The sequence below is a fragment of the Zingiber officinale genome, chromosome 6A, assembly GCF_018446385.1.
Source record: "Zingiber officinale cultivar Zhangliang chromosome 6A, Zo_v1.1, whole genome shotgun sequence".
Lineage (NCBI taxonomy): Eukaryota > Viridiplantae > Streptophyta > Magnoliopsida > Zingiberales > Zingiberaceae > Zingiber > Zingiber officinale.
The window spans coordinates 14,350,530-14,494,708 of NC_055997.1; the positions used below are offsets into that span (position 1 = coordinate 14,350,530).

At 38.7% G+C, this 144,179-nt stretch overlaps 9 protein-coding genes, 2 non-coding genes and 4 pseudogenes across 17 annotated transcripts in view; 6 read left to right on the forward strand and 9 right to left on the reverse strand.

The window, feature by feature from the left end:
* Positions 1–16,543: 16,543 nt before the first annotated feature.
* LOC121994626 (arginine--tRNA ligase, cytoplasmic-like) lies at positions 16,544–18,217 on the reverse strand. The gene is made up of 4 exons (XM_042548597.1): positions 18,212–18,217; positions 18,057–18,158; positions 17,762–17,977; positions 16,544–16,618 (listed from the first exon to the last, which is right to left on the reverse strand). Exons 1-4 carry the CDS (start codon positions 18,215–18,217, stop codon positions 16,544–16,546), a joined length of 399 nt encoding a protein of 132 aa, XP_042404531.1.
* Positions 18,218–23,898: 5,681 nt separating this feature from the next.
* LOC121995900 (autophagy-related protein 8C-like) lies at positions 23,899–27,018 on the reverse strand. 2 transcript variants are annotated; one of them, XM_042549674.1, is made up of 6 exons: positions 26,861–27,018; positions 26,666–26,715; positions 25,590–25,645; positions 25,466–25,518; positions 24,264–24,382; positions 23,899–24,180 (listed from the first exon to the last, which is right to left on the reverse strand). In XM_042549674.1, the coding sequence occupies exons 2-6, from the start codon at positions 26,700–26,702 to the stop codon at positions 24,086–24,088; spliced, it is 360 nt and encodes a 119-aa protein (XP_042405608.1). In that variant the 5' UTR covers positions 26,703–26,715; positions 26,861–27,018; the 3' UTR covers positions 23,899–24,085. The 2 variants fall into 2 exon arrangements, with proteins under 2 accessions (XP_042405608.1, XP_042405609.1); XM_042549675.1 differs by having other exon boundaries at positions 26,666–26,725; positions 26,861–27,011.
* A 352-nt stretch (positions 27,019–27,370) lies between these two features.
* On the forward strand, positions 27,371–32,307 carry LOC121995897 (glutamate dehydrogenase 1, mitochondrial). Of its 4 annotated transcripts, XM_042549670.1 has the most exons (12): positions 27,371–27,583; positions 27,755–28,043; positions 28,529–28,613; positions 28,708–28,834; positions 29,056–29,169; positions 29,670–29,891; positions 30,003–30,077; positions 30,353–30,469; positions 30,941–31,191; positions 31,385–31,460; positions 31,552–31,638; positions 31,904–32,307. In XM_042549670.1, the coding sequence occupies exons 4-12, from the start codon at positions 28,727–28,729 to the stop codon at positions 32,087–32,089; spliced, it is 1,236 nt and encodes a 411-aa protein (XP_042405604.1). In that variant the 5' UTR covers positions 27,371–27,583; positions 27,755–28,043; positions 28,529–28,613; positions 28,708–28,726; the 3' UTR covers positions 32,090–32,307. The 4 variants fall into 4 exon arrangements, with proteins under 4 accessions (XP_042405604.1, XP_042405603.1, XP_042405606.1 ...); XM_042549669.1 differs by lacking the exon at positions 27,755–28,043; XM_042549672.1 differs by lacking the exon at positions 27,755–28,043 and having other exon boundaries at positions 28,714–28,834.
* Positions 32,308–32,460: 153 nt separating this feature from the next.
* Positions 32,461–34,937, reverse strand: LOC121995898 (protein MET1, chloroplastic-like). Its single transcript, XM_042549673.1, has 7 exons — positions 34,433–34,937; positions 34,238–34,344; positions 33,810–33,904; positions 33,364–33,440; positions 33,077–33,197; positions 32,942–33,001; positions 32,461–32,787 (listed from the first exon to the last, which is right to left on the reverse strand). The coding sequence occupies exons 1-7, from the start codon at positions 34,804–34,806 to the stop codon at positions 32,647–32,649; spliced, it is 975 nt and encodes a 324-aa protein (XP_042405607.1). The 5' UTR covers positions 34,807–34,937; the 3' UTR covers positions 32,461–32,646.
* Positions 34,938–40,989: 6,052 nt separating this feature from the next.
* LOC121998814 lies at positions 40,990–41,073 on the reverse strand. Its single transcript, XR_006116607.1, has one exon. It is a non-coding gene; the product is annotated as a small nucleolar RNA SNORD24 (small nucleolar RNA).
* A 66-nt stretch (positions 41,074–41,139) lies between these two features.
* On the reverse strand, positions 41,140–41,218 carry LOC121998986. The gene has a single exon (XR_006116759.1). It is a non-coding gene; the product is annotated as a small nucleolar RNA R12 (small nucleolar RNA).
* A 9,529-nt stretch (positions 41,219–50,747) lies between these two features.
* LOC121995902 lies at positions 50,748–54,100 on the reverse strand. Of its 2 annotated transcripts, none has more exons than XM_042549678.1 (7): positions 53,732–54,100; positions 53,562–53,638; positions 53,292–53,426; positions 51,831–51,885; positions 51,567–51,659; positions 51,258–51,356; positions 50,748–51,182 (listed from the first exon to the last, which is right to left on the reverse strand). In XM_042549678.1, exons 1-6 carry the CDS (start codon positions 54,037–54,039, stop codon positions 51,296–51,298), a joined length of 729 nt encoding a protein of 242 aa, XP_042405612.1. In that variant the 5' UTR covers positions 54,040–54,100; the 3' UTR covers positions 50,748–51,182; positions 51,258–51,295. The 2 variants fall into 2 exon arrangements, with proteins under 2 accessions (XP_042405612.1, XP_042405611.1); XM_042549677.1 differs by having other exon boundaries at positions 51,572–51,659; positions 53,732–54,098.
* A 116-nt stretch (positions 54,101–54,216) lies between these two features.
* LOC121995901 (glucan endo-1,3-beta-glucosidase 8-like) lies at positions 54,217–57,027 on the reverse strand. The gene is made up of 2 exons (XM_042549676.1): positions 55,978–57,027; positions 54,217–55,441 (listed from the first exon to the last, which is right to left on the reverse strand). The coding sequence occupies exons 1-2, from the start codon at positions 56,304–56,306 to the stop codon at positions 54,313–54,315; spliced, it is 1,458 nt and encodes a 485-aa protein (XP_042405610.1). The 5' UTR covers positions 56,307–57,027; the 3' UTR covers positions 54,217–54,312.
* Positions 57,028–70,192: 13,165 nt separating this feature from the next.
* On the reverse strand, positions 70,193–89,381 carry LOC121994628 (cationic amino acid transporter 3, mitochondrial-like). The gene is made up of 16 exons (XM_042548598.1): positions 89,186–89,381; positions 83,095–83,230; positions 82,799–83,037; positions 74,908–75,109; positions 74,598–74,682; positions 74,019–74,159; positions 73,811–73,929; positions 73,642–73,738; positions 72,188–72,360; positions 72,020–72,086; positions 71,499–71,657; positions 71,106–71,376; positions 70,885–70,993; positions 70,661–70,773; positions 70,504–70,579; positions 70,193–70,376 (listed from the first exon to the last, which is right to left on the reverse strand). The coding sequence occupies exons 1-16, from the start codon at positions 89,379–89,381 to the stop codon at positions 70,220–70,222; spliced, it is 2,340 nt and encodes a 779-aa protein (XP_042404532.1). The 3' UTR covers positions 70,193–70,219.
* A 6,629-nt stretch (positions 89,382–96,010) lies between these two features.
* Positions 96,011–98,979, forward strand: LOC121995903 (coenzyme Q-binding protein COQ10 homolog, mitochondrial-like). The gene is made up of 4 exons (XM_042549679.1): positions 96,011–96,579; positions 96,798–96,993; positions 97,835–97,966; positions 98,559–98,979. Exons 1-4 carry the CDS (start codon positions 96,251–96,253, stop codon positions 98,679–98,681), a joined length of 780 nt encoding a protein of 259 aa, XP_042405613.1. The 5' UTR covers positions 96,011–96,250; the 3' UTR covers positions 98,682–98,979.
* A 6,054-nt stretch (positions 98,980–105,033) lies between these two features.
* Positions 105,034–106,379, forward strand: LOC121994629 (annotated as a pseudogene).
* A 9,140-nt stretch (positions 106,380–115,519) lies between these two features.
* On the forward strand, positions 115,520–116,865 carry LOC121994630 (annotated as a pseudogene).
* Positions 116,866–125,969: 9,104 nt separating this feature from the next.
* LOC121994631 lies at positions 125,970–127,315 on the forward strand (annotated as a pseudogene).
* Positions 127,316–136,442: 9,127 nt separating this feature from the next.
* Positions 136,443–138,714, forward strand: LOC121994632 (annotated as a pseudogene).
* A 2,967-nt stretch (positions 138,715–141,681) lies between these two features.
* The window catches only part of LOC121995904 (probable inactive leucine-rich repeat receptor-like protein kinase At3g03770), a 4,400-nt gene continuing 1,902 nt past the window's right edge, over positions 141,682–144,179 (reverse strand). For both annotated transcript variants that reach the window (XM_042549680.1, XM_042549681.1), the window contains 7 exons: positions 144,123–144,179; positions 143,727–143,860; positions 142,873–143,113; positions 142,588–142,790; positions 142,457–142,503; positions 142,200–142,311; positions 141,682–142,099 (listed from right to left, as the gene is read on the reverse strand). The exon at positions 144,123–144,179 is cut by the window's right edge and continues 1,344 nt beyond it. In XM_042549680.1, coding sequence (XP_042405614.1) covers positions 141,824–142,099; positions 142,200–142,311; positions 142,457–142,503; positions 142,588–142,790; positions 142,873–143,113; positions 143,727–143,860; positions 144,123–144,179 — 1,070 coding nt within the window. In that variant the 3' untranslated portion in view covers positions 141,682–141,823. The remainder of the gene's footprint in view (positions 142,100–142,199; positions 142,312–142,456; positions 142,504–142,587; positions 142,791–142,872; positions 143,114–143,726; positions 143,861–144,122) is intronic.

Sequence of the window (144,179 nt, forward strand, 5' to 3'; positions counted from 1 at the left end):
TCATTCATCAAAACTTGGTTAGACCGTTAGTGCTACCGCACCAACAATCTCCCCTTTTGATGGAATGACAACTTTGTTAAGTTGCATATGTACGAAACAACATGCATTTGTGTGGTTTTAAAGTTAGTTTGTGTTTTCAAATTGGTTTAGCTAACTTAACCACCTAACGTTTCTCCCCCTTTGGCATTCATAAAAAAGTAAGCAGGGGTAAATAAGCATAGTGTAGAGTAATAAAAAGTTTGGTTAAAAAAATTCAAAGATATTGATAAAATTAACAGTAAAAAGATAGTCAAGTTGACTTGGGGGAGTTTAAGCTTTTGAAAATTCGTTTAAAACATTTAGCTTTTAGCTTTTAGAAAGCTAGTTAAGTTTTGACAGTGATTTAAGTTTGAAAAAATCTAACTTTCATAATTTTTAACACTTGAGTTTTTGCAAATCAAATTTCAGTTTGTAAACATTGATTTTGAACTTTACTTTTAGTTTTCAAAGGAGTTTGGTAGAACTAATTTTGATAAAGTAAAAATAATTAAATCTAATTTTCAAAAATCAAAATTTTAAAGTTCAAAAGTACTATTTTCTAAACCATGGTTTAAAATACTTGAAAAGTTGAGTTTTCAAAGACTAAGTAAAAAGGATAAAAAGTTTGTGATTTAAAACAAAGAATTTTCACAATTTTAAGCAAGTTGATATTGAAAATTGATTTTCAAAAGTAAGGAAAGTGATTTTGAGAAGCTTAGTTTGTAAACTTAAGTTTTGAAAAATCTAATTTCCACAATTTTCAAAACTAAGTTAAATCTAATTTTCAGAATCAATTTTCAATAAAAAGTAAAACCCAATTCTTAAAAACAACTTAGTTTTATAAGAGTTAGTTTTCAAAAGTAGGTTTAAGAAATTTTTGGGAGAACATTTTTCAAACAAGATTTAAAATATTTTATATAAAGGAAATTTTTTTTAATTAATTCCTCCCCCTGAACCTGACATCACTTTAACCAGCTGTCTAACCAATTAGGTACTAACTAACTATCAGAAGATAGTAGCTTTCACTTGGTTAGTCAGATTAAGTTAATTACAACCAGTCAGTGTTTGACTTGACTGATGAACTTTAATCTGATTAATATCTGAATTGTATTTAACGTCCAGACTTATGTTAAAAATTGAAATTTTTAAGAATAATTTTTAAGTTAAAATTTTGAAAGTAATTTTTAAGTTTAAAAGCAAATTTTTAAGTTAAAATTTTGAAAATAATTTTTAAGTTTAAAAAGAAATTTTGAAAATAATTTTTAAGTTTAAAAACAAATTTTTAAGTTAAAATTTTGAAAATAATTTTTAAGTTTAAAAACAAATTTTTAAGTGAAAATTTTGAAAATAATTTTTAAGTTTAAAAACAAATTTTTAAGTTAAAATTTTGAAAGTAATTTTTAAGTGTAAAAACAAATTTTTAAGTTAAAATTTTGAAAATAATTTTTAAGTTTAAAAACAAATTTTTAAGTTAAAATTTTGAAAGTAATTTTTAAGTTTAAAAACAAATTTTTAAGTTAAAATTTTGAAAATAATTTTTAAGTAAAAAAAACAAATTTTTAAGTTAAAATTTTGAAAGTAATTTTTAAGTTTAAAAACAAATTTTTAAGTTAAAATTTTGAAAATAATTTTTAAGTTTAAAAACAAATTTTTAAGTTAAAATTTTGAAAGTAATTTTTAAGTTTAAAAACAAGTTTTTAAGTTAAAATTTTGAAATTAATTTAAGTTTTATTCATCTCACCCGATTTATATTATCAATCAAGGAATCCTATGATTTTGTGAGATGAAATTAGTTAGATTACAGAGTTTTGTTTTAACTTGTGTTAGATTCAGACTTAGCTTTGGTTTCCACAAATAGGCATTCTTCGGATAAACTTCTAAGCTTGGTGAGTCACAAGGACATCATTAGAAGTAACCAACCTTTCGAGGTTTTCCGAATAGTCCTATCCACGAAACTTAGTACTAAATCTTGGTCTAACTGGTTAGGATTCATTTAAGGGTAGCTTCGGTCAGTTCCACTTGGCCAAATGCACCAGATCGAAACCATATCTTTCTAGACATGCGATGCCCAAGCTTCCCTAACGTACTATTATCCAAAAACTTCACCAGTACCATGAGTCAAGTTAAACTTGGTCTCTCTTTAACTAATCCTAATTACCCTGCCGGGTTAGTTTGTTTTGGGTTACCCTGTCGGGTAGGTTAGTTTTGGAGGTGCCAGCTATTCTGGAGCCTCCCCCTGAATTATTGGCCATTAATTTAGATTTTGGGTTTGTGTCGATTCTTTTTATAGTTATAATTAACTTGGTGATAATCTAAATTTTGTTGAGTTTTGAATTTTGATTTTAATTTATATTTTAGTTTTTGATCTGATTTATTCAAGTTTATATAATGTATTTTATCTTTAGGTATATAGAATTGATTAAGTCCTACTTGCGTGGTTAAGCGCGCTTTCGGGACCCAAGCTTGTTTGGTTGCTTTGTGTTGGGTTAATAATGATTTAAAGGTTTTGTTTGAGTTTGACTTATATCCAAGTCCGGTTTTATTATAGCATGCCTTTTGGTTATTTAGAATTAAATCTAAATTTTTAGATCTTGTTGTGAATTTTTCCAACAATTCTTTTAACTTATTAATTTCATTTTTTAATGATAAATTCTCCTCCTCAAGTGTTCGATCTTGAGTTGGATTCGAATTTTTTAATTGTTCCTTGAGGTTTTGATTTTCCTCAAGAAGAGATTTACTTTCATTTTCCAATTTAACTAATTTTTTATTTAAACACGAGATAATTCTAAAGAATTTATGATTTAAGTTTAGGTATACCTCTTCGGAACCTTCGGAAACGAGTGCGGACTCGTGGCTTGATTCGGGTTCGGACCCGTCTTCCGATTCCTCTGATTCGTCTTCCGCTTCGCGAGCCATCAGCGCGAGGTGACTTTGGTGCTTTTGCCTTTCTCCCTCCGATTCGTCTGAGGAGGAATCGTCCCATGTTGCTTTGAGGGCTTTCTTCTTTGTTGACTTTGGTTTGTCAAGTTTCAATCTTGGGCATTCGTTCTTGTAGTGCCCCTTTTTGTTACATCCGAAACATGTGACATTTCTTGAGTCGGCTGGCGAACTGATCTTCTGAAGATCCTGTTTGCTGAAGCTTCTCTTTTTCCTGGTGAACATTTTCCTTACCAGGTTCACCAGGTGTTCTTCGTCTTCAGAGTCTTGATCGGAATCTTCTTCAGATTCGGGTTTGTTCTTCTTTTCTTTAGATGAACCTGCAAATAAAGCTACACCTTTCTCGACCCCGGCGTTAGTTTGCTCATGAAGTTCTAATTCACAGAAGAGTTCATCCAATTTTAATTTAGATAAATTTTTTGAAATTTTGTAGGCATCTACAATTGATGCCCACAAATTATTTCGTGGAAAAGCATTTAACGCGTACCTTATTAAGTCTCGGTTCTCCATTTGGTGGCCTATCGCGTGGAGACCGTTGAGGATATCTTTGATCCTCGCGTGGAGTTGACTTGCCGTTTCTCCTTCCTGCATTTTTATATTAAAAGTTTTACTTAACAGCAAATCTCTTTTTGTTACCTTCGCATCGCTTGTTCCTTCGTGCAGCTCGATCAGTTTATCCCAAAGCTCCATAGCGTTTTGATGCGGTCCGACTCGGTTCAGTTCTTCTCGTGTTAGTCCGAAGTGTAGAGTATTGATGGCTTTGTTTTCAATTGATGCCTTTTTCTTTTTATCATTTGTCCAGTCTTCAGGGTCTAGTATGTTCCCGGAGTTGTCTACTGGAATTTTGTAAGCCCTTGTGACGCTCATCCATTGGTCGTAGTCTGTCTTCATGTAGACCTCCATTCTCCTCTTCCAGTACGAAAAATCATCCCCATTGAATAGAGGAGGACGTACTGTGCTGAAGCCTTCTTGTTGAGACATCTTATCCTGCACACACTAAATTAACTGGAAAAAAGAAAATCCCAAGACTTCGTCTTGGATTAGCAGTGCGGGAAAAAATAGAAGCACTAAGTTGGTGTTGTACCAATTTAGATTTTAAATGCAACGAGAAAAAAATCTTCCAAAAAGATAATAATATCAGTTTGGAATTGTTAAAAAAAATTATTTCACCCCCTGTCTGATTGGTGGTTGCACCAAATCAGAGCGGTACCTGCTCTGATACCACTTGTAAGACCGTTGGATTCGATAGAGGGGGGTGAATATCGATACGAAAATCTCGAGTTAAAACGCAGCGGAAAAGTAAAATAGACACAGTTGATTTTTACTTCGTTCGGAGCCTGTGACGACTCCTACTCGAAGGCCCGTACTCCTTGAGTACTTTCGTTGGGCAATTCACTAGCAATTCGGATAATTACAGTTTACGTACAAATATTGCTAATGAAAAGAAAGAAAGCAAAGCTAACCGACAAACAATAAATTAAAAGAAGAGCCGGAGTAAGTCGTCGGAGCTTTGTGAACGTCGTTGGAGCGCAGAGCAGCAGAGTGATTGGACTCAGAGTTCTCAGAAGACTGATATATTGAAGCTCCTGCCTGGGGCTTCTTTTATATGCTGCTCCGGGCGCCTGGATCCCTTCCGGGCGCCTGGAATGTGACGTAACACTCCCAACCAGCATGCTCCAAGTGTCAACGTCGTCCTGGGGATAAAACTTGCCTCCGGGCGCCCGGACCCCTCTTCTCCAGAAAGTCCTTCTCCTGCAAGAAAAGGTTAGTCCGAGGCAAATGTACCCTGCAGCAAAGAATGTTAGCACAGTTTTATAGATGAGCAAAGTATGACTTAGATTCCGTCTTTCCGAGACCGGAATCTAGTCACGATCTCGACTTAGATATCCGAAATGGATCTAAGCCGGATCGACGCCTAATGTCCCCTTTCCGGGAACGCGTCCTCACAGTCACTCCCCTCCAGTGACTTACCTCACTTACCTGCCAGACGTCCGGTCAGCCCGTCGACCCGTCTGGACTTCTCGCCAAGCGTCCGGTCAGCCCGTCGACCCGCTTGGACTTCTCGCCAGCTATCCGGTCAGCCCGTCGACCTAGCTGGACTTCTCACCAAGCGTCCGGTTAGCCCGTCGACCCGCTTGGACTTCTCGCCAGCTATCCGGTCAGCCCGTCGACCTAGCTGGACTTTTCCTGCACACTTGATCAAAGTGTCAGACAACAACACAACTAACTTAACCTATTTGTCATTCATCAAAACCTGGGTTAGACCGTTAGTGCTACCCGTACCAACAGATATTTCATCTTTTTATTAGCTTACTTTGTCAATACTTGTGTTCTCCGATCGGACTGCGAACTACTATCGCTCGCGTCTCCCCCCCCCCTTTTTTTTTTTTTATCGTTTCTCGTCTTGCTCCGCTTGCCTAAGGAATTTTTCATGAAGTATTCTACATAACCAGGCCGCTCGCCTGAACACCCCCTTCTTTAAATGGTATCCCCGATAGATGTTCACAAAGTATCTTTGGTAACATGGCCGATCGGTAAATCGAGTCACAGGTCGACCTCTTTATTGTCTTTTTCCGACCGGGGGGTTTATAGTCGCCGGTTCGACTCTAAGGTTGAACGTCGCCGCTCGACGGTCTTCAAGCCGAGGGGTTTATAGTCGCCGGTCCGACTCTAGAGTTTAACATCGCCGCTCGACGGTCTTCAAGCCGGGGGATTTATAGTCGTCGGTTCGACTCTAGAGTTTAACGTCGCCGCTCGACGGTCTTCAAGCCGGGGGGTTTATAGTCGCCGGTTTGACTCTAGAGTTTAACGTCGCCGCTCGACGGTCTTCAATGATGAGCTTATAGCTTGGATAATATACTCCCCGGTCGAACGACACGGGCTCTTCGCCATCGAGCATTTGGTTCGGATAATATACTCCGGGCCGAACGGCACGGGGTCTTCGCCATCGAGCATTTGGCTCAGATAATATACTCTCGGCCGAAAGGCACGGGGTCTTCGCCATCGAGCATTTGGCTCAGATAATATACTCCCGGCCGAAAGGCACGGGGTCTTCGCCATCGAGCATTTGGCTCAGATAATATACTCCCGGCCGAACGGCACGGGGTCTTCGCCACGACATCACGCTGCTACCCGATCGGTGCTCCAGAGTCATGCCTTTGCTTTGTTCTTATAGCTTTCATTCCTGCAACCAAATGATACATCCGAACGGAATATTCAAAGTATATTACATCAGCGCACCTTTCATCCAGCCCGATAGGGTTGGAGGTGGTTTGCGCTCCATGGTCTCTCTAGCCATCGTCCCTCCTCATCTTCCAAGTAATAGGCTCCTGATCGGAGCTTCTCGACAACTTTGAAGGGTCCTGCCCAGGGAGCCTCCAGCTTGCCTACGTCCCCGACCGCCTTTACTTTCTTTCAGACTAAGTCGCCCACCTGGAATGCTCGAGGAATCATGCGGCGATTGTAGTTCTGCTTCATTCTTTGTCTATAGGCCATCAGCCGAACGGACGCTTTGGCTCGCTCCTCGTTGATCAGGTCCAATTCTAGCTCCCTCCAATCGGAATTCACCTCGTCGTAGTTCTAGATCCAGAAGGACTCTACGCCGACTTCAACTGGGGCGACCGCCTCGCCTCCATACACCAGGTGAAATGGGGTTACTCCCGTTCCCTCCTTAGGGGTCGTGCGGATGACCCATAAGACTCCCGGCAGCTCGTCCACCCAGCTTCCTCCCATGTGGTCGAGCCGAGCCCGAAGAATTCGGAGTGTCTCCTGGTTGGCTACTTCGGCTTGACCATTGCTTTAGGGATACGCCACGGACGTGAAGTGCTGCTCAATGTCATATCCCTTGCACCATTCCTCGAGTTGATTTCCGACGAACTGTCGCCCATTGTCCAACACGAGCCGACGCGGAATGCTGAACTGACAGATGATGTTTTGCCATATGAATTTCTTGGCCATGTGCTCGGTTATCTTGGCCAACGGCTCAGCCTCCACCCACTTGGAGAAGTAATCTACTGCCACCAATAGAAACTTCCGTTGTCCGATCGTCATAGGGAAGGGTCCTACGATGTCCATGCCCCACTGGTCGAACGAGCAAGACATAGTGGACGTTTTCATTTCTTCCGTCGGCTTATGTGAGAAATTATGATACTTCTGACAGGAGAGACACGTTGCGACGGTCCGAGCGGCGTCCTCATATAGCGTTGGCCAGAAGTATCCGGCCAGCAGGATCTTCCTTGCCAAAGATTGGCCGCCCGGATGACCCCCGCAGGTTCCTTGATGCACTTCCTGGAGAATGTACTCGGCATCTTCCGAACTGACGCACTTCAGCAGAGGTCGGGAGAATGCCCTTTTGTAAAGTTGATCTCTGATAAGCGTGAACCGGCCAGCTCTCCTCCTCAGCAGCTAGGCTTCCTCCCGATCGGAAGGCGTGGCACCTGAGCGCAGAAACTCCATGATGGCTGTTCTCCAATCGCTCGGGAATGTGAGGCCTTCCATCCGGTCTATATGCGCTACCAAGGATACTTGCTCGATTGGTTGCTGGATTATGACCGGCGATATCGAGCTTGCGAGCTTGGCTAATTCATCTGCCGCCTGGTTCTCCACTCGAGGTATCTTCTGGACCACTACCTTGGTGAAGCCGGTCTTGAGTTTCTCAAAGGCCCCTGCGTACAATTGGAGTCTTGCATTGTTTATCTCAAAAGCGCCCATGAGTTGCTGAGCTGCAAGCTGGGAATCCGAGTGGATCACGACCCGACTGACTCCAACATGTCGGGCGGCTTGCAATCCGGCTATGAGGGCTTCGTATTCTGCCTCATTATTGGTTGTCCGATAATCTAGCCGGACGGATAAATGCATCCGCTCTCCCTGAGGCGATAGTAGTATGATCCCAATTCCGCTTCCGAGCCGAGTGGATGATTCGTCCACATATATTTTCCATGTAGCTTCGGGCTCGGGCTTTTGTACTTCGGTCACGAAATCTGCCAAGGACTGCGCTTTGATCGCCGAGCGGGGTTCGTATTGGATGTCGAATTCGCTAAGCTCCGTTGTCCACTTGATGAGTCATCCGGATGCTTTAGGATTCAGGAGTACCCTTGCGAGCGGGCTATTTGTCATCACAATAATGGTGTGCGCCAAAAAGTAAGGGCGCAACCTCCGAGCGGCGAGTACCAAGGCGAAAGCCAACTTCTCAAGACCGGTGTAGCGAGACTCAGCATCTTTTAAGATATGGCTTAAAAAGTGCACTGGTTGTTCCTCACCGCTCGGCCTTACTAATGCTGAGCCCACAACATGCTCAGTTGAAGATAAATAAATGCGGAGCGGCTCACCTTCGGCTGGTTTGGCCAACACGGGTAAGGAATTCAGATAAGTCTTCAATTCCTCGAATGCCCGATCACACTCCTCGTCCCATTGGAACTTGGTGGCTTTACGGAGGATCTTGAAAAATGGCAAGCTCCGGTTGGCCGTCTTAGAAATGAACTTTGACAGCGCCGTTATCCGACCGGTGAGACATTGTACCTCTCGGAGATTTCGGGGAGGCGGCATGTCCTGCAATGCCTTTATCTTGCTGGGATTTGCCTCTATACCCCGCTCGGTCACAATGTAGCCCAGGAAGCGCCCGCCTTTTACTCCGAATAGGCACTTCTGAGGGTTAAGTTTGACGCCATACCTTCTCAACGTTTGGAAGGTCTCCTCCATGTCCGCGTAAAGATCAGCCGTCCGGAAGGACTTGATAAGTATGTCGTCCACGTAGACTTCCAAGTTGCGTCCGATCTGCTCCCTGAAGATCTTGTTCATCAGACGCTGGTAGGTGGCTCCCGCATTCTTCATCCCGAACGACATTACATTGTAGCAATAGGTGTCGTCCGCCGTGATGAAGCTGACCTTCTCTTGGTCTTCTCGGGCGAGCGACACTTGATGGTAGCCTTGGTATGCATCCAGCATGCATATCAGCTCGCACCCGGCCGTGGAGTCTACCAGCTGATCGATCCGGGGAAGGGGGTAGAAGTCCTTCGGGCACGCCTTGTTCAAGTCCCGGAAGTTGATGCAGACTCTCCACTTGTTGCCCGGCTTGGAAACCAGGACCATATTTGCAAGCCAACTTGGGAATTATACTTCCCTTATGTGGCCGGCCTCTAGAAGCTGTTGGATCGTGAAACGTCGATAGAGGGGGGGGGGGTGAATATCGATTCGAAAAACCAGCGTTAATAAGAGTTAAGCGCAGCGGAATAATAAAGACTGAGACAAACTGAACACGGTATTTTTTACTTCTTTCGGAGCCTGTGACGACTCCTACTCGAAGGTTCGTACTCCGTGAGTACTTTCGTTGGGCAATCACTAGCAGTTCGAAAATGATTACAATTTAATAGTACAGAAATGCTAGAAAAATAAAGAAAAGTACCGACAAGAATTAAAGAAAAGGAAAGGAGCATATTGTCGGATCTTTGTTAGCGTCGCTGGAGCGCAGAGCAGTAGAGCAAGCAGTAGAAGACTTTCTTTCTGATGATGTTCTGAAGCTCCCCTCTGACCCTTCTTTTATATGAAGCTCGGGGCACCCTGGTGGGACGTGGCAGGTCCAATCATCAAGCTCCACGTGGCGACGCGCGAGTTTGGATAAAACTTACCTCCGGGCGCCCGGACCTCCTATTTCCAAGAACTCCTTCTCCTGCAAAATAGAGTTAGTCCGAGGCAAATATATATCCTGTAAAACAGATTGTTAACACAGTTAAAGTTCAACAAATTAATAAAACAGAGTATGACTTAGATTCTGTCTTTCCGAGACCGGAATCTAGTCACGATCTCGACTTAGATATCCGAAATGGATCTAAGCCGAATCGACGCCTAATGTTCCCTTCCCGGGAACGCGTCCTCGCAATCACTCCCATCCAGTGACTTACCTCACTTACCTGCCAGACGTCCGGTCAGCCCGTTGACCCGTCTGGACTTCGTGCCAGCTATCCGGTCAGCCCGTCGACCTAGCTGGACTTCGTGCCTAAGCGTCCGGTCAGCCCGTCGACCCGCTTGGACTTCGTGCCAGACATCCGGTCAGCCTGTCGACCTGTCTGGACTTCTCCTGCACACTTAATCAAAGTGTCAGACAACAACAAGCTAACTTAACTTGATTTGTCATTCATCAAAACCTGGGTTAAATCGTTAGTGCTAACCGCACCAATAGAAGCTTCTCTACCTCCGCCCGGATGATCACATTTTGCTCCGCGCTGAAGTCCCTCTTCCTTTGCTTCACCGGACGAGCGTCCGGCCGGACATGAAATTCATGTTGCGCTACGCTCGGCGAGACCCCCGGCAGCTCATGGGTCGACTAGGCGAAGACGTCGCAGTTTCGCCGCAAGCATTTGATCAACTTCTCCTTCTGCTTCTCCTCCAGATCGGATGCTATGAAGGTGGTGGCCTCCGGTCGGGATGGGTCAATCTGCACCTCCTCCTTTTCTTCATAAACTAAAGAAGGTGGCTTTTTAGTAATAGCATGTACCTCGACCCGCAACACTTTCCGAGCAGACTTGGATTCGGCTCGGACCATCTCCACGTAGCATCTCCGAGCGGCCAGCTGGTCTCCCCGTACCTCCCCTACTTGATCCTCCACCGGGAATTTGATCTTCTGGCAGAAAGTGGAGACGACCGTCCGAAACTCGTTGAGAGCCGGTCGCTCCAAGATGACGTTGTATGCAGAAGGAGCATCAACCACGATGAAGGTGGTGGTCCTTGTCCTTTGAGTGGCTCCTCGCCCAACGAGATAGCTAACCAGACTTGGCCGACCTGCAAGACTTCATTCCCCGTGAATCCATAGAGGGGGGTCGTCATTGGCAGTAGTTCGGCTTGATCAATTTGCAGTTGGTCGAAGGCCTTCTTGAATATTATGTTGACCGAGCTGCCTGTGTCAATGAAAATGCGATGAATAGTATAATCGGCTATTACCGCTCGAATGATCAGGGCGTCATCGTGAGAGACTTCAACTCCTTGGAGGTCCCTGGGCCCGGATCTGATCTCGGGTCCGCTCGCCCTTTCCTGGCTGCAGCCGACCGCGTGGATCCTCAGTTGCCTTGCGTGTGCCTTTCTGGCTCTATTGGAATCTCCGCCGGTCGGGCCCCCGGCGATGATGTTGATCTCTCCCCGAGATGCGTTGCCCCTATTTTCGTCCTCCCGAGCGGAAGGTCGAGGTCGTTCATTTGATGCTCGGTGGTGGGCTCAGTGCTGCTGACGATGATGCCGCTCGGGGGATCGTCTTTCTATCCTTTGCACGGGGCTCCGTTGCCGATGTTGCCGGTCTGGTGAAGGCGATCGGCAGCGGTAACTCCTCGGTGCGGGATGAGCGATGGGGGTAGGCTCCGACAGTCGCGGGTATTGTGAGTGGTCGACTGACGTAGTGAACAAAACATCGGGGTCCATACCTTCCCCTTGTGCTTGGGCCGATCAGCCGCGACTTGCTGGACGGCGTGCGGCCGAGTGTACTGATGAGGACGAGTAGCTTCGGCTCGCGGTCCTCTGGGTGGCTGGTGACTGATGGGCTGCTTCCGCTCAGCGGGAGCTGGTTGGTCGCTCTGGGCTTCTTTTCTTCTCGCCGCCTGGGCTTCCTCCACATTGATGTATTCGTTGACTTTATGCAGCATGTGGTCGTAGTCCTGAGGCAGCTTCCGGATGAGCGATCGGAAGAAGTCACCGTCCACGAGCCCTTGCGTGAACGCGTTCACCATTGTTTCCGAGGTGACCGTTGGAATGTCCATGGCCATCTGGTTGAAGCGCTGAATGTACGCTCGGAGCGGTTCCCTCGTGCCTTGCTTGATGGCAAACAAGCTGACACTTGTCTTCTGGTGGCGCCTACTGCTGGCAAAATGATGGAGGAACACCGTTCGAAATTCCTTGAAACTTGTGATGGAGCCGTCCGGCAGTCTTCGAAACCACCGATGCGTCGATCCCGAAAGCGTTGTGAGGAACACTCGGCATTTCACACCGTCTGTGTACTGATGCAGAGTGGTGGTACTGTCAAATTTACCCAGGTGGTCATCTGGGTCGGTTGTCCAGTTGTACTCCCCGATAGTAGGAGGCACATAATGCCTCGGCAGTGGATCGCGAAGAATGGCATCTGAGAACTGCTGGTTGGTCCGCTCGGGCGATGCGTCCGATCGGGGCACCTTTCCTTTTCTGACGTCCCGGATGGGTGCCTCGTCCAATGAGGATCCCTTGTCTTGATTGGCTTGCGCCACCTCCGAGGGCGTCTGGAACAGAGCCCGATGAGAAGGTATTGGGGCAGGCGGCGCCCCCATCTGAGTGCCGGTCGGCCGCCCCTTGTTTTGCCCCCATATTGAGAGCTGCTCCTGCCGGTCTTCGGGTGGCGCTCGGCCCCCCGAAGCTGATGTTGTTTGCTGCACTGCCCAGTCGGCCTGAGCTTTCTGCTGCTGCTCCACAATTTTCGTTGCTCGCGCTTGGACGAGTGCTTCGAGCTCTTCAGGAGAGAGCGTTACCAAAAGTTGACGTCCAGCTTCTTCCATCTTCTTGGCTCAGATTCAGGTGCGTTCCCACAGACTGCGCCAATTTGATCCTGTTCGAGCGCTGAGTCGACGGACGCTGGGGACTTGGCACGCTCCGCTGTCTCCGACTGGTGGTGTAGCTTGCCGCCGAACCTGCAAAGAAGCCGAGCCGGGAGGGGTTTCCCGGCGACGGCCCTCCGACGCTCAAGTCAGGCAACGAGAGAAGCAGCGTAATGTGGCTACAGTAGAGATGTGCGCATACCTTCGTCGACATCTGAGGGTCCTTATATAGTGCCCCAGGGAAATGCGAGCACGCTTCCCGATGCGTGCACGCTTCTCGATGCGCGCACGCTTCCCCAAACATACCCTAACGAGCCCGTGTCAAAAAAGTACCTCTGACGCAATTCCGCAATCATCCGAGCATATCCCGGATGTGACGGTGGAAGCTTCCAACGTATGATTCTGTGTACGGCTCGGCCGCCAACTTTGCTGTTTGTCGGCGGCAGATGTCTCGAGGATGATGTTATCCTCTGTCTCCTTTGTCCTCTTGCGTTCCCTGTATGTTCCAGGGCTGAGCGGATAGGCCGCTCGACAGGTATATCACTTCTGCATCGGTCATATGCTCGGATGAGACTGCTCCTGCCTGTGTTGCCTTATACACCGGCCGAACGGACAACCCGCACAACCCTTGAAACCTTTTTAGCTTGAGCATCGGAAACCCGACCTCTAGTCGGGTTGTCTTTCCTTCGGTTCGGGGGATTCACGGTCGGTTGGCACTGCGGTGGCCGGTCGGTAGACCTGCTTCGTCCGGTCGGCCGGTCTCTCGGTTGAATCTTGACCTTTGACCTCCACGTGACGTTGACCCTCCGCCAACGAGGATCTCCCGCCCTTATCACCGGATCATATATATATATATATATATATATATATATATATATATATATATATATATATATATATATATATATATATATATAAATTTTGATATGCTGCGCGATGATACAGTGCACAACTGTGCGCGTCGTGCAATATATCCATTTTTTTTAATTAATCATTTTTTTAATTATTCTTTTTAACATTTCCTTATTTTGAATTTTTAATTGTTTTTTATTTTTATTTTGATTTTTTTAATTCAAAATCTAAAAAAAATCCTATATATATATATATATATATATATATATATATATATATATATATATATATATATATATATATATATATATATATATATATATCAAACTATTGATTATTTATAAGTAAATGATATTTATAGATAACTAATTTGATTCTAATCCTATATATATCAAACTATTGATTATTTATAACTAAATGATATTTCTAGTCGTACTCGTATCTAATTACGGCATAAATTCTATAATCATCCAGAGAAATTACGATTAAAAAAAAATTAAGATATATAATCCTATACCATTCTGCTGATTTGCTCTTTTATTTTTTTTTAATATATTTATGCGAGAGGTCTTTTGGACTGCCGATGAATCGGACGTCTTCCACCTCATCCTCCAACAAGCTATTAACGTCGCTGCCTCCCATCATCGGACGAGTCAGGATATGGAAGGATACGATTGTACAGATGCTCTTCACCACGATTCCCTGTGTCGAGAAGACTTTTAAATTATTTTATAATTTAATAATTTATCAATAACTTTAAAATTATGGTTAAGTTGGATAAAATTTGTTATATTTTTTTTTTTGTTTATCGATGGGTTATCAAATCCATAAATTATATGATTCATGTAATATGTTTTTAGTTTGTTATACGGTCGAAATTATCTCAATATCTTAGTTATTGGATTTGTATATTTCGGAGGATTGATAACTCTGCCAAAAAATTAAATGGATATTATAATCTATTTTGATTCTCAATGTTATCTTAATTTTTTTTTGTTGGTATTACCATAGTGCAATTGAAATATACTTCTAATAAAGAAATCATTGGCTCACGATATCATAATCCAAAGTTAAATCCTGCTATTTTCCATAATTATTTTATCTAATATTATGATAGATTCCTTAAGTTAACGGTATTAGCTTATGTGTGCTTAGAGCTGGTTTGATACAATATATCGATATAAAAACTTAGATATATTAAAAACCTCAAAATGTATATTGTACCAAAAACTTAGGGGGCGTTTGGTTTTTTCCTAGGAATAGGAATCAGAATGGGAATCATTATATTGTGGAATGAGAATGAGTATGAGCATGGATATCACTGTTAAAAGTAATGTTTGGTTAGTTGCATATTTTCTATCGGAATAAATTAAAATTTTCTTTTTTACCCTTGAAGGAAAATAAGAGAAAAAATTAGATGTGAGAGAAAGATGAATGTGAGAGAAAAATATGATGAAAGAGAATGATGAGAGAGAAAATTTGATGAGAGAGCAAGTTTGATGAGAAAAAATAAAGAGAGATAAAGTGTTATGAGAGAAAATGAGAAAAGAGAGTGTGATAGGAGAGAGCATGATGAGAGAAGATGAGAGAGAAAATACGATTGGAGAGGATGAAGAGAGAGAAAATGTAATGAGAAAAAATGAGGAGAGAGAGTGTGATGAGAGAGATTGAGGAGAGAGAAAGTATGGTGAGAGAGAAAGTATGATGAAAGAGAAAGTGTGATGAGAAAAAAAGAGAACAATGAGTGTGATGGCCTGATGGGAGAGATTAAGGGGAGAGAAAGTATGATGAGGGAGAAAGTATGATGAGAGAGAATGTGTGTTGAGAAAAAAAAGGAGGGAGTGTGACAAGAGAGATTGAGGAAAGAGAAAGTGTGATGAGAGCGAAAATGTGATGAGAAAAAAAAAGTATGATGGGAGAGATTGAGGAGAGAGAAAGTATGATGAAAAAAAAAGAAAGAAGAGAGTGCGATGAAAGAGATTGAGGAAAGAGAAAGTATGATGAGAGAGAAAGTGTAATGAGAAAAAAAAAGGAAAGAAAGTGCGATAAGAGAGATTAAGGAGAGGGAAAGTGTCACTACTAGAAATAAGATCTATAGGGACACACAAAAATGTCCTTATAATATACTTTTAGTGACATCAAAGCTATGGTGACATCACCAAAAAATGTATTGAAATGCGATGTTAGCATAGACCCTCTAATATTCCTGACATTTATATAATGTCATTATAAAGTATCTATGCTAACTACAAAAGTGTTTTAAATATAGAAATATACTGACTATCGAAAATGTCACGAAAAATATACTACATAGACATTTATGTATGCCTTATTATTATCTTAATAAGGACAAATATAAATGTCACCTAAATTAATTTATATTAACAATTATAAATGTTTTAAAAATTTTGTATATTATTACTGATATTTATTTATAATACAAAATATTCACCACATAATACAAAAAAATATACATCATCACAATTTACTCATCATCACAATTCACCACTATATAAAATAGAAAAGTTTTACATCCAAAATATCCAATTGATTCAGCACGTCATCACAATTCATCTCATCATCACAAAAATACAAATGCAATACTAATGTAAAAGTATTAAATCCAACACTAAGTAAATACTAACAAAACATTGAGTTTTAGAACTAACAAAGTCTTGTAAAATAAAAAGCTCTACTAATTTACTATCAACTATCTTCAACCATCATATGCAAAATCTAAGTACCTGTCACCTACAAATACAATCCAAAAATTTGTATAAGTAAATTAAACAATGAAAATATAAACATAATAAACATAATTTAAAAGATGGAATATCATACCAAGTGAGAAACAAATAAAATATCATTCCATAGGCACTTATCAATGGATAGCATCACACTTTGAAATGAAACCCAGGAAGTGAACCAGTCAACCTCCTGGGGCACAGTTAAAACCTAACTCAACATTCTTCACAAGATCCATTAAAATTATGAGACATGCTTACATATAGATAAATTTTTTGCATTAATTTAAAAAAAAATAAAATAAAGATCTCAGACTATTGGATGAGTATATTATGAATTGTATGTTTATAGAGCATGGTTCCACGACAAACCTTACCACTAAGGCATGATCACATTCTAAAACATGATAAATCCACAAAAACTTAGCAATATCATATCACACCTGAAGGTCACCAATAGCTTGATCCCCCAACATCCTCCCAATTTGGAAATTGTTCAAACAAATACTCGATTAACATGCCAAACTGCAGAAGAATAAAATAAATTTATTCAACAACAATTTACAAGAGGCGACAATAAGTATATAAAATATAAAGTTTAATTAATGAGTAATTAAAATATAAAATTAACAAAACTACATGGCATCCCTGATAGAACAACAATAGTCAATAATTAAAAGGTAGCGTCATACACAGAATCCACCTTATTCAAAGTTTATATAGACATACAATGCATTAAGTCAAGGTACCACCGTAACAGTTCTGGTTAAGTTGTTGTAATGGGAATCACGTTCCCAAGCGCCATGAAACTATGGCTCTCACTAAAATAATGACACTAAACTTACACCCTTTTCTGTATTATACTAATATAATACAACTTAATATGGAATATATCCTATATTAATATAATACACTATAGTAGATATCCATAGGTAATACTAAGTGTGCCACTTCAGAGGTGATATACCGATTGCATTTAGTTACTTGGTGGAAAGCATAATAAAACAAAATGCAAAGGAAATTTTCCAAGGATGCTTTGTATAAGGGCTGCAGAAGAGGTAGTAGGGGTGGCAATCCCTACTACAAGCAAAGGGAGGGGAGGAGAACAAGAGCTTATATGGTGGATTAGTGGACAAATAAATACTGTTTACCATTTATATTACCTTTTTTAACTTATCAAGCATAATCACATTACAAACTAGGATATCAAACAGGGGAATATATCGGATTTACATGTTAAAAAATTCCATGTCAACATGTATGTCAGTGATTGTAATTCATAACTTTATTTTGTCTGTAAAAGAACTGTTTCTCTTAAAAGTTTAAAAGCAATTTACCACGAGTTGTTTTACAAAACATAGTTGATCAGGCCCCTTTTTGTATGATGAGATACTTGCAAGAACTGCAGCAGTGTATAAATTGATCACGAGATACCAAAGGCAAAGCCAGGAGATAGAGAACTAGGTATCAAACTTAGAACATAAGACAGATAATGTATAAATGTTATGCGGGAAGTAACCAATCTCAGTACATTAGACTAATAGTCAAAAAAAAAAAAGATCTGACTTTTAAAGGAAACACAAAATAAAATAACAACAAGATTGATTCTTCAGTAACTTAATTTAGGAAGACCCTTACAGAAAAGACAAAAAGAACCACAAATGTTACCTGTGTACCCCAATCACCAACATGATTCCTTCGAAGGACTTCCACGTTTGAAAACTCCAACATGCGAGCTAAAGTGTCACCCATAATGGTGGATCTTAAGTGACCAACATGCATTTCCTTTGCAATATTAGGTGATGAGAAATCTACCACTGCCTTTCTAACTGAAAGTATTGGTGCCCATTGCTCAATCCCATTTACCAACATGTTTTGGATATGCTGTGTCATATTTAAATTTCTGCATAACAGATAGAAGAAAGAAAGATATGACTGAGGAAACAGATTAATGTTTCTTTACCTTAGATATCCACTTGTTTGAAAATTTTATATTCACAAATCCAGGTCTAGCAACAGAGGTAGATTCAATCATCTCAGATTCAGGAAGATTTTTGGCAATTGCCTGTATAAAATGTCATATCAAACTCGTTTTAGAGAAAAAAAAATGATACAAACCGCCATGAGTATCAGAACAATGTAATATGGCGGCACCTAATTGGCTGTGAATTTTTGACTTTGCAAACATTATGTAGGAATTGATGCTAATGGGAATTATGAGGTATCTGGCCAATAGAACTGGGTTTCTTGAACTGGGTTGTTTTCCCCTTCAATTGTGACCAAATTACCATTGCATTGTTGCTACATCAAGGTTTTTCTAGTCATTTTCATTCACCAAACAAAGAGCAAATAGTAAAGATGATAACTATAATTATGAAACAATAGAGAAATTAATCTTATAAATATCTAAATTAGAGGAGAATTGCAGTGGCAATAACAATTATACATTCTAACTAATAAGAACTCAAAATGCAATAGACTTGCATAGTCAGTTTATCAAGCACACAACAGAGAAACAAAGAGGCTTTGCTGAAATTTGGCCGAAGTGCTTTGCTGAAGAAGAATATAGTAAGAATTTCACCATTGATAATCACCGAACTTTGCTTGGCAAGCCGCAACAATGGGCTGGACTTCATTTGGGAATAACGATTCAAGGGATTCTTGTATGGTTGGGGAATCAATCAGTGTTACTTTCATGGAGGTAGGGTTCAAATTGAAATACCTTGAAAGCTTCAAATTTATTAGACCAAAACCTCCACTCACTACTTCCTTCCGTAAACCTAAGGAATCACAGAGGAGGCAGTGCTGTGGAGGAATTGTGGTGGAGACAAGCGATGGAGGCCGGCGGCGGCGGCGGCGACAAGGATGCGTGAACATGGGTGAGAGGAGCGGTGACGGCGAGAATGGGTTAGGGAGGAAAAAGGGTGAGGACAGAGATGATGAGCGTGGGGGAGAGGAGTGGCGACGGCAAGAGCAGGTTAGAGAGGAAAAAGGGAGAGGAGGTAGCGGCGCTTGAGCGTGGTGATTTGAGCGGCGACGGTGAAAGTTAGGGATTCTACACGAGAAGAAAGAATCGGCGCTTGAGGGAACAGTACGCTCGGGCAAAATCTATAACGCGGCTGTGGGAAAAAAATACACGTTATACATTAAATATGTGATATGATGACATTATTAAAATTTGTCACCATACATAACCTAAAATGATATTTTAATACTTAAAATAACCTCTTTTGATATATGTCATTATAAATTATTTATAATAACATTAAAAATTAAATGTCATAAAGAAAGTGTCATAATAGATCATATTTCTAATAGTAATAGTGTGTGTGATAAAATGATGAGAGAGAAAATATGATGAGAGAAAACAAGGAGAGAGAAGTGATATAAAAGAAAAAATAAATAAATATATTTTGATATTTGATATTAAGGAAGAAAATTTTAGTTTTAGGTCAAAGGTATTTTTGGAATAAGGAAATATTTTAATTGATGAAAATAGAGTAATGACTCATTGAAGGGAAGGTATATGGGAATGAGTTATTACCCAATTTCAAGGATTTATTCCCTTATTTGTATTCATATTCTTATAATCCAAACATTAACAATGACAATCAATAATTCTCATTCTCATTTCCCACTCCTATTCCCCTAAACCAAATGCTCCTTAGATATATGTGAAATCTAATAATATATACCGTACAAAAAACTTAAATATACAGATTTTATATCGATACCGTATAAAAATTTTAGTATACCGAAACTTTAGTATATCAATTTTTTAGGTATAAATTCAATACGATTTATACTCAAATTCTGATATCAGTACGATATATTGAATATCAAATTATTAAATTACATATTAATATCATATCGAAACTTTTTGGTTATAGTATATATCATGCCAAAATTTTTAATATACTGGATCTTCCATGAATTTTTAGTATTTCTTTCAAATTTATTTGTAAATTGTTTGAGCCTTCATCATACATACGATAATTATAAATAAATATTAACTAATTATTGTTGCATTAAATGAAATTGTTTAGAACAAACAAATTAAAAACATATAAGTATATATACATCTTCTAAAAGAAACAAGTATATATAAATTAAGTTAGAAATAGGTTGAGCAACAACAATCACAGGCTGAGGTTTATGTTTTGTGGATGTTCTCTGTCTTTGAGTATGCATTAATCAAAGGAGGTTTGAAGGTTGATGCTCAGTGAATGTTGGAAAGATTAAGCCTTCCTATTCCTGTAACTTGGTTGAGGTGCAATCACAGGAAGCTCTGTAGGTTGATGATGCTCTGTGAATGTTGAAGGGACCTTCTTGTTCATGATTGCTAGGTTTAGGTGCAATCACTGGAGGCTCTAGAGGTTGATGCTATATGGATGTTCTTTGTGGCTCCCATGGTTTCGTTTGGTCATAGAGTAGTCTTCTAAGAAGAATCTTGCCTTTTTTTTTAAAACTGACACATTCCGGATTTCTTGCCTCATTCGTATTAACAGCAACAATAACAGTACGCTCTGATTTTTGTTCTACAGAGGGAGTCATGACTTTTAAAATAAATATTGTCTATTCATATCTATTAGACATTAAAAACTAAAGATTATGATATATTTAAATAGCAGAAATGGACGGCCGGCTTAGATTTGGAAAATTTTTAACTCCATTTCCTCCCGTCAATATATTTCAATATATCCGAGCCATATTTTTAGAAAATTTAATTCAAGAATAATTTCTATCTCATCATATTTCTAATCCTCTCTCCGCTTTGTGACATTGACCTCTGTACTTATTATATCTCTTCCTGTTATTATAAAAGCAACCTCAGTATGAATAAGACTTGAAATAAGCAATAGATGATATTATTGGATTCCATGAAGCATCAAAAACTTACGAGATCTAAAATAGGTCAAATCGGACTTGTTGAGATCCATCAACGAGTTTCGATTAAAATTTATTGATCAACTTAGATAAGTATGATTGAAGCTATTTTAGATTTTATGGATTTTTAAGGTGATAAGGAGTCCAACCGTCAACGATGTCATCCATTATTTATTTTAGTTTCTCTAGAGATGTTACAATATTATGCTAACTTTCAATTAGAATGTAATCTTAGACTCCGAGAAATCAGACCCACATTGAGCCTGATCCTCCGAACATTCAGATCAAACACAACGTGGGTTTGATCCTTCGGGCTTGGTCTAATTCAGATCAAGCTCAACGTGAACCTAATTTTTCGGAGACAATATCACATTCTACCATTGGACTCCTTATAGTCTCAGAAATCCATATGATATGAAATGAGTTCAATCAAACCTATCTAAGTCTATTAATAGGTTTTGACCTATTTAGGTTCATTAGTGGATTTTGATCAAAATCTATTGATCGATTAAGACATGTATGATTGAATCCATTTTAGATCTCGTGGGTTTTTAAGAGTGCAAGGAATCCAACAATATCCTTCATTGTGTATTTCAGACCCCGTTCATGATGACATTGTGTAACAGTTGAAAGAGGTATGAGACCATCTCCAATCGGTGCCTTTTTACACCATTTTTGTGTAAAAGGGACACCGAATCTCCTCCAATGGAGATCCCAAAACTTGCACCAAAATGGTGCAAGTACGGATTTTTTAAATATAATATATTATAATATTAAATTTATATTTAAAATATTCTTAAATATTATAAATTAATATTATTTAATTTAATTGAATTTGTTATGTAAATTTTATATATTATAAATTTATATTAGTTATTAACTTAAATAATTAGTATTTAAAATATTTGTTATATTACTAAGATTATAAATATATTAAAATTTATAATATTGGTAATTTCATAACAAACACATAATTAAACATTTAAAATTTCAAAATACATAACATATAGTTTATCATATAATTTAAAGATGCCACAAACACTAAAGTAAACATACATTTAAATAACTACAATAACATTGTAATACTAAACAAATCAATGTTTAATATTCTGGAAAATCACCTCCTAATAAACCACCGAAATAATCAAAAAATTTCCTGGAATCATTCAAAGGATCTTGAGATCCTTGTCCTTCTTCTTGAGACGAATTGATCCTAGATCCTTCTCCTTGATGTGGAATTGATTAAGATTTTGGTTTTCAGTCCTCTTTTGTATAATTTTGACTTGTTCACCACGAATAAATTCACGCATTATCGGATCAACAATGATATTCAAATCTTTCAATAAAATTTTATTCTCTTCTTGTAACTAAAAACATAATATCATAAAAATTAGTTATCATATACAATAAAATTTTTAATTTTAATAGTAATTATTATCATAATAAAAATATCTAATAAATTAATATGTATGTTGAATAATAAATTATAAGATGGAAAATAGAATATTCTAAAGAATATTCCTTTTAGTATAGAAAATGGTGTGCATTAGTTGGAGTTGGAAAAAATTTTGGTGCTCAAATGACACCAATTGGTGTTGAAAGTGCACCAAAATAGATCTTGTGGTTGGAGATGATGATAAATACAGAACTTAATGTCACTCAGTGGAGAGAGAGGATGAGAGAGAATTAAATTTTTCAAAAAATATAACTCGGATGCATTAAAAATCAATATGTGAAAAGTTAATATCATCGTAAGAAATAGAAATGACAAGTCACCCAAACCAAATCAAGAGGTCATGTCTTTTGATATGCGCGATTTAAAAACTTTTCAATGGAAAAATACCTTTAACCCTCCTCTATTTTTTATCAAATAGTATTCCCCCTTGTATTTTAAAAATAACATTTAACCCCCATTCACCAAAGTTAAATGTGAAAAAAAAAATATATAGATGGCAATTATGTCTTTATCTTTTTTGATATTTTTTTGATAATTTTAAGAGAAAAAAATCATATTGAATGTATTGATAATTTATATCTACTTCTATGTCATTTGTTGATTTATTAATTAATTCTAGATGATTCAAGGCCATAATTGATATTTTCAACATTTACATGATTACTAATTTACTAATTAAAATAAATAAATTGTATGTAACATCTAACAATATATAAAGATTAATATTTAATTATACAAATAAAATAAAATTAAGTATTTTAAAATGTATATTTTTATCGTTCTAACTGCGTAGATTATATAAAACCTCACATCTCAATTAATCACTAACTTGACTATAAAAAAAAAAAAAAAAAAAAAAAAAAAAAAAAAAAAAACATCGATAATATCAACTGTTAACTCACAAACTTTTCTTTTCTTACGCAGGCAAATTATTCAATTAATTAATAATTAAAAAACTGGCCCGAAAACACATGTAATTTTTTTCATTTCAATTCAAAAAAAAAAATATATATATATATATATATAAAGGGATTAAAGGTTTTTTTTCCCCAATTTTCAAATGTTACGATGGACTCAAAAATATTCATTTATCGACACCACCCCAACTTCATCAGTTGTGCCCTAAATAAATTAAACCAAATTATTTGAAAAATACACCCTATATTTTACCACCATGGTATCTAATTCGCACATAGCAGCTACGTGTTTTGGCAGTAATGTTAAAATGATTATACTTCACAAAAAACAACACTTTTTCATAGAAAATTCAAGCACCACTTTAACTTTGTATTAGGCATATCTCAAACTACTCTTATGGATAACTATATCGATGTAGATAAAGAGTATTAATGAGAGGCATTTAGTTCATTCCTTCCCTTTGAAAATTTTGATTCTCTTCATTAGAAAGTTTAGATTTTTTTTCTTTTTTTTTACAAGATAAATTTCCAACAAATAAGCAACATAGAATAGAATGAATAGGACGACTTTGAATATGTCCAATATGCAAGAGGATATTAAACAGTCTTCAGAAACGTGAGATTATACTGAACAAATCCATGCAAATGGAAAACAAAAGGTCATATTTGAGCTCAGGGATGCAGAGAATGTACATCGAATCAGGTTTTATTCACAGAAGATATTTGGGATGGTTAGTCGGAACCGAAAGTGTTCTCCCCGCTGTAGGTCATATACAGGAAGCCATCCTCGTCCTTGTGTTCCTCATAAATCGCAGACATCATGGCAGCTAAAATGAAAAAATATCACCACTTTCTGATGAGAAAATGTTTTCGAGCTTATAAATGTGTAACTTCATTGATAGAATCTCACCGGTGGGTGGTAGTGCATTCTTAACGAAGATGAAGATTGCCTTCTCGGCGCTCAGCTTAATTCTCTTGCGAACCACATAAACAAATTGTCCCACGGTGAGATCAGCAGGAACCAAGTACCTGCATCAAATTATACACCAGATTGAAAATCTAGGAAAAACATTCATCGGTTGAAATGGAAATGGACTGGATCAACAAATCTGGACAAATTGATGTAAGTATCAAACTAACTCAACTTCAACATCAACAACTTGAAGGGAAAAAAAACTTGCTAGGGATGTCTGCATTGTGAATAAAGGGTGAGAAGTTACTGCCCCTAGTGCTTACTGGATACCATCAGCAGCAGCAAATCAAACCAAGTTAGTCCAAACTTCCCGGCATAGCCTAAGTGAAAACTTTGCACATGCTATATCCCTAGAAATGTGCATATCAAGTAAAATTTTTTTGCTAAATTATTTATAAAGTCTCACTTTCATTTCCCTCTATTCCTTGTATATTCAACTCTAATCAATTCAACTCATATGTATGATCTCAGTCAATTTTCTCTCATTTGCTCATCGAATGCAACTATTGTAACTATTTACCAAATAATAACATTTGTTTGGTTTACTCTTTCTAATAATCTCAAATATTCAATTTAAACTTCTCAGATTTGCTATACTATTATTTGTACCATTGTTTCCTGACTGCCAAAACCATTGGGAAAAACCCAGTATATATTACACTCATAAAATTCCTCGTCGCCTATTCTCCGGGTCTAGCAAAACAACTCCATTACTCCAACTGTCCAATCAAACATGTACCAAGCTTAATAACTAGGAATATATCTTAATTGGCATTGCTGGGATTGAAACTAATATTCCAATACCATGTTGAATTTGTTTTGTTGAAGAATCATCCAACAGTTTATTCAGTTTTAGCATGGGTTGTTCTTTGTAACCCAATGATTAAAATAATAAAAGAAATACAGCATATAAGAATAGCCTGATTTTTGTTGGATTTTATCATTGAGGTACTAATGATGACCAAATTTGGGATTGATATAATAATTTCTTTGATCAGATATACAAAGAACAAATATACAAAATTCTATAAGTTGTTTAAAATTAGCAATCAACAATTTATGAGTACCTACAATTCAACAGAACCAAAATATGCTTCAACAAATGATTAAAAAAAAATGCATTTAGGTAAGAGACCAACTTCTTCTTGTCAATGTCTGGAATGTCACTTCTTTCAGCCTTCTCCACGATCACCTACATATAAAACAAAATGAAACAATGTATATAGAGTAATATTTTGTGAATAACCTCATGACATCACTTACTGGAATTCTATCAGGATATTTCTCACTGATACGAACAGCCTCAGCTTGCCTCCTTTCTGCAATGCAGAGGTTTTTTAGTGGAATAAAGATTAAGCAAATTAGAAAGTGGTAGCATCAACTTTAAATCATTACATGAAAATTATACTAGATGTTTGATAAGGGATGTTTGATAGGATGAGATGAATCTAATCCCTCCATTGAACTAGATGCAAGGTTATAGCATTAGTGATATCCAAATAAATAAAATAATTCTAATTAAATGGACTAATGTTCCATCTGATCTCCCTATACCACTTCCATCTTTTATTTTAATAGACTAACTCTTTTAATTATAGAATCTATTTATCGCTTTTGACCATATTTATATCATCTCAATGTATTTTGCTTATTTTTATCATCTGTTGAAGCTACAACTTGATATTCTCAAACACTGGTAATTTTTATTTCTAAATATCTTCACATATTCAACATAGATTCTCATCTCCACTACTTCGTTTTATTTCCAAATAGCCCAACACTTTGATCAATAAATAATTCTTTTTATTTTAGCCTAGAGGGCACAGGATGATGTAATCATGTTATATATACCACTTAAAATGTGAAAATGAGATTGCTTACTGAGAATACTACTGAACACATTATAAGTAGTCATCTTAACGTAGGTCGTTCATAAAACCTGTCTCTAGAGTTTAGAAAGAATAGTTTATACATTCTTATTAAGAGGAATGTTACAAATCAGCAACGAAACCCTCAACTTCAACGAAATCACAAAAGTCTATTAAGCATCGGTAATGATTATCGATTAACTAGTGATACAATTTGCTTTCCTGTGATTATTTTGAACAAACAAGGACAAATAATATAGACAAATGGATCCGATTTCCACAGCTCATCTGAGTTCGCATTCATGGAACTCCTCTTCCCCAACATATTTTTTTTTAAAAAAAAACATTTTAATATAACCAACTCGAGCCCTCAAAAACAATTATAACCAGTCAAAAATAATCAAATTCATTCCACAACCCTCATCAAATCAGCGTCTATGTTCCATAAAAAATCAGGGGAAAAACACAAACCGAAAGGATGTTCCATCCTGAATGAACTCTTCTCCATCAATCCCTGTCTCCTGCAATCGCCTCAAAAAAAAAACAAGGGGCCATGTCAATCTCCAAATGAAAAAAAAAAATAAAAAAAATACGATCGTCCTATCATCATTTGTTCTTCAATTGAAATAAAACCAGACGAGTTGAAAAAACAAAGATCTCACGTACAAAGCACAACGTGAAGGAGGCGGAGGTCTTCGAATCGCTCGATCAGAAGGCTGGGCGAGGGATTTGGGGGAATTGAAGACTCGAGGGTTTCGCGAACCGTTCGCCTTTATTGCTCACGGGCGGCGCAAGAAGCGATAAAGGGGAGGATTGCGTGAAGCAATTTACCAGCGTAACTTACCTTACCCGTTGTTTATTACCGGGCCCGCGGCAATGGATCACTCACGAGTATGGTAAACCAGCGAGTAAAATCGTGAGAGAGAATTCAGTCGTCAACTCCAAAACATACCTGCCTTCCAACTGGGCGATCCAGCAGGACCCGCATTGGCTTGGGACGGTTAATTTATCCAGCAAAGACATGAAAGAGAAGGTAGGTAAATTCTGGGGTACAAACGTTTTGAGTAACCAGTCCTTGTTTCCTGATTCTGGCCAATTAATAATTTTTTCTTAAAATAATTATTAAAAAAAAGGGAAATTAAAGTGTGGATTTGTGAGTCATTCTCCAGTACTAGAAGGGCTGTTGATGTCAAAGGAGATGAGATCAGAAAATTTGCAGCCATCGAGTGGAAGATGATGATGATAATGATGACGATGAAGGCGATGATGCTTTATTTTCAGAGAGCATAAAGCGGAAGAGAACAATGTGAGGAGTGATGGAATCCATTGATCGCCCGTCCCCCTCTTGCTGTTGGAGACCACCATTGCCATTTGGATTTGAGCTGCACGGTACAATTCCTGCTCCTCTCCTTTCTGCCCATTTCTTTTTCTTTTTTCATTTGAGAATTGTTTTTGGTAGAAAAAAAATCTTCAATTTTGTGTTCCTCTCCGTCTTTCTCCCTCCTTTATTTGATCTACCCATCGCCATTGCTCAATTCTTACGAGAAAAACCCTAAACAGTGATGTTTTTTTTTCCTCTGAACAAAACTGCCGAGGTGGGAAGAGGAGGTGGAATCCACGAATTCGCAAGCCGCTACGAAGGCTCGATGGGATTCCCTCTACTCCATCAAATGGCCGTTAATGGAAGCTGATTCCGCCTATAGTGCACTGCAGTAGGCCCAGCAGCCATGGCGGATTCCCCCACCCAGGCTCTGGATGCGGATTCCTCGCCCTTCCCCGACTCCTTTTATACTCCTTCCGCCTCCCTCCCGGAAGCTTGTGCATCATTTCCCTGCCACCAGCCGGATTGGTACTTGCCCTTGCTTCTATTCCCTTTTCTGTTTCAGATTGTGCCTCGCGCATAGTATTATATGATTTCTGCCCTAAAACCAGATCTTTGGTCGTGTTTTATGTGCAAAACATGATATCGTACAATAATAAATGGTCATAGACTACTGGAGTAATTGTCATTTAGGTGAACTTTGATCATTGAATGTATGAAACCATGGTCATATAATGCCGTGGCTCCTGCTCACACTCAATGGTATTTTTTCCTAATCCTCATGTGAAGCATGAAATTTTTCATTGCGTTTCACCTGATAACACAATTCTGGTTAGTCTCCTCCAAGCTTTTGACATTTAGCTAGGCTTTTGTGTCAGGAACAGGTGTCATTTCTTTCTTTCTGTTATGCATTCCTGTCAAAAATCAACACATGTGTAACCACTGGCTTGTATTTTACTCTATCTGTGTTTCGTGCTTGGAGTGACTAAGCATCTTTCGTATTCCCTATTCAGACTTGGTTGCACGCCAGTGTTTTGTTCCGGGAAGGTAGACACTGGGAGTGGAAATTTCCAACAGGTGTGCTTTGTAAAGGTTCTGGTGAGGACCCAACCATTGACATTAGAGGAAGGAGATGGCTGTATAAATGTTGGGTTGTTGGTTTCATTCATTCATATTCTTTTTGTTATTGAAGTGACAGGTTTTGGGGGAAAATGAACGCATTAGTTGCAACAAGCAGAAATTTCAAACAGGCTGCTAAGCTGCTGGGGTTGGACTCTAAGCTCGAAAAGAGTTTACTAATTCCATTTAGAGAGATCAAGGTAAACTAGCTAAGCACACTTCAAAAGCTCTGCAAAATATGATGCCATGTGTTAAAAGAAAAAAAATCTTAGTTGGCTTATCCATCTTAGTCAACCTGAAAAGAAATAAGTTTGCAATGTGAGTTGTTGATTGATAATCACGCACCTCACAATTTATTTGACAACTATTTGTTTAACAGTGGGCTGCCATATTATTTTGACATTGTATGTTTTTTCTGCAGGTTGAATGTACAATTCCAAAAGATGATGGTACTCTGGCATCTTTTGTGGGTTTTAGGGTGCAACATGATAATGCCAGAGGTCCTATGAAGGGAGGAATCAGATTTCATCATGAGGTGGGTATGCATATTAATTAGGTTACCTTCTAGTTGGCAGGTCTTCTTGACAAATCATTTTACTTCGCATGGTGTCTGCCTTAGCTAAATGTCTCTGGAAACAAACATGATCATAGTTTGTTCATGTCTGCCAACAGTTATGCTACTACTATGCACAACATCTTACAACAAAAATTTATGATAAGAAACTTCCTTTATGTCGATTTCCTCAACTTCTTTTTGGTTATAAAAAAGTCAGGCCACCTATTTCTTTTTATCTCATAAGAACTTTGATTGGCCAAAAACAGTGCAGAATTTATTTTTTTTTCTAATAGAATTCCTGTCAAATGAGTTAAATCCAAGGTGGTTGATAATTGTATATGAGTTCGAGATCTTTTAAAAGTCTCTAGATTGCATTTTCATTCATACAGTGCTGATCAGATATCAAAGTAATGTGTTAAAAACCATAGTAAAAGACATTAAATGAGTGAATTCTAAATGTTGGATATGATATGTTTTAGGTTGACCCAGATGAAGTGAATGCCTTGGCACAATTAATGACTTGGAAAACAGCTGTAGCAAATATACCATATGGAGGTGCAAAAGGTGGAATTGGTTGCAGTCCTGGAGAACTTAGTGTCTCTGAGCTCGAGCGACTTACTAGAGTTTTCACACAGAAAATACATGATCTAATTGGCATTCACACTGATGTCCCAGCACCTGATATGGGAACTAACCCACAGGTTAATTGTCTCTACTTTTCCTTATAACTTTTCTGATGTTTGCTGAGCAAATATTGCTTTCGATGTGCTTCTCGATCGATTGATCCAACTACTTTCCTGCAAATACCACAGACAATGGCTTGGATACTGGATGAGTACTCAAAGTTTCATGGCTACTCACCGGCTGTTGTTACTGGAAAACCCATTGTAAGTGCACTCTGATGAATCCATCAAAGATCGCTGAATTTTTTATTTTTATTGTTGAAAATGTCTGTCTAGGTTTTCTTTTGTCTGAACCAAACTGATATATGGATTCTGTTATATCAAATTTGAACCAACCTTGATCAAATTTAATAAATTATGTAATTGACTCAGATTAATGATCTGATCTGATCTGATTTTGATCACAAATTTCATTCTCTATGGATAGCAGCAATTTATTTCATACATTTCAGCTGCTAAATGATAAATTGTTTTTGAAGGATCTTGGTGGATCGCTTGGTAGAGATGCTGCTACTGGAAGGGGAGTCCTGTTTGCAACAGAAAGCCTCCTTGCTGACTATGGAAAATCCATCAAAGATCAGCGTTTTATAATACAGGTGAAGCTACCAAACTTTGTCGTTGCTCATGAGATATAAAATCTGAGCTATTGATCAACTGAAAAATCATTTACAAAACTAAAACAATGCTATTTTTACAGATTGAGAATCTCATAGGATTATAATATATATGGGAGTTAAAGACATTTGCTCCTATACTGCCATTGTAGCAGCTGAGATGGAAGAACATCCATTGAATGAAAAATGGTTACATACAATGAGTAGAGGAATATTTACCATTTTATACTATAACCCCTTTTCATCCCTTGTGTTGATTTGAGTTCCCTTGAGATGCTCTATTTTTGCATGCTGTTAAGTATCCCCTAAAAGAACTACATTACGGATTCTATTTCAAATTTTGTATACCCAAACTGTGTGATAATCAAAACTCAGTCTTACCAATTTTCACAATGGGGGCTTTTCGACGGAAACTTACATTAATGATAATAACATGTTTCTTTTAATGTTCAGGGCTTTGGTAATGTTGGTTCTTGGGCTGCTCAACTGATTAGTGAAGCTGGTGGTAAGGTGATTGCTGTTAGCGATGTCACAGGAGCCATAAAGAATCCTAAAGGTATTGACATCGAAAAACTACTCCAACACTCGGCAGAGAATCATGGAATCAAAGGTTTTAATGGTGGAGAATCAATTAATCCAAGTTCCTTGCTTACGGAAGACTGCGACGTTCTTATCCCAGCAGCACTTGGAGGTGTTATAAACAGGTTATTTCATTCATGATTTTTGTATTTGTGTCTTTTTGGGAAATAAAAAATAGAATTTCTATAGCCTACTTGTAGTCATTTTTCCAAACATGACACAACTAAATCAAAGAAACAAAGTATATAGTTGCTTGCTAGTTGAGCTTATTATTATACTGAATTATCTGAGACCATTTTTTCTTCTTCCACTCTAAAGGGAAAATGCTAATGACATAAAGGCCAAATTCATTATTGAAGCAGCAAATCATCCAAGTGATCCTGAGGCTGATGAGGTGATACATAAGTTTTAGGCATGATTGATTCAAGCACTTGATCATCACTAAGCGGACTCTTATAGATTATAATTCCTCCCTACATTTTCAGATCTTATCTAAGAAAGGTGTTGTCATTCTTCCTGACATATATGCAAACTCTGGTGGTGTTACTGTGAGCTATTTTGAGTGGGTTCAGGTTAGTTGTTACTGCTTGCCCCTTATTACTTTTCTAGTTTGTGGATAGACTAACTCTAGTTCACCAAGTGCGAGTTGTTTAATTTTTCTAGAGAATGTGAAGTAGATCTTTCTTGAACTCAGTATCAACTTTGTTAAAAGATTATATATGAATAGAGTTATAACTTGGCACATGCAACATATAACAAAATGAACAGCATTAAACTTTGAATCTTGACTTTTTCATTCAACAAATTGAAGATTAATATTTCCTTCATTGGACTCAGAACATCCAAGGATTCATGTGGGATGAAGACAAGGTCAATGCTGAGCTGAAAACATACATGAATAGAAGCTTCAAAGGCATGAAGGAGATGTGCAAGACACACAACTGTGACCTCCGCATGGGGGCTTTTACTCTTGGAGTCAACCGAGTCGCACGGGCAACTGTTCTCCGAGGATGGGAGGCTTAATTCTAATACCTTTTCCTGATTACATTGTCACAGCAAGACAATAACTACAGGGAGTTTGAACCTTGTTATCATCAAATCTTATTATGGTTTGATGCTTGTCTGTGTCTGGATTTGGATGACCATCAAGTGATTTTGATGGCCCTTATTACACTAAATGAATGTGTGTACTAAACTGGTTTTAACAGGTTTGTTTTAATGGAAGACTACTTATGAAGAAATAACTTGATCAAGTGAATCAGTGCACTTGCTACTAATCTTTGAAACATGGTAACACTGTGACTATATCTAAAGCTTAGCAATTTGAGGTCAAGGAAGAATCAATTTGAACAAGAAGAATTATTAGACAATTTGAGGTCAAGGAAGAATCAAACTCCTTTTAAACCAGAGATCTTTGAATTGGCTGAAGAAGGTATACATTATATAGTATTAAAAAAAGGATCCAGTTATTACAAGGTATTCTTTCTATGCTCAGAATCATGAGAGCCAGAAATAGGCTTTTCCTCAAAAAAAATTTAAGAACAGAATTATACAATTGAAGGACCAGAGACTAAAGATTTCTATTTTTTGTTGAATCCAAAGATAGACTTGATAGCATTTATGGCACTCTCATTGATGAAGGACTCATCAAATTTCTTCAATAGAGGCTCAAATTCTTCTGAAGCTCGTGCCTGAGCAAGGTCAGGATCATTGCGAATAGTCTGTAGTATTTCCAAGATCATGTCAATATTCACACATTGTTATGGAATCTATTATTTATCATGTAACTAGCATTTAATCCTTTTCATATTTTTGTTGGGCATACCAATGATACATCAAAATGAACAAGATATGCAAGTACATGAGTCTAATTACCTTGAAATCCTCATATCCTGCTTTCATTGCATCTTCTAAAGCAGAGAGCGCAGCTTGTACCTGCATCCAGACATTTAGTCAGCCTTCTCTGATTTTTGTGTGAATTTTGAAGCAAATGAAATTAGTTTCACCTACCTGATTAAGCTTGGAATAACAACATGCTACATTGTAACTTGCCACTGAAATCTCATCTGGTTCAGGTCTTGAGCCTAGTATAGATTCAAACTTTTCCAAAGCATCTTCGTATTTCCCGCTCCTTGTATGAATCAAGAAATTTGCCATTATTTCAATGAGAAACAAAATGACAAATGTTTCTTTCTTGAGCATAGTTGGTTTAGCATTGGTATTCAGTAACTTTCGAGCTGTCATTTGAATAAAGCTTTAATCACGCATTCATCAACAAAACAATCATCCAATTTTACCTATAAAGCTTTAATCCTTCGCGAAGATCATTTTGCCTTTGTTCTTTCTGTTGCTGCTTGCGCAAGTAGTTTTGCATCTGGGTGAAAAAAAATGAAAATTATATATGCAACAGAACCTAATTGCCTATATGATGCAAACAGTTCAAGAATGGCAGTATTTGAGGCACTTATGACCTACTCATACACCATTTTTGCCAGTGTTTTCATATTTAATAGCTACTTGTAATCTAGTACAATCACCCTATAGTTCAAACTTTCAGTAATTTGGGGTGTCAATTGCCAAAATCTAGCAGTTCAACTTGTTTGAGTTTCTTCATCTAAATAGTCAAGATTCAGTTAATGGTGTAACAGTGTCAATGTGCGTATTTGAAAGATAAGTTACAGCAAAGGAAGAGTAGAACAATATGGAGTTACTTAAAGTTTAGGAGTTTAACCATGATACTCACTTGGATTTCCCTCACTCGGTCACTGACGACACCAGAGTTCCTCTCGGCTCGTATAATTTCTTTCTCAGTTAAGTCAGCAGCACCAGGTAACTCTCCTGAGGCATTAAGAGAACAATGCTTGATAGATTCAACAAATAAACACTAGCTACTTACCATGTGTAACATCTATCTTATCTAGTCCTCTTCTGAACATTTTTTTGAATGATATATGTTTATCCTAAAATTACTTCATTTTATGATCTACATCTCTATTCTCAAAGGCCACCAATGCAAATGATGCAGCAATTAAACAACGCCAACCTCTACTATTGCATCAATTCATTGTCAGTTGTCAGAAACCGATTTATCACAAATAGCAATTGGCAAGTGACTCAAAGAATTAACAAAATCCAAGCTTTCCATGGATAAGAAATGGAAGGGGAACTCACCATATCTCTTTTCCATTTTCATGAGCAAAGGACCAATTCTTTGACGAATTGTATACATTGTTCTACCATACTCAGCAGCTGGCCAAATTTCTGTTCCAAAAACAGCACTGCACCAATTTTTAAGCATCTACTCCTGAGTTTTCCCCAAATCGAATAGGTGCTTAGAAGATTAGCGAGGCAAAAATAAGGCAAAACCTTGTAGCGATCACTTTATCTCCGACGGTGAACTTGCCCGACCTGTCGGCGTTGCTACCGGGCGCGATCGCGTCGATGTAGGTCCCCCTGTCGCTGCCTTTCATGAACTTGAGCCCGTACGGCTTCTCCAGCTCCACCTCGTACCGGTCGCCCTCCTCCGCGGCCTTCGATTTCGGCGGCTGCGACTCCTCCGTTGCGGAAGAAGAGGAGGAAGGTGAAGCCCTAGGGGCACGGATCGAGCGCTTCGAGAGTAAGGGCTTGTGAGAGGTGCGACTGGGGAGACACTGGAGGGCGAATCGCCGGCTGGGATGCGGAGTGGAGAGGGAGGGGGAGGAGCAGAGAAAGGGATTTGCAGCAGGAGCAACGATGGCCATGGTGGGATTCTGCTACGCGCTCCGTGCTGCTCTGCTCTGCTCTGCTCGATCGGTAGAGGAAGAGATGAGGAGGGTTCTGTGGCTCATGTTTGCTGTTCTAGCGTTCAGTTTCTTCTATCAATCCCATTCCTGAAAACGTCGATATGATTTTTTTTTGTTATAAAACAGATAATTCATATTCATGCGGTGTTTAATTAATCTGCATATTTATTTTATTACTTGTATAGAATTATAAAACAACTGAAATTTTAATAGCTATAAAATTATGATTTTCTATATTATTATTTCTCTATTTGTCAAGATTATTATTCTTCAATTTTACTACATTTTTTATTTTAAATTATAATATTTTTTATTACGACATATGTATTTTTATCATTATTATAACTAAGTAAATTCCTCATTATTTATCTTCGCTAGATTTTGTAACTCTTTTTAATATTTTAATTATGCATTTGGACATAGCACACTTATTTATCTTCACCCAAAATTACAATTTAAAATTAATCTTGATTATGATTTTACGTACAGAAATTTTGGGTTTGTGATACCAAAATTTTTAGGTATCAGGAATTTTGGTTTTTGGTTTGTAAACAGTGATTTGTAGACCATACTTACAAACAGTGAAATGAATAATAATTAAATGGAGTGAACAGAAATTAAAAGTGAACATACAATGAAGCTTAGAAACAGTGCTACTCCATCCAGGATTCTATAGATATGCTAGAACTTTAAAGGTCTCAAACTCAGATACTCTTACTACTTTGACATACTTAGAGGCACTTGGTTCGGATAAGGGAATGAGAATAAGAATAAGAATTATTGTAAATATTAATGAATTGAGAATAATTTTCATACCCCCGTATTATTTAGTAATGGTTCATTTCTATATTTAGAGAAATGAATCCGTAAATCTCACTATCATTTTCTCAAATCAAACATCAAATTTCATTTCATTCTCATTCCAAATCACCCAAGTAAACAGCACCTTACTTTACTTAAAAGTTTCATTCTCTCTTATCCTCCAGATGTCTCCACTTCAAAAATGACCACCTTCCAACCCCAAAAATAATCCCTTTCCACATTCTTTTTACTTTTATCTTCATTCTATCCTCCAGATGTCTTATTATGCACTCCACTGTAAAAATGGCTCATTTCCTTCCCTCTCAGGTAGCTCTCTTCCCTCTCTTCCTCTATAAAAACCCTTCTAGTCTCAACCCGAAGAGTAAGAAAGAGAGCTCCAAAAACGAAGTATTCTCAGTTTCTATAAGTCTGTTGTTTTGTTCCTAACTTCATGTAAAGTCTATATGTCTCCATCTATTTATACTACCTCTCTATAAAAATATCTATATAATTAACTGTTGATTTTAAGGTCTTATAAAATTATTTCTAAATATAACTAAACAAGGTAAGGACTTTACCTTATCTTTCTAAACTAGTATTTAGTTTCCTAAAACTTCCTCAATCCTTATGTCAGTAACTAGTATTTAGTTTCCTAAAACTTCCTCAATCCTTGTGTCAATACGTGAACAAATACTATATCAAGAATAATAGAAATTTTGGTTGGATAAGTTCTACACATGTGGTAAAAGGCGATTTACTCGCCCCCAGCGCTCCCGTCAATCCGTCCCTAGGCCAACACGGAGGAGGTAAATCACGGATGGCTACTAGCCATTAGTGCAAATGGCCAAGACATGAGAGAGGTTATGCTCGGTCACGTCGAGTTTCGACCCCAAGATCTCATGTGGCAACACCCCATGTCTTAACCATCGCACCGTCCCGAGGGGACGGATAAGTCCTACACATGTTAGTAAAGAAGGAGGCATACTGCCTATATTCCCAAAATAACCAAGACTACAGTTCACTATGAGATCCTAAATAAATGAGACTAGTAAATTTTGAGTCATGGATGCAAGATCCTTTACATGTAAGACCCATTGCTCATGCAATTTGGGATCCTCATTTTGGTCAACCGGTTGTGGAAGTTTTTACTCGAGGAGGTGTTACTGGTCCAGTGAATATCGCTTATTCCGGTGTTTATCAGTGGTGGGATACAATCGAATTACACAACCTACAATCGAAATGAAAACTTTTCAATAATTTTTTTATATGTTTATAATCTTTTATTTATTTTTAGTTTATATTAAAATTAAAAAAAAATACTACCAATTAATAATGAACATATTCATAACTTAGGAACAAACATATTTTTTCCAAATGAAAAGTACATGTAATAATACAAAAAAAAACATAAAAACATATAAAAATATAAATCTTAATCAATATTGCCTCCAAATTTTGCTCCTGATGCATTTGGTGGTGGTGCACCTACTATTTCGTACCACAAATGAGTATGTGTCATGTAACGAGTGACTCATCCTTTAGCTTCATACGATGAATGTTGTCACCACCAAGTTGGAATGGGTGGTACAGGATAATGAGAATATAATAAAACTTGTACGAAGTGATTGCCAATATGAGCAATAACTATTTCTCGACGCTCTTGGTTTGGAACTGAAGGAGTTCTTAATGGCAAGTGAGTAAAACAACTCCCAATATTCTCACCAAATGTATGAAGTACAAGATTGTACCTTGATGCGATGACAATTCCCAAAGGCATAGCGTCCATCCAATATATTTCTGGTGCCCAATGCTCGAAATAATTCAATGAGAATAATAGATTGGTTATCAAATTTGGATCTGGATAAAGTTGATCATATAGATCCTTATTTTGTTGAATCTCTTCTATAGGCTCAAATAGTACTTGAACTCAACTTTCTTCACCATACCCAATTAGTGCAGCTATTACCCTGAATCTACAATAACCATAAGGTTGAACATCAACAGTGTGAAAAATATAACACTGCAGAGGCACAGGTAATTTCTCAATATAAGTATCACGGATGGGTGGAACTGGAGAGTAATCATGGGTCGTTTGAGTATTGCGAACCTTCGACCCTCTTCCACGTCTTCCTCTCCCTTGAGATGTTGCAATCGGTTGAAAGACCCTAGATCCTGAAGTGGATGCTTCTCCGAAAGAAGATATGCGGTGTCCACTTTGCTCATCTCTACCCGTACGTCGACCTCTATGTTCTGTGTTGTATGAAGGAGGTCCTGTAATCTCGCATATGCAGATTATGCCCTGTAATAAAAAAAATGCATTGTGTTTAAATACTATAATAATGAACAAAATTTAAATAATAAAACTATAAAATGACTATACCTTTGATTTGAATTGCTCCCGAGGTGCATACATGTATCAACCCATGCTGAAACAAACCGCTCTTTGTAAAAGCGTAACCATGTATCCCAAAAATAATTTAGAGCACCCTCGAATCGTTGATACTCTTTGCGCATGACATCTCACTTATGCTGATAAGACCATTGTGTTGATGAATTAATGAGTGAGTGTCATGATGCATAAAAATATTGTCACTCCAGACCAAACATAGGGGCGTATTTCTTCATTACGCACTGGTTTATGTGCCAAATACAAAGGATGTGACGTGCATTGGGAAAACATGTTTCAATTACATTAATAAGCGACAAATCCCGATCTGAAACAAATACCAATGGCAACGATGTCTTCTTTTCAACCATCCACTTCTTTAAGGTATCTAATGCTCATGTCAGTTGCTCTATCTTCTCATTACAAAGATATGTAAACATAAGTGAGTAAGTTCGCATTGTGAATGTGATACCCACAACCTTCAATAGTGGTATCCGATACTCATTGGTCTTGTATGTGACATCAATGATCAACACAAATGAAAAAGTTGACAGACAGCTCTAGACTTTTTGAATGAACCCAAATAATATCTGTGATTTCGTTGGTGTCTGGATTTGTACGGTATTTATGGAAGTATTCTTTCTTGATTAATTGATTCAAGAAATACTGAATAGAATTTAGGTCACCCCGTTTAACGGATTTATTTGTGAAAATAGTATTATAAATGCTTTTGATCATCGTAGTGTTTAATGGATCTCTTTCCTTCAAAATACTAAGAATTTCACGAAGTGTGGTGCTGTTGGCCATGTCAAACACAAATTCTTTTTCTTTTGGTTTTAACCTACTCGGGTACTCATATCCATAAATATATTCTGCTAATTGATAATTATAAAAACCACAAACAACCCTTAAACCCCACATCACATCATCTAAAGGTATTGGTATACCTTGCAGCTCAAATGGGCATTCACATTTTTTAGTCCCAGTATTTCTTTTTAAGGATTGTCCATCAAATAGATATCGTGACGGTTTATACTTTCCACCTCTTTCACACATAAGATGACACTTTGGTAACTTATCATCTTTTAAATTATCAGAATTTTTAATAACCACTACAATATCATTCTTCAAACTAAATGTCTTTACCCAATTTATCATATCTTCTCTATTTTTAAATATCTATATAAAAAATATAACAAAGATGTATAAGTATGACATTACCAATCTTAATATAATTAAAATAAATAATGAATATACATAAAAAATGATAATAACTAACTTGATATATGGTAAATTCAATTGTATAATCGCGACTGTTGTTGGAGATATTTTGACTAAGAACATCATTCTCAATTGACCAATTATATAAAAATAAACCCAAATAATCATCCATATTTTCAAGAAGAAAGAAAGAGAGACTGAGAGAGAGATAATAGTGAAGGAAGAAGAGTAATTAAAAATGAAGAGTGAGAGAAGGATTTAAAGAGAGAGGTTTTGACACATGTCAAAAGTTTAAAATTGGTAATTTAAGGGAGAGATGATTTAAAGGGAGAAAAAATTATGACATATGTTAATAGTTAGATGTAGATAATTTAAATGTCAAATTAAGAATATAATTTAAAGGAAGAAAGTAATTTAAAAATTATATAAAATAAAAAAAATTAAAATTTTGATAAAAAAATAATAAACAAAATTAATTAAAGAAATAAAACTAAATAAATATTAAAAAATTAAAAAATAATAAATAAAATTAATTAAAAATAAAACTAAATAAAAATTAAATAAAATTAAAAATTAAATAAAATAAATAAAATTAAAATTTTTGATAAAAAACTAATAAACAAAATTGATTAAAGAAATAAAACTAAATAAATATTAAAAAATTAAAAAAATAATAAATAAAACTAAATAAAATTAAATAAAATTAAAAAAATATAAATATTAATGAAAAAATAATAAACAAAATTAATTAAAAAATAAAACTAAATAAAATTAAAAATATATATAAGCATTAATGAAAAATAATAAACAAAATTGATTAAAAATTTAAACTAAATAAAAATTTTAAAATATATAAGTATGAATGAAAAAAGTTAAAAATAAAATTAATTTTAAAAATAAAACTAAATAAAATTAAACTAAATAAAAATTTAAAAATATATAAGTATGAATAAAAAAAATAAAAAAATTAATTAAAAATAAAAAATAAAAAATTACAAATATATAAGTATGAATATATAAGTATGAATTAAAAAAATTTAAAAAAAAATTTAAAAAAAAAAAAAAGATAGAAGATAAAATGGTCATTTGCTGAGAAGAGAGAGAGAAGGGGGGCGCGTGTCAGGAGAAAAGCAATTTGCATATAATATATATAAAATTTTATTCCATATCATTTTAAACTTTTAAAATTTATCAATAAATTTCGATACTAATGAATTCAAAAAATTCAAAATGATATAAAATAAAATCCTATGTATTTATCTAATTTTCATTATATCCGTACATGAAATATTATTAAGAACAGATAGTTTAGACACAAATATATGTAAAAAAAATTAATTAATTAATTATTTATTTATTTTTGTATAATTCTTTAGAATATAATTCTCAAATATCAACTTAGATACGCTGAATAAATTTTTAATACTTTATTATTTTTATTTTTGCATTATTTTAAAAATAAGCAATTATTACATAATATAAATCTTAAACTACGAGAAGGTAATTTACATTTAAACATTTAATAAAGAAATTATTTTCAAAACATTTATCTATAATTAAAAAATCTTTATAAATTTTGGCAATTTAAAAAATTATATATTTAGTCATGCTCAACAAAACCAGAATTAGTTAGAGCCAATTCATCATAATAATTATCTAAAAGACACCGACAGAATTAAAGGCAAATGTCATTAGAAAACCTTTTATCTAAAATGAAATAAAATAGAGAAAAGTGCCTCAGAGATCTTGGTGGTTGAGATCATCAAATAGGTTTTACCCCATCAAGAGTAGCAAATATTGTAATCACATCACAGGCTAAGAAAGATTCATTCTCATTCAAAAAATAAAGAATAAAACAAAAAAAAAATCTTTGGCAAGGCATGATGCGTCAGAAGTAGCTGGTTAAGATATCATCTTTACGAATCAATGGGAATCCGTCTGATTCTTTTCATCACTCAACACCATGCGAGAAACAGATCAAAGCTGGATTTTTTCAAGTTTCATGAAATCACAAATTGCAGATCAAATCAGATCTTCAACGATCGATCAAATCATACGCAGATATAGTATCGATTTCTGGCAAACAAAATCAAAATCAAGTTTTTGAAACAAAGATCAAACGTAATATGCTCCCATCGAAGCACGAAAAGGATGGGGGGAAAAGGAATAGGAAATGTATCAACCTTGCCACCGAACCCTAACAACAGATTCCAAGCTGTAGCAGCAAATCATCGCAATATTAGGATTTCCAAGCAGCAATAGAGAAAGAAAAAAAACTAGAATCGTCAGAAGGACTTCGAGAAATCCAACGCATCAGATCAAAACATAGAACTAGACATCGAAGGGAGAGGGACCGGCGGCGAGCGTCAGAAGAACTCCATGAACCCTAATTTACATTGGGTTCCCGATTGTGTTTTTATAGAAGGGATGGCGTTTCTGGTATCCCGCGGTATAAGATAAGGCTCCAAAAGCTAAATATTAGATAAATTTTAATATTATTAAAAATACAATACAATTTTAAAATTATTAAAAAGTTGAAAAGTTTTATCATCCTACCGCTTGACTTACAAACATAGTTAAATGATTAATTGGGATATTAAGTCAATGTTTGGAGATGTAAGACCCGATTCAGAGACAATGGAGTTGGGATCTTAAGATATTAACTAGTCATTTGTGATCCTCAAATGTATAATTTTAAGAATGTGTTTTGTTCAAATTATCATTATTAATTTTGATTATGTGATTACTAGATACTTATATAACTAAAATTATAAAAATAAAACATAATCAAATATTTTTTGATTCAATCTAAGTAATACAACAAAATTTATTTATTTAAAAATTTTAATGAATAACCAAATTTAATATTTTACTATATTACCCTCAGTTACAAAATTAACTATACTTAACTCTACGTTGTTTTTCACTTTTTCATTATTTATATGTATATATTATTTTTTTATTTTGTTTGTTTTTTTATTTTTTTATTTTTTATTATTTTTTAAAGATCTTTTTTACTTTTTAAGTTTTTATTTTTTTTTACTTTTTTTTGCTTTTAAAATTTTTTATGTTTTTTATTTTTTTTAAAAAATTTTTATGTTTTTTTACATTTTTTCTATTTTTTTATTTTTATGTTTTTAAAATTTTTTATTAATTTTTACTTTTTATTTTTTTAAAAAAAAAATTACGTTTTTTTATTTTTTTATGTTTTTTATTTTTTATGTTTTTTTATTTTTTCTATTTTTTTTATGTTTTTTCTATTTTTTAATGTTTTCCTTTTTTTAAGTTTTTTTATATTTTTAATAATTTTTTTATATTTTTAATAATTTTTTTATATTTTTTATGGTTTTTTTTATTTTTTTATGTTTTTAAAATTTTTAAATTTTATTTTATATATTTTTTTGTTTTTTCTTTATGCTTTTCTTTTTTGTCATATTTTTTTCTTATCCAAGGATATTTTGGGTAAATAAAATTCGTTAACCCCATAATTAAGAAAAATCTCAGTTTTTCGAGGTTTTCCGATTCCTAGTTGCATGTCTCTTTTGCTGACGTGTCGGACATGGAACATTACTCGGGAATCATCAATTATCTAAACCAAACAAAGTTTTTGTTGATAACCTTGGATGAATAACCAAAGTTATCTAAAATAAACCCCCAACCAAACACACCCTAAGAGAAAAGATAAGTTCCGCCGGACTGACTTAGTTGAAAAGTGTATAGGATAATGATTATAATGATTGGAGTCAATTTTATCATCTCTATGAATCTCATTTATACACTTACTAATTTAGATTTCTACTAAACTCTTGTTGAATAAAAGTGAATGGAGAAGAGGTGGAACAGGAAAGAGATTCCATTGTGAATGAGACTTTAGTCTTACATCGGGAGTTTCATGGCATGATAGTTGGTTTATATTGATTCACATACATTGAGGATGTGAATAAATGTATAGAGAGATGCTCTCTCTCACGAGTGGGTCCGCAAGGGGGTGTAAATCCAGGGTCCGGATTGCACTGAACCATGTTGACTCGTTTGCAGGCACGACTCGCGTGTGCCAAATGCCGGACTGGTCGGGGCAAAATTCGTCCAAGTGGAACAACCAACGTTTTGCCACGTAAATCTTTTGTTGTTGTGTAACAGATGCATTAAATTTGAGCTTAATACAGAACCTAAGTATTTGAGTAATAATGAGTAATCACAGGCAGAGAACACAGACACAGTGAAGCATGTAGAAACTCTCCACCTCATTCCCCTCCTCTATCATATAACTCCTGCTCAGCAGAGTGCCCGGATAGCAATCAGGTGTCGCTCAGTTCACCGTGACCATCAGTGTTGGGAGGGGATCACGGTCAAACCATTGTATCCTAAGAAACAAACGACCCGAGTAAGTCTCGAAGCACAGCCAGAGGTGGGGGTGAATCTGTTTCAAGGAAACTGCGTTAGTCGCAGGCCTCGGTTAGTTTTCCCGATTGGTCTCTTCATTCGCCCGGTCGCCCTCTCCACTCGCCTGGTCTGCATCTCGCTCGGCCAACCTGCCTATCTGTTCACCTGACCCGTCTGCTTCGCTCGGTCGGCTTGACTGCTTCGCTTGACCTGCATTATCCCGACCTGTCTGCCTGCTTTGCCCGATCGCCCAGTCTGCGCTAGGCCTGTCTGCTTCACCTGATCGGCTAGTCTGCTCTCGACCTGCCGCTACGCTCGGCTGCTTCGCCTGATCGACCTGATTGCTTCGATCGACTTGACTGGCGCCCAACCTGTCTGCTTAGACTGGTTTATCCGTGCTTGGCCTGACTGCTTCGCCCGACCGGCTTGTTTGCATGTCAGCTTGCCCGACCTATCTCTCACCAGGCCTTTCTGACCACTCGATTATACTGTTCGGTCACTCTGGTTGGACTGCTGATCTGTCCGATCGGCCTACCTGTATCTTGACTGCTCAAATCGGAAATACAGACCTGCTGCTCAGCAAATCTATCCGCTCGTCGACTGAGTCTGTAACGTCCCACCTAGACAGAACCGGGAACACCACCAGAATTGCCCATCGAGTTGACGACTAGCTTCACAGACCACCGGAGGTCCTTTCAACGTACTTTGTCCTCACTCGCACGCAATCTGGAAAACTTCCCAGGAGGTCACCCATCCTCAGATTTCTCCAAGCCAAGCACGCTTAACTTTGGAGTTCTTAAGTTTGTGCTTCCGAAAAGAAAGATGCACCTTGGTGATATAGATAGTACCATCTAACCTTTTAATCCATACTTAACCAGAATCTCAAAATCGGAGTATTACAGAGTCTGATCAGCTGCTCTTCGGCACGTAGCAGAAACCAACTCCTGCTGATAGCCTGAAATTATGCACTCAGGTCATCTTGATTGTAAGTTGAATTTAGATTTTGTAATTTTAAATTCAGCTAAGTCTCTACAAATTTGTGATAACGTATGATTTTATCCAATAACTCTTTCTACTAGTCACGAAAGGCTTGCTAACATTACGGTACCGTATGTTTTTTTAAAGATCAAAATAAGGACAAAGTCAGAAGGCACGTTAATTACCCCTCTATTCTTCTCTCCACAGTTACAATTTATTACAGTTATTATCTTTTCCTTAGTTTTTTTTCCTTGGCTTAAATAGATGTATTAGAGCAGGGACATACAGCATATACAAAGCCGTTACGATCTTATAATAGTTACAATATTAAAAAGAATTAAGTCTAAAATTATTAAAGTCTAAAAAAAAAGATTTTGACGATGTTTTTTAAGTGTAAAACTTAGTCGTTATGAGTTCTACCTCATAATTAATTATAGATTTCATTTTAATTTAATATATTATATGTTCGTTGATTCATCTGAATGAAAAATTACGATCTCTTAAAATTAAAAGTTTAACATTTACATTATAGTAGTAATAAAATTATAATTGTTATAATTATGTGACAACTTAATTGTAACAGCTATGAAAACATAACTCTTATAATATGAATGTTAAATTTTCATAAATCATAACTTTTGATTCAAATTGAACTACGAGATACACAATATATCAAATCGTAACTCATTCAGATATCTATAATTGGTTATGAGATGAAACTCATAACATCCTGATTTCAAGCTAAAAATAATCGTTTAAATTATTTTTATATGCTCTGAATAATTTTAGTCATTTAAAAAAATTCATGTTATAGCAGTTATAGTTTTGTAGCTGTTATAATGATCCCAATTTAGACGGAAGATAGGTTAATAATGAGAACAATACTGACACACATTTTTGTTGGTGCAATCGACTTCCAGGGTTTTAATGTCCGACGAATATGTTTAAGTATATTTAATAGAGTTTGATCATGGAAAGTCCTAGTTGTAAACTAGGTAAGGGAAATCTCGATAGATCGTGGAATCCAGGCGGATAGATCTGGAGGACATGATCCTTGGGTAGCCGAATATTGAGTCTTGGAAAGTCCTAGTTGACCGCTAGGCAAGGGAAATCTCAATAGATCGTGGAAACCAAGTTGATAGGTCTGGAGGACCTGGTCCATGGATAGTCGAATACTGAGTCTTGGTGAGTGAAATCAGGTGGAGAAAACCCTAGGGGGTGGTAACCTTAGGTTCTGGTGAGTGAAGTCAGATGAAGAAAATCCTAGGGGGAGATAATCCTAGGTAACAAGAAGTCTTGGAAGAGTGAACTCCAAGCAAGGTTGATCGGATTGTTTCCGGTCGATCGCGCGGTGATTCTAAGTTTAGTTTTACCATAGCATTCTGTATTACTATTATTGCTGCTGGCTAATGTAGTATTACAGGAAAGACCTTAGTGGATCAGGTGATCAGATACTGAACAAAGAAAGTCCAAATAAGTCTGGAGGACCAATGTTTGGCGGGTAAGTTGAGGTAAGTAACTGAAGGAGCGATAGTGAGGTCGTGTTCCTGAAAGAAATAACCTGAGGTCGCTGATCCAACTGAAGAAACCGGAAAGGTTTCCAAGTTGAGATCAAGACAATTGAGTTGTTTATTATTATTACTCATGCATTTATTATTACTGTGTTAATATATGTTTTGCAGTATTATTATTTAACACTGTTTTGCAGGATTGGCCTGATCGATCAATCGAACAAGGCCAACTCAGAGCAGATATTTGTTCAGACCAAAAAAGAGCAAGGTTCGATCAAACAAGATGATCGATTGACTAAACCCTAATGACTCAACACAGTTCAGATCGAGCAGAAGCAAAGAAGGAAAGCTTGCTGATTGGTCGACCGAACACATGGATTGGTCGACCGAACAATCATCACATTAATGGCGCGTTAATTCAAGATCTCGACGAACAGGGAAGGTCAGTGTTCGATCGACCGAACATGGGGATCGGTCGACCGAACCATTAAAGATCAGTTAATGCTCGAAGGTCGAATCAACATCAAATCTCAGCGAAAATGAAAGGGAGCTGGTTTGGTTGACCGAACCTGGGGATCGGTCGACCGAACTTGAGGATCGGTCGACCAAACATCGACGATTCTTATAAAAGAGAGCTCGAGGTCCAAGGTTGAGAATGCAATCAGTCGGGTTCGAAGTTCATCTCTGTACAAGCTGCGATTCGTGCTACGACTACTCATCTACTGTAAAAATACCGAAAATGATAAGGGAATTTTCCGGAATTTTTGGAAATTTTTCGGGAATTTTTCCGAGCTCGTATGGACAAGTTAACAGGGACAAAAACAGGGTCCGGAAAAGCCTGTTTAGGCTACCCTGTTTTAATGAGGAAAAGTTTTAATTTCTTTTTCCTTTTTCTTTTTATTGTTTTTCGCCGTCCCGTTTTCTTTCTCCCTCGCGCACCCGAGTTCTTCCCCAACTCCCCCGACGCCGATTCCTCTCAGCCCTCTACTGTGCCCTAACCGCCCGCACCCTTCCTCTCTTTCCCTTGTGTACAAAAAACCGCCGCCTAAGAGGAAATTGCGCCGATCTCTTCTTCCTCACTGTCCAAGCGACGGCGACGCGCGAGCACCAGCCGAACCAAGCCTCTCTGCCCTAGCGCCGGCCCACCGCCGAGCCTAGCATCCTCTCCCGCCACCACAGCGACGCCACTGCTGCCGCTCGATCTCTTCTTCCCTCTGTCGGTCGGTCTCTTCTTCTCCTCCTTCCCGAGCCGCACCAGGCGCCTCCACCACCTGAGGCTGAACGGAGTAGCGCCTGACCTAGGGTTTCCAGCAGTGGGCTGATACATGATTTTTCCCGCCATTGCTGGTTGCTACCATCGCCGGAGAAGAAGGTCAGGTAATGGTATTGTTAATTTCAACAGTGATGTAGATTTTTGGTATGCTATTGTAGGGATTTCCAATTAGTTAGATATGGAATTTGTTTTCCAATTGGCAGTGACAGTGGTGTGAAGTTGTTGGATTCCGGCCACCACAACACTGAATGCCTTGGTTGTTTCCTTGATATCCAACTTTGATCCGATCAGTGAAAGGTAAGGTTCTTGTTTAACGTTGTGGATTTAGGTCTTGCTGTGGAGAAATTAATCGATGACCAGTTAAGGTTGATCAATAATTAGGGTTTTCCTAATTGAATTAGGTATGTCGGTGATTATTATTTAGGGTTTTTGTGCCCTAAATAGTTTTAAGGATTCTATTTAGCAATTCATTGGAATTTTAGCTAAATAAAATATATCTCTGTTGGTATCACAGGACCTTGACGCGAGACGGGTTTCTCGACGTTCGGATTTGGACGGATTGGACCATTTCTTTTGGAGGCGGGTACTTTTGACTTATGTCATTTGATATACATAGTAGTGAATTTAACAAGTTGCATTAATTATGTCCTTTATTTGTTTCGGTTAGTCACTACCCAATATCTGATACATGATTGATTGATTGCTTGATTTGCATCCCATGTATACTTTATTTGTTTATACATGCTTATAGGGGGTAGTGATATACCATGCTTCACCATGTTCAGGACCTAGGTTTTTATACCTTCTGTGTACCTTTGATTCGATATGATTCATTGACTTAGGGTGCACTTTTCTATATATATGGATTAGGTCAGGATGTTTTTATAGTTATTGCCATGCACCATTTGCATGATTGCATGCTGTGCGATAGTCCGCTCTATTATTGTTGAGCACATCGCCAGTTACATGGATCTGTACACACCACCACTCATGGGTTAGTGGTTGATTCAGGCAGAGTGTGTTGCAGCAGGGACTCTGTTAGGCACCGTTGGTCCGCTCATGGGTAGTGTGACACAACGTGTTATCCGGCAGGGATTCCTCCCCGTTATCGTGTACCGGGAGATGAGAGCATTGCGCTCCCCCATTTATGATTTGGGGTAGGAGGATAGGTGTACTCCGACAGCATCCCGTCCACTCGGTCACTCATCAAGAGTAGTGACGACAGAGTGCACGGTTGTCACAGCCCTACCCACTCGGCCTCACTATTGTGTGAGATGATCGACTGGCGTCAGGGGTGACCAGGACGCATCATTGGCATCATATGCATGATGCATTTATTGCTTGTGTTTGTGTTTGCTGCATTTATATGCTGCATATTGTTTGGATACCTATGTTTGACATGCATACAGGATTCCTATACCATTCGGACTGTTTGACCTTATACTTGGGACCTGGTTAGTACAGATTCTCTCCTGTTTACTTCGGAATGTTTTATCTTTCTTATCAGGAGACTGTACGCATGATTAGTGCTAGGTGTTATTTCCCTACTTTGTATATCAATTGTACCTGCTGAGTGTTGGACTCACCCCGCCTCCATTGTTGTTATTTTCAGGTTGATGCTGTCCGGAGGGAGTTCCAGTCGCTAGTCCTCACTGCACGTAGTGCTAGATCCCTGCAGACCTCGAGGATTTATTTACCATTTGGTTTGGTTTTTATTTGCTTATGTGTGTACTTGGTTATTTGGATACTTGGACATCGTATGTTTTTCTTTTGATATTGATGGATGTTCTATTCGATATGTTTTTACTACATGCCTGCCTGGACGGCAGAAGAGGTGAGTTTCGTCGGATTTGAGCTTTACGAGTGTAGTTGAGTAGGGTGGATTTCGAGTCAGAGTACTATAGTTGTGATTACTATTATTAACTGCGTGGTTGTGACAGCCAGAGGCTGAATATCTATATAAACTGCGTGGTGATTGTTTTTATTTATTGTTATTATTCCAGCCGCCTGTGACTGAGGTATATGAGGATGTAGAAAAGTTTCAGATTGTCCACCGTACAGGGGAGATACTGTCGAAATTTTCTCGGACAGGGACTCCTCTGGGGCGTGACATCTACTACTCCAAGAAGTGCCGACCGAACCTCAACTTTTATATACTATTGGTATAACTTTCTTTTGCTTGCATTGTACTTAATTCAAGTAAGATAGTAGGTTGTTACTATCTTACTCATCTTCTTGTACGCACTACTTCTTTCTAAGGTTTTTGGAAAAAAGAGTTTTAGTGAATTGCCCAACGGTGCGATCAAGGATCGGGGATCTTGGAGTAAGAGTCGATCTAGGCTCCGAACCAAGTAACCAAACAAATCATTTACTTTCCGTTACATATTCTGATTGTCTTTAAAACGAGTAAAAGAAAAGTTTTTAAGAGTACGATATTTACCCCCCTCCTCTATCGTACTAATTCGATCCTATAATTTTGTCGTCCTTTTAATAAAAAAAATCAACTCTTTGACTATTCGAATAAAAAGGACACTCTTTTCATTATCATTTGAGATTTGAGGCTAAACTTTTGATTCAGATTGAATCATGAAATACACAATATATCACATCAAGCTCGTTCAGATATTTATAATTAGTTATGAGATGAAACTTGTAACATCCTGATTTTAAGCTAAAAAATATTGTTTAAATTATTTTAAGAGACTCCAAATAATTTATCTTTTAAAAAAATCTATATTATAACACGATTTTATACTATTACAATGCTCTCAATTCAGACGGAGATAAGATAATAATGATCTCAATTCAGACGGACAATGCTCTCAATTCAGACGGAGATAAGATAATAATGAGAATAGTATTGACAGATATTTGTATCATGTTACATGATGGTAAGATGTCCTAATTAAAAATCAACTATGACGATTCAATTAAAGAGGACACCCTTTTCATTTGTTTTTTCCCCCCAAAAAGATAATGACTCTCCGTGATTATCGACATTAAGATTTGAGGCTACATTCACTTGCGATGAGAATGGAGGCAATTCTCAACGGGTCACGATCAACAGCCTCCAAGTGGATCAGGTCGAGTGAGAATGTTCTCATTGATGCCCCACTAATATGCCGTGGTTGAATCAACATCCTAAGCAACCATTTGGTGTTGTATGTGGCGTTTACATGCCCTTCATCTCCACTTGACCCGCAAGGTCAATACAACTCGATCGACACTTATCTTCCTAACGGGTCGAATAGGAGACCCATACATGGTTAACCTATTCCAGGTATTGACTAACAAGGTGCACAAGGAGTCAAAACGTTCTCCCCATTCACCAGCATGTTACGATAACTACAACCGAAGAGCAAGGAAGATACTTCCACAAGAATGTCTAAGATATGTATACAGTTCAGAGTAAGTATGCGATTAGCGACATGATTTCTATCAAACACAGCATCAGCATACACTGGTGAGTCTAATGATACGCATCTCAGATGCTACTTTGGCAGGTTAAGACGACAAATTCTTCAACCTTCCTCATCTCATCCACTTAACTCGTCGAAATCATGTTCAGTTTCCATGACAATGGACCAGCTGCTCATCAGAGTTTGATCATCTCGCTTCGCGTTCATTTGCTCTAGCAACAAATAAGTGTTTCTCAAGCTTTTGGCATCTCTAAAGGCCGGGCAGAATTGACTGGGTTATAATCTTTAACGAAAGTGCGGAGGCATCCATTGATCACTCGAGGGGCACAGCCGTCGCAAAAACGCTTGGCAAGATCAACAGCCTTCACGACAACAAGTAAGCAACATTTAGCGAGAACAAAGCATTGATAAAGGTCTACTCGTTCGAAGAAAACTACCTCGTTAATGACAATTTGGTGCCTAGTTCCTGTTGCTGTTATCTCAGCCATGGCAAGGTGCAGAATGCAGAGTTCCAAAATTCTTGCTGCAGGTTCATCCTGCAAGTTTGAATTATCAAGAAACAGACAGGAACGAAATGCTATTAATGCTATTCAAATCTATTACAATCTAAATAAGAATTGAAACAAGATATGGTTGTAAAGGACAGAACGATAGAATGTATCATTGATTCAAAAATTGACATATATTGCCATCTCAAATTAAGTCATAATTAAACAAAAGCGCATCTAAGCCTAAGAGATGCATACCAGACCTTCCAGTTTTGGGGGATTATTTTGTCAATGAACCGAACATGATCATTCCACCGATCAACCACAGCTACCAACATATCCCTTGTGAAGCTGAGAAAAAAACATAAGCTGTTTCAAACAAAAGAAAAACGCAAGCAATTCCAATAATTTACGTTACAAAGTAGAAACAGCATCACTACGATACTGGAAGTCTATAATGCATGGTTTTAGAGTTCAATAAAATAGAATGGAGTGTGAGAGGATCAAGGAACAGGAAAGCACCGCAAAACAAATCTGTTGTAGACCAACTTTGGAGGGGCTGATAAAACTTCTTCTTCTGAAAAAAATAAATGGAACAAAATATAAAAAAGAAATTAGAACAAAAAAAAATAAAGAATCAAGAGGAAGTTCACATAGAAAACTTTACTAATATTGTGTCAAAACTGAGTAATAAAAAAGCAGTTGCTAACAGTGGCAAGTACTGAAAGTAGCTCCCGTGGTTGGAACATTTGATGAATTTTTGGAACAGTTTTAATGGGCATTAGTTAAAGGATTGCTTTAGCGTGCAAAAAGATCATTCACGTACTTTTCGTGTCACGGAAAACATTCATTACTTTGTCATGAAACCCTTCTTTTATGGTTATCTTATGAAAATTTACCTAGAATTGGTCAATTTCCATGTTCTTGGACATATTAGAGCAGATGAAACTCTAGAAAGCCGTTGTTCATTTGTCGCACATGGGCATCCAAACTACTACTTAGCAAAATATTTTTACAGAATTACCAGAAAACATGCGGTAAGCCGAAAGCCTATACTTTTTTGTCAAACAAAATGGTTTGATGTGCATTAAAATTCGCAAACTGCATTTGGCATCACAATCAAGAGTTCACGTGGATTCCGATCCATAAAAGTAAATGAAATTGCTGGAAAAGATAGCATGAACTTTGACAACTTTCAACTAAGACCTTAACAGGCATTAACTTACATAACTGCACAATAAACAGTCAAAAAGATGGACAATAAATGATGTGGAACAACATAATCATTATTTCTCCCAACTCTGTGTGTAGTGATTACACATGCTTGCACCCTTACAGAAGTTTCAGTTTGCTTCTATCTCAACCCATGTTATAATAGACGCAGAAACACACTTTTCCATGTCAGTTCTACTCTTAAAAGTAAAAAAATAGTGCATTTCAGGAAAGAGAAGAAATGGTTATTTTTTCTAGCAATATTGATTAAAAGAGATTAACCTTGGTACCATATATAAGGTAGAACCAAAAGCTTCACAAGGCAGATCAGTAGTCCCGAAGTTTGAGTATATAAATTGCATTCAAGTTTTGGCTAGGGAACATGAACAATTTCCTGGCAGCATGATGTCAACAAATGAAAATAACTGATAATTTTCTTACAGTAACCCACTATTGAGAAGAATTTCTATCATCCACATATCAGCACCATGTGAATGTCATAGTCATCAGGTGGAGTTGGAGACACAAAAAACCTCTCATCTCTGGTCACAAACTCACATTTACATTTTATCTTCAACTTACCGAAGGGGTAGATCACAAGCCATAGTTTTCACAATGATCAACCTACTGAAATAACTATGAAAATGATGACCACGGACTACAATTCAAGCATCAATGCAAGTATGCAACAGTCAAATGGTTTTATTAGCTTAAACAGATGCCAACCAAAAATGTTTATATATATATTCAAAAACCTATTGAGCTGATTACCGTTTGCAGAATCCTTATCATTTTGTAGCATCAACTCTTCTGCCTCTTCTTCTGTCTCTACCTCAACAGGAGCCCCGCCAAAGCTCATGTGATTGTATTGCAGCAGGACGGTCTTGTCGAAAACATAACCAGGCTCTGAGTGTGCAAAACCAAAAAAATACATATACATAATCAATCTATAAAGCAATTAATAGCCAGCGATAAGCAACCCCAACAAATAAATCAATCTTTGTCCAATTTCCACAATGTAAACTACTGTGCAAGTTATACCTCTTTTCGCGTTCACTCTCTTGTCAAAGAGCCGAACTGGATCAGACCCTTCTAAACAAGCAGCATAAGCAATCATCCTGAACACCGCCAAACCGAACAAGGGCAGCACCGAACCTTAAAGAGTGTTTTAAAAGGCAACTTTTTTAGGTCAAAAATAAGTTGCAACTCACAGAGCGAGCTCGCGAGCAGCTCTCGGGCTACAGAACCTCCCGCTCTTGTCGACCTTCGAGGGCGAAGAGGCTCCTGGCGCACTCGACGTCTCCGCCGCTTGTTCCAAGGCTTCGGCAACCGCACAGGGAGGCGAAAGGGGGAGCGAATTCCGAGCAGATGACGAGAGGACGACGCCTTTATGCGGTACCGGATGGAAGCCCGGTAAGAGAGGAATCCGAAGACGAGAAGAACGAGAAGAATTGGGGAAGAAGTTGGGAGAAAGATTGAGCTTTGGAGAAGAGAAGCGGAGGAGAGAATTCACCTCCATCCTCTTCCACTTCCCCGAACAAGATAAGGCTTTTAGCCCGTACGAAAACAATCGGTAAAATAGAAGGGTTTAAGAGGCCAAAAAATATCTAGAAATATAAAAAAATAAAGCAAAATATTCAGAATTAATTTCTGAATTAGAAAAAAAAAATAAACGTTGAATTTATTCAAAAAAAAAGAAGAAAAAGGAAACACTTATTCACATAAATTAATTGTACATATAAATTAAATTGCAGTTTACCATCTATTTAAATTTGAAAAAATATCCATAGAACTACATCAACACAAGGGCAAGCAATGCTTGGATGAATACTGCAAGCAATGGCACAATTGGAGTGGAAGAAGCAGTAGAATAGTAATAAGGCTCGATCTGGATGGTGAAGTTACAAGCCGGCGACGATGTCGACGGATCCTGCGTCGTCTCAGTCGCGATACCTTGAAAGTCACAGCTCATGTCCTGGTGGTTCTGCACTTGGTAGTACATGTTGAAGGCATAGGAGGCATTGCCATTAGTGTCCAAGCCATTGCAGGAAGAGCCATAGCCAAGAGAGGTGCAGTCGGAATAAGTGCACGCGAATGTAATCTGATCGCCGAGGGTGCTTATGTTTCCACCGCCATTTGGGTCGAACACACACCACTTCCTCGGCAAGTAAGACACCCCGCTCGCGGGCACAAGCGTGATGCTTCGCCCTTGCCCTGTGAGATCAATGTTGAATTTTGGTTGCCCGTCGTACTTGAGGATCCCCCAGTGCCGCTCAAAGTTCCCTGGCTGAATGCTCTTGTAATCCTCATCGATCAGGCTGAACAAGTAGACCTCAATGTATTGGCTTGGGCGAAGAGGTGTGCCTCGGTTCGCCGCAAGGCGTGGAAGAAGCCCATTGTAGAACCTCTCAGCATAGGCCGCGTTCGCATTTCTATCTCCGTCCGTTGGCCAACCTACCTCACCGATGATGATCGGCAAATTACCCAAGCCGACCCGCCCAAGAGCTGAGACCAAAGTATCGAAATTGGCATCAAACACATTGGTGTAGAGAATTCCATTGTCATTGACAGGATCGCTTCCGCCATCGAAGAAAGCATAGTTCACCGGAAAATCTGCATTCAAATACAGGCTCAAGAAAGGATAGATGTTGACGGTGAAGGGTGCCCCAGTCTGGTTCATGAACGTGACGATTTCTATCATGAGATCATTTATGTCGGTTCTAAACCTTCCGGCTGATGGAACTGGGTTGCTCGCGGGCGAATTGTAGACATCAGCGTTGAGAGGAATTGTGGCCTTTATGGTATCACCGACACCGGCATCATTGAGGGCATTTTGGATGTTCTTGAAGGCTGGGAAAGTGACATTCAAGAATGAGCCATTGTAAGATTCAAGGAATGGCTCATTTCCAACTGCCACATACCTGAATCAAAAACAAATCTTTAACCTTTGCAGATCTCACATTAGTCTTAGAACTGAAGCAAGAAACTGAACAAGAACAGAAATTACTGTATAGAAGTGAATATTCTTAAGAGAAAAGTATTCATTGAAATAGTTGAATTCTGTCTTTATTGTCGATCCTAAAATCTTTCAAGCAACACATTCATGACCATTGGTAAGGGATCATGGATCTCTTACCAAAGATGAAAGATTCACAATTGGAAAATTTTCAGATAATTACTAATTGCTTGAAACAAGCTTTTGAACCTTTTGGATGTGGAGAAGATACAGACTAACATATTCATATTTTAGCAACAAGAGCTAAAGTATAATAAGAAGAAGATTGCCTCAAGAACATTCTAACCTCGAAGACCATACTGTGCAAAAAAAAAAAAAAATGATCTAAAGATAACAATAAGAAATTGAGTAATGAGCTTCTTACCTCAGAATCTCATATTGGATATGATCGAAAAGAAATGAATAAAAAGGCATAATGTGGAAGATGAAATCCAAACTCACTTGATGTTTACTCCTCCTTCGAAATTGTATCGAGTGACGCTCCTCTTCACCCAGTCCCGTGCCGCGCCGTAATCGTTCATGGTCTTCAGCATGTTGTTGGGGATGGCTACCATGACCTCGATGTTGGTGCCGGCGAGGGCGCTCATGGAGTCGGAGTTGGCATCGAAGAGCTTGACTCTGGTGATGTTGTTGTCTTTGAGAAGCTGAACCACAGTCTTGGGAGGCAGCGGGTGAGTCGCCATGGTCCCCCAGTTCACCCCCAGGCCTTGAACCACGCAAGCACAGAGCCCAAGGAGGAGGAAAAGCTGCAAGAATCTGCTCGCCCCCATGCCGAAATCGATCAAAACCCAGACTTTTCCAATGGAAGGAGTTGGAGAAAGGAGGAGGAGGAGATTGGAGGCAATGGTTGGTAGAATTTTGAAACTAATCTGAAATATTTTAATGGTATTCAATCGATTAGCTGGACGGAGACGGAGTCCACAGACACATAAACTAATACCAAAACCAAGAGAAGAATAAAATATGCAAGATCGGGAGAAAGCCAAGAATCATAAGATTGACGCCGACTTCTCCGATTTGATTAAGCAAAGTTTGAAACTTTTCGTAAGCTAGTTATCAGCTAAAAAAATGAGCAAAACAGAAGAAACCGAGCTCCTTTTGTTGACCACTAAAAGTCTAGATCGCTTTCGCCATCGCCTTTCCTCAGATTAATTCAAATGCAATATTCTTGACCAGAAGAGAAGCGAAAACGGAGACGTCGAAAACGAAAAGGACGTCGAAATCGAAGGCGATTCAACCTCCAAGACACGCTTTTTTTTGCAGAAGTCAGAGAAAGAAAGTGCACGAAAGGCGGAAAAGCGCCACGATAGGATTTTTATGGATGACGCAGAACAAGAAAACCTAGATTAAGCACAGTAGAAATCAGCGACGAAGAACAAGAAAGAGGAACACGCTTGGGCGCTTCAGATCGAGCGAAAGGCGATGGCCTTCATCCGCGCTGTTCTCGCCGACTCCCCCCTTCGATTTGAAGACGGCGAAGGAGTGATCGGTGATAAGACCATTATCGGATTATGGGAGTAAATTATATTTTGACCCTGGTAGATACTAAAATTTTCATTTCATCATCCGAGTATGAAAATATCATTTTACCCCTATAATTTCAAAATTTTCTTTATCTATCCCTCCTGTCGCATAATATAACAATTTTGAATTAACAATGCATATAATAATTTTAATTAAAACTATTACATAAATAAAAGCTGATAGAATATTTGTCAAATATTACATTGTTGTTCTATGGATATACATAATAATTTTAATCAAAATTGTTATATACACCTACATTAATATTAGCATGTAATAATTTTTGCATTATGTTCTTTAATTCCCCACCTAATTAGATTTGCATCATGTAATAAAATTACTATATTATACAGTCACTTTCGATGGATTTATGAATTATTGGATCAGCCAAATAAAGAATGGCAATTATTGCATCAGATAATTTTATTTAATATGAGCAATTTTAATTTTTAATTGAATTATTACATGTGATAGTAATTATAATAAAATATATTTCAAATAGTCGACCCAAAGTGTTTAAAACTATTTTAATCAATTAGAATAATTTTGATCGGGAATAAATTTTACCAAGTTAAAAATGAATATTTAATATAATAGTATTAATTTTGCCTAAATTAAAATAATTTTATTTTATATTATAATTCTAATATGAGTTTTTAATATGAAAAATAGGTAAGAGGCCCTTTGAATATATATTTCCTTTTAATGATAAACACGGCATTCTTTTAATTATTTTTTTTCTGCCAACCAGACAACATTCAATAAGTAGTTAACTACAATTATTAGGGGTAAAATTATGAGTTTAAAATGTTCATAAGTATTTTAGTAATTATAAAGTCTAAAAATACTTTTTTTAAAAAAAATTCAGGGTCAAATTAAAAAGAAATCTTTGAATTTAGGAGACTCGTACTAAAATTATATATATATATATATATATACTAGTGTGATTGTGCAGACGCGTTGCGTGTGTAATATAATAATGCTATAATATAATAATATATAAATTATTTGGGTCATTGAAAATCAGAATTGTTTGGATTTTCTAGTATCACCCTTATAAACCAAGAATTAATTATTTGGGTAAGATTCGTCAAACTCATACAATAATGACGCTAGAGAATCCCAGCAACGGGCTTTCCTATGTAAAAAATTATTTTAATTTAATATTATACTTGTCTTAGTAAAAAAAAAATAAAAAAGTATATTTTTTAACATCGTCACCCTAAAATATTTATAGAAACTTCTTTGATCATAGTGTTGTCAATTTTCAGATATGAGACTAAAGAGAACTATATTTTTTTTATATAAAACAACCAGAGAAAATTAATGATGAGAAAAATTTATAATAATACGCTGTAGCTGAGTCTCGAACTCTAGATCACTGATTGTTTCGCTTGTGGAATTACTAATAAACCTTGGAATTATTTTTAGTGTAAATAGAAAAAAGGACATTAACGTAAATATATTTTAGGCTTCACCAAAATTAGTTAGTAAAGGGAAGATATTTTAATAAAATAGTAAGATATATATATATATATATATATATATATATATATATATATATATATATATATATATATATATATATATATTATGCACAATCGTGGATGACAATAAACATGAACGATCTGCTACGACCAAAACTCATTCTCTCTCTTACATGCAAGTCTCTCTCCTACATTACAAGTTGCAAAAGGTGGAACTGCCACCTTAGCGGGCCCCTGGGTACGACCCCACAGATATCCAGAGGGGATAAATCATGGTTAAGCTGGGCAGGAGGGGTGACTGGGGGTCGATTGGAATTTAAAGAGCAGCAGACCGAGGTTTTATGCCCGTGTGCAACCGGCGACCCTCGACCCCTGAACCTCCGTTAAGTCTCTCTCCTACATACAACTATACAAGATGATGTTAGTCTTGAAAGATTAGCACCAACGCTAATTGAAACCCGCACCAACCGGTGCTGGTTTCAAACTAACATTGATGCTGGTCTTTAAAGACCAACACTAATGTAGTGCTGGCTAATGCTAGTTTCAAATCAGTGTTGGTACTGTTCTTTATAGACAGAAGAGGAGATTGCGCACAAAGACTGAGACAACTTATACTTTACTTTCGGGAGGATGCCTTGCCTTGGAGGTTTGGAAGGCTTTTTATAGGCAGAAGAGGACATTACATCTTGAGAAAGGCATGCTTGCTGAGAGATCATAAAAGGGGTCTAGAAAGAGGAGAGCTTTATGTGACAGGTGGGTGCTTAGAAGAGAGCGTCCTGGCAAAAGGAGAGCTTTATGTAATAGGTAGATGCTTAGAAGAGAGAGTCCTGACAAAAGGAGAGGAGTATATGACAGGTGGAGAAAATAAACATCATGGATAATATTTTTATATATGAGTTGATGATAGTACTATAGAAATGTCTATTGCTTGAATGAGGTCAAGGTTTCATTATGTTCTCTAAGTTGTGTTCCCCTGTTGAATCTAGAGAAGTAAGTGGTAGCCCGAGGTGCTGTCCTGGTACGGTAGAGTGTCGCTCTATATGCTCTAGCATAAAGGGTTGAACTTGCTAAGTGTTTGTTGCTGAGTTTTTCGATCCTCCGTTGGTAATGATGAAGGAGAGTAAAATGTTGTGTTGTAAAAGAAAAAGAAAAGGATTGGGTACCCATATATTTGGGCTAATAATTTTTTTTCCTGTATAGGACTAACCAATTAGGATGGTAGTTTTCAGGATCTTTTAGTCTATCCCAAGCCCAATTCATGCCTTGTACAGAGTTTCGCCAATGTTTTAGTTGATCAGCAAAAGTTGGAGGGCTTCCCAGTCTATGTCAAGATCAAATAGATAATCTTCAAGTTCAGCTTGGTACTCACCTACTTCATTAATGTCAATTTTTACCAGGTGTTTGGCTTGTTGTATTTTAGATCCAGCCATTCAAGAGAGGCACTATCAAATGTACATACAACAAAAGTTTCTTCTTCTTTTAGGGCTAGTGAAATAATAGTCCCTAATGTTTGGGGAAAACTCTTTTTAGGAGTCAGGATCATGTATCCAGAGTTTGTAAAGAATACCATAGCTCATTAAAGTGAATGGAGTGATTTGTCTGCCTTTATAAGAAGTTATAGTATATACTCCATAGACCAGATTTGCCTTGTGAAAAGAATAAAGGAGCGGGCATTAGTGCCATACTTCGACAAATCTGCACAGGTTGGGCTAAGTTTTTGGCATTTTTATTTAGGACTAAATTTGGCTTCATAGACAATAGTCATTCCTTCAAGTGGGCTTTTGTGAAAAACTTTCAGTGTCATAGATTTTCATAAAATTTTGTAAGGTTGATTTTGTTGGTGCAATATCTCTCAGGTCAAGGCTGACCTGGTTGACCAAGCTTGAGTCTTGGTTTGGGTTTCGATGTTTGACAATGCAGTTGTTCATTTGGGGAGATTGTTTGGTACAATTCCCCTCTGATCAGGGTTTGATCAGGTTGGTTGAAAAAGAGTCAAGTAGGTCAATGTTGACCAGATACTTGACTGGGAAGTCCTAACTGGGATGTTAGGCAGAAGGGAAATCCTGGTGAGTGAAGCCAGGTGAAAGTCCTGGTGAGTGAAGCCAGGCAGAAGAGAAGTCCTAGTGAGTGAAGCTAGGCAGAATGGAAAATCCTGGTGAGTGAAGCCAGGTGAAAATCCTAGTGAGTGAAGCTAGGTGAAAGTCCTGGTGAGTGAAGTCAGGCAGAAGAGAAGTCCTAGTGAGTGAAGCTAGGCAGAATGGAAGTCCTGGTGAGTGAAGCCAGGCACGGGGAAAATCCAGATGGGTCAAGGTTGACCAGACATCTGGTGAAAGTCCAAGTAGGTCAAGGGAGTGACCGGATACTTGGCACGATGAGGAAAAGTCCAAGTAGGTCAAGGGAGTGACCGGATACTTGGCACGATGAGAAAAAGTCCAAGTAGGTCAAGGGAGTGACCGGATACTTGGCACGATGAGGAAAAGTCCAAGTGGGTCAAAGAGATTGACCGGACACTTGGTGAGGGAGTCCTAGCAGGTCAAGGGTGACCGGATGCTAGGCGTGATGAACCAACAAGTCATGGATTGACCGGATGTTGGTTTGGGGGGCTTGGGACTTGGTTTTGGGTAAAAACCAGCAGCTGGATCGATCAGCCGATCGATTGGCTGGAGTCCAATCGATCGGCCGATCGATTGGGGTGTCCCCGCGAGAATCCATCATCCAAATCGATCAGTGGATCGATTGGGAGGAAGTTGCGAGCGCACAGAATGTCTCTGGATCGATCAGCTGATCGATTCAGAGGTCTCAATCGATCAGTGGATCGATTGGGAAGGTGCGTTTTGTCGCGATAAGCCCTGGATCGATCAGCCGATCGATCCAGGCAAATTTCTAGAGCACAGAGGTGCTCTGGATCGATCAGCTGATCGATCCAAAGCCTCCCCGATCGATTGGGAGCAATCCAATCGATCGAGATCCGACCGTTGGCGTCGTATTTAGCAGCAGACGTTCGATTCCTTCTGCAGCACTCACGACATTCATCTCATATCTTCACAGCAACTCCACAGCTTCTCCACAAAGTTCAGACCGCCAGTTCTTGAAGATTCTTGGAGGTTTTTCTAAGTCAAGAGGCGGATCTACAGCTGAAGAAGAAAGTTAGGGTTAGGGTTTCCTTGTGCAAACTTGTAAGCTTTTAGCTTGTATTTTGTTCTCTTTCCCTTTCTTCTTGTAGTGTGAACTTGTAGGGCTTCTCCGCCTTTGGTAGTTACCATAAAGGAGTGTTTTCATAGTGGAGGGTGCGTGAGTGTGTGGATCCTTGGATTAGTCACCTCTTGTGAGGTGGATACCAAGTAACTCCTCGAGTTAGCATTGTTGTGTATATTTCTTTATATTTTCGCTGCACATCTCTGAAGAAACAAGCAACGAAGCACACGAGCACGTGACGAGTTATTCACCCCCCCTCTAGCTACTTTTCGGTCCCAACAGATTTCTCCACTAGACTGCACACATAGGAAGTAACGTCATGTGAGATTAGTATTAAGGAGACCCAAAAGACAGGCCTTAGAAGCTTGTTGGGGTGCTGTGGCATTTTCCCTTTCTTTTAATTGGATAAAAGTCAAGTAATTTGGCATGTGAGGAGGTTGTCGAGAATAGCTAGACGAAGATGCAAGTGATGTAGTAGCATCTTCAGTACCAAATATTTGAGAATAAGTTTTAGGACTGTTGACAGACGGTGAGATTATCTTAAGTAAAGTACCGATGAAGAAATTAGGACCAATCTGGGTCCTTACAGTATTAAAAGCTTCTTCCAAAGAGTAGAACGCTTTAAAATAAGGATGTTCCAAGCCTTGGATGACTAAATTAGTTTCTTCCCAAGTAAAATATACTCCATCTTGTGGTCCAGAAGACACGTAAGAAAATTTCTTGCCTAATGGTTTTTGTATTGTAGTAAGGAAATAATTGGGCAAAGTATTTATAACTGTAATTTTGTAGCTAGAACTATCAGGAATTGTTGGGATATTCCAAATATTATTAATGAGACAGTTTTGGATGTGATTTAATTTGTCTCTAGAAGGAGAGTGAAACTGATCTTCATATTGTATAAATTGTTATAAATCTTGATTACCAAAACATATAGTTTTGGTAGCAAATGTAAGTACTTTCTTGGACGATCCATGGTCTATCAAAATAAAGGAGTTGGTGTAATAAATGAGATAATGTATCAACTAAGGAGTTATTTACTCCTTTTATATATTCTCATTGAATATGTAAACATTTATTAATAAGTGTATATGCGAATTTAAGTTATCTTTTAGTATTTAATCCTTTGCATAACCCTTTTGTTTATTAGCCATATTTGATGATAGTTTCACAATCCGTGTATAGTAATTTCTTACTTGTTATAGAAAAATAATCTGAAAGCCTCTAAGTAGTAAATTATAGCTAATATTTTATAATCAAGTGAAGTTAGATGACTTTTTTTTAGTATTTTCCTGAGGCATATCGACATGAGGCTTTAGATCTTTTAGGGTCATATTTAGAAGTCTTTCTAAATAAGATCCCACCCAAATATTTTTATAGTTTCGATGACTAAATAATCAGAATCAAGAGTTAATGTTAACATAGGAATAGTTTTAACTGAAGTCTTGATTTATTGTACTAATTCTATATCTTATTGGTTGAAATGTTTTTGACTTATTAAAGATATCTTATTATATAATGGGTTGTTTATTTAACCAATATTTTTTAAATAAGGGTGTGCATAATTTAAGAGATCTAGGAAAGCTCTTAGAATTTTTGTGTCTTTCATTTTATCTGGAAATGTAAGGAATTTAGTCGAAAGATGAGCTTGGAGTATTATTTTCCCTTGGCCAATTTCAACTCCAAGAAAATTGATATGTGTGGTTGCTAATTTTATTTTCTTACGTGAAATAATAAGACCATACTTTTCAAAAAGATTAAAGATAATGTGTAAGTGAGTATAATGTTCTTCCTTGATTTTGGAGAATATTAAAATATCATCAATGTAAGCACAAGTGAATATAGAAATATTTCTAAAAATATCATCTATTTTTTGTTAAAAGATTTGAGAAGCGACTTTAAGGTCAAAGGGAATGACTAACTACTCAAAATGTCATTCAAGATAGGAGGAAGTTGTTTATTCAATAGAATCATGATACATTTTACTTTGTCAAAATCCTGATTTTATATCAAATTTGAAATACCATCTTAAGTTTTAGATTTTATTTAAAAGTTAATTTTTATCTGATATTTTATAATCATCTTCGGATAGTTTTCCTATATATGATTTGGTTAAATAAAGTTAATAATGGAGTGTGATATTGTCAAATTCAAACATTATGGGTCTGATTTGCTAAATTCCTCTTTTCTTTTTCTTACTTAAAACAACTTGGCCATGAATTTGAAATATAGCGGTTATTAATTAATGTGACAGCGGCATGTGTGGAAAAAACGTGTCTGTCACACGCGCCTTGCCAGAGCTATACTTCCTTTATTTATTATTATATTTAAAGCCAATTAGACATCTTCATTTATTGTTGTAAAAAAGACATTTGATTTTAGAGGTTAATTGAGGATTTTTCTTTATTTTATCGTTAATTTTAATTATATCCAAAATTTAATTTTTATATATATCTGCTAAAATAAAATCCTTTCACACTTTAAACAATTAGCAGTCGACTATAAGTTATTCTAATAATTTATCATCCTTCGTGTAACTTAGGCATAGACTGTGAAAAATATTTAGGATGAGATAATACGTTTTACTATATAAGGGTAAAAAACATTTTATTTTTTTAAATATAAAAATATTTATTTATTTATTTTAAAATACTTAAATTTCAAAACTATCATAAACTTATTTTAATTTAATTAAAATTAAAATAAATAAAATACTATTATATTAAAAATTTTAATCAACTTTATTAATATTATTTTAATAATTACAACCAAATTAGAGTACACTAATTTATTTTAAAGTTGAAATTAGAAATTTAATTTACATCGACTAATTTTAAATGATTCTATAAAAATTTCTCATTAGCCAATAGATTGGCTAATAGATAAAATCAAAAGGTGACAACTCATGAATCTAATATTTTTAAGTCAAGCGTCTATTAAAAAAAATTCATCTGTTAATTCATCGAAACTAAGATTCGATCTTTATATGTCGAAATTGAAAAGACGTCGTGCCACTGTACTATTAACCGTGGGCTAAAGTACTATATTTTTTTAGTTAATACTAGATATCCAGTTATTCACCTTACGCTGATTAATCTTTGAATGATCAGCCCAGCCCCATGGGAGTTTTTCATTAACCATTAGAATAAATCAAGAAACGCTCATAGCGGGCGGTCCATCAGCCCAACGTTCTTAGGTCAACTGCTCATTAAGAGAAATTCATTATTATTTCGTTGAAACTGAAACTCAACTTTTAGATACTTAGAAAATTAAGAAGGCACCCTACAACTGTACTATTACCCAGGGCTAAGGTACTATACTTGAATCCATACAAAAATCAATTGGATACCTATCATTTACAAAATCATATGGACACTCAAGTAAAATCAAATGGACACCATATTTAACACAAATTATTCAAGTACCCTTATATTATCTAATCACTCATCAAAGTAAAAATAGTGACATAGCTGCTATATATATGTTAAATTATTTACTAAAATCTCATATATCATGACAGTTTATAAGGAAATTATCTCTATATAAATGATTGAAGTTGTATTTGTTCAAAAAGATTTTAAATGATATTTTTTTAAAATTAAAATTATATTTTGATCAAAACTAATTTATTATCCTAGAAAGTTCTAATTGGATTCATTCCATGTGTTATAGGTTTCCGAAGTATTCCAAAATTTATATGTGCCCAGAGTATCAACTTAAAGTGATAAAATTTTTTTTCAAAATTTATGACTTTAAATTAATTGATACATACATATAATAATTTATTATAGGAACGTCAGAATCATACATGAACACCATAAGATATCTGTACTATCTTCTTTCATAACATGCCAACTTTTCAAAAATCCAAATCCCTTAGGTCCATCAATAAATTTTGATCAAACTCATTGATAAATATAGAGAGCTTAATTAGACTCATTCCAACTCTTATGCATTTTCACAGTGCTTTAGAGTCCAAATATATTCTTATTTATTATCTAAAAAAAATCAATACTATGTGTTGGTTTCTAAAAATCAATATCACGGTAGTGCTCATTTTTAGAAATCAACACCGATGCTAGTTTTTAGAAATCAATACCACCGCAATGCCAGTGTAATTAAGTTATGGTGCTGGTTAAAAATCAATATCACAGTAATTGTTGCATCCATGCAAAAGAGAAAAAAGAAAAGTTTAATTTGAGAGAAAAAAGTGTTGACACTAAAAGCGCTTGCTAATTAAATATGTCTTTTGTTATTGACAAAGGTTCAAAGTTATTTCAAATCTTGTAAAATTGTCAATATAATTTATTTAAGAAAAAGTTATATTTTCATATCATTGATTGTGTACTTGATCAAATTGATAGTGAATTAGAAAGTGAACTATGTTAACATGCCTTAGAGTAGGAGTCGTCAAAAGCTTCAAACTAAATAGAACTAATCGCGTAAGCATTGTTTCAATTATTATCTTATTTCCACTACTTTAAGTATAAGTTTTATGAAAAATGTAAAAAAAGCATGAGCACTATTCATCCCCTCTAGTATTTTTTTTGAGACAGACGATAAAACTAGAAAGAAATACATCTTTTAGATATTTTAAATCTCATAATATCTCTTGGACAATCTCAAACTTTGGGTACGCCATGTTAAAAATCATGACATTTTATTTTTCTTAAATATAAAAATGTCCAATCTGATTTTTTATTTAAAAACACCTTAATCTCAAAGCTATTAAAAAAATCTAATGTTATTTTTGTTCTTTATTTTAAATCTAATATTATATTTTAAAAATAAATAATTAGAAAAGTCCTTCTCTCCCCAATTGATAATATTTTGGTAAATTTAATAATATGATATAAAAATTGCTATCAATCCAGCTATATAAAATCCAATAGCTAAGTGTATCTGTCTAACTCCAAGCATTAAATTGTAGAGTCCAAAATAATAATAATAATAATAATAATAATAATAATAATATATATATATATATATATATATATCAAAGATGTTTATTTTTCTATTTTTTATTTTTAAATCAACATCTCACGCTATATCATGTGAGTATTTAAAATTTATTATCTTAAACAATATAATCTAAAAGAAAAGCGGGAAGAAAAATCTTATTAATTAACTTAAATCCATTATAACTCAATCTTTAAATTTTAAAATCTTAAATTCTAAATATATATAATATATCATATGAATATCTAAATTTTTTAATCTTGAACATTATAACCCAAGAGAGAAGCCTGAACCATAGAGAGAATATCTTATTGACTCAAACTCATTATAACCCAACTTCTAAGTCTTAAAATTTTAAACCCTAAATACATATAATATATATTCAAAAAATAAATAATAAAAAATATTCTGATTGAATCTAGGGCGTCTGGATTCAACCTAGGTGGCCTGGGTCTACATAATCGCGCGATAAACTTGTGTGTGTATATATATATATATATATACTAACAAAAGTTTATTTATTTTATTATTTTATTTACTTACGAATATATCATTTAGGATTTAAAAATTGTGTTATGGTACTAAGTAAAAAAAAAATCAAACAAAAAAAATGTAGGTGCTCAAGATGTGTCTAGGGTAAGGGGTGCGGGACAACAAATATATATATTGTTATCTCTCACCCCTTACCCCACACACCTTTTGAACTCTTTTTTTAAATTTATTTTGTTTTTTTTTTTCTCAATACTATAACTCAACGCCTAAAATCTTAAGAAAAAGCATAGCTGGGAGCTCAAAGAAAAAAAAAAAAATCTAAAGTACACTGCATATCTAAACTCTATTATCTTACACTCCCTGTGCACACCTAAAATTTTTTTCGTTTAATAAAATTGTTGTGCTTAATATTATAACTCAACCCATAAACTCTAAAGGTAAAAGTTTATTAACATAACCGAGAGCTTAAAAAATAAATAAATAAATTATTACGTTGGTTGTGCAACGTTGGCACCTAGCGTAACATATTATATATATATATATATATATATATATATATATATATATATATATATATATATATATAATGCTCATGAGTGTGCGGTGTAAGATGTACGGGATATTAAAACTCTCTATATATATCAATAAGACTTTGATATGTTGTAAACTAGTTATCCCGAACCCTTTCTAAAGAGAGAATCCCTTTAGGAAGCCTTCCTAAGCCTGAAAATTCCTTTCCTTCTAAAATCATAGTATAGGGATAGGGATAAATCTTCCATAGTTTCTTCCTTGAATCTTATTGTCATTCACGTAAGTTTAATCCATTAATGGCTTTGGGCCATGAACTTTTGGTGTTGGAGTGAGAGAGTCTGTATTTTATATTTGTTTGTTGTTAGAGAGTGTTGCTTCGAGGAATGACTTTTTTTACACACATGTGCATAGTTGGTGTAATTTTTTTTTTCAAAACTTAAGATTTAGGATTTAGGTCTTAGGATTTAGTGTTGCTTCGAGTATAGTATTTTATGTTTAGAAAGTGATAATATAGACACGCACCCGCCTGTGCACGACATCGTGAGCAACTAAGTGAATTTGGAGCGCCCATAAGTGATCTGGGCATCCGAAAGTGAGTCAAATGCCCTAACTGACTTCCAAATGCCCTGAGTTTACTTAGTTGCTCACGGTATCGTGCACGGATGAATATATATAGAGAGAGAGAGAGAAAGAGAGAGAGAGAATTGATATGCTAAACGACCTTTCGTGCACAACTGTGAGCGAAATCCAACGTATTTGACGTGATCAAAATCTAATTTTTTTAATCTCTCTCTCTCATCTATATGCAACAACTTTTCTCTCTTTCCTCTTAAATTAAAATAAAATTTTATCTTCTCTCTCTTATTATTATATGCAACAATTATTGTGGTACTGATGTTACAACGTTGTAGCAGTTACTACACAATAACTGCTATAATTGTACAATAGCTGCGACAATTGTGTAGTAGCTGCTACAACTGTGTAGTAGCTACTACAACTTGTAACAGTTACTATACAGTAGTTACTACAACTTGTAGCAGTTATTATGCAGTAGCTACTACAACTTATAGCAGTTACTATGTAGTAGCTGCATAATAGCTACTGCAACTTGTAGCAATTAGTGACTGCTACAAGTTGTAGCAGCTACTGCATAGTAACTGCTACAATTGTGCAGTAGTTGTTACAACTGTGCAGTAGTTACTACAATTGTTCAGTAGCTGCTACAACGGTACAGTAGCTGCTACAACGTAGTATCTACACAATAACTGTTGCACGTTGGTGCAGCTACAACACAATAGCTGCCACAACGCTATATATATATATATTGAGTGGGGCCCATATTACGTGGCCATTGCTCACCCTGTCACAAACCCCAAGCGCATACGCCTTAAATTATTTACTCAAATCTAATAAATCTAAGGGTAAAGTAGAGAAAAATCCTTAATCACAATCACAACTTTACATGCAATCCCCAATCACAAAAAAAATTATTTCCACTTTTTGCATGCAAAGTATTACTTGTTTCAACTCCCTCATGTAAATATTGTTACCTAAATTGCCCTTTAAATTTTTTAGGTATAAAAAGTCTAAAAATGAGTATAATTTCAATTAAATTCAGCACTTTTCATTAGAATTGAGTATATTTTCTATTAAATTGAGTATGACTTTTTCCTACTTAATAAAATTTCTCCTAAATTCAATACCATTTAAAGAAAATATTGTATATTTTCCATCCAATTGAGTATCATTTAAAGAAAATATAGTATATTTTCTATCCAATTGAGGTGGAAAAAGAATCATACTCAATTTGATAGAAAATATACTAAAACGAATATAATTCTTCTTAAAGTCAATACTTTATACTAGAATCAAATATATTTTCTATCAAAATGCCCTCATATTTTTTAGGTACAAATAGTCTAAAAACAAGTATAATTCCTGTTAAATTTAGTACTTTAAAATAGAATTGAGTATATTTTTTTATTAAATTGAGCATGACTTTTTTCTTGCTTGATATAATTCTTCCTAAATTCAGCATCATTTAAAGAAAATTTAGTATATTTTCCATTCAATTGAGTATCATTTAAAGAAAATCTAGTATATTTTCCATCCGATGGGAAAAAAAATCGTACTAAATTTGATAAAAAATATGCTATATTCTAATTTAATGTACTGAATTTAAGATGAATTATATTTATTTTTAGACTTTTTATACTTAAAAATATCATGGACGATTAGGTAAATATGTTTGGCTAGAGAGTGGAAACAAAAGTTTTTATCAATGGGGACTGCATGTAAAATTTTATTTGTCAATGGAGACTGCATGCAAAATTTCCCATAATCTAATATATCATGACAATTTATAAGGAAATTGTCTCTATGCAAATTAATTCAATTATAAATGCATTGATGGGCGACCCGACTGTATCGTGCTGAAAATATGGAAAAAAGAAAATAAAAAACAATACAAAAATTGACTCAATTTACACTGATGAACTCTAAACTACCAAGTGCGAAGAAGCTTCATAGATTTCATCTACATGTGCCGCCGGCACATACACTACATTCGTCAAACCGCTGTGAGTTCGTCCATATAACAAGTACACCAAAACCCCAGCCACAATCCAAATTGAAACTCGGAACCAAGTGCCTGGACTGAATGCCAAAACCAAACTACAGGGTTCAGTGTTGGTTCATAAATGATCTTTCGTTTTGCAACGAATAAACTTTCGTCGAAAAATCACTTCTATGATCCACAACTTTCAGTAGAAGAAGAACTTACCCGAGATTTACGAGCAGATAAACATTAATGAGGATGGAGCCAACAGGGAGAGCTGGAACAAAGGGGCAAGTGAAGCCTGGAAATATAAAAAGTTTCAATGTTAGTAAGCCTTCAAGTTATCATAAATCCATGCAGCATTGTTGTGTCTTATTGGTACCTCCACTGTGACCGAAACTATGACGGCCGTCGTCTTGATTGATCCAGTATAGAACAGCTAGACCTCCCAAAAGAATGAAGGTCCCTAAAGAGCATCCCAAGACGTGTAGGAAGCTGTTAGAGAACACAAGAACAATCAGAACTAGTAGTATTTTAGTAAAAAACTGAAAATACGCAACGAATTTGATGAGTTTTATTATGTGACAGCATAACAGCAAGACTTACAAAGGCAGTAATGTGTAAGTGGCTGATTTTGTGAGGATAAGAACTCCAACGCAAACAGCAGTTATGCTCCAAGATGCCCTCTTTCGGCGAGTTTGTTCACTGAGATTTTCTGAAAAGTTAACAAGTAACAAGATGAATCAAATTGATGACGAAATGCAACCACACCAGCAGCTTATTCAAGTTAACTAGTTGTTCAGCAATCACATAGAATCTATCAATACCTTGATTTGTTTTCTTCAGAATGAGAGGTTGCGCAATTGATGCGTTAGTAGTGTCTTGCGAGAGGCCATCATGTTGGATCTTGTTACTTCCTGAATTTTCAACAGAACGTTGCTTCTTTTCACTCTTCTGTTGAATGCTATAGCGAAGTGAAACTGAATCAATAGATTCCATGAGAGATGCTGGAAGAGGTATCTCATCTGGAGGTAAATATCTCACAACCAAGATTGAGATCGCGACGATGGTGAAAGAAAAGAGTGTGCCAACACTGACCTGCAAAAAAAAATTACTAGTCAAGTGTAGTCAAATATTTGGCTTTGTAGCCGAACAACCTATCCTATTGAAGTTTCTTTTTGTTTGTCCTTCAGAAAAGATTTCTCTATTGAAGTTCATACCATGCCAGCTAGTTGTGAAACATCCATGAAGAATGCTAGTGAAGCTGCAAATATCCCGGTCACAAGTGTGCTATTAACTGGAACTTGGGTACGCTTGTGAACACTTGAGAAGAACGATGGTAACAATCCATCTCTTGCCATTGCCATGAGAATTCTAGGCTGCACAAAGAAAGCAAGGGAAAACATTATTTAATAGCTGCATTAAGTTCATTTCTCATCAGAAATTGAGCTTTTTGACCAAAGAAGATAGAGATGAAACAAACACAAGAATGGCAAGTTAACTCCTAATGCAAACTCTAAGCTACAGATTGTGTTTTTGTCTTTTTCTTTTGAAAAAAAAAATCAACTAAGATAAGGATTGTTACTGGAAATTGAACAAAACATTCCTTTTCTCTAGGTTTGAACTGATAGGATAATGCAAGTTGTAATGCGTCGTCCATAGTGTTTTTTCTACTCACATGTGAATCAGGGGAAAAGCTAAATTAAGATAAAATTTGCAGAATTGTTGGTTCACACTGTACCTGTGGGAGAATGGAGCCCATCACAGCTGAGCAAAGTGCAAGAAGGGCTCCTGATGTGATAACATGCCTGTAAGCATCATAGAGAAGATAAGAACTCAGAGATATGGTGACTTTCTAAAGAACAACCATGCATATAGCAACTTTGATTACAGGTGCCCAGCTACTTACGCTGCCCAACCAATGCCATAATTTGCAAATGCAGATGATATTGGGGTGTCAGGGTCCATTGCAAAGTATGGCACCAAGCCAACGACAACTACGGAAACCAACATATAAAGCAAGCAGCATATAGATAGAGAAATACCAATTCCCAGTGGCAGATCTCTTTGCGGATTCTTAACCTGAAAACAAAATTGGCATACTTAGCACAAACAACAACGGATGTGAATAAATAAGGAAATATATGATAACTAGTTCATGTATGATTATATCAAAAGCAAACTTTTAATTATCGCAATAGGAAGGATTAATTACTAAAATCATAGACTATAGCCCTCATTTCAATTGGTACACAAACTTTTCTTTCATATTAAATTCCTTACATCAGTGTGTAAAGTTTCCAGTTAATTTCTTGATTTATGTAATTATTGATGGAGAAGAATGGAAAAGTACCTTGGATGCCCTAGTGAACATTTTAGGTCAAATTTGAATTTTAGAGTTAATTTTTGGACAATTTTTCCTCCTGCCCCCATCTTCTTCTATTGCTTTTCTCTCAAATTTAAATATTGAAGAATTGAAATAGACTTCTCGAAATTGCTTTGAGAAGGTTTCGAGCAAACAAAGTTGGACTATCCGTTGTTCACTTACTTGGTGAAATAAATTTAGTTATTTTAATATATTTTGATGACCTCATTCTTGTAGGAAATACAACAATTTCGATCCACCTTTAAGCGATTTTAAATAATTTAAAATTAAAGATATTAGGCCACTGAAATACTTCCTCACAATTAAGGTAGAGACAGAGGAATCAATCATTTGCTTATATCAACAAAAGTATATTTTGGATATCCTCTCAGAATATGGAATGTTGAGCTCAAAGCTAGTCGACTTCTCAATGAAGCAACAACACTAGCCAGAACTATGTTACTCGATTCATGTCCTACCTCAATCCATGCAAGCTCTAAGACAAAAACATTTGGATGTTGCAATGAGAGTTATTTAATGAAGAATCCAATACAAAGAATCTTGCTTCAAAAATCTAACTTCTCTTAACCTTGTCATCTATTGTGACTAAAAGTTATGTTCTTTGTCAAGCCTCCTTATTTTGCTTGTAGGATTCTTATCTCTTGATGATCATCTTAAGATCTTCAGCAAAGGTAGCAAAGGTAGAAGAGGTCAATGGCAGCGACAATAATCTGTGATCAATAAAAAGGTTGTTGGCTTGACTTGGAATAGATCATTCAAAACCAATGTGTTTTATTGTGATAATTTGGTTGCTTGTCATATTTCTGCCAACCTTGTGTTTCATGAATGAGCAAATCACAGAGTGCACATGGAGCTCATGAAGCTCATGACTTAATGTAGATAAGTCAGTCAGATTAGTGCTTGATGGGTTAGAGACGCATAAAGATGTGGACTCGAATGTGATAAGAGAAGTAACACCTTGGGAGCATGAAAATTACCTCTTCAGCAGTGCTAGCAACAGCATCAAAACCTATGTAGGAAAAGAAAACAGTTCCTGAACCAGCAAGCACTCCATTTAACCCGTAAGGAAAGAAACTGAAAGTTCAAAAACTAAATTAAGTATAAGAATAAATCAAAATCTAGATGACATCTATAGGTCTACATTACCCGTCAGTGATCTTATATCCAACCCATCCTGTCTGAAACCCAATAAAGCTGCCAACAGAGATAACAAATAACAACACACAGATATTTGCACCTGTGATGACCGCTTGGACAATTGAGCTCTGTATAAGAAACACATGAAGTAAATATTCTGAACATACTAGCTATCAGTATCAACTATAGCCAAGAAGGGACTAACAGTGCATTGTACCTCCTTTATTCCTGAACATAGTAATGCTGTGACAATCAAAACAAGGACTGCAGCACATGGATCAACAACAACATTGATTCCTGGAATTGTTACGCGTGCTAAAAAATAAGGCAGGCTATCTGGACCTCCAAAATATAAAGCCTGGAATCATTTTAAATTTATATATAAGAATATTAGATAGTTGATATAGTATCTGCATCACGAACAGACTCAATAAAGGAATAACTATTATGATAGGAAAAGAGGAAAGGGGATAAAATGAGAATAAATTTTACTGCATTACTTCCTGTTGTTACATACAACTCACAAGTGTATGTCATATTGATGGTAAAAGAATAAAATAATAACATTAGCCTCTCAATAACTATTATCACACACATTTGGAAACATTTTAGTTCTATGGAACATATATTTGAGCCAAAAGCCTTTCAAGATGAGAGCATAAAAAAAATTAAAAAAAAAACTCAGGTGCAATGTTACGCAGTTTTGATAGATGTACCTATTCTTAAAAGTGAAAACACAAGTGCTGATTGAAGGCAAGAACTGGACAATAGATGTTGAAGACCAGAATGTAATTACCAAATTTGGGGATATGCCACGTGCAACAGCTGAACTACCAATTGAGTATTCCAAGATTAGAGCCCAGCCAACCAACCAAGCAACACTGGTAATAAAGCAAACAACATAGGATGGTAAGAGACTAACTTGAGTGGATGAATCAATCAAATAATTAAATTGATGATATGTTATTTTCTTAACGAGCATATTTACTCTGAGTTTCTGAATGTAAGATGTTGTCGAATTCCCTTTAGATTACTTTTGACACAATTAATCATAGAGTGACTAAACTGATATGCTAAGGCAAGCTGGTTTTTTGTGCAAAAATTACCCTTCTCCAACACAGACATAAGAATAGTGGTAGGCACTCCCTGCAGATGGGCAACGACTTGCAAGCTCCGCATAGCAGAAAGCAGAGAGAGCAGATGCTATCCCAGCTATTAAAAAAGATATACTTAGAGCAGGTCCTGCTTCTTCTCTGGCAACTGTTCCAACAAGAACATAGACTCCAGCACCGATGGTTGCACCAACACCTAATTAAAATTATAGGAATCAAAACAATCAAGGAACAATGGCCAAGAATCACCACGAAAAAGAAAGTAATTTTAAGAGAAATTAATATTGCTAAAAACTATTGAAGTATCTGAAGTAAAAGAAAAGTTCAGAAACATAAGACATTCAAAAAAGGATAAAATAGTCATGAATTTGTTGGATATTGGGGCCTAAATGGACCAATACGATTTTGAGGATTAAAAATCGGAAGCCATCAATTGTTGAAAGTCGTAATTGACTTCAAAATTGAAATCTACGTTTCGCGTAGATAGATTTAGACTATTAATTTGCTCAAAACCGATTAAGGGTGAATGAGAAATTAATGTTCAAAGTCGGCCCAAAATAACGTTGGTTATTCATTAAGGAAATGCAAGGGAGAATAGTCCCACATCGGAAATTTCCGATGTGCATTCCTTACTTATTAATGATGTTGAGTTATTGGAGTTAACTCAGAAAAGTACCAGGTACTCTCTGCTCAGGGGCGAGCAGGTGCTCGCACCTGTGAGCCCGCCACCCGCCTCGTGCGCACGTGCGCAATGGGCGCTTTGTAGGCGCACTTTGCACTTTGCCTTTGGGCGCTTTGTAGGCGCACTTTGCACTTTGCACTTTGCACCGTCGCGAGGAGCTTAAATTTATGCTCCAGGTGACATTGCAGTGCCTACATGGCACTCGGGTGACGTGTCAGGCTAGTACCTGACATGGCAGTGCCTATGTGGCATCCTCGTGGGCAAAGGGAGATGACTGGACAGTTGGTTGGGCGAACGGATGGCAGCCGTTGATCAACGTTGATCAAAGAAGTATGGTGGATCGCTTGTGATGCGATCTAGAGCGTTGGATCACAATGAGTCACGATCTGACGGCTTGGGATGAGACATGATCTGAAGCATCGGATCAATGGATCCAGATCCGATGGCTGATAGATCTGAGGGTCACAACTCTTAGATCTGATGGATGAGATTAAAGGGGCTATGTGAAGGGTTATAACTCTTCAGTCCGGACGGCCCAGATTAATCCACCCAAAGGTCACACCCCTCCCTAAAGCCTCTTCCTTCTGTATAAATAGAACCCTCCAGATTGGAATCAAATCACTCAACTTAATCTTCTCTTCCTCAAGTATTCACTCACTCATCTTGTGCATTCAAGAGTCCAAGAAGCCTACGAGAAGGTTCGCTGGTCTCGGAAGTCGGAGTGCTACGATTCCGAGACGATTGTCGTCGTTGTATCTTGGGAACGAATTGCAACAATCCGTTAAGCACCGTAGCGGAGCAATATCGTTTACGGAGATAGTGTCGAACACTAGCCTCGACGATCAGTTTGCATACTCCGGAATTTACCGGATCCAACAGTCGTAAACGATATTCCGTACAAACTGATATGGCTACCAACGACGTTCCAACCGCCATTCCGACCGCTGTTCCGACCGCCGTTCCGACATCCATTCCGCACGGAGAAAAGCCGGAGAAATTCACCGGAGCCGACTTCAAAAGATGGCAGCAGAAGATGCTGTTCTACTTAACAACGCTAAACCTTGTACGGTTTTTGCGTGAAGACCCGCCAGTCGCTACGGACGGTAGCAAGGCTGCTTACGATACGTGGACGCACGGAGATTTTCTGTGTCGCAACTACATTCTCAACGCCTTGGACAACACGTTGTATAACGTGTATTGTTCATTGGAGACAGCGAAATCTTTGTGGGAATCGCTTGAGAAGAAATACAAGACCGAAAATGCCGGACTGAAGAAATTCATCGTCGGCCGGTTTCTGGATTTCAAGATGGTGGACTCAAAGAGCGTCTCATCTCAAGTCCAAGATATGCAATTAATACTGCATGATCTGGACGCCGAAGGAATGAAGCTGAATGAGTCATTCGCAGTTGTTGCGGTAATTGAGAAGCTCCCTCCGTCATGGAAGGATTTCAAGAATTACCTAAAGCACAAGCAAAAGGAGATAGGGCTGCAAGACCTGATCCTGAGGCTACAAATAGAGGAGGATAATCGAAAGTTATCCGACTGCAGAGGAACCAAGCGGACTATAGACGATATGTCCAACCTGGTCGAGCCGAACGCTAAAAAGCCAAACAGTTCAAGAAGAAGGCACAAGCAAAGAAGCTACAACTGTGGAAAGGCAGGACACTGTCAAGGACTGCAGACGCCCAAGAAGCCAACCAAGGGGCCAAGGATGCTGCGAACCACGCCGCAACCTCTCTTGAGGACTTGGATCTCACTGCGGTTGTATTTGAAGCCAACTTGGTGGATACCAACCCAAGCAGTGGTTCATTGATACTGGAGCAACTCGTCATATGTGTTCCGATAAGGCGATGTTCTCCAAGTATACTCCGATAAATGGCAGGAAGCTCTATATGGGTAATTCCACGACGTCGCCAATTGTCGGACTCGGAAAAGTTGTTCTGAAGATGACGTCCGGAAAGGAGCTAACACTCATTGATGTACTCCATGTTCCCGACATCGTAAGAACCTAGTTTCTGGAGCGGCACTAGTTAAGGCCGGATTTAGGCTAGTGTTCCAGTCAGATAACTTTGTACTTACGAAGAATAATATCTTCGTAGGAAAGGGTACCTAGAAAAGGGTCTATTCAAAATGGTTGTAATGCCTGTATTCCGAAATATTGATGGTAATAAAATAAATGCTTCCAACTATGTTGTTGAGTGTTTTAATTTGTGGCATGATCGACTCGGACATGTGCATAATAATACTCTTAAACGTCTCGTCAAATTAAATTTATTACCAAACGTCAATGTTGACGGAACACACAAATGTGAAGTGTGCGTGGAAGCAAAAATGACGAAACTACCTTTTCATTCGGTGGAAAGGTCAACGACTCCTCTAGAGTTAATACATAGTGATCTATGCGACTTGAAATTTGTGCAAACTAGAGGAGGTAAAAAGTATTTTATTACTTTTATCGATGACTACACAAAGTTCTGTTATGTCTTTCTTTTAAGAAGTAAAGACGAAGCCCTAGAGGCATTTAGAACTTATAAAACAGAAGTTGAAAATCAACTTGACAAACGAATTAAAATAATTCGTAGCGATAGAGGTGGAGAATATGGTGCACCGTTTAATGAATTTTGTTCAGAATCTGGCATTATTCATCAAACAACGGCACCTTACTCACCTCAATCGAACGGTGTTCGAACGAAAAATCGGACACTAAAAGAAATGATGAATGCCTTGTTGATAAATTCAGGCTTACCTCAAAACTTGTGGGGGGAAGCAATATTATCGGCAAATCACATTCTCAACAAAATCCCTCATAAGAAAAGTGATAAAACTCCTTATGAACTATGGAAAGGCCGCGAGCCATCGTACAAATACCTGAAAGTGTGGGGGTGCTTGGCAAAGGTCGAAGTACCTAAACCAAAGCAAGTAAAGATCGGACCTAAAACGTTCGATGCGGTATTTGTCGGATATGCCCATAATAGTAGTGCATATCGTTTCCTAGTTCACAAATCAGACATTCCTGATATTCATGTGGGAACAACCATAGAATCTCGGAATGCAATATTCTTTGAAAACGTATTCCCAAATAAGAAGGGAAATGTTGAAAATGATAAACAACGGAAGTTCAAACGAGAATGTCGTTACCGAACTTAGCTGTTATAAAAGAACTATTGACGATCAAAACAAAGAGTCACGTCGTAGCAAACAGGCTAGAGTTGAGAAATCGTTCGGGCCAGATTACATGACTTTCATGTCAGAAATGGAACCAAGAACATTAAGTGAGGCTCTCTCTAGTCCCGATGCTCCAATGTGGAAAGAAGCTGTCAATAGTGAGATTGAGTCTATCATGAATAATCATACTTGGGAATTAGTAGACCTTCCTTCTGGTAATAAACCATTAGGTTGTAAGTGGATACTAAAACGCAAGTATAAAGCTGATGGATCAATTGACAAGTATAAGGCCAGACTTGTAGCCAAAGGGTACAAGCAAGAGGAAGGCCTTAATTACTTCGACACCTACTCACCGGTGACAAGGATTACGTCCATACGAGTGCTAATAGCCATTGCAACACTGTATGACCTTGAAATACATCAAATGGATGTTAAGACTGCGTTCTTAAATGGTGAGTTGGAAGAAGAAATTTATATGGAGCAACCCGAAGGGTTCATAGCTCCAAGAAATGAGAAAAAGGTGTGTCGACTTGTTAAGTCGTTATACGGACTTAAGCAAGCGCCTAAACAATGGCACGAAAAATTTGACAAAGTAATGCTGTCAAACGAATTCAGAATAAATGAATGTGACAAATGCATTTATGTCAAAGACACACCCAAAGGCTATATAATCGTCTGTCTGTACGTAGACGACATGCTAATAATGGGCAGTAATCATGATGTAATCATGACTACAAAGAAAATGTTGACCAAAAATTTCGATATGAAAGATATGGGTCAAGCAGATGTTATATTGGGAATTAAAATTCTCAGGACATCAGAGGGGATAGTTCTAACACAATCCTATTATGTAGAATCAGTATTGAAAAGATTCAATGCGTACGATCTTTCTACTGTAAAAACACCTATGGATCTAAGTCAACACTTAGCGAAAAACCATGGTGAGACCATATCGCAGTTGGAATACTCTCGGATAATAGACAGTTTGATGTATCTTACAAACTGCACACGTCCGGATATTGCCTGTACGGTCAACAAGCTGAGTCGTTTCACCAGTAATCCAAACGACGCCCATTGGAAGGCATTGATGCGAGTTCTTAGATATTTGAAATATACTATGAACTATGGATTACATTATGGAAAATATCCCGCTATGTTGGAGGGATATTGTGATGCTAATTGGATATAAGATACAAAAGACTCCAAATCCACTAGTGGATATGTATTCACGATCGGTGGGGGAGCAGTATCTTGGAAATCCACTAAGCAGACGTGCATTGCTCGGTCAACTATGGAATCCGAGTTTATAGCACTAGACAAAGCAGCTGAGGAAGCTGAATAGCTGCGGAACTTCTTGGAAGATATTCCGAGCTGGGAAAAACCTGTACCTGCCGTACTGATCCACTGTGATAGTCAATCGGCGATTGGAAGAGCACAGAGTAGTATGTATAATGGGAAGTCAAGACATATACGTCGTAGACATAATACCATTAGGCAGTTGATCTCGAATGGAGTGATTGCAATCGACTATGTTAAGTCCAAAGATAATTTGGCAGATCCTCTTACGAAAGGGTTGAGTCGAGATCAAGTATACTGCTCATCAAGAGGAATGGGATTAAAAAATCTACAACTGAAAACGACTGAAGTGGAAAACCCAACCTTGTTGACTGGAGATCCCAAGATCTTGGTTCAATGGGACAACAAAGTTTCAGAAGTTGTGGTTCAGCACAGGAGATAGTTTATCTCTATCCCAATCCTAGGATGAATTTGTGCTGTCCTACCTCATGTAGTGAGGTTAAGCTTATGCTTTTAGTGACTTCTATACCTTATAAGGTGGAGTATGGTAGGATACTCTTGATAGAAGTGTCACCTATGTGAGTGTGAAGACAGGCCGCTTCAATGAAACACTCATGAATCCAAGATGGTGTCCATGGCCAAAACGGAACCAACCATGAGAACCTAAAGTAGGTGAGATAGGTCTCTGTGTGGGTGTTATTGTCTTAGTATACACAAACAGCTGAGCAGTTCAAGACATCACGTTCACTGCGCAGCCTAGTATACTCGATAGCATTCCACTACGGAAGGTTCAAAGCCACAAGCTACCTCTCCCGATGCAGTGACTTATCGATTGGACTCTTGTAAAGTGTCAGCATGCATACACGCATTACATTAATTTCCATTCATGTGGGGGATTGTTGGATATTGGGGCCTAAATGGACCAATACGATTTTGAGGATTAAAAATCGGAAGTCATCAATTGTTGAAAGTCGTAATTGACTTCAAAATTGAAATCTACGTTTCGCGTAGATAGATTTAGACTATTAATTTGCTCAAAACCGATTAAGGGTGAATGAGAAATTAATGTTCAAAGTCGGCCCAAAATAACGTTGGTTATTCATTAAGGAAATGCAAGGGAGAATAGTCCCACATCGGAAATTTCCGATGTGCATTCCTTACTTATTAATGATGTTGAGTTATTGGAGTTAACTCAGAAAAGTACCAGGTACTCTCTGCTCAGGGGCGAGCAGGTGCTCGCACCTGTGAGCCCGCCACCCGCCACGTGCGCACCTGTGAGCCCGCCACCCGCCACGTGCGCAATGGGCGCTTTGTAGGCGCACTTTGCACTTACATGGCACTCGGGTGACGTGTCAGGCTAGTACCTGACATGGCAGTGCCTATGTGGCATCCTCGTGGGCAAAGGGAGATGACTGGACAGTTGGTTGGGCGAACGGATGACAACCGTTGATCAACGTTGATCAAAGAAGTATGGTGGATCGCTTGTGATGCGATCTAGAGCGTTGGATCACAATGAGTCACGATCTGACGGCTTGGGATGAGACATGATCTGAAGCATCGGATCAATGGATCCAGATCCGATGGCTGATAGATCTGAGGGTCACAACTCTTAGATCTGATGGATGAGATTAAAGGGGCTATGTGAAGGGTTATAACTCTTCAGTCCGGACGGCCCAGATTAATCCACCCAAAGGTCACACCCCTCCCTAAAGCCTCTTCCTTCTGTATAAATAGAACCCTCCAGATTGGAATCAAATCACTCAACTTAATCTTCTCTTCCTCAAGTATTCACTCACTCATCTTGTGCATTCAAGAGTCCAAGAAGCCTACGAGAAGGTTCGCTGGTCTCGGAAGTCGGAGTGCTACGATTCCGAGACGATTGTCGTCGTTGTATCTTGGGAACGAATTGCAACAATCCGTTAAGCACCGTAGCGGAGCAATATCGTTTACGGAGATAGTGTCGAACACTAGCCTCGACGATCAGTTTGCATACTCCGGAATTTACCGGATCCAACAGAATTTCCTCAAGAAAGAAAATGCAAAGACAAGTCCTGGATAATAAGCATCAAATTGGCACACCCAGACTGCTAATATGAGCATAAACATTTCATGTCATGCAATCAAAACCAACTACTATTAGCATGAGCTCAAAACCTTGTTTAGTTTTACTATTTCAAGATGGTAAAAAGGTTCATCTTCTCCAAATATGAGAAGAAAAATGTCTTCCTTAATGAACACGGAGCTAGTAATTTATGAAGGGATCACAAAACAACAGACACAAATATCTACTATCTAGCAATGTAAACAAATCATATAAATAATGATCATACTGTAATATGCACCCTCCCAACTGAGCATGAGAAAATAATGCTTAAATATATTCTGTACAAAAGTCTGTGGCAGCCACACTAGTCTGTCATAAAAATGGGCTCGTTTACTCCTGTCAGTGAGATAGTGAAATCCCACGTTTTTGAGGAATTTGAATTCGCATTCCTCAATCAAAACAAAGAATCAATGCAAAAAATCAACTCTGTAACTTTTGCACCGAACATGCAGTAAAAAAAACAATATATTACGAAGATGGGAAAGGAAATATAAAAGCACCTATTACAGTTCATAGTGATATCAAAATCAAGAGTCAAGACGTCGGAAACCATAAGAAACACACGGAACGCCACAAAAACAAAAGCAAAAAATAAAAACAAAAGCAAATGTATGAAGTGTAAGACAAGAGGACAATACCATTCGCAATGACCTCCGGAACTGACAACGCCCGGGCGAGCCGATGGCGCGGACTCTTGGCCTTGACCCGCGGCGAATTCACCTGTTTGCGCCTCGAAATGAACCGGAACCCCGACGCTTCTCCTCCCACCTGCTTCCAACTCCCCTCGTCGTATTCCATCACCGAGATAGCACGAGATACGGGTAAAACACAAACTTCGCTCGCCGATAAGGCGCAGGACCAAATCAAGCTCCCATGCCTCAAAAAAGAATACGTATATAACCGAAATCCTAAAAATGGACGGTAAAGGAGAAACCTTTTGTTAATCTTCCCGAAAATAGAGAAGAAAGAAGACGAAGGATCTCCATTTACCCTCCTTCCTACACCGTCGTCATCGTCGTCGTCGTCGCCGCCGCCGCCGCCTTCTTCCGCGCAAATGAAGAAGCAGAGTGCTGAGTCGTCTCAAAGAAGACCTTTTTCAAGACTGAGCATGACGTGGCATAAATGAGAAACCTCCCTCCCATAGTGGTGGGAGGTTTTTCACTCGCACGAAGAAGCGGCTTAGTTTTATTTTTTTAAAAAAAATATTTTAATGTTTTTTAATAATTAAGAGAAAGGACAAGAGAGCAACGGTTAATTTACAGATTACATGTCGTTGACGATTAATTTTTAGCCGTTGTTCAACATTTTAATTTCATTATTTAATATATAAAAAAATCTATAAATATGGGAACAATTTCATTCATTCCATTGCAATCTTTGCTCTCACTTTATTTCTTCTTTTCATTCCCTATTTGTATTCGAGATGGATGAAAATCTTAATATTTTCTTTATGAATCTTTTGAATTCTTCAAATACGGAAGGAAATACATCTTCTCAAAATACTCGCACTCCTCCAAATATCCAATATCCTCATATTTTCTCTCACCCACAATATCCTCCAAATGTTCAAAATATTTCATATGTTCCACAATATTCTCCAAATTTTTCAAATTCCCAAAGTTCTCAAAATTTTTTGCAGACGTGGAATCCAAGTAATTGTAATGCCGCCCTTCCCCTACTGATGGTCAGGACAGCGCTACATGAACATACATACATGCATAAGAAATCATTGTAGCGGAAGAAAAATTTTGTTCTTTTTTTTTTCTTTACAACTTAAAACTTAATCATATAACCAAAGCATGTGAACATGCTAGCATTCATGTATATAAAAATTTATTTACTATCTATTACTTGAAACATGATACATGCTTGTCTAACTAAAGCATAAAGCGTACTAAGATAAGAATAAAACTAAACATGTATACTGCTCTCTAGAGCTCATGATCACTAACAATACTTTAAATAAACAAGTACTTAGTATTTCGAGATATCATGGAAGCAAGGGTAAGTATAGTTCACCTTAAATATAAAACATCCAACAAGTCAAGCTAATATCATCTAAAGTAGCAATAAAGAAATAATTCACATGCAAAAGCTTAAAACATATATAAGTCCTGAAAACACAAAACAGATCTCTTCCACCATGTCACTGCCACACACATCTTTGCCCTTCCTACTGCTCCCTTTAGTTTAACCATGCTTTACCCTTTTCTGCAGTACAAGGGAAATAAAACTATAAGGACATAGGCTTAGTAAGATCCTTTCCTACTCACAAAAGTCATAAATCATGAATTAATATAGAGTAGTGATATATTCATTTAACCAACATCCAGATTTAACATTTCATGTTAGCATGAGGTAGTGTCATATTCATTAGGCAAATCATAACATAGTATAAGAAAGCATAAGCATAATGTAGTAGCATGTTCTTCTAAATATCATAGACATATCTCAAGAGAGCACCTTCCTTAAAGCATAACATTCACATAACATGAAATCACATATATATGCAAGATGATCTTTTGAAAACATGTATCAAAATCATATAGCATGAAACAAGTATATGCAAGATGTCCTTTTGAAAACATATATAATATAGGTACTTAAACATAAATCTCAACATGAGGGCCCGACATTGTACCACATACATGAATTGCGCGCATCCTAAATAAATTCGAGGTAGCTAATCTCGAACCTATTAGGAACTAGGCTCGTTTCCTTGACCATCGACCTAGGGGCAACCTAGGAGCCCATCCCATGGACCATTCTTAGGGTCCGGTACAAGCCAATACAAAAGTAAAATAGCATATCATGTTCTTGTCATATCTTGAAACATAGCATGTTCTTGTCATATCATGAAGCATATCATGTTCTTGTCATATCATGAAGCATATCATGTTCTTGTCATATCATGAAACATATCATGTTCTTGTCATATCATGAAGAGTGCTCTTAGTCCTAACTTAAAGGGAAGCATCTCTTAGACATTTCATCATACATAATCTTTTCATAAGCATAACATGGTGACATAAAGTTCACATATCACATAACATAACATAGAGAGTCATTATCATGCATAGTTAGGGTTTTGAACTTTCCAAAAAATCCTAATTCACATCTTGGCCGAAACTTGCATGGACATGTTCTTAAATTTCAAGCAACTTTAAAACATGAAAACCTTAGCTAACATCATATAGTGGATCACATACCATAAGGAATCATAAGCAAGCATAGGTTATGTTTTAAAACTTTCTCAAGTCTCTTTTAATTCATCTTGGCCAAAACCTATAGAGCAAGGTTCTAGGGTTCTTTTAAACAACTTTAAGCATGAAACATTAATTTAACAAGTGAGACTCTTATCAAACATACATGAAGTTTCCAACCCTAATTTCCAAGTCATTGCCGAAACATACAAGCATGAATCTAGAGTTTTCGTTTAAGCAACCTTAAGCATGAAACATTAAATTAAGATCACATGATACATGACATAACAAGTGAGACCCTTAGCAAGCATACATGAAGTTCTCAACCCTAATTTCCAAGTCATGGCCGAAACATATAAGCATGAATCTAGGGTTTTCTTCTAAACAACCTTAAGCATGAAACATTAAATTAAGATCACATGATACATGACATAACAAGTGAGACCCTTAACAAGCACACATGAAGCTCCAAACCCTAATTTCCAAGTCATGGCCGAAACATAAAAGCATGAATCTAGGGTTTTCTTTTAAGCATGAACCTTAAACTAATATCATATGATACATAGCATGACATAGAAGAAAACCTAAGCAAATCTAGTTGGAGTTCAACTTCCCTAAACCTTTTTCATTTTCTTCTTAGCCGAACTTACAAGGCTTGTTTCTAGGATTTTTAAGCTACATAAATCATGAATAACCTTTTGATAACATCACATCACATATTAGATATCATAAGAAAACAACATAAGCTAGATAATTTGAGTTTAGACTCCTCTAGTCCTTTTAATTCATCTTGGCCGAAACTAAAAGCATGATTTCTAGGTTTTCAAGCAACATATATCATGAATAACATCTTAATAACATCATCTAACTTATTAGGCATCATAGGAAAATACATGAGCAACCTAAATGGAATTTAAACTTTCTTAAGCCCTAAATCTCTTCTTGGCTGAAACCTATAAGTATGATTTCTAGGTTTTCAAACAACATATATCATGAATAACATCTTAATAACATCATCTAACTTATTAGGCATCATAGGAAAATACATGAGCAAACCTAAATGGAATTTAAACTTTCCTAAGCCCTAAATCTCTTCTTGGCCGAAACCTATAAACATGATTTCTAGGTTTTCAAGCAACATATATCATGGAAAAACACTCGTAACTACTTGTACCGCAGGTGAGGGGGATACTTACTTCCTCTTACTTGGTTTACTAAGAGAATACCCTTGGTGGAGAAGAAGAATGAGACCCTTTTCGCTTCTAGAATTTCCTTTCCCTTTCTTTTTTTTTTTTTGTAATGAGAAGTATGCTTCAAGAACTTCCCTTTGTGAAGCTTCCTTAGGGAGAAAACTCTTAGCTTGAATTTGGCAATAGTGGAGGAAACTTGGAGTTTTCGGTGGAGGAAGAAGAAGAAGGAGGAAGAAAGGAGAAACCAAATTCCCTTGCCCTTTTCTTCCTTCTTATTCTACATGAAAAAGGAAGAAGAAATAATGAACTTTTCTTTCTCTTACCTCTTTATTTCCATTCATTTCTAAAAAGAAAGAAGTAAAAATGAATCATTCTAAGTGGAGGGAGAAAGAAAAGATAAACTTTTCTTCTAAGTGGAAGGTGTCCCTTCACCCTCCCTACCCTTAACAATAACTTCCCTTTCCTTCCTAACAATACTTTCTCTTGAGCTATTGGTTATCCCATTCTACTTAAAGCTTGTCACCTACCAAAGGTTCAAGGTTCAAACCTTGGCCATGCTTCTTTTTTGGTTCTATTTTTTTTTATAAATTCATATGAAATTGTTGGGCGATACAATCCCCATACCTTCTAAAAAATTCGTCCTCGAACTTAGAATAGCTTTGGGTATCTTTGTTTCATATCGTCCTCACGTTCCAAGTGGCTTCCTGCTGAGTGCATCGACCACTTTGTTTGCCTTCCCCGGATGATAAAGGATTTTGCAGTCATAGTCCTTGACTAACTCGAGCCATCTGCATTGTCTCATGTTTAAGCCTTTCTGTGTGAAGAAGTATTTCAGACTCTGGTGGTCTATATAGATCCTACACTGAGCTCCATATAGATAATGTCTCCATATTTTGAGAGCAAAAACCACAGCTGCTAGCTCTAGATCGTGAGTGGGATAATTTCTTTCGTGTTCCTTGAGTTGCCTAGAGGCATAGGCAATGACTTTGTCGTCCTGCATGAGTACAGCTCCGAGTCCTAATCTGGAAGCGTCACTGTACATATCGAAACTTTCGTTACTTTCTGGAAGGATGAGGATTGGAGCACTGGTCAATATCCTTTTCAATTCTGTGAAACTCTTCTCGCAGTCATCTGTCCATTCGTACTTCCTATTCTTCTTGGTAAGAGCTGTCATAGGGACTGCAATTTTAGAGAAACCCTCTACGAACTTCCTGTAATAGCCTGCTAACCCGAGAAAACTTCTGATCTCATTGACATTCTTTGGCCTGTTCCAGTTACTCACAGCTTCAATCTTTATTGGGTCTACCATCACTCTATCCTTGGAGATAATATGACCTAAGAATGATACTCGGTCGAGCCAGAACTTGCATTTGGAGAATTTCGCATACAGCTGCTTCTCCTAAAGAATCTATAATACAATGTTCAGGTGTTCGACATGCTCTACTTGGTTCCTCGAATAGATGAGGATATCGTCGATGAAGACGATCACAAATTTGTCGAGGTATGCCGAGAATTCTCGATTCATGAGGTCCATAAACAGAGCGGGAGCATTCGTCACTCCGAAGGGCATAACTACGAACTCTAGTTTCCGTATCTTGTTCGGAAAACTGTCTTCGGTATATCATCCTGTTTCACTTTTACTTGATGATAGCCCGACCTCAGGTCAATCTTAGAGAAGACGGTGACACCTTTTAACTAGTCAAACAGGTCATCAATCCGTGGTAAATGGTACCTGTTTTTGATCGTCACCCTATTTAGCGCTCGGTAGTCTATGCACATTCGCATAGACCCATCTTTCTTCTTTACGAACAGTACTGGAGCTCCCCATGGAGAATGACTAGGGCGGATAAGTCCCTTGTCGAGTAACTCTCGTAGCTGTCCCTGAAGTTCCTTCAATTCAGTCGGCGCCATACGATAAGGTGCTTTAGAGATCGGTTTAGTACCAGGCATCAATTCGATCTCGAATTCAATTTCTCTATCGGGGGCTAACCCTGGTAGTTCATCAGGGAATACTTCTGGGTAGTTGCAAACAACTCTGACATCTTCCAGCTTCTGGTCCTCTGCTTGGCTGGTATCGACCACATGTGCTAGGAACCCAGTGCATCCGCTGTCCAACATCTTTTGTGCCCTTAAGGCTGATAAGAATTTCTTAGTTCCCTTCCTTAGTTCTCCAATAAATTCGAACATTGGTTCTGCCTCTGGCCAGAAAACCATTTTCTTTTATGACACTCAATCAAAGCACCGTACTTGCTCAGAAAATCCATGCCCAAAATAATGTCGTAATCCTGCATGTCGAGCACTATCAGATCACAATAGAGTTCTCTGTCTGTGATTCTGATAGGGGCTGCTCACAGCATATGGGTGGATGACATCACTTCTCCTGAGGGCAAGGTCGTTAAGAACTTGCAATCTAAAGCTTGTGGTGGCATGTCTATCTTCCTTGTGAAAGGCGTGGAGACGAATGAGTGTGTTGCCCCAGTATCAAATAATATAGTAGCATACTGACTAAAAATAAATATCTGATCTGTGACAACTGTAGAAATATTCGCCACGTCTTCCTTGGCGAGGGAGAAAATCTTGGCATTTGTCGTAACTGGCGGGACTTCTAATCTCCCTTGTCTTATCTGAGTACCTTCTATCACAGCTTGCATCTGGTGTAGCTGTGAGGGAGCACCCCTGTTCTGAATATACTGCTGAGGAGTTGTCTGAACCTGGGTAGGGCAATCCTTGGCTCGATGTCCTTCTAGTCCACAATTGAAGCACCTATTTGTGCCCTTGTGGCACACCTCGGAATGCTTCTTCCCACATGTAGTGCACTGAGGGTACATGGGTTGTTTGTTTGATGGACCACCCTTAGGATTGTTCCATTGTTTTCTCTTACCATTGGGGTTTCCTTTCCAGCCGGCTTTGGTAATTTGAGATTTCTGTCCTCCCGACTGGGTTTGACCCTTGCCTTCGTTCAGCGCCTTCAGGTAGTGTTCGGTGATTAGGGCACTGCTGATCAGCTCTTCGGTGGTCTGCGGTCTATTAACTCCGCCGGCCACATTCAGGGCTATCTCGGGTCTGAACATCTTCAGCATGAGTCTGACTCTTTCTCTCTCTGTGCTGACCAACTCTGGGCATAGGCGTGCTAGTCGGTTGAATCTTTTCACCGCTTCATTAACTGATAGGTCACCTTGCCGGAACTCAGTGAACTCGTCGTAGACTCGTAGTGCTTGTTGGTCACCCGCATATGGAAGAATTCTTTGAAAAATTCAGCTTCAAAATCCATCCATCTCATTTGGTTCACTTGCCTCTTTTGTTTTAACCCTGCCCCACCACATTCTGGTATCTCCCGAAAGACAGAATGATGCACATTTGACCTTTTCATGTTCGGGCCAGTCCAGCAGCTCTACGATGCTTTCTACAGTCTTGAACCAAACTTGAGCGTCCCGTGGTTCACAAGTGCTAGAGAAGTTTTCTGGCTTCAGCTTCTGCCACTGAATTAGATACGCCTATTGTTGAACTACTGGGGCTGGGCCTATCGGTGGTACTGGTGCAGCTGTAGGTATGACTGACATCTGATTCTGATTCCCTGGTGGGGTGGTAGGGTTCTCTTGCTGATTCATCAGAGCATTAATTGCTTGCTGTTGCTCTGTAACCTGACGCTGGAGTTCAGTAACTACATGCATCAAATCAGGTGGGGGTACTGTCTCATCGACTCGGTTATTACGTCTCCTAGCCATGCTTATCTTCATATATGACAATAACTAGCATAAGTTATCATTCCTAACAAGGCTAGCATAATATTATTATCATTCCTACATTCATGCATGCTTAGACTAAAACATTTCTTTATCATACATAAAAGAAATAAAGTAGGCATAGAAGTTCTTACTTGGAGCGGCAGGATGAAAGCTTGATGTGTGTGTGTAGTGGGAAGGTAGACATGCTCTGATACCAAACTGTAACGCCCGCCCTTCCCCTACTGATGGTCAGGGCGGCGCTACGTGAACATACATACATGCATAAGAAATCATTGCAGCGGAAGAAAAATTTTGTTCTTTTTTTTTCTTTACAACTTAAAACTTAATCATATAATCAAAACATGTGAACATGCTAGCATTCATGTATATAAAAATTTATTTACTATCTATTACTTGAAACATGATACATGCTTGTCTAACTAAAACATAAAGCGTACTAAGATAAGAAGAAAACTAAACATGTATACTGCTCTCTAGAGCTCATGATCACTAACAATACTCTAAATAAACAAGTACTTAGCATTTCGAGGTATCATGGAAGCAAGGGTAAGTATAGTTCACCTTAAGTATAAAACATCCAACAAGTCAAGCTAATATCATCTAAATTAGCAATAAAGAAATAGTTCACATGCAAAATCTTAAAACATATATAAGTCCTGAAAACACAAAACAGATATCTTCCACCATGCCACTGCCACACACATCTTTGCCTTTCCTGCTGCCCCCTTTAGTTTAACCATGCTTTACCCTTTTCTGCAGTACAAGGGAAGTAAAACTATAAGCACATAGGTTTATTAAGATCCTTTCCTACTCACAAAAGCCATAAATCATGAATTAATATAGAGTAGTGATATATTCATTTAACCAACATCTAGATTTAACATTTCATGTTAGCATGAGGTAGTGTCATATTCATTAGGCAAATCATAACATAGTATAAGAAAGCATAAGCATAATGTAGTAGCATATTCTTCAAGGTATCATAGACATATCTCAAGAGAGCACCTTCCTTAAAGCATAACATTCACATAACATGAAATCACATATATATGCAAGATGTTCTTTTGAAAACATGTATCAAAATCATATAACATGAAACAAGTATATGCAAGATGTCCTTTTGAAAACATATATATAGGTACTTAAACATAAATCTCAACATGAGAGTCCGGCATTGTACCCCATACATGAATTGCGCGTATCCTAAATAAATCCGAGGTAGCTAATCTCAAACCTACTAGGAACTAGGCCCGTTTCCTTGACCATCGACCTAGGGGCAACTTAGGAGCTCATCCCATAGACCATTCTTAGGGTCCGGTACAAGCCAATACAAAAGTAAAATAGCATATCATGTTCTTGTCATATCTTGAAACATAGCATGTTCTTGTCATATCATGAAGCATATCATGTTCTTGTCATATCATGAAGAGTGCTCTTAGTCCCAACTTAAAGGGAAGCATCTCTTAGACATTTCATCATACATAATTTTTTCATAAGCATAACATGGTGACATAAAGTTCACATATCACATAACATAACATAGAGAGTCATTATCATGCATAGTTAGGGTTTTGAACTTTCCAAAAAATCCTAATTCACATCTTGGTCGAAACTTGCATGGACATGTTCTTAAATTTCAAGCAACTTTAAAACATGAAAACCTTAGCTAACATCATATAGTGGATCACATACCATAAGGAATCATAAGCAAGCATAGGTTATGTTTTAAAACTTTCTCAAGTCTCTTTTAATTCATCTTGGCCGAAACGTATAGAGCAAGGTTCTAGGGTTCTTTTAAACAACTTTAAGCATGAAACATTAATTTGACAAGTGAGACTCTTATCAAACATACATGAAGTTTCCAACCCTAATTTCCAAGTCATGGCCGAAACATACAAGCATGAATCTAGAGTTTTCTTTTAAGCAACCTTAAGCATGAAACATTAAATTAAGATCACATGATACATGACATAACAAGTGAGACCCTTAGCAAGCATACATGAAGTTCCCAACCCTAATTTCCAAGCCATGGCCGAAACATATAAGCATGAACACTATGTGAAAATCGGCAATATACTTTGGATATTATCCGAAGTAATAAGTAGATAATTACCGAAGTAGACGCACGTGAAGTAAAAGGGTATATTTTTTACTTCACCACACAATTATAGAAGTCTATCACCGGTCCAAAACCGGTTCAAAATCGGACCGTTTTCGAAGTAAAAAAACTATACTACTTCATCGAGACCAGTAATAATAGCGAAGTAGATGATGATTATTACTTCATAGGTTACGTTTTTGACGAAGTAAAATATGTATACAACTTCACAAGGTTTATTATTTTGGTGCAGTAATTGTTTAATTTTACTTCTGAATAATTTGACTTGATCGAAGTATTTATTATTGTATTACTTCATCGTAGTATAGAAGTAATAGAGCATATTTTACTACAACAAAAACAAATTAATGTAGTGAAGTATTTATTATTGTATTACTTCATCGTAGTATAGAAGTAATTTGATCAGTAGTGAAGTAAATAGTTTCTTTTACTATGTCATTATTTAAATTTAGCGAAGTCGTTTGTATTGTATTACTTCATCAGTCATTTATAATGTCGAAGTAATTGACCATATTTTACTATAATAGAATTTTAATTGACAAAAATATATACTATAATAATTAACTCTAATATAATATTTTTCACCCCAAAATTGAACCAATATATCACAAACATGTATCATATACAATCCAAAAGTGTATTCATAAAAGACATGTTTAACCATAACCCAAAAACTTTTGTATCCATAAATCTCTAAATACAATCTAAAATTTATATCATAGCCTACACTTAGGCACCCATATAGAAATAGATAAATTCGCTCCATTCACTTCTGACTTCATCATACTGAGATTGATTGTAATACTGTTTGTTTTTTGATGCTGCAAACTGAAACATTAACAGAAGTTTGAGTATCAATGAAAAATAACTCAATATTTTATAAAGAAAATATTTCATAAAGAAGAAATTCACCTTCCTCTCCAATTGTGGGTCTTCATCCAAGACTATCTCTTTCATGTACCGCATCACACAATATCCACATTCAACACCACCATTTTGTTTAAGATTACCCTAATGAAATTGAAAATGTCATGCAAGAAGTCACAATCCAAATAATAAAAATTATTAATTGATGTCTAAATACATAGTCATAATACATACTGTCAATTGTTTAAAACCTGGTCCTTTTGAAATACCCCTTGATGCATTGTATATCTTGACCCCACTACATTGTAAACAATAGAAAATTATTTTTTTTAACCTATAATGAATTCAATGCATTCAAAATTAACATAATCTACTACTTACTTGGTCACAATAATTTGCCAAGCATGGTCTCGATTCCTGTTACTCAAAGAGTCCAATAAATATATCATATTCTTATCTTAATTAATTATAGTCAGGATCCAATGGTACCTGCACAAATGAAAATATAACATTGAATAACATGTAGTAACAATTGATAAATAATAAAAAACTTATCCAGTGTTATACGGGATGAGGCATATGCTATCTCTGTTAGATGCTCCCAACTAAGCAGCAATATGTTGTGACAATTTACTGCATTCTTCACCCACACCGAATGTAGGTATGTGACCAGGATTCACAAATGATACATACTCAGCTCTTTTTTCTTTCTTCAAGTATTTGTAAAGGTAACTGCAAGGCAATATACCCCATGTAAACCAAAGCAAACCAAAGCAAACCATGTGAACAAATATTGCGACCAAAGCAAAGCATATGAACAAATATTGTATTTAACGCATAACATACCCCATGTAAATCAATATTTGTCTAGCACCTATCTCTCTCATCTCCATAAAGCGTAAGATATCTTCTCTTAGCAACCATACACTTTTAGGATGTCCAAACATAGCTTCATCAAATTCTATATGTATGCTCTCATCTTCAGGCATCAATTTGATAACATACGAGTAGATATATTTGCATGCCATCGACAATGTTTTTTCAATTTCCTTGTACTTATCCTGATTTTCAACATGAATATCCGAAGGAGCAAATGATTGATGTTGCACATTCTTCTATAAAATTTTAAAATATTCATATGAGTATTCAAATGATTGAGGTTTTTTCAAATACCAACTTTTCAAGATAAATTGAAAGTACCTTCTTTGTTGGTAAAATTACCAACTCTTTAGGCCAAACAACAATTGTTCCAATAGCATCATTGATGATTGTTGGTCCAGACAGAATTAGAATTGGAAGCTTTGCTCCTTTATCTAACACAACATCAATAGATACCTTGAAATTCCCTTCCCCAAGTGGACACATGATGAATCAGTATATTTGGGCCTCCTTCTTATAGTATTGTGCCGTACGCCACCACATTTTCACGTTGCTTCACAGCCAGGTTACATTTTTTTCCCTTTAACAAAAAAAATAAATTGTATATAAATACCTTAATTTGAAAGAAAAATCAATTTGACATAAAATTGAGAAATATAAAACCTCCAAGCTTGAAGTGCCACATTCATAAATCTCCACATCATCTTTCCATTTTGGATCTCTCCATTTTGGGTCGTTCATGTTTGAGGACTTGTTCGATATAACAACCTCACAAGTTTGATTATCAATGACCTGAGCAAGTTGAGCCTTCAATTTCTCTACTTCAGCCTTCAAGCTCTTATTCTCATCCGATTGTTCTTTGAAATTATCGATCATAAATCCTTTGGGACTGATTCGCTACTCTTTCTTGCAGTTTTAAAGTAGAGTTGGAGTTTTACACATCCTCCCACACCTCTAACCCGTCCATAGTGTTCTTGATTTCCTAAAGCAATGGTTAACATATCATTCATCCCAGAAGATTTGAATTCTCCTTTGACTTTCTTTTCCATTAAGTCATCCTACAATATGAGATGTAATAAATCAATCCAAAAATTCCAATATTATTTAGCTATGCAATATGAAAAGTAGATAAAAATAATAATTACAATTTTTGCAACGACTTCTACTATCTCCATATTTGTTATGTTGCCAGATTTATCCTCACGGACTTTACGCCAAAGCATTGATCTATCAACTTCCTATTTTCAGCAATTATTTTTTTCTCCCTCTACAATTCCAAAAATGATCAGTTACATAATATTAAATACTTGCTTGAAAATGATAAGTATAATTGCATGGTAGCTCACCAATTCAGCCTCTAAGCCGATGTAAACTTTGCGAGACAATCTGTGATGATATTTATAATACATCGTTCGTTCTTTTTGCTTTTCATGAATAACCTACATAGAAGATACATTCATAAACACTCGTATGCATTATATATATAGCAGACATGCAAACAATTATAAGTGTAAGCACCCGTATGCATTTTCACGTTGCTTCCTAAAGCAGTATTGCATTACATAATATATAATACAATTTAATGTAAACAGTATAAGTGTAAGCAATATTGCATTATAAGTGTAAGCAATATTCTATTATATAGTGTAAGCACTTGAAAAACTGTAAAAAATAATTCTACACAATTCTGAATCAATTTTGAATTTTCAGATTGTAAGAACGTATCAGATCATGATTTTATAAACTATGACGGTTGTTATTTGCAACAAGGTGCATCAAGTGCCCGGCCCATAGAGAACGGACCGGTGAAATAAGCTGAACCGGCCCAATTGAACGCAACGCGTGTCCTGCTTTGGTCGATCGCTGTTTCCTTCCCAATTCCAACTCGTCGAGGGAATGCCGAAGCTTCGCCGAGAACCCTAGAATACCTCTCCCCCGTCTCCGTCACCATTTCCTGCTCAAATCATCTTCCGCGCCATCGATTCTACTAGGGTTCCATCAAGTTGCAGTTTGTTTCGGATCTTCTTCGAGAAAAGTTGCGGTTTTGTTGGAGGGGGGATTGCTGTCGTCGCCACTGTTCTATAGAATGCCGCCGTTTCTTTCATCCTCCAGGGCGCTTGCCTTGATTTTGTCAACCAGAAATCGATCTCTGGATCTGGGTGCAGGAATGAGAAGGCTGGGAAAGCACCCTGTGGTCAGGAGGAGGTCGGAGAGATTTGCTCAGACTCGAAGTTTGGCTAATATCGCTCCTTGTGGGAAACCGTGCATCGGGAAATTCTTTCGTTCCGGCAAAGAGCTCGATCCCTCCGTTGGAAACTTGCATCGTTACGATCAGGGGAGGTGGTTTTTGGGTTGCGGGGATGGCGAAGAGGGATCGGTTCTGTCGAAGATCTACGAGGAACGGCGTGTGATCGGGTTACTATTTCCCTTGATTTTACTTTCTAGAGCAACTAATGTTATGCTTTTATTTTCCACTCTGTAAATTCTTGAGCTTTGTTTGGTTTCGGTTGGAAACATGTATATTTGTGCTTCCAGTAACCATCAAGATTCCTATTAGCTTGTTCATTGACTGATTTACTTCATCGTTCATGTCATGGTGTTTCTGGCAGTCTAAAGGTTGATCATAATTGCAGGTATTCGCCAGAACAGTTATTTGCTGTGGTTGCAGCGGTTGATCTGTATGAGGGATTTGTGCCATGGTGCCAACGGTCTAGGGTTATTAAGCGAAATAGTGATGGATCATTTGATGCTGAGCTAGAGATTGGCTTTAAGTTCCTAGTCGAAAGTTATGTATCTCATGTAGAATTGGAGAAACCAAAGCGTATAAAGGTACATAATGTTTTTGTTCATCTTATGACATACACCAAATTGCTAGTCGCCTAGTCATGTGATTTTCATCTGTAGTCAGAATTTGACCATACCTAGTTAATTAATTCTATCATTTGTTTTCACTTGATATATCATATAACACTTCATCAACCGAAGCAGCAGATTTATGGAATCAAAATAGAAAAAAGAAAATATGACACAAAAAGAAGTGGGTGGAGAGTGGATGTGAGGGGAGCACAATTGTGTGTGTCTGAGTTTGTTCAATTCCATGAACGAGCATGTCCTCTACAGCATACTAGTTCATTCCTGTCACCACCACCATGCGTCGAAGCACAAGTCTAGCACATTCCTGTCATCACCATTCCTAGAGACACAACTGTTGCAAGATGGAGGCATTTCTCACTTATTGAGCACATCATGGATGTATCTCTAAGGAGGGATTATGCTCTCTCTTATTATCCATATAATAATAACTAAATAATAATGGAAATTACATATTTTTTTGTGTTATTTTTTGCATAGTAACTCACATAAACAATTTACAATTTCGGAAATAATTGACCGTTGCATTCCAACTCCACGGCCCTAGCATCCCACACAGTTTTTCTGCATCATTAAAGCAACTCAGAGTAGATAGATTGTGAGCACTTATTCACTTGTATTCGGAGTAGATCGAACCACTATCATACACGAACTTCACATCTTGTGTGATCGAAGTTAGATTTTTTGTACTACTTTTCTGCAAAATCGTTCTGGAATTCCCATATGTTAGTTTATTAGTATCTTATTTAGAACTTGTAAAAAGTCATATTGACTGATGTAGAGCATTTGTTGCTTGCAGACCACTGCTTCAGAAAGTGCACTTTTTGACCATTTGATTAACATTTGGGAGTTCAATCCTGGTCCGGTCCCTGGAACTTGTGACGTTTATTTCTTGGTGGACTTCAAATTCAACTCACCACTTTATCGCCAGGTAAACTTTCTCAGTGCTTTTCTCCCCATATTTTATTTTCTCCATTGAACTTTATGTAAGTTTATATGTTATATCACTATAATCTGCATATGTTTTAGGTAACTTTTAATTGTATTACGTAGAGCTTTCCTTTGGTTGCCTTCCACCGATTGCACCTTCCATCTAATTATAGAAACTCTTTATAGTACCTTGAACATGGATAACCATCTTAATCTATTACGAAGCATTTCGTCTCTACAGTAGGCTTTTCATATGTTTTGCTTCCTAATTGCTAATACGCAGAGCCCTAAATTGTATTATGATTGATCACATTTCAGCATTATAAAATCTTCTTCGAACTGTCGCCATCAAAATATTAAAACTTGTTTTAGGTTATTTACCTTTATGCTTTCTAATGTGCTTCATCTTCCCTCATGAATATGATTAGTTATAGTCTCATGAACATATTACACACAAATTGAAATGGTGAATGGTTTGGCACAAATAGAATATCTTTTTTTCTGCATTACTACTGAACAATTGTATCTGCAACCTCGAGTGTTTGATTGGTGTATTTCTTCTCGAATTGAGTTGGATTCTTGTGTCATGGCAGGTGGCATCAATGTTTTTCAAAGAGGTAGTTTCCAGGCTAGTCACTTCTTTCACAGATCGATGCCGTCAAATATATGGTCCTGCCGTCCAAGTGTTCGAAGATTCTTATCAACAAAGCCGATGAACCAGACATCTATAGATAACTGCTTTCGACCTTTGGCACGGTCAATTTCTCTATCATTTCCCCCATTCTTTCCTCGGCCGGTGAAAATTTCTCGAGCGAGGTGTATTTTATCGTCGGAGAGGCCTTCAAAGATTTTACCAGCATAAATTGTCATTTGGATCAGAAATTCAGCATGAAATTTGATTTTGAGAAGAATGAATTGTAACAGAGGACGTTGGAGCACCTCATGAAGTTTCTTACAAATTGTCGAGCAAATATTCATTTAAATAACTGAAGTTTGATTTGTTTAGCCTAGATATTTTCTGATTGAAGAGTTGTTTCCTTTAAATATTTTGAAGTGATTTATATGTTTCCAAATGCCATTTTAATGTGAGAAAACAATTAAATGAAGTAAGATACAAAGTTTTCGGGAAATCACCTACGTAAGTTTCAAAATTATCAAATTATAAAATACTCATTTTACCCTTATGCATTTACTCAATAGATTTTTGAATTGATTGAGGCACCGAAGCAATGGATTTGGCAATGATGAACAATTTTCCAATTGATTGTGTTATTGTAACAATCGATATGAAAACAAATTTCCCAATCAATAAAGTATGAGAAACAATATCGGAAGTTTATTTAAATGATAATAATTGACCGACATTATAAATGAGATTTTTAGAGTTTCCTTTTTTGAACATATAAAATTTTTTATTTTTGAAATGACTAAAGTTCATGAGTCTATTTTGTTCAATGATGATAGATGAATCTAAAAATCTCGGAATGATACGAAATTAAATCGGGTAGTGATCCTAAATGTATTCATGCCCTCAAATACTATTGCAATATACTGATTGAATGCAACGATCTTTTCAATTCGATTTAGACATGAGAAATAATGTCGAAAGCTCATTTTAATAATACAACGATGATGATAATCATTGACTGATATCACAAATGAGAATTTTGGACTCCCTCCTTTCTAAACATATAAAATTTTTCAAGCAATTCCTTTCTCCGACAATCTTGGACAATCGATTTTGTCCAATTCCTCTGTCTCAGATAGAGACGTCTTTCAAGTAATTCATAGTCTCGGACAGACATCTTTTCTCCAAGATCTGACTTGAATGTCAGAAAAACCTTGCAGAGCCTTGAGTCGGCGCCCTCCTAACATCTTCCTTGAGTCTTTTCAAACCTTTGTTCGAAGATTCCTATGGTGCTTGAAGTTGGAAGGCTAATCTCTTGAAGAGTCTTCCCAGCAAAGGTCGACTTCCCGAAGAGTTTTTCCAACAAAGGTCAACCTCCTAAGAAGTCTTTTCAACAAAGACTGAACTCTTGAAGAGGTTTCCTAGCAAATGTCGGCCTCCTGAGAAGTCTTCCCAAATTGAGGTTGACATTCTGATGAGTCTTCCCAATAGAGGTCGGCCTCTTGAGAAGCCTTCCCAATAAAGGTCAATCTTTTGAGAAGTCATCCCAACAAAAGCCGACCTATTGAGAAGTCTTTCTAATAAAGATTGATGTCTTGAGAAGTCATCCCAACAAAAGTCGACCTATTGAGAAGTCTCTCTAATAAAGATTGATGTCTTGAGAAGTCATCCCAACAAAGGTCTATCTCCTAAAAAATCGACCTCCTAAAAGCTAACCTAAAGTCTGACCCAAAGGAGGCTAACTTAAAGGAAGCCTGACCTGACAAAAGTTGAAGCCCGGCCCGATCTAAAGAAAGTTAGACTTGAAGAAAGCAGGCCTGATTATATCTAGTCAGTCAAAAGTACTCGACCATGGTTATTTCGTTGGATCATTCAGATCAATGATAATGGTTGCATTGTTAATCCAACCAATTAAATAATATTTATAACATTGTTCTCTATAAAGGTAGATCCGCTATTTTAATGGTCCCCTAGTATCAGTTTCATAGATATGAAGGGAGGTTCATGCAGGTACATAGGCCATAGGCGTATGACGGGATAAACCCCAGATCGTCAGTTCCTGAGAATCGATACCTAACCATTACGCCATAGATACCATGTGTCCACCGTCTACGCTACGCCCTAGGGGCAGCATTGTTCTCTATAGAATATATTATCAAAGGCCCTCAATTAGATTCACTGTCCTATATGGAGCTTTACATCTTCCTCTATTGAGCTGGTATGAAATCGGAGAAAATGACATGTTGGGTAAATAGCTTAGATGTTGATCGTGAGAAGACTCCGAGCTGGAGGAAGATGATGGCTCCAACAATCCTGAATATCAAAAAAAAATGTAGAGCGTTGTTGCAGGGAGTGTCAGACGATCGAACATAAGTTTTGATTATGACAAAAGGTCCAAAGTTAAGGTTACTTGTTATCTAACAAGGTTGAATGAACTTGCAGGAAAGTCCTAAGTGTTCTTAGATAAAAGTCATAGTGGATTCTAGGCAGGTAGAAAACCCTAGGGGGAGATAACCCTAGGTGGTGGAAAGTTCTAACTACGGTTAGGTAAGACGAAGTTTTAGCGGGTTGAGCATTTTGGGCGAAATCCTAGAGCGGGGATGTTAGGACCGAAAAGTAGCTAGAGGGGGGGTGAATAGCTTCGCGTGTGCTCGTCGTGCTTCGTTGCTTGTTTCTTCAAAGTGATGCGCAGCGGAATACAAAGAAACAAACTACAACAATGCTAACAATAGGATTTTACTTGGTATCCACCTCACAAGAGGTGACTAGTCCAAGGATCCACGCACACACACACACCTCCACTAATAAACACTCCTTTTCCGTAACTACCGAAGGCGGAGAAGCCCTACAAGACTCTCAATACAAGTAGAAGAAAGAGTAGTAAAGAATAAGCAAAAGCTTACAAGAGATGCAGTAAAAACCCTAGCTTCTTCTTCTTCTCGTTGCAACTCGCCTCTTGACTTGGATGAACCTCCAAGAACCTTCAAGAACTGGCGGTGAGGAGCTTAGAGAGTGCTGGGGAGGAGCTGTGATGAATCTGGAATCAATCGGTGAAGTTCTCCTGAAGAAATCGCACGCCAACAGCTATAAACGACGCCAACGGTCGAATCCCAATCGATTGGATTGCTCCCAATCGATCGGGGAGGCTTTGGATCGATCCACGGATCGATCCAGAGCGCCTCTGTGCTCTGGAAAAATGCCTGGATCGATCCACGGATCGATCCAGCGCTTATCGCGCGAAGCAGCAGCGTCCCAATCGATCCACTGATCGATTGGGACCTCTGGATCGATCCACGAATCGATCCAAAGGGGTTCTGTTCGCGGGGACTCACCGGATCGATCGGTGGATCGATCCAGATCTGCTGGATCGATCCACGGATCGATCCAAACCTGCTGGATCAATCCACGGATCAATCCAGATCTTGGTTTTTGCCCAAAACCAAGCCCAAAGCCCCCTAAACCAACATCTAGTCAACCAAGATTTGTTGGTACATAAGACCTAGCATCCGGTCACCCTTGACCAGCTAGGACTCTCTCACCAAGTGTCTGGTCAATCCCTTTGACCCACTTGGACTTTTCTCTTCTTGCCAAGTATCCGGTCACTCCCTAAGACCTGCTTGGACTTTTCTTCCTCGTGCCAAGTATCCGGTCAATCCCTTTGACCTACTTGGACTCTCACCAGATGTCTGGTCAACCTTGACCCATCTGGATTTCTCTTGCCTGGCTTCACTCACCAGGACTTTCCCAATTGCATAGCTTCACTCACTAGGTCTTTCACCTGGCTTCACTCACCAGGATTTTTCTCCTGCCTAGCTTCACTCACTAGGACTTCCCAATTGCCTAGCTTCACTCACTAGGACTTCACCTGGCTTCACTCACCAGGATTTTCCTCCTGCCTAACATCCCAGTTAGGACTTCCCAGTCAAGTATCCGGTCATCCTTGACCTACTTGACTCTTCTTCAATCAACCTTGCATTGTCAAACATCGAAATCCAAACCAAGAATCAAGCTTGGTCAACCAGGTCAACCTTGACCTGAGCAATGTTGCACCAACAGGGGACTCTAGGTGAAAATCCAGGTGGTCGCGGATCAGGTGAAAATTTGGACGAGCCGTGGAGCCGACGTTCAGCATGAAGACCTGAAGTCTCGAATGCTGAGCAAAAGTCCAGACGGTCTGGAGGATCTATCTGGAAAAAAGGTACACTCTCCTAAGAGGAGTAGATGAGGGTGCGTTCCCCTGAGGAGGGAACAGTAGGCGTCGGTTCGACCTAGAGTTTCAACAAAACTCAAAGTCAAAATCGGGCAGTTAGAGGCTCTCAAATTCATGTTTTACATATATTTTATACTACCTGAACTAACTTTATTTTACAGGAAAATAAGTTGTTGAAAAAGTCGGTTCGAGCGCTCGGATCACCCGGAGTTGGTTTGAGCGCTCGGATCTGGTCTGGGCGCCCGAAATGCCAAAGCTTATCTCATCACCAGGTTGGAGCACGCTGATTGGACGGGCTGACATCACGGTCTAGGCTTCCTAAAGGGATCCAAGTGCTCGGAGCAGCCTATATAAGCAGTATTCCACCAAAAGACAACTATATAACTCTGATTTGTGATTGCTTTCTTGCGCGTTGCTCCAAAGACGTTCCTGCGACTCCACGACGCGACTCCAAAGACCAAGTGACGCTACTCCGATGACCGAGCAATATAACTCCGACGATAGAGTGACGCGACTCCAACAACTGAAAGCACAACCTTCCAAATCCCCAGAAGTTGATGGTATACTTTTAATTACTGTACTTAAATTATAAATCTATTGTATTCGTCTTTGTAAAGATTTGTCGAACTGATAGTGAATTGCCCAATGAAAGCGGTCAATCGTAGACCTTGGAGTAGGAGTCGTCACAGACTTTAAACCAAGTAAAAACAAACTGTGTTTGTTGTGTTTATTTTTCCTTCTGTCTTTCTTTCCGCTGCATTATCTATGATTGTGTTTTTCGAAATGAATTAGCCACGAGCGCTATTCACCCCCCCCCTCTAGCGCAATGATCCTACAGAGAGAAGAAAACGTCAGCAATCGGACTAGGGACGGATCCCTGGCGCAAGCACTCCGATGCTTAAGTCAGACAAATGGTCGAGGGGAAATGAAATGCAATGAACAGTAGAAACAAATAGTGGGCTTTGAGTGCGCAATGTTGCGTACTTATGTCTTTAGGAGAAAACCCTTTATATAATGTTACTTTTCCTCTATGCACGAATATTAATGTATTTTCAAAAAATGATCCATCATTCTAACATTATGACATTTTTCCTGAAATAGACCCACCACTTCTGTATTTTGTAGGGTAGAAGTTTCCATCGTAAATATTGCACAGATCGACCATTAATATTGGGTTGATAGACCATTAATATACTTTGATGCTAGGCCGACTGAGTTCCCTTTATTGTCTGATCGAACCTCATTTGCTGACAACGTCGGGGTTGGCTAAGGAATAATGACTCTCTCAAGGACTCGGCCTTCGCTCTGCTCCTCCCTCGTTCGTCGACTGGGTGGGGTCGGCTAACTAAGGGATAATAACCCTTTCGAGTACACGGCCTTCGCTCGGCCTCTCCGCTCGGCCAAGGAGTTCGGTCGAGCCGTACACCTAGCATATCCAATTAGATCCAGAGGTTCAATCGACTAGACTACTCGGCCGAGACATGTGCCCATATTAGATCCAAGTGTTGACTTCTCATTGACTTTGACCACTACATCAATCGACTTTCTTGACTTCGATCTCAATTTCGGAGGCCCTACCTTATTCGTCGTATCATTTATTATTCCTTTACACCCAAAGAAATTGCAAACAAAATAAATTGGGTTAGGCATTACTCATTAGATTCATCACAGAAAGAAAGATCTCAAAGATACGTGATTTCCACAAAGGCATTCATCCCACATGATTGCTTAAAGAGATGGATCTCCATTCACTCATTTGAATACCTAAAGCCGACTCGTGCAACTCTTAAACACTACTTTTTTTTCTACATCTAAGCGAGGCAGTGAGCTACTCCTTGAAAGCTTTCGGTCGATGAACAATGAACAAATGAGAATAACTTCACAATTTAGCATGATCATATCTTAAATAAGAAGGCTATGATCATCCTCTATGTGACTCAGCCTTTTGTAGAATATTAATAAGTCACGAAAACACATAATTAGCATGTGTTTTGTGAGACTAATTATCCCATTTCAACCTAATTGTGCCCTAAACCAAGTTAAGTGGCTTTAATCAAGGGGATTAAGTTGTGAGAACAAATAGAGTTTTAGAAGTTTCAGCTTCGATACATCTCCTCTATATATTTTTAAGAATTGTTCTTTCTTTCTTTAAGATACAGCGCCTAATTCTTACCGATCGTCTCCGGCAAAGAGCATATATTTGTTGAGAAAGTGATCAGCGCCGGCGGCAATGCCGACGACCGACGCCAGTGGCAAGATAAAGACGGTGGTGGTGCTCGTCCAGGAGAACCGCTCCTTCGACCACATGCTCGGGTGGATGGAGACTGTTAATCCGGAAATCGACGGCGTCTCCGGCGACAGGCTGTTTTTCAAGCCGATCTCCACCGTTGGTCTTGTACTTCGGCGACGGATCGGAGTACGTCGACCCCGACCCCGGCCACTCCATCCAGGCCATCTACGAGCAGGTCTACGGCGTCCCCTTCGTCGACGCCACCTCCACCCCCATCACCCCGCCGGGCGTGGCGGCGCCGCCGATGAGTGGGTTCGTTCAGGAGGCGGAGAGGGAGCGGGCGGGGATGTCGGACACGGTAATGAACGGGTTCCGCCCCTCGTCCGTACCGGTGTACGAGTCGCTGGTGCGGGAGTTCGCGGTGTGCGACCAGTGGTTCGCGTCGGTGCCGGCGTCGACGCAACCGAACCGGGCGTTCGTGCACTCGGCGACGTCGAACGGGCTAACCAGCAACGACAACAAACGGCTCGTTGCGGGGCTTACTCAGCGGGCCATCTTCGACAACCTCCACAACGCCGGCTTCTCCTTCGGCATCTACTACCAGTTCCCGCCGTCGACGCTCTTCTACCTGTGCTTCCTCTGTTTCTATCCCTATTTAACCAAGAAACGATTCAGTTAGGTGCTCGAAATTATGAATATTTAGTACACAATCCTTACTAACCGCCAAACTTTGGGTGCTAAATAGAAAATATAACAATATTAGTAGTAAAATGAAAATTAGTGTTTTCTATAGAGCCCCTCAAATGTACTAGAATTAGATTATGGACAGGAACTTGAGGCGGCTGAAACACCTGGGCAACTTCCACCAATTCGATCTCACGTTCAAGGATCACTGCAAGACGAGCCCCCAGTGGGATGAGATCCTCTTCGTCATCACCTACGACGAGCACGGCGGCTTCTTCGACCACGTACCTACCCCCGTCGTCGGCGTCCCCAGCCCCGACGGCGTCGTCGGCCCCGCCCCCTTCTACTTCAACTTTGATCGATTGGGCGTCCGCGTTCCGGCCATCTTCGTATCGCCTTGGATTGAAGCTGGAACCGGTATGATCTTTCGATTCTTGCGGCTTCCCTTTGGGCTTTAATATCCATGATCTTTAATTAGACCTTTGGCGATTTTCATGGCAATGATTCACGAGCCATCGGGGCCGCAGGCGACGTCCCAATCCGAGCACTCCCCCATCCCGGCGACGGTGAAGAAGATCTTCAACTTGAAGGAGTTCCTGACGCAGAGAAATGCATGGGCAGGAACGTTTGAAGCCGTGCTCACACGCACGACGCCGAGCTAGAATGGATTGCCTAGGTTAATTATTCTATATTTTAGGAGTGACCATTCGGATCGGAATTTATTGGACGGGCTTGGGTTGACGGGTTGAACCTAATTTCGACTTAATTAATATTTCAGGTTAAATTATTTATTCTAAATTTGATCCGTTTATTTATATTTAATCCGAATTCAATCTTAAATGATCTACAACTAGAATCGAATCTGAACCCGACTTAAAGTGATCTATTTATAAAAATATATTTATCTTAACCCAAACTTAACTCGAATCTAATCCAAAAAAATCTATTTTACTAAAATATATTTATTTTAATCTAAACTCAATCAAAATATGATCTGATCGAAAAATATTTATAAATAAATTTACGGATTGTAATCGGATAATTTTAAGTTAGACCCAAACTCGATTTATTTATTAATCATGTCAATTAGATCAATCTAAATCCGTCTTGAACTCAATAAAATCTGATCCTAATCTGATTTTTTTTATTCAGTTGGGATAGTATTTCCATGTCGGATCCGAATTGTCATCCCTAGTATATTTTGATCAAATTAAATCTATTTTTTAAAAAATAAAAATAAAAATAAAAAGTGTTGAACTGAGCCGAAGATGGCGTCGGGATGTTGACTTACTTGGACTCTCACCAGATGTCTGGTCAACCTTGACCCATCTGGATTTCTCTTGTCTGGCTTCACTCACCAGGACTTTCCTAATTGCCTAACTTCACTCACTAGGTCTTTCACCTGGCTTCACTCACCAGGATTTTTCTCCTGCCTAGCTTCACTCACTAGGACTTCCCAATTGCCTAGCTTCACTCACTAGGTCTTTCACCTGGCTTCACTCACCAGGATTTTCCTCCTGCCTAACATCCCAGTTAGGACTTCCCAGTCAAGTATCCGGTCATCCTTGACCTACTTGACTCTTCTTCAATCAACCTTGCATTGTCAAACATCGAAATCCAAACCAAGACTCAAGCTTGGTCAACCAGGTCAACCTTGATCTGAGGAATGTTGCACCAACAATCTCCCCCTTTTTGATGTTTGACAATACCAACACTATCACTTACAATACCACATGTAAGTTAGGCTAATCCCATAGCCTAAACCTTCTTCATGCCAGTAGGTAATAAATACATAAGTTAAGTCCTTCATTCTCCCCCTAAGAGAGCAAACTCCCTCTAGGTAATAAACGCCTAACTTACTCCCTTTCATTCTCCCCCTATTGGCACACATCAAACCATGCCCCATTTTTGGGCACACATCAACAAATTCACTTATTGAAAACTCTCCCCTGAAGAGTTGTTCATCGTTGTTCACAACTTCACTCGTTGTGATCAACACGATAATGAAGGTCCCATACCCTTCATTTATCTTTAACCCTACATTCTCCCCTAATGTAGGCAAATGCCCATCCTTGAGCATTATCCACTTGAAACCACTTGAACAATGAGGATATCCACTCCCCATTAAAGTTCAACCGCTCAACCTTGAGCATATTCTTAACGGAAGGTCAACCACCTTCCAAGGTTCATGAAAAATAATTTTTATGTCTTTAAAGAGTCCCTTCCCCTAAAGATATGGTGGTAACTTCTGTCATTGCACCAACAATGACTTGGAATCCCTAAAACTTTAGGAAACCCAATTTTTTAGAAGTCTTGAGGTTCAAATATTCAAAATTTGAAACAAACCTCAACCTAAACTTCAACTTAGCCTTCCTTAACCAATCCATCCTTGTTTTCAACATGAAAACACTCTTTTTATGTATACAAATGTATTTTGAGGGGTTAGGAATGGTTACATTGACTAAAATAGGTTTAGAGTGCTGAAATCAAGCCTTCCCAGCCAAAATCAGCATCCTGGATCGATTGGAGCTGGGTTCCAATCGATTCAACCTATTTGAATCGATCCACTGATCGATTCAGGATGTGTGGATCGATCGGCTGATCGATCCAGTGAGCTTCTGCTCACGAGAATTGCCCTCTGAATCGATCCACGGATCGATTCAGGCACTCCAATCGATCCATGGATCGATTGGAGCTCTGATAGTTGCTGAAATTCTAAATCAGCCAACTTCAGAAATCCCTAGAGAATTCTACAAAAATCCAAAAATCATGAAATTTCGTGTAGACATTACTTAGGGTATACTTTATCATGGAAAAATAGTTTTCTATAAAAATACATCATATTTTCAAAGATTGACACAAACTTGAGAACTTGCAAAAACTTTAGTGTTTTCTTCAAGTTTGTGTCTAACTATTCAATGGTGATTACTATCAAAAGATAGCCTTCACCAAGGTTTTCCAAAATTGTTTTTAAAAACATTTTCAAAACCAATATCCCATCATGTTCCTTGGGCTTAATGCACATGACTTGTACATTAGCTTTCCCAATGATGGGAAAACACATAACTATGTGTTTTGATGAACTTAAAACTCAAAGAATGTACTAAAACAACATCTTGAGTTTTGTTCATCTTCCTAACATCTCACTTGTATCTAATGTGCACTAAAACACATATAAGTCACCTTATGGTCCTTGTGAGATGTAAGATTTTGGTTTTGCCCTATTCTAGGGATCATGCATAACTATCTAGGCATTTTAGAGATATTAGACATCCACCTAGGATGTCACTTGTTAATAAGTGTTGTTAAATGCCATTTGTCCTTAATTACAAGGAATTTAAACTTAATGCATGATTATGTTATGACATACATCAAAAGGAAATAATTTTCAAAAGAAAATATCCTATAACTACATGATGTATGAATGTCATGACATGGTATTTTTGGATTTTTCATAATAAAACATGAATGAAAAAATAGACATGATGTCATGGCATATGATGGGCAAACAATCATGGCAAAATTTAGCATAAATAAAATATACCTAAATTACCTATCTAAGTATCCTTAACCACTCACACTCTTTCACTATCAAAATATACAACTTGGCTAACTCAAAATATACAACTTGTTTTAACTTAAAACGTTAAACCTAGATTGCCCTAAATGCTTCAAAGAAATGCCAAAACCTAAATTTACATTTCTATTTCTCTTGATTTGTTTATGCCACTTAAAAATTAAGCATATCCTCAAATGTTGGCATATTCCATTTTTTTTTTCCTTAAGAGTAATCACATAAATCAAGGCCCGGATTGCCTTAAATTTCTAGGAGAATACCAAAATCCCAACTTGGTATTTCTCTAGGTTTTCCTAAACAGTGCCATTTTAAAATAAGATCAAGACTTCTCAAATTTGGCACATTTTACTCTTTTCGAAGAGTAAATAATAATTCCATTTCATTTTCAAAGGTTAACAAAAACCTTGAAAATGCTCCTTAAGTGTCAATTTCCTCAAAGTTGGGTTAACTACCCTTCTAATCGGAGTTGACACTCTCTAACCCATCTATGGGGTAGAGAAGATGCTCCTAGGAACCCAACACCTATTGGTGCTCCTTGGATGCTCTAGGTACTCACTAGGGATAACTTCCCTAGATACCTTCCTAATGACCTTGTTGGGCTTCTTAGAAGCCTTGGTCACATTTTCTAGGTCAACTCTAGGGATAGCCTCCCTTGTGACATTGTTAGTGACTTTCTTAGACTTCTTAGAAGTCTTAGTCACATTTTTCGCAAAAATACTCTTAGGGATAACTTCCCTAGTATTCTTGGCTTGACCACTGGACCTAAGGTTTGTTCCATAACTATATGGAACTCTATGGTACGAGGGCACATCCTTCTTAGCCTTTGGTTTGTATCCCAACCCTCTATGGCCATTGGATGACTTTGATTTTCCTAGCTCTAGGTATTTCTCATTTTGCCCTTGTAGGATATTTTCCATCCTCTTTAGGGTCTTTTCCATTTTATTAAGTCTTGACCTCAAGACTTGATTTTTTATCATTAAATCTTTAGGTTTTGGTCCATGAGCATTTTTGTTCTTGGGCATGTATCTATTATCCTTAGTGTTCCCGCCCAAGTGTCTATCTACCTTCCTAACCTTAGGTTGGGTAGTCTTGGCATGTAGGGCCACATGCTTTTCCTTAATGCCCTCATGCTTTCTATTCTTATGGTAAATTGCATTAAAATGATAAAAATTAGAACTATCATGCTTTTTACCATAACGTAAAGGGGTAGGCTCAATAAATGTTACCTTCTTCTTTACCTTGGAGGCTCCCCCTTGACTAGTGCCTCCTTGAGCCTTGACCATCTTCTTCCCCTTGGGGCATTGACTTCGGTAATGCCCTTTTTGTTGACACAAGAAGCACACAATGTGCTCCTTGCTCTTCTTTGTCCCGGGGGTGGTCTCCTTGGGCTTCTCCTTGCCCTTTTGTGTCACTTGACCCTTCTTCTTGGGCAAGTTGGGACACTTGCTCTTGTAGTGCCCACTTTCCCTACACTCAAAATATATTATATGATTTTTATTTTTAATTGAAACATTTTTACCTTCTTGTGTAGGGATGACACTTGCTCCTCCATTTGATATTTCTTGAATTTTGGAGGTGGCACCATCTTCTTCTTCTTCACTTGACCCGGATGTGGAGGCCTCTTCTTGCTCCGGGTTCATTGATCTACACTCCCCCTCAATCCTAGAGGTGGAGGCTTCATCATCTTGTACATTGAACAAGGAGTATGCTCCCTCCTTGTTCTCTTCATTGCACTCCCTCGAAGATGAAGCTTCTTCTTGGACTTCTTCTTCGGAGGTTGAGCATCTCTCAACCTCGGAGTCCTCCTCTTGGTCTTGCTCCAAGGAGTTACCCTCTCTGGATTCTTCTTGCTCTTGTACAGTGGAGGGGATCTCTTCATGAAGCTTGGCCAATTTACTCCATAATTCCTTTGCATCTTCAAATTCTCCAATTTTGCAAAGGATGGTGCTTGGCAATAAATTGACCAAAAGCTTGGTCACTTTGTCATTGGCCTCGCACCTTTGAACTTGCTCTTGGCTCCACTTGCTCCTCTTGAGAACTTTGCCCTTTGAGTTTGTTGGAGTCTTGAAGCCTTCCATAAGAGCAAACCATTGCTCTATCTCCATCATAAGAAAATTTTCGATTCTTGATTTCCAAGAATTGAAGCTCGTGGAAGTGTATGGTGGAGCCACCCTTGTGTCGAATCCGAGCCCATCTCGGAATTCCATTGTAGAAGTTGAGCTTTTGAATTTCTTTGACTTTGACAATTTTGCTTCAACTTCTTCACCCTCTAGCTCTTCTTGTTATGCTTGACCCTTCCGGCGATGATTCCGGTGAAGAGCGGCCTCGCTCTGATACCACTTGGTAGGACCGAAAAGTAGCTAGAGGGGGTGGGGGGGGGTGAATAGCTCTTCGCGTGCTCGTTGCTCGGCGTTGCTTGTTTCTTCAAAGTGATGCGCAGCGGAAATACAAAGAAACAAATACAAACACGCTAACACTTGTATTTTACTTGGTATCCACCTCCAAGGGAGGTGACTAATCCAAGGATCCACACAACGCACGCACCCTCCACTAATGAAACTCTCCTTTATGGTAACTACCAAGGGCGGAGAAACCCTACAAGACTCAATACAAGAAGAAGAAAGGGTAGTAAAGAAATACAAGCTTACAAGCTTACAATGAGTGCACAAACCCTAACCCTAGTTTCTTCTTCTTGCTTTGATCCGCCTCTTGACTTGGAAGAGCCTCCAAGAACCTTCAAGAACTGGCGGTGAGGAGCTTAGAGAGTGCTGGGGAGGAGCTGTGATGAATCTGGAATCAATCGGTGAAGTTCTCCTGAAGAAATCGCACGCCAACAGCTATAAACGACGCCAACGATCGAATCCCAATCGATTGGATTGCTCCCAATCGATCGGGGAGGCTTTGGATCGATCCACGGATCGATCCAGAGCGCCTCTGTGCTCTGAAAAAATGCCTGGATCGATCCACGGATCGATCCAGCGCTTATCGCGCGAAGCAGCAACGTCCCAATCGATCCACTGATCGATTGGGACCTCTGGATCGATCCACGGATCGATCCAAAGGGGTTCTGTTCGCGGGGACTCACCGGATCGATCGGTGGATCGATCCAGATCTGTTGGATCGATCCACGGATCGATCCAAACCTGCTGGATCAATCCACGGATCAATCCAAACCTGCTGGATCAATCCACGGATCAATCCAGATCTTGGTTTTTGCCCAAAACCAAGCCCAAAGCCCCCTAAACCAACATCTAGTCAACCATGACTTGTTGGTACATAAGACCTAGCATCCGGTCACCCTTGACCAGCTATGACTCTCTCACCAAGTGTCTGGTCAATCCCTTTGGCCCACTTGGACTTTTCTCTTCTTGCCAAGTATCCGGTCACTCCCTAAGACCTACTTGGACTTTTCTTCCTCGTGCCAAGTATCCGGTCAATCCCTTTGACCTACTTGGACTATCACCAGATGTCTGGTCAACCTTGACCCATCTGGATTTCTCTTGCCTGGCTTCACTCACCAGGACTTTCCCAATTGCCTAGCTTCACTCACTAGGTCTTTCACCTGGCTTCACTCACCAGGATTTTTCTCCTGCCTAGCTTCACTCACTAGGACTTCCCAATTGCCTAGCTTCACTCACTAGGTCTTTCACCTGGCTTCACTCACCAGGATTTTCCTCCTGCCTAACATCCCAGTTAGGACTTCCCAGTCAAGTATCCGGTCATCCTTGACCTACTTGACTCTTCTTCAATCAACCTTGCATTGTCAAACATCGAAATCCAAACCAAGAATCAAGCTTGGTCAACCAGGTCAACCTTGACCTGAGCAATGTTGCACCAACAGGGGACTCTAGGTGAAAATCCAGGTGGTCGCGGATCAGGTGAAAATTTGGACGAGCCGTGGAGCCGACGTTCAGCATGAAGACCTGAAGTCTCGGATGCTGAGCAAAAGTCCAGACGGTCTGGAGGATCTATCTGGAAAAAAGGTACACTCTCCTAAGAGGAGTAGATGAGGGTGCGTTCCCCTGAGGAGGGAACAGTAGGCGTCGGTTCGACCTAGAGTTTCAACAAAACTCAAAGTCAAAATCGGGCAGTTAGAGGCTCTCAAATTCATGTTTTACATATATTTTATACTACCTGAACTAACTTTATTTTACAGGAAAATAAGTTGTTGAAAAAGTCGGTTCGAGCGCTCGGATCACCCGGAGTTGGTTTGAGCGCTCGGATCTGGTCTGGGCGCCCGAAATGCCAAAGCTTATCTCATCACCAGGTTGGAGCACGCTGATTGGACGGGCTGACATCACGGTCTAGGCTTCCTAAAGGGATCCAAGTGCTCGGAGCAGCCTATATAAGCAGTATTCCACCAAAAGACAACTATATAACTCTGATTTGTGATTGCTTTCTTGCGCGTTGCTCCAAAGACGTTCCTGCGACTCCACGACGCGACTCCAAAGACCAAGTGACGCTACTCCGATGACCGAGCAATATAACTCCGACGATAGAGTGACGCGACTCCAACAACTGAAAGCACAACCTTCCAAATCCCCAGAAGTTGATGGTATACTTTTAATTACTGTACTTAAATTATAAATCTATTGTATTCGTCTTTGTAAAGATTTGTCGAACTGATAGTGAATTGCCCAATGAAAGCGGTCAATCGTAGACCTTGGAGTAGGAGTCGTCACAGACTTTAAACCAAGTAAAAACAAACTGTGTTTGTTGTGTTTATTTTTCCTTCTGTCTTTCTTTCCGCTGCATTATCTATGATTGTGTTTTTCGAAATGAATTAGCCACGAGCGCTATTCACCCCCCCCCTCTAGCGCAATGATCCTACAGAGAGAAGAAAACGTCAGCAATCGGACTAGGGACGGATCCCTGGCGCAAGCACTCCGATGCTTAAGTCAGACAAATGGTCGAGGGGAAATGAAATGCAATGAACAGTAGAAACAAATAGTGGGCTTTGAGTGCGCAATGTTGCGTACTTATGTCTTTAGGAGAAAACCCTTTATATAATGTTACTTTTCCTCTATGCACGAATATTAATGTATTTTCAAAAAATGATCCATCATTCTAACATTATGACATTTTTCCTGAAATAGACCCACCACTTCTGTATTTTGTAGGGTAGAAGTTTCCATCGTAAATATTGCACAGATCGACCATTAATATTGGGTTGATAGACCATTAATATACTTTGATGCTAGGCCGACTGAGTTCCCTTTATTGTCTGATCGAACCTCATTTGCTGACAACGTCGGGGTTGGCTAAGGAATAATGACTCTCTCAAGGACTCGGCCTTCGCTCTGCTCCTCCCTCGTTCGTCGACTGGGTGGGGTCGGCTAACTAAGGGATAATAACCCTTTCGAGTACACGGCCTTCGCTCGGCCTCTCCGCTCGGCCAAGGAGTTCGGTCGAGCCGTACACCTAGCATATCCAATTAGATCCAGAGGTTCAATCGACTAGACTACTCGGCCGAGACATGTGCCCATATTAGATCCAAGTGTTGACTTCTCATTGACTTTGACCACTACATCAATCGACTTTCTTGACTTCGATCTCAATTTCGGAGGCCCTACCTTATTCGTCGTATCATTTATTATTCCTTTACACCCAAAGAAATTGCAAACAAAATAAATTGGGTTAGGCATTACTCATTAGATTCATCACAGAAAGAAAGATCTCAAAGATACGTGATTTCCACAAAGGCATTCATCCCACATGATTGCTTAAAGAGATGGATCTCCATTCACTCATTTGAATACCTAAAGCCGACTCGTGCAACTCTTAAACACTACTTTTTTTTCTACATCTAAGCGAGGCAGTGAGCTACTCCTTGAAAGCTTTCGGTCGATGAACAATGAACAAATGAGAATAACTTCACAATTTAGCATGATCATATCTTAAATAAGAAGGCTATGATCATCCTCTATGTGACTCAGCCTTTTGTAGAATATTAATAAGTCACGAAAACACATAATTAGCATGTGTTTTGTGAGACTAATTATCCCATTTCAACCTAATTGTGCCCTAAACCAAGTTAAGTGGCTTTAATCAAGGGGATTAAGTTGTGAGAACAAATAGAGTTTTAGAAGTTTCAGCTTCGATACATCTCCTCTATATATTTTTAAGAATTGTTCTTTCTTTCTTTAAGATACAGCGCCTAATTCTTACCGATCGTCTCCGGCAAAGAGCATATATTTGTTGAGAAAGTGATCAGCGCCGGCGGCAATGCCGACGACCGACGCCAGTGGCAAGATAAAGACGGTGGTGGTGCTCGTCCAGGAGAACCGCTCCTTCGACCACATGCTCGGGTGGATGGAGACTGTTAATCCGGAAATCGACGGCGTCTCCGGCGACAGGCTGTTTTTCAAGCCGATCTCCACCGTTGGTCTTGTACTTCGGCGACGGATCGGAGTACGTCGACCCCGACCCCGGCCACTCCATCCAGGCCATCTACGAGCAGGTCTACGGCGTCCCCTTCGTCGACGCCACCTCCACCCCCATCACCCCGCCGGGCGTGGCGGCGCCGCCGATGAGTGGGTTCGTTCAGGAGGCGGAGAGGGAGCGGGCGGGGATGTCGGACACGGTAATGAACGGGTTCCGCCCCTCGTCCGTACCGGTGTACGAGTCGCTGGTGCGGGAGTTCGCGGTGTGCGACCAGTGGTTCGCGTCGGTGCCGGCGTCGACGCAACCGAACCGGGCGTTCGTGCACTCGGCGACGTCGAACGGGCTAACCAGCAACGACAACAAACGGCTCGTTGCGGGGCTTACTCAGCGGGCCATCTTCGACAACCTCCACAACGCCGGCTTCTCCTTCGGCATCTACTACCAGTTCCCGCCGTCGACGCTCTTCTACCTGTGCTTCCTCTGTTTCTATCCCTATTTAACCAAGAAACGATTCAGTTAGGTGCTCGAAATTATGAATATTTAGTACACAATCCTTACTAACCGCCAAACTTTGGGTGCTAAATAGAAAATATAACAATATTAGTAGTAAAATGAAAATTAGTGTTTTCTATAGAGCCCCTCAAATGTACTAGAATTAGATTATGGACAGGAACTTGAGGCGGCTGAAACACCTGGGCAACTTCCACCAATTCGATCTCACGTTCAAGGATCACTGCAAGACGAGCCCCCAGTGGGATGAGATCCTCTTCGTCATCACCTACGACGAGCACGGCGGCTTCTTCGACCACGTACCTACCCCCGTCGTCGGCGTCCCCAGCCCCGACGGCGTCGTCGGCCCCGCCCCCTTCTACTTCAACTTTGATCGATTGGGCGTCCGCGTTCCGGCCATCTTCGTATCGCCTTGGATTGAAGCTGGAACCGGTATGATCTTTCGATTCTTGCGGCTTCCCTTTGGGCTTTAATATCCATGATCTTTAATTAGACCTTTGGCGATTTTCATGGCAATGATTCACGAGCCATCGGGGCCGCAGGCGACGTCCCAATCCGAGCACTCCCCCATCCCGGCGACGGTGAAGAAGATCTTCAACTTGAAGGAGTTCCTGACGCAGAGAAATGCATGGGCAGGAACGTTTGAAGCCGTGCTCACACGCACGACGCCGAGCTAGAATGGATTGCCTAGGTTAATTATTCTATATTTTAGGAGTGACCATTCGGATCGGAATTTATTGGACGGGCTTGGGTTGACGGGTTGAACCTAATTTCGACTTAATTAATATTTCAGGTTAAATTATTTATTCTAAATTTGATCCGTTTATTTATATTTAATCCGAATTCAATCTTAAATGATCTACAACTAGAATCGAATCTGAACCCGACTTAAAGTGATCTATTTATAAAAATATATTTATCTTAACCCAAACTTAACTCGAATCTAATCCAAAAAAATCTATTTTACTAAAATATATTTATTTTAATCTAAACTCAATCAAAATATGATCTGATCGAAAAATATTTATAAATAAATTTACGGATTGTAATCGGATAATTTTAAGTTAGACCCAAACTCGATTTATTTATTAATCATGTCAATTAGATCAATCTAAATCCGTCTTGAACTCAATAAAATCTGATCCTAATCTGATTTTTTTTATTCAGTTGGGATAGTATTTCCATGTCGGATCCGAATTGTCATCCCTAGTATATTTTGATCAAATTAAATCTATTTTTTAAAAAATAAAAATAAAAATAAAAAGTGTTGAACTGAGCCGAAGATGGCGTCGGGATGTTGACTTACTTGGACTCTCACCAGATGTCTGGTCAACCTTGACCCATCTGGATTTCTCTTGTCTGGCTTCACTCACCAGGACTTTCCTAATTGCCTAACTTCACTCACTAGGTCTTTCACCTGGCTTCACTCACCAGGATTTTTCTCCTGCCTAGCTTCACTCACTAGGACTTCCCAATTGCCTAGCTTCACTCACTAGGTCTTTCACCTGGCTTCACTCACCAGGATTTTCCTCCTGCCTAACATCCCAGTTAGGACTTCCCAGTCAAGTATCCGGTCATCCTTGACCTACTTGACTCTTCTTCAATCAACCTTGCATTGTCAAACATCGAAATCCAAACCAAGACTCAAGCTTGGTCAACCAGGTCAACCTTGACCTGAGGAATGTTGCACCAACAATCTCCCCCTTTTTGATGTTTGACAATACCAACACTATCACTTACAATACCACATGTAAGTTAGGCTAATCCCATAGCCTAAACCTTCTTCATGCCAGTAGGTAATAAATACATAAGTTAAGTCCTTCATTCTCCCCCTAAGAGAGCAAACTCCCTCTAGGTAATAAACGCCTAACTTACTCCCTTTCATTCTCCCCCTATTGGCACACATCAAACCATGCCCCATTTTTGGGCACACATCAACAAATTCACTTATTGAAAACTCTCCCCTGAAGAGTTGTTCATCGTTGTTCACAACTTCACTCGTTGTGATCAACACGATAATGAAGGTCCCATACCCTTCATTTATCTTTAACCCTACATTCTCCCCTAATGTAGGCAAATGCCCATCCTTGAGCATTATCCACTTGAAACCACTTGAACAATGAGGATATCCACTCCCCATTAAAGTTCAACCGCTCAACCTTGAGCATATTCTTAACGGAAGGTCAACCACCTTCCAAGGTTCATGAAAAATAATTTTTATGTCTTTAAAGAGTCCCTCCCCCTAAAGACATGGTGGTAACTTCTGTCATTGCACCAACAATGACTTGGAATCCCTAAAACTTTAGGAAACCCAATTTTTTAGAAGTCTTGAGGTTCAAATATTCAAAATTTGAAACAAACCTCAACCTAAACTTCAACTTAGCCTTCCTTAACCAATCCATCCTTGTTTTCAACATGAAAACACTCTTTTTATGTATACAAATGTATTTTGAGGGGTTAGGAATGGTTACATTGACTAAAATAGGTTTAGAGTGCTGAAATCAAGCCTTCCCAGCCAAAATCAGCATCCTGGATCGATTGGAGCTGGGTTCCAATCGATTCAACCTATTTGAATCGATCCACTGATCGATTCAGGATGTGTGGATCGATCGGCTGATCGATCCAGTGAGCTTCTGCTCACGAGAATTGCCCTCTGAATCGATCCACGGATCGATTCAGGCACTCCAATCGATCCATGGATCGATTGGAGCTCTGATAGTTGCTGAAATTCTAAATCAGCCAACTTCAGAAATCCCTAGAGAATTCTACAAAAATCCAAAAATCATGAAATTTCGTGTAGACATTACTTAGGGTATACTTTATCATGGAAAAATAGTTTTCTATAAAAATACATCATATTTTCAAAGATTGACACAAACTTGAGAACTTGCAAAAACTTTAGTGTTTTCTTCAAGTTTGTGTCTAACTATTCAATGGTGATTACTATCAAAAGATAGCCTTCACCAAGGTTTTCCAAAATTGTTTTTAAAAACATTTTCAAAACCAATATCCCATCATGTTCCTTGGGCTTAATGCACATGACTTGTACATTAGCTTTCCCAATGATGGGAAAACACATAACTATGTGTTTTGATGAACTTAAAACTCAAAGAATGTACTAAAACAACATCTTGAGTTTTGTTCATCTTCCTAACATCTCACTTGTATCTAATGTGCACTAAAACACATATAAGTCACCTTATGGTCCTTGTGAGATGTAAGATTTTGGTTTTGCCCTATTCTAGGGATCATGCATAACTATCTAGGCATTTTAGAGATATTAGACATCCACCTAGGATGTCACTTGTTAATAAGTGTTGTTAAATGCCATTTGTCCTTAATTACAAGGAATTTAAACTTAATGCATGATTATGTTATGACATACATCAAAAGGAAATAATTTTCAAAAGAAAATATCCTATAACTACATGATGTATGAATGTCATGACATGGTATTTTTGGATTTTTCATAATAAAACATGAATGAAAAAATAGACATGATGTCATGGCATATGATGGGCAAACAATCATGGCAAAATTTAGCATAAATAAAATATACCTAAATTACCTATCTAAGTATCCTTAACCACTCACACTCTTTCACTATCAAAATATACAACTTGGCTAACTCAAAATATACAACTTGTTTTAACTTAAAACGTTAAACCTAGATTGCCCTAAATGCTTCAAAGAAATGCCAAAACCTAAATTTACATTTCTATTTCTCTTGATTTGTTTATGCCACTTAAAAATTAAGCATATCCTCAAATGTTGGCATATTCCATTTTTCCTTAAGAGTAATCACATAAATCAAGGCCCGGATTGCCTTAAATTTCTAGGAGAATACCAAAATCCCAACTTGGTATTTCTCTAGGTTTTCCTAACAATGCCATTTAAAATAAGATCAAACTTCTCAAATTGTGGCACATTTTACTCTTTTCAAGAGTAAATAATAATTCCATTTCATTTTCAAAGGTTAACAAAAACCTTGAAAATGCTCCTTGAGTGTCAATTTCCTCAAAGTTGGGTTAACTACCCTTCTAATCGGAGTTGACACTCTCTAACCCATCTATGGGGTAGAGAAGATGCTCCTAGGAACCCAACACCTATTGGTGCTCCTTGGATGCTCTAGGTACTCACTAGGGATAACTTCCCTAGATACCTTCCTAATGACCTTGTTGGGCTTCTTAGAAGCCTTGGTCACATTTTCTAGGTCAACTCTAGGGATAGCCTCCCTTGTGACCTTGTTAGTGACTTTCTTAGACTTCTTAGAAGTCTTAGTCACATTTTTCGCAAAAATACTCTTAGGGATAACTTCCCTAGTATTCTTGGCTTGACCACTGGACCTAAGGTTTGTTCCATAACTATATGGAACTCTATGGTACGAGGGCACATCCTTCTTAGCCTTTGGTTTGTATCCCAACCCTCTATGGCCATTGGATGACTTTGATTTTCCTAGCTCTAGGTATTTCTCATTTTGCCCTTGTAGGATATTTTCCATCCTCTTTAGGGTCTTTTCCATTTTATTAAGTCTTGACCTCAAGACTTGATTTTTTATCATTAAATCTTTAGGTTTTGGTCCATGAGCATTTTTGTTCTTGGGCATGTATCTATTATCCTTAGTGTTCCCGCCCAAGTGTCTATCTACCTTCCTAACCTTAGGTTGGGTAGTCTTGGCATGTAGGGCCACATGCTTTTCCTTAATGCCCTCATGCTTTCTATTCTTATGGTAAATTGCATTAAAATGATAAAAATTAGAACTATCATGCTTTTTACCATAACGTAAAGGGGTAGGCTCAATAAATGTTACCTTCTTCTTTACCTTGGAGGCTCCCCCTTGACTAGTGCCTCCTTGAGCCTTGACCATCTTCTTCCCCTTGGGGCATTGACTTCGGTAATGCCCTTTTTGTTGACACAAGAAGCACACAATGTGCTCCTTGCTCTTCTTTGTCCCGGGGGTGGTCTCCTTGGGCTTCTCCTTGCCCTTTTGTGTCACTTGACCCTTCTTCTTGGGCAAGTTGGGACACTTGCTCTTGTAGTGCCCACTTTCCCTACACTCAAAATATATTATATGATTTTTATTTTTAATTGAAACATTTTTACCTTCTTGTGTAGGGATGACACTTGCTCCTCCATTTGATATTTCTTGAATTTTGGAGGTGGCACCATCTTCTTCTTCTTCACTTGACCCGGATGTGGAGGCTTCTTCTTGCTCCGGGTTCATTGATCTACACTCCCCCTCAATCCTAGAGGTGGAGGCTTCATCATCTTGTACATTGAACAAGGAGTATGCTCCCTCCTTGTTCTCTTCATTGCACTCCCTCGAAGATGAAGCTTCTTCTTGGACTTCTTCTTCGGAGGTTGAGCATCTCTCAACCTCGGAGTCCTCCTCTTGGTCTTGCTCCAAGGAGTTACCCTCTCTGGATTCTTCTTGCTCTTGTACAGTGGAGGGGATCTCTTCATGAAGCTTGGCCAATTTACTCCATAATTCCTTTGCATCTTCAAATTCTCCAATTTTGCAAAGGATGGTGCTTGGCAATAAATTGACCAAAAGCTTGGTCACTTTGTCATTGGCCTCGCACCTTTGAACTTGCTCTTGGCTCCACTTGCTCCTCTTGAGAACTTTGCCCTTTGAGTTTGTTGGAGTCTTGAAGCCTTCCATAAGAGCAAACCATTGCTCTATCTCCATCATAAGAAAATTTTCGATTCTTGATTTCCAAGAATCGAAGCTCGTGGAAGTGTATGGTGGAGCCACCCTTGTGTCGAATCCGAGCCCATCTCGGAATTCCATTGTAGAAGTTGAGCTTTTGAATTTCTTTGACTTTGACAATTTTGCTTCAACTTCTTCACCCTCTAGCTCTTCTTGTTATGCTTGACCCTTCCGGCAATGATTCCGGTAAAGAGCGGCCTCGCTCTGATACTACTTGTTAGGACCGAAAAGTAGCTAGAGGGGGGGGTGAATAGCTCTTCGCGTGCTCGTTGCTCGGCGTTGCTTGTTTCTTCAAAGTGATGCGCAGCGGAAATACAAAGAAACAAATACAAACACGCTAACACTTGAATTTTACTTGGTATCCACCTCTAAGGGAGTTGACTAATCCAAGGATCCACACAACGCACGCACCCTCCACTAATGAAACTCTCCTTTATGGTAACTACCAAGGGCGGAGAAGCCCTACAAGACTCAATACAAGAAGAAGAAAGGGTAGTAAAGAAATACAAGCTTACAAGCTTACAATGAGTGCACAAACCCTAACCCTAGTTTCTTCTTCTTGCTTTGATCCGCCTCTTGACTTGGAAGAGCCTCCAAGAACCTTCAAGAACTGGCGGTGAGGAGCTTAGAGAGTGCTGGGGAGGAGCTGTGATGAATCTGGAATCAATCGGTGAAGTTCTCCTGAAGAAATCGCACGCCAACAGCTATAAACGACGCCAACGATCGAATCCCAATCGATTGGATTGCTCCCAATCGATCGGGGAGGCTTTGGATCGATCCACGGATCGATCCAGAGCGCCTCTGTGCTCTGAAAAAATGCCTGGATCGATCCACGGATCGATCCAGCGCTTATCGCGCGAAGCAGCAACGTCCCAATCGATCCACGATCGATTGGGACCTCTGGATCGATCCACGGATCGATCCACCGATCGATCCAGAGGGGTTCTGTTCATGGGGACTCACCGGATCGATCCACGGATCGATCCAAACCTGCTGGATCAATCCATGAATCAATCCAAACCTGCTGGATCAATCGGCTGATCAATCCAGATCTTGGTTTTTGCCCAAAACCAAGCCTAAAGCCCCCTAAACCAACATCTAGTCAACCATGACTTGTTGGTACATAAGACCTAGCATCCGGTCACCCTTGACCAGCTATGACTCTCTCACCAAGTGTCTGGTCAATCCCTTTGGCCCACTTGGACTTTTCTCTTCTTGCCAAGTATCCGGTCACTCCCTAAGACCTACTTGGACTTTTCTTCCTCGTGCCAAGTATCCGGTCAATCCCTTTGACCTACTTGGACTCTCACCAGATGTCTGGTCAACCTTGACCCATCTGGATTTCTCTTGCCTGGCTTCACTCACCAGGACTTTCCCAATTGCCTAGCTTCACTCACTAGGTCTTTCACCTGGCTTCACTCACCAGGATTTTTCTCCTGCCTAGCTTCACTCACTAGGACTTCCCAATTGCCTAGCTTCACTCACTAGGTCTTTCACCTGGCTTCACTCACCAGGATTTTCCTCCTGCCTAACATCCCAGTTAGGACTTCCCAGTCAAGTATCCGGTCATCCTTGACCTACTTGACTCTTCTTCAATCAACCTTGCATTGTCAAACATCGAAATCCAAACCAAGAATCAAGCTTGGTCAACCAGGTCAACCTTGACCTGAGCAATGTTGCACCAACAGGGGACTCTAGGTGAAAATCCAGGTGGTCGCGGATCAGGTGAAAATTTGGACGAGCCGTGGAGCCGACGTTCAGCATGAAGACCTGAAGTCTCGGATGCTGAGCAAAAGTCCAGACGGTCTGGAGGATCTATCTGGAAAAAAGGTACACTCTCCTAAGAGGAGTAGATGAGGGTGCGTTCCCCTGAGGAGGGAACAGTAGGCGTCGGTTCGACCTAGAGTTTCAACAAAACTCAAAGTCAAAATCGGGCAGTTAGAGGCTCTCAAATTCATGTTTTACATATATTTTATACTACCTGAACTAACTTTATTTTACAGGAAAATAAGTTGTTGAAAAAGTCGGTTCGAGCGCTCGGATCACCCGGAGTTGGTTTGAGCGCTCGGATCTGGTCTGGGCGCCCGAAATGCCAAAGCTTATCTCATCACCAGGTTGGAGCACGCTGATTGGACGGGCTGACATCACGGTCTAGGCTTCCTAAAGGGATCCAAGTGCTCGGAGCAGCCTATATAAGCAGTATTCCACCAAAAGACAACTATATAACTCTGATTTGTGATTGCTTTCTTGCGCGTTGCTCCAAAGACGTTCCTGCGACTCCACGACGCGACTCCAAAGACCAAGTGACGCTACTCCGATGACCGAGCAATATAACTCCGACGATAGAGTGACGCGACTCCAACAACTGAAAGCACAGCCTTCCAAATCCCCAGAAGTTGATGGTATACTTTTAATTACTGTACTTAAATTATAAATCTATTGTATTCGTCTTTGTAAAGATTTGTCGAACTGATAGTGAATTGCCCAATGAAAGCGGTCAATCGTAGACCTTGGAGTAGGAGTCGTCACAGACTTTAAACCAAGTAAAAACAAACTGTGTTTGTTGTGTTTATTTTTCCTTCTGTCTTTCTTTCCGCTGCATTATCTATGATTGTGTTTTTCGAAATGAATTAGCCACGAGCGCTATTCACCCCCCCCTCTAGCGCAATGATCCTACAGAGAGAAGAAAACGTCAGCAATCGGACTAGGGACGGATCCCTGGCGCAAGCACTCCGATGCTTAAGTCAGACAAATGGTCGAGGGGAAATGAAATGCAATGAACAGTAGAAACAAATAGTGGGCTTTGAGTGCGCAATGTTGCGTACTTATGTCTTTAGGAGAAAACCCTTTATATAATGTTACTTTTCCTCTATGCACGAATATTAATGTATTTTCAAAAAATGATCCATCATTCTAACATTATGACATTTTTCCTGAAATAGACCCACCACTTCTGTATTTTGTAGGGTAGAAGTTTCCATCGTAAATATTGCACAGATCGACCATTAATATTGGGTTGATAGACCATTAATATACTTTGATGCTAGGCCGACTGAGTTCCCTTTATTGTCTGATCGAACCTCATTTGCTGACAACGTCGGGGTTGGCTAAGGAATAATGACTCTCTCAAGGACTCGGCCTTCGCTCTGCTCCTCCCTCGTTCGTCGACTGGGTGGGGTCGGCTAACTAAGGGATAATAACCCTTTCGAGTACACGGCCTTCGCTCGGCCTCTCCGCTCGGCCAAGGAGTTCGGTCGAGCCGTACACCTAGCATATCCAATTAGATCCAGAGGTTCAATCGACTAGACTACTCGGCCGAGACATGTGCCCATATTAGATCCAAGTGTTGACTTCTCATTGACTTTGACCACTACATCAATCGACTTTCTTGACTTCGATCTCAATTTCGGAGGCCCTACCTTATTCGTCGTATCATTTATTATTCCTTTACACCCAAAGAAATTGCAAACAAAATAAATTGGGTTAGGCATTACTCATTAGATTCATCACAGAAAGAAAGATCTCAAAGATACGTGATTTCCACAAAGGCATTCATCCCACATGATTGCTTAAAGAGATGGATCTCCATTCACTCATTTGAATACCTAAAGCCGACTCGTGCAACTCTTAAACACTACTTTTTTTTCTACATCTAAGCGAGGCAGTGAGCTACTCCTTGAAAGCTTTCGGTCGATGAACAATGAACAAATGAGAATAACTTCACAATTTAGCATGATCATATCTTAAATAAGAAGGCTATGATCATCCTCTATGTGACTCAGCCTTTTGTAGAATATTAATAAGTCACGAAAACACATAATTAGCATGTGTTTTGTGAGACTAATTATCCCATTTCAACCTAATTGTGCCCTAAACCAAGTTAAGTGGCTTTAATCAAGGGGATTAAGTTGTGAGAACAAATAGAGTTTTAGAAGTTTCAGCTTCGATACATCTCCTCTATATATTTTTAAGAATTGTTCTTTCTTTCTTTAAGATACAGCGCCTAATTCTTACCGATCGTCTCCGGCAAAGAGCATATATTTGTTGAGAAAGTGATCAGCGCCGGCGGCAATGCCGACGACCGACGCCAGTGGCAAGATAAAGACGGTGGTGGTGCTCGTCCAGGAGAACCGCTCCTTCGACCACATGCTCGGGTGGATGGAGACTGTTAATCCGGAAATCGACGGCGTCTCCGGCGACAGGCTGTTTTTCAAGCCGATCTCCACCGTTGGTCTTGTACTTCGGCGACGGATCGGAGTACGTCGACCCCGACCCCGGCCACTCCATCCAGGCCATCTACGAGCAGGTCTACGGCGTCCCCTTCGTCGACGCCACCTCCACCCCCATCACCCCGCCGGGCGTGGCGGCGCCGCCGATGAGTGGGTTCGTTCAGGAGGCGGAGAGGGAGCGGGCGGGGATGTCGGACACGGTAATGAACGGGTTCCGCCCCTCGTCCGTACCGGTGTACGAGTCGCTGGTGCGGGAGTTCGCGGTGTGCGACCAGTGGTTCGCGTCGGTGCCGGCGTCGACGCAACCGAACCGGGCGTTCGTGCACTCGGCGACGTCGAACGGGCTAACCAGCAACGACAACAAACGGCTCGTTGCGGGGCTTACTCAGCGGGCCATCTTCGACAACCTCCACAACGCCGGCTTCTCCTTCGGCATCTACTACCAGTTCCCGCCGTCGACGCTCTTCTACCTGTGCTTCCTCTGTTTCTATCCCTATTTAACCAAGAAACGATTCAGTTAGGTGCTCGAAATTATGAATATTTAGTACACAATCCTTACTAACCGCCAAACTTTGGGTGCTAAATAGAAAATATAACAATATTAGTAGTAAAATGAAAATTAGTGTTTTCTATAGAGCCCCTCAAATGTACTAGAATTAGATTATGGACAGGAACTTGAGGCGGCTGAAACACCTGGGCAACTTCCACCAATTCGATCTCACGTTCAAGGATCACTGCAAGACGAGCCCCCAGTGGGATGAGATCCTCTTCGTCATCACCTACGACGAGCACGGCGGCTTCTTCGACCACGTACCTACCCCCGTCGTCGGCGTCCCCAGCCCCGACGGCGTCGTCGGCCCCGCCCCCTTCTACTTCAACTTTGATCGATTGGGCGTCCGCGTTCCGGCCATCTTCGTATCGCCTTGGATTGAAGCTGGAACCGGTATGATCTTTCGATTCTTGCGGCTTCCCTTTGGGCTTTAATATCCATGATCTTTAATTAGACCTTTGGCGATTTTCATGGCAATGATTCACGAGCCATCGGGGCCGCAGGCGACGTCCCAATCCGAGCACTCCCCCATCCCGGCGACGGTGAAGAAGATCTTCAACTTGAAGGAGTTCCTGACGCAGAGAAATGCATGGGCAGGAACGTTTGAAGCCGTGCTCACACGCACGACGCCGAGCTAGAATGGATTGCCTAGGTTAATTATTCTATATTTTAGGAGTGACCATTCGGATCGGAATTTATTGGACGGGCTTGGGTTGACGGGTTGAACCTAATTTCGACTTAATTAATATTTCAGGTTAAATTATTTATTCTAAATTTGATCCGTTTATTTATATTTAATCCGAATTCAATCTTAAATGATCTACAACTAGAATCGAATCTGAACCCGACTTAAAGTGATCTATTTATAAAAATATATTTATCTTAACCCAAACTTAACTCGAATCTAATCCAAAAAAATCTATTTTACTAAAATATATTTATTTTAATCTAAACTCAATCAAAATATGATCTGATCGAAAAATATTTATAAATAAATTTACGGATTGTAATCGGATAATTTTAAGTTAGACCCAAACTCGATTTATTTATTAATCATGTCAATTAGATCAATCTAAATCCGTCTTGAACTCAATAAAATCTGATCCTAATCTGATTTTTTTTATTCAGTTGGGATAGTATTTCCATGTCGGATCCGAATTGTCATCCCTAGTATATTTTGATCAAATTAAATCTATTTTTTAAAAAATAAAAATAAAAATAAAAAGTGTTGAACTGAGCCGAAGATGGCGTCGGGATGTTGACTTACTTGGACTCTCACCAGATGTCTGGTCAACCTTGACCCATCTGGATTTCTCTTGTCTGGCTTCACTCACCAGGACTTTCCTAATTGCCTAACTTCACTCACTAGGTCTTTCACCTGGCTTCACTCACCAGGATTTTTCTCCTGCCTAGCTTCACTCACTAGGACTTCCCAATTGCCTAGCTTCACTCACTAGGTCTTTCACCTGGCTTCACTCACCAGGATTTTCCTCCTGCCTAACATCCCAGTTAGGACTTCCCAGTCAAGTATCCGGTCATCCTTGACCTACTTGACTCTTCTTCAATCAACCTTGCATTGTCAAACATCGAAATCCAAACCAAGACTCAAGCTTGGTCAACCAGGTCAACCTTGACCTGAGGAATGTTGCACCAACAATCTCCCCCTTTTTGATGTTTGACAATACCAACACTATCACTTACAATACCACATGTAAGTTAGGCTAATCCCATAGCCTAAACCTTCTTCATGCCACTAGGTAATAAATACATAAGTTAAGTCCTTCATTCTCCCCCTAAGAGAGCAAACTCCCTCTAGGTAATAAACGCCTAACTTACTCCCTTTCATTCTCCCCCTATTGGCACACATCAAACCATGCCCCATTTTTGGGCACACATCAACAAATTCACTTATTGAAAACTCTCCCCTGAAGAGTTGTTCATCGTTGTTCACAACTTCACTCGTTGTGATCAACACGATAATGAAGGTCCCATACCCTTCATTTATCTTTAACCCTACATTCTCCCCTAATGTAGGCAAATGCCCATCCTTGAGCATTATCCACTTGAAACCACTTGAACAATGAGGATATCCACTCCCCATTAAAGTTCAACCGCTCAACCTTGAGCATATTCTTAACGGAAGGTCAACCACCTTCCAAGGTTCATGAAAAATAATTTTTATGTCTTTAAAGAGTCCCTTCCCCTAAAGATATGGTGGTAACTTCTGTCATTGCACCAACAATGACTTGGAATCCCTAAAACTTTAGGAAACCCAATTTTTAGAAGTCTTGAGGTTCAAATATTCAAAATTTGAAACAAACCTCAACCTAAACTTCAACTTAGCCTTCCTTAACCAATCCATCCTTGTTTTCAACATGAAAACACTCTTTTTATGTATACAAATGTATTTTGAGGGGTTAGGAATGGTTACATTGACTAAAATAGGTTTAGAGTGCTGAAATCAAGCCTTCCCAGCCAAAATCAGCATCCTGGATCGATTGGAGCTGGGTTCCAATCGATTCAACCTATTTGAATCGATCCACTGATCGATTCAGGATGTGTGGATCGATCGGCTGATCGATCCAGTGAGCTTCTGCTCACGAGAATTGCCCTCTGAATCGATCCACGGATCGATTCAGGCACTCCAATCGATCCATGGATCGATTGGAGCTCTGATAGTTGCTGAAATTCTAAATCAGCCAACTTCAGAAATCCCTAGAGAATTCTACAAAAATCCAAAAATCATGAAATTTCGTGTAGACATTACTTAGGGTATACTTTATCATGGAAAAATAGTTTTCTATAAAAATACATCATATTTTCAAAGATTGACACAAACTTGAGAACTTGCAAAAACTTTAGTGTTTTCTTCAAGTTTGTGTCTAACTATTCAATGGTGATTACTATCAAAAGATAGCCTTCACCAAGGTTTTCCAAAATTGTTTTTAAAAACATTTTCAAAACCAATATCCCATCATGTTCCTTGGGCTTAATGCACATGACTTGTACATTAGCTTTCCCAATGATGGGAAAACACATAACTATGTGTTTTGATGAACTTAAAACTCAAAGAATGTACTAAAACAACATCTTGAGTTTTGTTCATCTTCCTAACATCTCACTTGTATCTAATGTGCACTAAAACACATATAAGTCACCTTATGGTCCTTGTGAGATGTAAGATTTTGGTTTTGCCCTATTCTAGGGATCATGCATAACTATCTAGGCATTTTAGAGATATTAGACATCCACCTAGGATGTCACTTGTTAATAAGTGTTGTTAAATGCCATTTGTCCTTAATTACAAGGAATTTAAACTTAATGCATGATTATGTTATGACATACATCAAAAGGAAATAATTTTCAAAAGAAAATATCCTATAACTACATGATGTATGAATGTCATGACATGGTATTTTTGGATTTTTCATAATAAAACATGAATGAAAAATAGACATGATGTCATGGCATATGATGGGCAAACAATCATGGCAAAATTTAGCATAAATAAAATATACCTAAATTACCTATCTAAGTATCCTTAACCACTCACACTCTTTCACTATCAAAATATACAACTTGGCTAACTCAAAATATACAACTTGTTTTAACTTAAAACGTTAAACCTAGATTGCCCTAAATGCTTCAAAGAAATGCCAAAACCTAAATTTACATTTCTATTTCTCTTGATTTGTTTATGCCACTTAAAAATTAAGCATATCCTCAAATGTTGGCATATTCCATTTTTCCTCAAGAGTAATCACATAAATCAAGGCCCGGATTGCCTTAAATTTCTAGGAGAATACCAAAATCCCAACTTGGTATTTCTCTAGGTTTTCCTAAACAGTGCCATTTTAAAATAAGATCAAGACTTCTCAAATTTGGCACATTTTACTCTTTTCGAAGAGTAAATAATAATTCCATTTCATTTTCAAAGGTTAACAAAAACCTTGAAAATGCTCCTTAAGTGTCAATTTCCTCAAAGTTGGGTTAACTACCCTTCTAATCGGAGTTGACACTCTCTAACCCATCTATGGGGTAGAGAAGATGCTCCTAGGAACCCAACACCTATTGGTGCTCCTTGGATGCTCTAGGTACTCACTAGGGATAACTTCCCTAGATACCTTCCTAATGACCTTGTTGGGCTTCTTAGAAGCCTTGGTCACATTTTCTAGGTCAACTCTAGGGATAGCCTCCCTTGTGACATTGTTAGTGACTTTCTTAGACTTCTTAGAAGTCTTAGTCACATTTTTCGCAAAAATACTCTTAGGGATAACTTCCCTAGTATTCTTGGCTTGACCACTGGACCTAAGGTTTGTTCCATAACTATATGGAACTCTATGGTACGAGGGCACATCCTTCTTAGCCTTTGGTTTGTATCCCAACCCTCTATGGCCATTGGATGACTTTGATTTTCCTAGCTCTAGGTATTTCTCATTTTGCCCTTGTAGGATATTTTCCATCCTCTTTAGGGTCTTTTCCATTTTATTAAGTCTTGACCTCAAGACTTGATTTTTTATCATTAAATCTTTAGGTTTTGGTCCATGAGCATTTTTGTTCTTGGGCATGTATCTATTATCCTTAGTGTTCCCGCCCAAGTGTCTATCTACCTTCCTAACCTTAGGTTGGGTAGTCTTGGCATGTAGGGCCACATGCTTTTCCTTAATGCCCTCATGCTTTCTATTCTTATGGTAAATTGCATTAAAATGATAAAAATTAGAACTATCATGCTTTTTACCATAACGTAAAGGGGTAGGCTCAATAAATGTTACCTTCTTCTTTACCTTGGAGGCTCCCCCTTGACTAGTGCCTCCTTGAGCCTTGACCATCTTCTTCCCCTTGGGGCATTGACTTCGGTAATGCCCTTTTTGTTGACACAAGAAGCACACAATGTGCTCCTTGCTCTTCTTTGTCCCGGGGGTGGTCTCCTTGGGCTTCTCCTTGCCCTTTTGTGTCACTTGACCCTTCTTCTTGGGCAAGTTGGGACACTTGCTCTTGTAGTGCCCACTTTCCCTACACTCAAAATATATTATATGATTTTTATTTTTAATTGAAACATTTTTACCTTCTTGTGTAGGGATGACACTTGCTCCTCCATTTGATATTTCTTGAATTTTGGAGGTGGCACCATCTTCTTCTTCTTCACTTGACCCGGATGTGGAGGCTTCTTCTTGCTCCGGGTTCATTGATCTACACTCCCCCTCAATCCTAGAGGTGGAGGCTTCATCATCTTGTACATTGAACAAGGAGTATGCTCCCTCCTTGTTCTCTTCATTGCACTCCCTCGAAGATGAAGCTTCTTCTTGGACTTCTTCTTCGGAGGTTGAGCATCTCTCAACCTCGGAGTCCTCCTCTTGGTCTTGCTCCAAGGAGTTACCCTCTCTGGATTCTTCTTGCTCTTGTACAGTGGAGGGGATCTCTTCATGAAGCTTGGCCAATTTACTCCATAATTCCTTTGCATCTTCAAATTCTCCAATTTTGCAAAGGATGGTGCTTGGCAATAAATTGACCAAAAGCTTGGTCACTTTGTCATTGGCCTCGCACCTTTGAACTTGCTCTTGGCTCCACTTGCTCCTCTTGAGAACTTTGCCCTTTGAGTTTGTTGGAGTCTTGAAGCCTTCCATAAGAGCAAACCATTGCTCTATCTCCATCATAAGAAAATTTTCGATTCTTGATTTCCAAGAATTGAAGCTCGTGGAAGTGTATGGTGGAGCCACCCTTGTGTCGAATCCGAGCCCATCTCGGAATTCCATTGTAGAAGTTGAGCTTTTGAATTTCTTTGACTTTGACAATTTTGCTTCAACTTCTTCACCCTCTAGCTCTTCTTGTTATGCTTGACCCTTCCGGCGATGATTCCGGTGAAGAGCGGCCTCGCTCTGATACCACTTGTTAGGACCGAAAAGTAGCTAGAGGGGGGGGGGGGAATAGCTCTTCGCGTGCTCGTTGCTCGGCGTTGCTTGTTTCTTCAAAGTGATGCGCAGCGGAAATACAAAGAAACAAATACAAACACGCTAACACTTGTATTTTACTTGGTATCCACCTCCAAGGGAGGTGACTAATCCAAGGATCCACACAACGCACGCACCCTCCACTAATGAAACTCTCCTTTATGGTAACTACCAAGGGCGGAGAAGCCCTACAAGACTCAATACAAGAAGAAGAAAGGGTAGTAAAGAAATACAAGCTTACAAGCTTACAATGAGTGCACAAACCCTAACCCTAGTTTCTTCTTCTTGCTTTGATCCGCCTCTTGACTTGGAAGAGCCTCCAAGAACCTTCAAGAACTGGCGGTGAGGAGCTTAGAGAGTGCTGGGGAGGAGCTGTGATGAATCTGGAATCAATCGGTGAAGTTCTCCTGAAGAAATCGCACGCCAACAGCTATAAACGACGCCAACGATCGAATCCCAATCGATTGGATTGCTCCCAATCGATCGGGGAGGCTTTGGATCGATCCACGGATCGATCCAGAGCGCCTCTGTGCTCTGAAAAATGCCTGGATCGATCCACGGATCGATCCAGCGCTTATCGCGCGAAGCAGCAACGTCCCAATCGATCCACTGATCGATTGGGACCTCTGGATCGATCCACGGATCGATCCAAAGGGGTTCTGTTCGCGGGGACTCACCGGATCGATCGGTGGATCGATCCAGATCTGTTGGATCGATCCACGGATCGATCCAAACCTGCTGGATCAATCCACGGATCAATCCAAACCTGCTGGATCAATCCACGGATCAATCCAGATCTTGGTTTTTGCCCAAAACCAAGCCCAAAGCCCCCTAAACCAACATCTAGTCAACCATGACTTGTTGGTACATAAGACCTAGCATCCGGTCACCCTTGACCAGCTAGGACTCTCTCACCAAGTGTCTGGTCAATCCCTTTGACCCACTTGGACTTTTCTCTTCTTGCCAAGTATCCGGTCACTCCCTAAGACCTACTTGGACTTTTCTTCCTCGTGCCAAGTATCCGGTCAATCCCTTTGACCTACTTGGACTATCACCAGATGTCTGGTCAACCTTGACCCATCTGGATTTCTCTTGCCTGGCTTCACTCACCAGGACTTTCCCAATTGCCTAGCTTCACTCACTAGGTCTTTCACCTGGCTTCACTCACCAGGATTTTTCTCCTGCCTAGCTTCACTCACTAGGACTTCCCAATTGCCTAGCTTCACTCACTAGGTCTTTCACCTGGCTTCACTCACCAGGATTTTCCTCCTGCCTAACATCCCAGTTAGGACTTCCCAGTCAAGTATCCGGTCATCCTTGACCTACTTGACTCTTCTTCAATCAACCTTGCATTGTCAAACATCGAAATCCAAACCAAGAATCAAGCTTGGTCAACCAGGTCAACCTTGACCTGAGCAATGTTGCACCAACAGGGGACTCTAGGTGAAAATCCAGGTGGTCGCGGATCAGGTGAAAATTTGGACGAGCCGTGGAGCCGACGTTCAGCATGAAGACCTGAAGTCTCGGATGCTGAGCAAAAGTCCAGACGGTCTGGAGGATCTATCTGGAAAAAAGGTACACTCTCCTAAGAGGAGTAGATGAGGGTGCGTTCCCCTGAGGAGGGAACAGTAGGCGTCGGTTCGACCTAGAGTTTCAACAAAACTCAAAGTCAAAATCGGGCAGTTAGAGGCTCTCAAATTCATGTTTTACATATATTTTATACTACCTGAACTAACTTTATTTTACAGGAAAATAAGTTGTTGAAAAAGTCGGTTCGAGCGCTCGGATCACCCGGAGTTGGTTTGAGCGCTCGGATCTGGTCTGGGCGCCCGAAATGCCAAAGCTTATCTCATCACCAGGTTGGAGCACGCTGATTGGACGGGCTGACATCACGGTCTAGGCTTCCTAAAGGGATCCAAGTGCTCGGAGCAGCCTATATAAGCAGTATTCCACCAAAAGACAACTATATAACTCTGATTTGTGATTGCTTTCTTGCGCGTTGCTCCAAAGACGTTCCTGCGACTCCACGACGCGACTCCAAAGACCAAGTGACGCTACTCCGATGACCGAGCAATATAACTCCGACGATAGAGTGACGCGACTCCAACAACTGAAAGCACAACCTTCCAAATCCCCAGAAGTTGATGGTATACTTTTAATTACTGTACTTAAATTATAAATCTATTGTATTCGTCTTTGTAAAGATTTGTCGAACTGATAGTGAATTGCCCAATGAAAGCGGTCAATCGTAGACCTTGGAGTAGGAGTCGTCACAGACTTTAAACCAAGTAAAAACAAACTGTGTTTGTTGTGTTTATTTTTCCTTCTGTCTTTCTTTCCGCTGCATTATCTATGATTGTGTTTTTCGAAATGAATTAGCCACGAGCGCTATTCACCCCCCCCCTCTAGCGCAATGATCCTACAGAGAGAAGAAAACGTCAGCAATCGGACTAGGGACGGATCCCTGGCGCAAGCACTCCGATGCTTAAGTCAGACAAATGGTCGAGGGGAAATGAAATGCAATGAACAGTAGAAACAAATAGTGGGCTTTGAGTGCGCAATGTTGCGTACTTATGTCTTTAGGAGAAAACCCTTTATATAATGTTACTTTTCCTCTATGCACGAATATTAATGTATTTTCAAAAAATGATCCATCATTCTAACATTATGACATTTTTCCTGAAATAGACCCACCACTTCTGTATTTTGTAGGGTAGAAGTTTCCATCGTAAATATTGCACAGATCGACCATTAATATTGGGTTGATAGACCATTAATATACTTTGATGCTAGGCCGACTGAGTTCCCTTTATTGTCTGATCGAACCTCATTTGCTGACAACGTCGGGGTTGGCTAAGGAATAATGACTCTCTCAAGGACTCGGCCTTCGCTCTGCTCCTCCCTCGTTCGTCGACTGGGTGGGGTCGGCTAACTAAGGGATAATAACCCTTTCGAGTACACGGCCTTCGCTCGGCCTCTCCGCTCGGCCAAGGAGTTCGGTCGAGCCGTACACCTAGCATATCCAATTAGATCCAGAGGTTCAATCGACTAGACTACTCGGCCGAGACATGTGCCCATATTAGATCCAAGTGTTGACTTCTCATTGACTTTGACCACTACATCAATCGACTTTCTTGACTTCGATCTCAATTTCGGAGGCCCTACCTTATTCGTCGTATCATTTATTATTCCTTTACACCCAAAGAAATTGCAAACAAAATAAATTGGGTTAGGCATTACTCATTAGATTCATCACAGAAAGAAAGATCTCAAAGATACGTGATTTCCACAAAGGCATTCATCCCACATGATTGCTTAAAGAGATGGATCTCCATTCACTCATTTGAATACCTAAAGCCGACTCGTGCAACTCTTAAACACTACTTTTTTTTCTACATCTAAGCGAGGCAGTGAGCTACTCCTTGAAAGCTTTCGGTCGATGAACAATGAACAAATGAGAATAACTTCACAATTTAGCATGATCATATCTTAAATAAGAAGGCTATGATCATCCTCTATGTGACTCAGCCTTTTGTAGAATATTAATAAGTCACGAAAACACATAATTAGCATGTGTTTTGTGAGACTAATTATCCCATTTCAACCTAATTGTGCCCTAAACCAAGTTAAGTGGCTTTAATCAAGGGGATTAAGTTGTGAGAACAAATAGAGTTTTAGAAGTTTCAGCTTCGATACATCTCCTCTATATATTTTTAAGAATTGTTCTTTCTTTCTTTAAGATACAGCGCCTAATTCTTACCGATCGTCTCCGGCAAAGAGCATATATTTGTTGAGAAAGTGATCAGCGCCGGCGGCAATGCCGACGACCGACGCCAGTGGCAAGATAAAGACGGTGGTGGTGCTCGTCCAGGAGAACCGCTCCTTCGACCACATGCTCGGGTGGATGGAGACTGTTAATCCGGAAATCGACGGCGTCTCCGGCGACAGGCTGTTTTTCAAGCCGATCTCCACCGTTGGTCTTGTACTTCGGCGACGGATCGGAGTACGTCGACCCCGACCCCGGCCACTCCATCCAGGCCATCTACGAGCAGGTCTACGGCGTCCCCTTCGTCGACGCCACCTCCACCCCCATCACCCCGCCGGGCGTGGCGGCGCCGCCGATGAGTGGGTTCGTTCAGGAGGCGGAGAGGGAGCGGGCGGGGATGTCGGACACGGTAATGAACGGGTTCCGCCCCTCGTCCGTACCGGTGTACGAGTCGCTGGTGCGGGAGTTCGCGGTGTGCGACCAGTGGTTCGCGTCGGTGCCGGCGTCGACGCAACCGAACCGGGCGTTCGTGCACTCGGCGACGTCGAACGGGCTAACCAGCAACGACAACAAACGGCTCGTTGCGGGGCTTACTCAGCGGGCCATCTTCGACAACCTCCACAACGCCGGCTTCTCCTTCGGCATCTACTACCAGTTCCCGCCGTCGACGCTCTTCTACCTGTGCTTCCTCTGTTTCTATCCCTATTTAACCAAGAAACGATTCAGTTAGGTGCTCGAAATTATGAATATTTAGTACACAATCCTTACTAACCGCCAAACTTTGGGTGCTAAATAGAAAATATAACAATATTAGTAGTAAAATGAAAATTAGTGTTTTCTATAGAGCCCCTCAAATGTACTAGAATTAGATTATGGACAGGAACTTGAGGCGGCTGAAACACCTGGGCAACTTCCACCAATTCGATCTCACGTTCAAGGATCACTGCAAGACGAGCCCCCAGTGGGACGAGATCCTCTTCGTCATCACCTACGACGAGCACGGCGGCTTCTTCGACCACGTACCTACCCCCGTCGTCGGCGTCCCCAGCCCCGACGGCGTCGTCGGCCCCGCCCCCTTCTACTTCAACTTTGATCGATTGGGCGTCCGCGTTCCGGCCATCTTCGTATCGCCTTGGATTGAAGCTGGAACCGGTATGATCTTTCGATTCTTGCGGCTTCCCTTTGGGCTTTAATATCCATGATCTTTAATTAGACCTTTGGCGATTTTCATGGCAATGATTCACGAGCCATCGGGGCCGCAGGCGACGTCCCAATCCGAGCACTCCCCCATCCCGGCGACGGTGAAGAAGATCTTCAACTTGAAGGAGTTCCTGACGCAGAGAAATGCATGGGCAGGAACGTTTGAAGCCGTGCTCACACGCACGACGCCGAGCTAGAATGGATTGCCTAGGTTAATTATTCTATATTTTAGGAGTGACCATTCGGATCGGAATTTATTGGACGGGCTTGGGTTGACGGGTTGAACCTAATTTCGACTTAATTAATATTTCAGGTTAAATTATTTATTCTAAATTTGATCCGTTTATTTATATTTAATCCGAATTCAATCTTAAATGATCTACCACTAGAATCGAATCTGAACCCGACTTAAAGTGATCTATTTATAAAAATATATTTATCTTAACCCAAACTTAACTCGAATCTAATCCAAAAAAATCTATTTTACTAAAATATATTTATTTTAATCTAAACTCAATCAAAATATGATTTGATCGAAAAATATTTATAAATAAATTTACGGATTGTAATCGGATAATTTTAAGTTAGACTCAAACTCGATTTATTTATTAATCATGTCAATTAGATCAATCTAAATCCGACTTGAACTCAATAAAATCTGATCCTAATCTGATTTTTTTTATTCAGTTGGGATAGTATTTCCATGTCGGATCCGAATTGTCATCCTAGTATATTTTGATCAAATTAAATCTATTTTTTAAAAAATAAAAATAAAAATAAAAAGTGTTGAACTGAGCCGAAGAAGTTGCGAGCTCGGGAGGCGGAGGAGATGGCAAAACTGTCGGATTTACAAACGGATTTGGTTCAATTAGGGGCGGCGTTGAACGACGACCATGCCCTTGCCGACGAGTACCCGGTGAGGCTGGCGGAGTTGATGACGGTGGCCGACGGTGCTCGGTACGTGCGAAACGCCTTCAAGGGGTTCTTGGAGGAGTGCGAGAGGTGCCAGAAGGAAGCCGTGGACGGGTCGATAGGGCGGTGGCGAAGAGGAAGAGGCCGGCGACGACCTTCTTCGGGAAAGTGTTCTCTAGCTTGCTTGGCTTGCAACACGTCACATGATTGATGAATCCATGAATTGAATTAATTCAAGTGCCTCGAAAGACTATTTGCAAATTATTTGCAAAGTTAAATGATAAGGTTGGATGGATTAGAAGTGTATTCAACGGTAAAAGATGATCGTCATCTAACGGTTATTTTAGGATAACTTTATACATTTTTTCAAAGGGGATAACTTTTATACATTTTTTCAAAGGGGATAACTTTTGAGGACTTATTCCGAATGTCTTCTTCCTAAATAAGGGTACAAAATAATCCGAAGAAATATTCTAATTATCTGTCGAAAATTAATGTTAATCCCGGGTAGTTTCTGGAGTATGTAAACTGATCGTCGAGGCTAGTGTTCGACACTATCTCCGTAAACGATATTGCTCCGCTACGGTGCTTAACGGATTGTTACAATTCGTTCCCAAGATACAATGACGACGAACGTCTCGAAATCATAGCACTCCGACTTCCGAGACCAGCGAACCTTCTAGTAAATTTCTTGGACTCTTGAATGCACAAGATGAGATGAATGCTTGAGGAAGAGAAGAGAGGATTGAGTTAATATTCCATCATCTGGAGGGTTCTATTTATACTGAAAGAAGAGGTTGAGTGTCCTTTGGGTGAGTGGATGTGTTCCTTGGGCTGGATCGATCTAGATCATCCATTCTGGAGGGTTGTAACCCTTCACCAAGCCCACTTCAATCTCATCCATCAAATCTGAGGAATTGTGACCCTCAGATCTCGCATATTGTCATACCTATTTGATCACAAGCGATCCATCATACCTATTTAATCAACGTTGATCAATGTAGCCATCCATTCCCTAAGTCAACTGTCCAGTCATCTCCCTTTGCCCACGAGGATGCCGGGAGCACCTATCCTTTTATTTTTGTGTTAACTCCATTAACACATCTTCATTAATAAGTAGAGAATACACATCGAGAATTTTCGATGTGGGACTACTCTCCCATGCACTTTATTAATGAATAATAAATGTTATTTTGGGCCGATTTTAAACATTAATTTCTCATTCACCTTTAATCGGTTTTGAGTAAATTAATAGTCTAAATCTATCTACGTGAATCGTAGATTTCAATTTTGAAGTCAATTACGGCTTTCAACAATTGATGACTTCCTTCCTCAAAATCATTTTGGTCCATTTAAGACCCCAATATTCAATAATTAAATCATGTCTAACTGATAACCACAAAATCTAACATCACCGAAAGTATCAACTCTAAGTACTCCATCCCAGAAGATATTTTATCTCGATATAATACTTTTAATTTTTAATTATTGTCTCTTTTGTATTTATGATTTATATATATATTTACTTATTAAAAAAGGTAAAATATCAGGTAAACAGAATCGATGGTTATGAACAATGAGGAAAATGAGGTATAGAGGGAGGATTGGCAACCGAGAGAGGATCGGCGATCGAGGAACTCCAAGGAATGATGAGGCGAGCGAGGATGGGAGAGCAAGAACGACATCGCAGCAAAAGAGGAATGGGCTTCGCAACCTAGCTTGCTTCGGAGGATGACTAGAGAGGAATGCGAGCTTCGGAGAGGGAAGATAGGTTTTAGAATATAAAAGAAAAAAAATCAATTAACGCGGCTGAGAACATTTTAGATTTTGAAAAATAAAGGAAAAAAATTCATGCCTATCTGTCACGTTTGACGTCGCGCTCACGTGTGTGTATATATAAATTAAATCGTAAGATGAGAAGTGAAAGTATTAAATTAAAATTTAATTGGGTTTAAATCAAACCGATAGATACGGAGATAAGGATTTCGTTGATTCAAACAGAGATTAATTTAGAGTTGATTTAGGAAAGTTACGACCGAATCAAGTTTACGATTTAAATAAGTTCGATCAATTTAAAACGAATTAAATATTTTTTTGAGTAAACCTTCTATTTCAATTTTTTCTCCCTATTTCTCCGCACGTACATTGCAACCCACCGTACCATTTGTCACCCTTTTGCCCATCCTTTTTTTTTTTTTTTTTTTTTTTTTTTTTTTTTTTTTAATTTTTCTCTTCTTTTTCTTCCCCATTTGCTTCTTCTCCTTCTCTTATCCAAGAATAGTATACTAATAATTTTTTCCTCTCCTCTCCTCAAGCACAAGAGTTCTCTTATCTTTTCCTTTCTCTTCTCCGGCTAACAAGAAACACAGTATCAGGTTTAGGTCATAGATAAGCTTTGGGGATCACAAATAATTTTTTAACTTTGAGTCATAAATAATCTTTAGGCATTAGCGGATCAGTCTTTCAACCAAACCGAGGGCTATAATTAAAATATTCTAATTTTAATTCGTTTCAACTCCTTAAATTTGAAATTTAGGTTTTTAGATGGTGAAAATAAATCTACACTAATATTTATTTATTTATTTTTTAAATTGCCCCTCTTGATTGAAGCCATTGGTTGAAATCTAGGATGACCGATCCGGTCTATGGAAATTTTCCATCGGCCGTTAAGATAAATAGGAAAGCCTAACATCCTATGATTGTACATCTCATTTGAAGAAAAAAATCTTTACCAATGTACCATAATTAGAGATCAAATTACAAGTGCTTGAGTGACACCGGACACTACAAAATTAATGTTAAAACAAAATTAATTGTTCATTCAATTTATTGTTAATAATTAATGTTTTGTCGATGTAAAAAAATGGTCTAAAGACATTTTATCATTGTAATCCTTTGCCCGCAATATATTTCACACACTGAAAATCGACTCTACAATCTATTATAGCAGCATCAAATGTAAGTATCCACTATGTCAGCCTCTGAAACCGAATGAGATTCAACCATATAATAAAAAAAGACGATTCACTCACCCCCAATCTTCATATATGGTAATTTGGGCCTTAGTTGATCCGTGCTAGTGTTGGTTTAGCTCCGAAAGCTTTATTTTTAAATAAATTAAAGAATTAAGCATCTACTTTAATAAACTATCACACATACATATGCACTTAACTAACACTGAACTGAAGGTCCCTTGTAGTCATACATTGATAGGTAGATATATTGACAACATAAGTAACTTTAACCACCTTAATCGAAATATTCTGCCAGTTAACAATAAACAGATTGTGAGGAATGGCATCTCCTATCGCGATACTGACTTAGAGTGCGATAGGCGATCGAGAAGGCCAAGAAGGTGAAAGAGATGATTCTTCGCAACTTTGAGATTCTCCTCCCAAAGACTCTTGTACTTGAGCAGCAAACTGCAAGTTCCACAACACATCTTCCGCGGAAGGTCTCTGCGTTGGTTCCTCCCTGAGGCACCTAAAACAAATCTCCATGACAATCTTCAGTGCTTCGTCGCTGCATTGCCGGCTTATGACCGGATCCACAATGCTTCTCCTAGCAGTTTCGTCGGCTAAAATACTTTCGTGCAACTGCAATAAGGAAAATGCTCACATCTTAACAGCTCCAAAAGAATGCCAACTTTTTTTGTTCTACCATTACAAACATAATAGAAATAATCATATTCCTCACCTCATCTTTCGTTATATCAACTTCTGATGTCGATTCAATTGGCTGTCCAGTTATAATTTCCAATAAGATGACACCAAAATCATAGATGTCGACCTTATCCGTATGCTTTGACCTGCAACAACAGATCATGACACAAGATGCTATATGATATACAATGGATGAAAACTCACAAGATTTTGATGTGTGCTAGAAAAATGTAACTATAATTTTCTAGACATTGTAAGTACAGAGTGCAATTCCAGAAACTCTCCACAAACCTTTCCCCATGCTCATTCGATCCACTCGAAGAACTTGTAGGCAATCCCTGCATCGGGACGACAAAAAGGATGTTAGACAATATTTACTGACCGATCAACATGAACCAAAGGGCCAGAACATATTATAATACCGATGTTTTCCTGTTCTCTGCCAGTAGTGGAATATTATAGCTGCTTATTTTTGCAACAAGATTCTGATCTAACAGTATGTTAGTAATTTTCAGATGATTATCGAATAAGCCGGGTATTATACCCCCATGCAAAAACTGGATACCCTTTACTATGCTGATGGCAGCTGAAATCCTTTGCATCCATGTAAGCCTCGGTCCTCCAGCTGAAAGAAAAGAATTTGCAAAAAAATCAATAAGAATGCTTAATAAGCTATAGAGATTCCATTAACTGAATTGCTTTCATACCTGATATGCTGGTTCTTAATGTCCCATTTGTCACGTATTCGAAAATGAGAAATAATCTGCTGATACTTGAATCATCGAGGTAATAATCAAAGCAATGACCAAGGGCACTGACTAAGTGGCGATGCCTAAGCTTCGAAATTAGTTCAATATGGTGATTGAACGTTTGAGAACTCTGACCCTTCTTAAACTTAAAGCACTTTATCACCACTGAAGAACCGTCTCTGAGGTTGCCTTTGTACATCTGATGTCATAGAAAAAAGAAGAATGGTGAAATAAACTATGAGAAAAGCTTGGAAATTTGTAGGGGAATCCATAGACACTCCCATGCATTTCCAATTTCGAAATCAAATTAATCAGCTCATAAATATACCATGTATCTAGTACACCTGTTAGGCCGTACAGAAACACAACAACTAAAGAAATATGTGAAGAATAACTTTGTGTCATTACTGACCAAACACACAATAAAATAAAAACAGTGTAGCAAAGATGAGAATGTTAATATAAACATGCAGAGTTACTACAAGGATAAAATAAATAACTATTGGTATTCGAGTGCAATTATGCATAGCTCCAATAGATCAATCAAATAAATAACTATGAGAGTGGAAGGTGTAAGTGGTAAAGAGAGATTAATGAAAACATTAGTTGATGTAATCCAAAATGATTTAGTTGATTCAACTGTTATTAGTCTTGAAACCTAGCGTAAGAGTTGATGAAGGAATAAGATTCATATAGTTTATCCTAAAGAGTTGGGAAAGCACAATCTGATGATAATGAAGGCAGCTAAACAGACGAGAAGCACAATCAAGAATGCATATCAAACTTGAGTTGTGTATGAGATAACAATCTACCTGACCATGGCCACTTTCCCCCATTAAGCTTGAAGTTTCAAAGTAATTTGTAGCAGCTTCAAGTTCCTCCAATGAAAATGATTTGTATGTCGGAATGCCAAGTGCCGCCAGCTTCATCGTTTGAGATATGTACCCTTTTAAATGAAAAGGGAACAAATAACCAAAAATGGATAATTTATATGTAAGATCAGGTATGCAGCATGCATAAAATATCACAAATGCTTGAAGGTAAATGATAAAGAGAAAATCACATGCCTGAGTTAACAAGTCAGACATGTCAACTGCCCTCTTCTTATTAAATGTGTATATTGAAGAATCAGTTTAGCAAAATAACTGGGTTAAGTTATTAAAAAAACAAAACAAAATCAAAGAACACATCAGAGTGAGAGACTATACTTGCATCAGCCAGCAATTTGGAAGGATAACCATTTGAAGCATGCTCCACTATTCTTC

Coding starts and splice junctions, on each gene's coding strand:
- LOC121995898 (XM_042549673.1), bottom strand. CDS start 34,806: ATGGCCATCGTTGCTCCTGCTGCAAATCCCTTTCTCTGCTCCTCCCCC. Junction 33,441..33,809: donor ACCGAGTGAGGGAAATCCAA/GTGAGTATCATG, acceptor TTTTTCACCCAG/ATGCAAAACTACTTGCGCAA. Junction 33,002..33,076: donor GTTATTCCAAGCTTAATCAG/GTAGGTGAAACT, acceptor GTCTGGATGCAG/GTACAAGCTGCGCTCTCTGC.
- LOC121995902 (XM_042549677.1), bottom strand. CDS start 54,039: ATGGAGGTGAATTCTCTCCTCCGCTTCTCTTCTCCAAAGCTCAATCTT. Junction 51,886..53,291: donor TGATAAGGATTCTGCAAACG/GTAATCAGCTCA, acceptor TATTTTTTTCAG/AAGAAGAAGTTTTATCAGCC. Junction 51,357..51,571: donor TAATCCCCCAAAACTGGAAG/GTCTGGTATGCA, acceptor TCAAACTTGCAG/GATGAACCTGCAGCAAGAAT.
- LOC121994628 (XM_042548598.1), bottom strand. CDS start 89,381: ATGTACCCTCAGTGCACTACATGTGGGAAGAAGCATTCCGAGGTGTGC. Junction 73,930..74,018: donor TATGTTCAGGAATAAAGGAG/GTACAATGCACT, acceptor TTTCTTATACAG/AGCTCAATTGTCCAAGCGGT. Junction 70,994..71,105: donor TCTGAAGAAAACAAATCAAG/GTATTGATAGAT, acceptor TTAACTTTTCAG/AAAATCTCAGTGAACAAACT.
- LOC121995903 (XM_042549679.1), top strand. CDS start 96,251: ATGCCGCCGTTTCTTTCATCCTCCAGGGCGCTTGCCTTGATTTTGTCA. Junction 96,580..96,797: donor GAGGAACGGCGTGTGATCGG/GTTACTATTTCC, acceptor TCATAATTGCAG/GTATTCGCCAGAACAGTTAT. Junction 97,967..98,558: donor ACTCACCACTTTATCGCCAG/GTAAACTTTCTC, acceptor GTGTCATGGCAG/GTGGCATCAATGTTTTTCAA.
- LOC121995897 (XM_042549670.1), top strand. CDS start 28,727: ATGAACGCATTAGTTGCAACAAGCAGAAATTTCAAACAGGCTGCTAAG. Junction 28,835..29,055: donor TTCCATTTAGAGAGATCAAG/GTAAACTAGCTA, acceptor TTTTTTCTGCAG/GTTGAATGTACAATTCCAAA. Junction 31,639..31,903: donor GCTATTTTGAGTGGGTTCAG/GTTAGTTGTTAC, acceptor CATTGGACTCAG/AACATCCAAGGATTCATGTG.
- LOC121994626 (XM_042548597.1), bottom strand. Junction 17,978..18,056: donor CAAACAAGTGGATATCTAAG/GTAAAGAAACAT, acceptor AATATGACACAG/CATATCCAAAACATGTTGGT. Junction 16,619..17,761: donor TTGGTGATTGGGGTACACAG/GTAACATTTGTG, acceptor ATTCTTCTGCAG/TTTGGCATGTTAATCGAGTA.
- LOC121995901 (XM_042549676.1), bottom strand. CDS start 56,306: ATGGGGGCGAGCAGATTCTTGCAGCTTTTCCTCCTCCTTGGGCTCTGT. Junction 55,442..55,977: donor GAAGGAGGAGTAAACATCAA/GTGAGTTTGGAT, acceptor TTTTTGATTCAG/GTATGTGGCAGTTGGAAATG.
- LOC121995900 (XM_042549674.1), bottom strand. CDS start 26,702: ATGGAGAAGAGTTCATTCAGGATGGAACATCCTTTCG. Junction 25,519..25,589: donor AATATCCTGATAGAATTCCA/GTAAGTGATGTC, acceptor TTTTATATGTAG/GTGATCGTGGAGAAGGCTGA. Junction 24,181..24,263: donor GAATGCACTACCACCCACCG/GTGAGATTCTAT, acceptor TTTTCATTTTAG/CTGCCATGATGTCTGCGATT.